Source organism: Monodon monoceros, unplaced genomic scaffold, assembly GCF_005190385.1.
Source record: "Monodon monoceros isolate NGI ecotype Baffin Bay Population unplaced genomic scaffold, NGI_Narwhal_1 Super_Scaffold_1, whole genome shotgun sequence".
NCBI classification, from domain to species: Eukaryota; Metazoa; Chordata; class Mammalia; order Artiodactyla; family Monodontidae; genus Monodon; species Monodon monoceros.
Window position 1 is genome coordinate 61,327,965 of NW_021703765.1, and position 137,880 is coordinate 61,465,844.

Genomic DNA, 137,880 nt, shown 5'->3' on the forward strand with positions numbered 1-137,880 from the left:
CGAGGGATCGACTGTGCCCCGTGCAGTGGAAGCACCGAGTTCTAAACACTGGACCGCCAGGGAAGAACCTGTTTTTGTTTTTTTTAGATTCCACATATAAATGAGATCATACAGTATTTGTCTTTCTCTGTCTGACTTATTTTACTTAGCATAATGCCTTCACGTTCCATCTATTTTATTGTAAATGGCAGGGTTTCCTTCTTTTTTATGGGTGAATAATATTCGGGTGTGTGTGTATCTCGTATCTTCTTTTTCCATTCATCTGTCGATGGATACTTAGGTTGCTTCCACATCTTGGCTATTGTAAATAGTGCTGCAGTGAACATTGGGGTTCAGATACCTTTTCAAGATAGTGATTTCGTTTCCTTTGGATAAATACCCAGAAGTGGAATTGCTGGATCATATGATGGTTCTATTTTTAACTTTTTTAGGAACCTCCACACTGTTTTCCACAGTGGCTGCACCAGTTCACATTCCCACCAACCACGCACAGGGGTCTCCCCTTTTCTCCACATCCTCACCAACACTTTTTATTTGTTGTCTTTTTTTTTTTTTTTTTGCGGTACACGGGCCTCTCACTGTTGTGGCCTCTCCCGTTGCGGAGCACAGGCTCCGGACGCGGAGGCTCAGTGGCCATGGCTCACGGGCACAGCTGCTCCGCGGCATGTGGGATCCTCCCGGACCGGGGCACGAACCCGTGTCCCCTGCATCGGCAGGCGGACTCTCAACCACTGCGCCACCAGGGAAGCCCTTATTTGTTGTCTTTTTGATGACAGCCTTTCTGACGGCTATGAGGTGATATCTCACTGTGTTTTTTATTTATTTATTTATTTTTGGCTGCACTGGGTCTTCCTTGCTGTGTGCAGGCTTTCTCTAGCTGCGTCGAGCAGGGGCTATTCTTCGTTGTGGTGCATGAGCTTCCCACTGCGGTGGCTTCTCTTGCTGTGGAGCATGGGCCCTAGGCACGCGGTCTTCAGTAGTTGTGGCATGTGGGCTTAGTTGCTCCGTGGCATGTGGGATCTTCCCGGACCAGGGATCGAACCCGTGTCCCCTGCATTGGCAGGTGGATTCTTAACCACTGTGCCACCAGGGAAGCCCCTCACCAGCACTTTTTGTTATCTTTTTGATGACAGCCTTTCTGACAGGTGTGAGGTGATAGCTCATTGTGGTTTTGACTTGGCGTTTCCCTGATGGCTAGTGATGTTGAGCACATTTTCATGTACCCACTGGACAAGAATTTCACTCCCCTCTGGCCTTCGTTTTTTTTAAGCCATTCATTTATAGAAACCTGCTGAGTGCTCACCCTGCACTGGGCACAAGCTCCAGAGTCCCATCGACTTTACAGCTTACACTCCAGCTTAAATTGTTTGACAATTATATTTCTTGTTGTAAATGAGTAATTATGGCCTTCTAACTCATTTTAAAAGTCGTTGTTGGGAATTCCCTGGTGGCCCAGTGGTTAGGACTCGGTGTTTTCACTGCTGGGGCCTGGGTTCAATCCCTGGTTGGGGAACTAAGATCCTGCAAGCCGCGGGGTGCAGCCAAAAATAAATAAATAATAAAAAATAAAATAAAATAGTCATTGTTACTTTGGTGAGTCTCTGTAAGAAACTGGCCTGCTCTGGCCTGTGGGCCTGGAACCCCCACTTGGGGCTGCGGAAGTGGTATCATGTGCTAGCTCCCCTAAAAGCACTGTTGTTGTAACCATGGTGGGAGCCAGAGCAGGTTTTTTGTTTTTGTTTTTGTTTTTTGCAGTATGCGGGCCTCTCACTGTTGTGGCCTCTCCCGTTGCGGAGCACAGGCTCCGGACGTGCAGGCTCAGTGGCCATGGCTCACGGGCCCGGCCGCTCCGCGGCATGTGGGATCCTCCCGGACCGGGGCACGAACCCGCGTCCTCTGCATCGGCAGGCGGACTCTCAACCACTGCGCCACGAGGGAAGCCCCAGAGCAGGTTTTTAAGTGGTGGGTTGGCATGATTAGCACCAGCCTGTCTCCAAGAACTGAAACTTCAAAGTAAAATGTTAAAAAAAAGTCAATCAAACCCTAGCAGAACTTGATTTTGACTTAATTTCTAAATGGCCTGGAGGTGCCCCTGGTTTGAGGTTTGTCTCTGGCCTCTGTGGGTCCAAAGCCCTAAAAGCCGCCTCTGTGGGGGAAGCAGTGTTGTGCACGTTCATGCGACTTGCTTCACTCCTGGCTCTTGGCCTACTTTCAAGTCGGGTCCTGCCTAGACTTCAGGAGAATTCTTCTGGGAGAATCCGAGGCACTAAAGTGCAAAGATCCGTGTCAGTCATCCTCTGCTCCAAGCTCCAGGGCCAGCACCCACACTTCAGCCTGGTGATCCAATCAAGGAGCCAGACCCTCTCCCGAGGCCTCAGGCCAGAGCTCTGGCTTCTCACTTGCCTTCTTCGGCTCTGCTGGCAGCCCCAGGCAGGAGGCCTGCTCTTGAACTCCAGCCACGAAAGCACCTGGTGACTCCAGGGCTGGAAACCCCACTATTTTAAAAAGTCTATAAAAGGTGTTAATTACTAGGGTCCTTCTGAGTCCCCATCTCAGCTGGGCCTTTGACAGCCCTTCCCTGATGATCCACCTCTACCATCCTCTTTCTCTGTTCCCACCAAGAAGATAAAGGCTGTCAGATGTCAGGTCCCTGCCACCCCCCTCCACATTAATATGTTGAAGCCCTAAACCCCCAGAACCTCAGAACGTGACATTTGGAGACAGGGTCTTTACAGAGGTAATTAAAGTGAGGTCATTAGGGATGGACACAGGGAAGATGATGTGAAGATACTGTTTGGCCTGTAAGCCTAAAACATCCAATCTCTGGACCTTGAGGGTGTGCCAAGCCCTGAGCTGGACAGCGTTGCAGAGGCACCGAGAGGCAGGACAGATGGATTGACAGGCTTTCAAGAAGCACGAGACGTGGCAGCCAGAACCAAACACCTGAGGACTCAACAAGGAGGGTTCCCCCCCCCCGCCACCAGCTCTTTGAAAAGGACCTCACAGGAGGCAAAGTTTGATTAAAAAACAACTCCACATTTTATTTTAAGGAATATGGTCATTTGTTGAGTTGAAGGCATGAAGTACAAGAGCTGCTCTGACACACACTCTGAGCAGAAGCCCCTCCTCCCATGTGCACTTTTAATGACTCGCTCATCATTTTGTACACATTTCACCCATCAGAGCTGAAGACGCTTAACAACATTGGTAACTTTAAAAATTCTGCAGAAAAGGCCTATGTAGGCAAAGTATAAGATTTTTACTAAATTGCTGTGGTGTACACTTAAAATCACATATTCACAAAAAGAAGTTAAAGAAAGAGAAATTAAAATGCACTTATGTGGGCTTCCCTGGTGGCGCCGTGGTTGAGAGTCCGCCTGCCGATGCAGGGGACGCGGGTTCGTGCCCCGGTCTGGGAGGATCCCACGTGCCGTGGAGCGGCTGGGCCCGTGAGCCATGGCCGCTGAGCCTGTGCATCCAGAGCCTGTGCTCCGCAACGGGAGAGGCCACAACAGTGACAGGCCCGCATACCGCAAAAAAAAAAAAAAAAAAAAAAAAAGCACTTATGTACTTCCATTCTTGCCACCTGAGGTAAATTCAGGTTTCCTTTCCTATATAACGCAAAAAAGACGTCCACGAGGCAACCTGCCACTGTTAACTATAAATCACTACTTTAAAAAGTTCCTCCGAAGGAAAACGTGCTTATTGTTAAGTTAGGAGCACACTTAACATGTAACCAACCTTGAGTTAGAAAAGCCACTTTTTGGAAGGCACAGTTTGTTTCCAGGTTGACCGTGGAATTCCAGATCTGTCTTCTGGACCCCATGTGGCAAGAAGGACAACCCCAGCCGGGTACCCCCATTTCTCCCTGACACGTGCGTCCAGAGGGCAGAGTTTTCCTCTGCTCACAGTCACCACACGCAGGTCCTGGAGGCTCCTCTTGTCCTGCTTTGTTCTCTGAAAGTGTAAGCGGCTCTGCTGTGTGAAGCAGCAGCCACTGGCCCTCAGTGGGTGCGGGAGCAGGTGGGGACCCGGCAGAGATGCTGCCCAGCACGAGGATGAGACAGGCCCTTGGCCCAGGCTTTAGAATGAGGGATCTAAACAAGAACAGAACCAAATATACGGGGAGACATGTGTGAGGGAAACGTTTCTAGAAGAGTGAGGGCAACTCTCCCTCCACAGCTTGGGGTAAAAAAGGGGGTGGTGGTGATCGGCTTCATCAATCCAACAAAAGACACAAAATAAGGTGCTACTTTGCTTCAAATTGGTTAAATCACTAACCCCATTATGTGAGAGGAGGGCTGCAGACAGTGTTTGGCAGTGGCCTTTGTCTGTATTTATTTGAACAGAGAAGCTCAGGTCTAGGCGTGCTGACTAATCTCCATGTGTCTATGCCTGAGGGCAAGGAGCAGGAACAGTTATTATGACACCCATTGAGGAAGGCATCAGGGAGGAAAACCCTGGAACATGCCGGGTGGACGGGCACCCCCAGGCTGCCCTGCATCCTGGTGTCACGCTTTGGAGCAGCCTTTTTGCTGGAGGCCCTGTGAACTCGTTCAGTGTAGGCCGGGTGGACATGTAAAATTCTTCCTTTTTCCAGTTACCAGGAGAACAACCATGATGGGCTTGTGATAAGCAGATGTGGGTCTGATTACCTTCCACAGCATCCAAACGCCCTGTGACATTCCCAGTGATGTGGGTCAGACTCGCAGGGCAGTTGGAACATGACAGAAAGATGTGTCTGCCCACAGAGGCTGTCAGTGTTTTTAGGAAAGTCAGGCATTATGGGATGGAACTTTTATATTTGAATTGCTACATAAACGCTGTTGCATTGCTGCTGCCCCTTAAAGACGTTCCTTTGCTTTAAGGGACTTTGTTTATATTCTACTGAACCAAAGTGGTGAAGGTCACCGTGCCGGGGCCAGGTTTCAGGGTGAAAGGCACTGTGATTTTAAGGTTTCCAACCTAATCTGTCTTATTAAAATCAGTCCCTTTCACCATCTTCAAAATATTTTAATTTATTTGCTTTTAAAAAGACCAGGACCTCGTGGCTTCAATTATTTTGTTGGAGGTACCAACGTAAAGAAATTCCTTTAAGTACAGAAATCAATTTTAATTAGTACTTTTAAATGATTCTCTTTTTTTGTAAAATGAAGAGAGAACAAGCTAGGCCAGGTAGAATGATAACATCTGGGCTTTTTTTAAAGCCATATCCTTCTGTGCACAGTCAGTGTCATTAGTGGAGCTCCAGTCCTAAAACTGGGGCCAGAGAATCAAGTGATGGGTCAAGGCATGTTGCCAGCAGCACAGAAAAGTGGGTGGGAAACCTGGATGGGCCAGGGGACCCCAGGCACCGAGTAAACATGTTTGGATGGGGGGCCTGGTCCAGGTGACCTGAGGGCAGGGAGCTTGGTGGAGCACGTCTGTGTGATGCTCCTCTCTCATGCTCTGCAGGCCTCAGCCAGCTGGCCAGGGAGCCTCCAGCCAGGGCAGAACGTGTTCCTGACCCTGTGCAGGGGCAGCGGGGCTCACCCAGCTCCCTATGTGCTTCCAGGCGTCACAGTGAGCAGGGCTGGTCTGAACCCCCTCCTACTAAAATCAAACGCCTGCCAAGGGGCTCAGAGCATCACAATGTGCTTGTGGGGGTCGGGGGGAGAAGGATGCCCACAAACACGGGTCACATGGCCCTCAGCGCTCTACCTCGCGGAGGCCTGGGGACGAGAAGCACAGCAGACGGAAGCAGAGGCCGGCATGACCACCACTCTGCCCGCACACCTCCAGTCAGTGCCCTCAGAGAAGTGGGGCACATGCTTTCTCTACAACAAAACCTCTTTTGAGACCCACTCTGTTACAACATTTGCAAACACATGTGAAATCACATTCTAAAGTAATAACTGAAATTTCTTGGGCGTTTAAAAGAAGACCTTTCAAATCTTTTCATCACGATGGAGTGGAAATCCGCCTCCGTCTTCAAAGCTGCCGAACTTTCCTCTCTGTGCTCTTGATGTTGACGTCTAACTTGTCCACTTTGGTTGTGAGGCGGTCAAGAATGTCGTCCTGCTCCTCAATCTCTGTCTGCATCCCCAGGGCGATGTCCTTCAGCCGGCCCAGGCCCACGGACAGCTCATCTGTGGGACAGGAGAGCACACATGGGCCTGAGCCAAGTCACAGCATCGGGACCTGCAACCCCAGATGCTCCCCCCATGGGCTCGGCAGCACTGCAGTCACTGACCCCTCTTTCCTGGAAGACAGGCCAGATGCCAGGGCGTTGGTTACATGCTCCAAAACATGTGCAAGTGAAGAGAAAGCAGTAGCGCTTAACAGGAAAGCCACTCCTCCCTGCCACCCACCAGGACACCCACTGTTAGTACACGGTGTTTATTTTAGAAATTCATATAGAGCCACACACCTTTCAGCTGCCTTTGAACCTTACATCCCCAGCTCCCTAAAGCTGGGTCAAGCACAGGTCCAGAGTGGCAGAGGAAGATCCCCATTTGGAAACACATCTGAGATACACCTCAGGCTTTTCCAGTCTTTATAATAAGTATTTCCCTTCTTTTAAAAAAGTTGTAAAAATCAATCTCAATTCATTTTTAAGAGAAATAAATTCCATAAGAACATGGTCAGCCTCGAGTATGTGAAGGGCTTCCTTAGCACAGTGACAAAGAAAGAACTGACCATGAGTGGGGAGGAGACCAGCCAAGGGGCCCGGGGTCCCCTAATGGGGCTGTGCAGACCGCAGAGGGGAGTCGTGACGTGACTGACTCTGTCCAGATGAATAAAGCCCCTTCCCTGTGTGTGTGTGTGTGTGCATGTGTGTGCCCTGAATGTGTGTGTGCATGTGCACAGGGTATGGGGACGGGGTCACACCCAGAGCTGCTTTCTGCCCTTTTACTAGGAAAGAGCTGGGGGAAAACAGAAGAGGTGGTGCTTTGTAAGCCTTTTCACTAAGTTAAAGATAAAACATTAAGTGAAAAAGGTCAAAATACACAAATAGTTGGCAATGGCACCATAAATCTAAGCAGAATCAGATTTTTTAGAAATGGTCTTCCTGGGACTTCCCTAGTGGCGCAGTGGTTAAGAATCCATCTGCCAGGGCTTCCCTGGTGGTGCAGTGGTTGAGTGTCTGCCTGCCGATGCAGGGGACGTGGGTTCGTGCCCCAGTCCGGGAAGATCCCACATGCCGCGGAGTGGCTGGGCCCGTGAGCCATGGCCGCTGAGCCTGCGCGTCCGGAGCCTGTGCTCCGCAACGGGAGAGGCCACAACAGTGAGAGGCCCGCGAACCGCAAAAAAAAAAAAAGAATCCATCTGCCAATGCAGGGGACACGGGTTAGATTCCTGGTCCAGGAAGATCCCACGTGCCACAGAGCAACTAAGCCCATGTGCCACAACTATTGAGCCCGCGTGCCACAACTACTGAAGCCTGCATGCCTAGAGCCCGTGCTCTGCAACAAGAGAAGCCACCGCAATGAGAAGCCTGTGCACCGCAACAAAGAGTAGCCCCCAGGGCTTCCCTGGTGGCGCAGTGGTTGGGAGTCCGCCTGCTGATGCAGGGGATGCGGGTTCGTGCCCCAGTCCGGGAGGATCCCGTGTGCCGCAGAGCGGCTGGGCCCGTGGGTCATGGCCGCTGGGCCTGCACGTCTGGAGCCTGTGCTCCACAGCGGGAGGGGCCACAGCGGTGAGAGGCCCGTGTACAGCAAAAAAAAAAAAAAAAAAAAAGTAGCCCCCGCTCTCTGCAACTAGAGAAAGCCGGCGTGCAGCAACAAAGACCCAACGCAACAAAAACAACGAAAAGAAAAGAAAAGAAAAGAAAGCCTGTGCCCCTGTGTCCCATGGACACTGACAGCTGTAAGGACACCAGGTCTCAGGGAGCTGCCGGCAGCTGGGACGGCTTGGGACCCACAAGGAGCTGCACTGGGGTGAGAAGCTGGATCAGGGAGGGCCACCTGGCAAGGGACCGCCAGCAGGGCCGGGCGTCCAGGAGGCAGAGGGACCTGCCCGGGGCAGTGGTGTGGCCCCATCAGCAGGGACCATGGACGGCCGTGCTGGGGTCCCCTGCACTGCTCTGTGTCCCGCTCACCCTGCCGACCCAATGCACACCCTCAGCCTCTGGGGTAGGCTGTCCTTGGTCTTCTTCCTGCTGCACTCCCTGCATTCCTGAATCTCGCCCCCTGCAATAGGTCTTCCCTCCAGCAGGCACCAGTGCCAGCCTTTCTTGGTGGGGAAACCTTTGGTGGGGAGGACGGGGGGCCCGCCAGTCCCTGTGTTTCTCTGGAGTCAGGCCTGGCAGATACACCCTCTGCCTGATGCCTTCGGCTCCAGGGCCGAGTCCAGAGGACAAGCAAGCAGTGACCTCCGGGGTGCCCCTGGGCTCCAAGGGCAGAGAGCAGTTGAGGTTCAGGGTGGAGAAACAGAAGGAATGACACCAAAGCAGTTGTCACTGCTGGACGGTGGAATTTGGGTGTTGGTTTCCTTAGGGCACTTGCCTAACTTCACAGTTTTCTACAATGAGTTTATGTGCTGAGAAACAAAGGTTAAATGAAGGTTTAATAAAGGATGTGGGTCTGCCTCACGTGTTGTCTGTACCAGTAGCCCGGGCTGCTGGAGTGGGCACTGCCCTGGGAGAGCTGGGGGCCCGCGTCCCCTGGGAGGAGAGAGCAGGGGAAGCATTCCTTTCTGTCTCACCCTCTTTGCCATCCCCTAAGGGGAAGGAGGGTTGGCAAGTGACCTGGGTGGCCATGGGGGAGGTTCACACGCAGGGAGCAAAGGTCAGAGGGGGCTGCTGAGGGGCCAACTCCTCCACCCAACTGCAAATAACCCCCTCCTCTCTCCATTCTCGCCTTCTGGGCCCTGGGTGTAAAGTAGGGACAAAACTGAACTTCTCCTGTGTTTCTGGAGACTGGTTAGGGAGACACCAGAGAAGCCAGCAGGTATGTGGTTACAACAGGGCGCCCTGGAGCCCGAGGCCCAGGAAGCAGGGTGCCTGGCCACGCGGCCAAGGTGCTGTTGGCCCCATGTATGCCTGACCTGCTGGGCCGCCTCCCGCGAGCCTTCCAGTTTTGCTCACCTGACCCTGCCCGAGCCCAGGGCACACGGAGGAAGCAGGGTGGCATGGCCGGGTGGTGAGGGAGGTGGGCAGAGCCCAGGCTGCACAGGGTAGTCCCCAGACCCTGACCCTGTCGCTGTCACCTCCCAGACAAGAGGTGGGGACGGAGACAAGCGGGCAGACCCCAGAGAGGGTGAGGGGCTGGGATGTTGCACACGCGCACGTGCGTGTGTGTGTGCAGGGGTGGACAATGGGGGGCCCCGGTGCACACAAGCCATGGTGCTGGTGGCGGTGCTCTGGTCTTACCGAGGTTGCTGTCAATCCTCTGGTGACAGGTGCGCAGGTGCGGGTTCCTTGGGTAAGCCTCGGAGCTCATGGCAGAATCGGCCCCTCCAGGGATGGAGTCTGAGTTGACAAAGAAACACCAGGAGGACGGTTAACTGACACACTTGAAATGCTGCTTCACAAAACTCATCTTAATCTGGAAAACGGGTGGAAGGACTAAGGGGGTTGGTTCTGAGGCCACTGAGAGAGGCAGGCGGGGGACAGGGAAGGGGCGGGAGGGAGACGCTTCCTGAGGGCAGCCCCTCAGAGATCAAAGAACCCCAGCCTATGGGTCACCTGGTCAGCCACGGACCCTCGAGCTCAGGAAAGAGATTCATGCACGTAATGGTATGGCAGTTGGAGCAGCCACCACGCAAACCCACACAGGCTCCGGAAAAAGAAACGTTAAATGATGCACATTTGCCCCCAGAAATCTTCTCTGAACCTCAGTTTCCAAATGCACACAGAAAAGCCCTGTCACCCAGGTTATGTCTTCTGGGGACCATCTCTTTCTAGACTTGGGGTCTCTCCTTCAGCATGGCCTACGGAAGCCCCTCAGCGCACAGTCTTCTCCCACTTCCTCTGCGGCTTTTGCCTTCCCAGATGAACCTCCTGGCCCTCCTCCGCCAGGCCTCCCCTCGGCTGTGCCCGCAGGCGGCACAGGAAGCATCTGGTTACTTCCAATGTGCCTGGCTCTCTAGGGGTCGACAGAGCCCCCAGGAGGCCTTGATTCCTTTTCAGATGAGGGATGTTTCTGGGCCCATCATTTGATATTAATGGGACGATCTGACACAAAACACCTCCTATCTCACACTCCTTGTCCACACGGCCGCTTCTGCGCCCACTGGGGCTTGGGGGCTACATTAGCCTCCTTCTGTCACTGCAACAAAATACCACAAACCATCCTTTGGTTCTGGAGGTCAGACGTCCAACCTGGGTCTCCCTGGCCTCAGACCCAGGTGTCAGTGGGGTTGGTTCCCCTGGAGGCACTTAGGGAGAATCCGATTCCCGGCCCCTTCCAGCCCCTGGAGGTCAATCCTTAGCAGCGGCCCCTCCTCCACCTGAGAGCCAGCTGCCCGGCACCTTCAAACCTCTCACTCCATCACTCTCTCCTCTGCCTCCTTCCCACTTGCAAAGGACCTTTGCGATTTCACTGGGTCCAACCGGAAAACCCAGGATAATCTCCCCACCTCAAGTCAGCCGATCAACAACTGTACTTCCCTCTGCGACCACGATTCCCCTTTTGCCATGTGACCTGACATATTCCTGAGGCCTGGGGATTAAGCCGTGGATGTCCGGGGGGGTCATATCCTACTCAGCATAGGTGTTTCCCTGCCTGAAGATCTCAGAGCTATACAGGCCAGGTTCCCACTCCCTTATCCCTCCCTCCATGGGGGAGCAGGGCTGAACCTGCCATAACGCATACCCCCTGCTCCCTGAGAGAGGCACTGAGGCCCCCGACGCCCCTACCCAGTGCAAGGTGTCCCCGCAGAACCCGGGTGTGGGCGGGAGCACTGACCTGAGTCATTGAGCTTCCTGAGGTTTGGGTGGCTGGCCTGGTACTGTGCCTCCTGGTCTTTACTTGTACTTATGCCTTCTTTCAACCTTTGGATAAAAGTTACGAGAAGAAGAAAACTTTTAGAAAGGAAAAGCACCTGTGACAGTGCAGTCTTTTCTAACAGTGCCCATGTGAGAAAATCAAATGCCTCTTCTGACCAAGATACAAAGCCAAATGAATATTCTAACTGCAATTATGAAAACACTGAATAAGGGGAGCAACCTACATTCTTTGTGTTATGGTAGGTAAGGTGTAGATTTTCTGTAATGTGGTGATATTGTCTTTATAATAAAAGACAGATACAACGATCTAACGTATGAGCAACAATCATGTTTTAGCAGAAACTGAATTACTTTACGTTTGAACACATGGCATTTATATGCCAGCCAAAATTGCAGTATGATTTTATTATACCTCTAGCCAAAAATTTTGAGGAAAATAATCTCTGATTTTAAAATGATAATCAATGGGCAACTTGAATTAGATATGGGGAAGCTGGACATGAAAACTTTTTAAAGCAAAAATTCTGTGAAGTGAGTCACATTTATACTGATTAGAGTGAACATTCTCTCTTTCAAATTACGAGGAGCAGTAATTTATGGAGACCCAATTCACGCAGAGTTTGCAGACTGAACAGCAGTCACATCACACAATCAACAGCAGTGGAGAACACTTCTTGTTTCAAAATGTCTGAAGACAAATCCCTCCCAGTGAGTAACTTTCAGGGTCCTTTGGTCCCTTTAAGGCATGAGAAGTGTCCTGAAAGGCTCGGCCACCCGCACTAAACCCCCCTCTGCTGCTTTGCTCCGGCCAGACGGGCACTGCTCACCTGCTGCTGGGCTGGGGGGCAAGGGTGCCATTCTGCGCAGGTGGGGTCTCTGAGGGTTTGGATCTGAAGTAATTGACGAGCCCTCCGAACACACTCTTGATGCTGTTGATGTGCTTCTGGCTGGTCTTCAGATCCTGCTCCATCTTGTCCACCATCTTCTCTGTGCGCTCCAAGGCCCCTCGCTGGCGCACGAGTTCCTAGGGAGGATGAGACGTGATGGCATTGCACTTTCTGTAGCTCCCCGTCACCCGCAGAGGAAGGCTCTCTGTAAATCCTCAGCCAGCACTTGGGGATGGCGCAGCCCCCACCCTAACCTGAGTCTCGCCCGAGCTCTGGAGGGGAAGGTGCCAGCATTAAGTGTCTTGTCCTGATTGCGATTAAACTCTGCTTTGAACAACCAGCAGGCAGAGGTCGATCTGGAGTCGATACGCTGAATCTAGAAACTTGAGAGTTACCCCCATCAATGTCGCTCCCCTTCCCAGGGAGCATGACACACATACGCACCAGCAGGGACGCAGGAGCTGGCGGGGAACATGCTTGAATGCGGGGCTCCGTCCCAGCAGGAGTGACAGTGTAGAGTGGTCTTAGGTGGCAAGAGAACCACCAAGGGCAAAGGTTGGTGCCCCTCGCTGCATGTGCAGGCTGCCCGGGCCGCTCACACCGTGTGTTCCCGAGAAAGGCCTTGTCTGGCTCCTTGCCCTCGTATTAGCCTGAAGAGTGACTTTGCTTCCCAGAGTCCTCAGGTCAGCCTGACAGTCTGCACCAGCAATGTGGTTTACAGGGTGGGGGGCCTTGAGCCACACAGTGTGACCTCTGGAGGGGCTGGAGACTCTAGTCAGCCAGGCGGGCAGCCGTGCCTCCTGGATGTCACACATCACAGTGGGGGGAGTGCAGGCTGCACACACAACTCCACAGAAAGGGGACAACGGGAAGCTGTGCTTGCTCTCCTAGACTCTGCCCACCAGCTTGTCTCCCTTGAGGATTTTAATCTGCATCCTTTTGCTGTAACAAACCACAACCGTGAGTATAACAGCTCTACTAATTCTGAGTCCTTCTAGGGAATCGTTAAACCTGAGGGTGCTCTTGGAGACCCCCACAACACCTCTAAACAGCACTTCTCACTCTCAGAGGCAGAAGGCTGCAGAGCAGACAGCCCCTGGGCTTCCCTAGCACAACTCCTGGTCAGCAAAGCAAGGTCTCCCAGACACCATGGAGGCCACGGGTGGACATTTTAGGAAGGAGCAGCAGACACAGCCAGATGCCACGGCGCTGGTATGGGATGTATGACCTGCCTGGACGGTAAAGACCCTGCCTCACAAGGTGCCTCACAGCTAAGAAGACAGCAAGTTTGATCCTAGAACTTTTCAACAGTTGAATTCAATCACTGATCCTTTATAAAATCTACTGGGAATTACTTAACCGAGCAGCTGATCGTCTCCCTCCATCAGCTTCTGCTTCAGGATAGGGTTGTGCTAAGAACTCTGGCTGCATCAGAACCAGCCCGGGCTGCCTTGGAGGGGAGGCTCTGGTCAGTACAGGCCCTCACCTGGAGAGGGGACGGATCTGCCCAGAGGATGAGGGCACCACCCCAACTCACGGGGACACCCAGAACAGAGAGCTGTGATGGCCTCCGTTCCCAGGCTGCAGAGGTGTCCGTCCCCATGTGGCCCACCTCTCTGAACTGAAGGCCCAGCACGGTTTGGCGACTGTCGAGCGCTGGAAAGACTCAGTGAGGTGAGGGGGCCCCACACAAGACCGTGTGCAGGATGTGCTGGCCGGGCTGCTGAGAGCATCCTGGCCCGACTCCCTTTCCGCTGATGCTAATCAAGCTGGCCACTCAGGCCCTCATCCAAGGTTTGTTGCTGGACTCCCTGAACTGAGACCCTGGGCCCCACAAAACATCACTGGCGCGTGCTCAGCAGCCAGAGGGGGCAGGCAGTCTCCTTGGCCAGGGTGGTGAAAGGGCACATGAAGACTGTGTCCACGTGGGACACAAACAGGCAAACCATTAGGGGACTGGTCGCAGAAACAGAAGCCATCCACTAGAGGGACCACGACGCAGAAAGAGCATGGGACTTCCCTGGCAGTCCAATGCTTAGGACTCTGCGCTTCCACTGCTGGGCTGGGCTCAATCCCTGGTTGGGGAACTAGGATCCCACAAGCCACTCGGTGTGGCCAAAAAAAAAAAAAAGAGCAGCGCATCACGTGTTGCTATGGAATGCCCTCCACCTTGTCAAGCAACGTGCAGTGTGGAATATACAGAACACTTCTGCTTAAGTTAAAATTATAAAAAAAAAGAAAAAGATAAGTATAAGCACTTTTTTTGGTTTTTTTGTGGTACACGGGTCTCTCACCGTTGTGGCCCCTCCCGCTGCGGAGCACAGGCTCCGGATGCACAGGCTCAGCAGCCATGGCTCATGGGCCCAGCTGCTCTGCGGCATGTGGGATCTTCCTGGACCGGGGCACAAACCTGCATCCTCTGCATTGGCAGGCGGACTCTCAACCACTGCGCCACAAGGGAAGCCCTAAGCATGTTTTTATACACAGAATATCTCCACAGGGACACTGCAGGAACAGAAGGTGAGTGGCAGGGGGTAGGGGGGCAGCGGGTGGGAGCAGCCTTCACAGCCTTCTGTATCATCTCAATTTTGAATCCTGTGACTAGATTATCACTTCACAAAAATTATACCTTAGGGAAAGAAAAGAAGAAACAAATCATGCCTGAGAAGTGGAAAAGCCATGTGGCCTACAAGTCTCTATGGTTCTGCACTGTGCTCCCCAGGCCGGCCCACCTCTCCTCTATCCTGTGGGGTCAGGACCTGAGGCGAGAGCCTTCCAGAGAGGTGAACCCTACAGGTTTCTCAGGAGAAGGGCAGCTCTCCTTCACTAGAGGTGACCTGACTAAGTAACTTTCCCGCTGCTGCCACGCTGGGCCTAAAAAAGTCAAGTCCTCAGCGTCTAAAACATGTGTCCTGTTTCGGCACCTCTCAGCTGGGTATGTGACGGGCACCTGTCTAAGTTAGGAGGTTAGTTTAGTGGTGATTGGGGTCTGCTGGGACAGAGCTCACCACCAACCCCCCCCCAATCCCCCAGGGGAATGAAAGAGCGATGAAAGGGATTCAAAGACAGTAAGACAACTTGGAGATTATGGGGTAGGGTGGAGACGGGGGTGCTGACCATTCCTGCCTCCCAGGGCCTCCAATAATTGAGAACTGATTCAATCCTGGAAAAATTCCATGTGTAATCGCACTGATGACAGAGCCTGTCACCTGCTCAGTCATGATCATACCGTACCTCTCACAGCAACACCTGGCTTGGCCATGCCAGGCCTCACGGCCTGAGGTGCCACTCTGCCTTTGCTCTCATGGTCCCCATTATAGGAAAGAAGGAACTTTGGGGGCAGCATGGGGTTTGTCACCACAATCCTTATGAAACAACGTTATCCTCTGTGTTTTTGGCACTCCTGACCTTCCCTCTGACTGTACTGGGTCCTAAGCTCCTCCTCCAGGCCCTTTCCTGGAAGGCTTCCTGGGCGACACTTTCCTGCTCAGGAGCTGTGGCGTTGGGCCAGTGCCTTTGCGTGACTCTTCTCTTCCTTGGGAAGTCCCTCCTCCTCCTCCTATCTACACCTTAGCCTTAGAAGCCAGATTCCAGGGTATCCTCTGCCACAGTATTCTACTTTCTGTCACTCTGATTTCCTACTTCACCCGTTCTCAGTTGCCAAAGATGTCTTTTTTTTGGCTGTGCTGCTTGGCATGTGGGATCTTAGTTCCCTGACCAGCGATCGAACCCGCGTCCCCTGCATTGGAAGTACAGTCTTAACTACTGGACCACCAGGAAAGTCCTCAAAGATGGCTTTTTAAACCGTTCTTAGTTGGCTTCCTTGGGCCTGGGACCCTTAATCAAGTGACCCCTCCACCTGGGCCCTAAGACCTCAGGCAATCCTCCCAAATTTAAGTCAACATTTTCCATTTAGACTGTAATGTAGGAATCCAGTAGACACAAGCAAAACTTCCTCAATGAGGCTAAAGACAGGCAGGTGGGCCACTGAGGGATCTGGTGATAAGGAGAAGTGGGGAAGGGAGATAACCCAAGGAAGTGGTAACGGGAGAATGATGGGACGGACCTCAAGACTGTCCAAGACTGTAAGTGACCAGGTCAGAGGGAACTTTCCCAGAGAAAAGAATTACGAAGAGACCCAGGGAAGAACATGATGCTTTAGCTTCCAGAACTACAAATGCTTAAATTGAATTATTTTTACCTGATATAGCAATCACAGGTTATTACATTTGAAAAAACTTTCTAAAGAAATGCACAACACAACTGTTTCATTAGTACGCTGAGGCGAGAATGTGGTGCCTAAAAAAGAACAGCTCTTACCCAAGGTCCTACTCTCTGAAACCACCTATGGACGTTAAGAAGAACTGCAGAAGCTAAGCTGGGACGGCAGAGTGTCACAGACCGCCCCCGTCTCTCTAGGACATCTTCGTCGGTATCGGGAAGGAAACGTAAGGCCCTAGACTCGACCAGACTCGGGCTCCGGCGCACTCAGCAGTGTCCAGGCAGACAAGACCTTCACTCCCCTCCTAGCGAGGCGGAGGAGCGCTCAGGGCCGGGAAGAACCCAAGGTCCATCTCCTCAGACGCTTGACACCAGCAGGCACAGTCCTCGCTGGGTCACTCCAGGAGGAAGGGCTGAAGCCACGGGCCAGGCTTCTGTCCAGGGAATGTGTAAAAGAAACAGACCCTCCACGTCCCTAACCCGGGGTCTGCTGTCTAGAATCCCTACTTACCTGGACCGAACAGCGTGGAAATGACCCCTGACGAGGCGTAGAAAAACAACAACCCTGTGGACTAAGCTCAGGAGATCGCCAGGGGCAAACTGCCCCTTTCGGGTGTGAAAACGCGCGTCTCTACGTAGCTAACAGGTTGTTACCGACCGTCCAGTGATTAAAGTACAAGACCCGTCCTGGCTGACCGGTCGAGCCCCCAGGAGACCCGGCGACCGCGGACTCACCTCGGAGGAGGCGACCCCGATCCTCTCGGACTCGTACATCAGGGACAAGGACCTGCCGGTGCTGGCGGCTGTGGCCTCGGCCCGGCGCAACACCTCCTGCCGCAGGGCCTGCTGCCGGTCGGCGGGAGCGCCGGGCCAGTCCGCGAGGTCGCGGTTGTCCGTCCACGGCGCCGGCCGGACGCCCTCGTCCTCCGCGTCGTCGTCGAACGGGTTGTAGCTTCGGGGATAGGCCGACATGGCGCCAGCGCTCGGCCTGGAGCAGGCGGGAGGAGCCGGGCGCGGCCGAGGCGAGGGGCGCTCTCTCACCACGGGGCAGCTGCAGTATTGCAGAGAACCTACAGAAGCTCCCGTACGCCCGTAGCCGGCGCCGCGCAAACTCCTTCCGCCAGAAGCTTGCGGAGGCCCTGCCTCGGAGCCGACCATAGTGCACCGCATCGGGGGGAGGGGGCCACGCCCGGCGCTCACGACCGCCGCAGGCCGCACGGCTCCCGGCACCCCCCAGCGGTGGATCTGCCCGAGGCCACGCCCCGCTTGCGTCGGCAGCAGAGAGGTCACGTGGCGGGGAGGCCGGATGGAGCCGCGCCTGCGCCGTGAGCTTCGGCGGTCGAGATCCCGGTGAGGGAAGCCGGCGGGCGGTGCCGCGGGGAGGTGATGGCGGCGGCCGCGGCCCGGGGAGGCGGTGGCGGCGGCTCCGGCTCGGGCTCCGGCGCCGGCGCGTCACGGGGTTTTTATTTCAACACGGTCCTGTCGCTGGCCCGCTCCCTGGCCGTGCAGAGACCGGCATCCCTGGAGAAGGTAGCTCGGCGGCTGGGCGCGGGCTGACAGGGGGAGGGGCCCGGGGCGCGGGAGGCGGGGCGGGGGTCTGCGGGAGGCCGAGGGGGTCCCGGCTGCCGGGGGCGCGGGGTGCTCTTGAAGGAGGAGCCGGCGCGGCTAGGTGCCGAGGGCCGGGGAGCTGGCAGGCGGAGGTCTGGGGCCCCGTGGCGGGCAGGGCCGTGAGCTCGGGCGGGCTGAGCCGCGGGGCCGCCTGGTGACACCGCCGGGCGGGGGCGGCGGCAAGGGGCGCGGGCAGAGCCGAGGGCCGGGGTCGAGCCTGGGGTCGGCTCCCCACTCGCCCTGTCTTCTGTTTCTTGACTCTGGGGCGTTGCCGTCCTCGGGGAAGGGGCGCTTTTCCGCGCTTTGCCCTCAGTGGTGAAGGGCGGATGAAGTAGCGTATCTGGAAGCGGTTTCTGAGACGCACATTTGCTGCGCATTGTTTTTCTCTGAGACTAGAGGGGGCGTTAGACCGGCTGAGAGAGGGTGTTTGAAGAAAAGAATTCAGGCCCCGGGGGTTCCTTATCTTGGGAGAAAGGCAGCCTCAAGAGTGCCTGGGACGGTGGGAAAAACGCAGCTTTTAGAGTCGGAACGTCCCTGCACCGTCACTGTATGTCGTCTTGGACGTTCCTTCAACCCTCAGAGCTTCTGTGTCCTTATCTGTGAAATGAAGTGGTTCTTGAGCATTAAATGAGTTCAGGCACAAAGTGCCTGGCCCAGAGTTAGGCTCAGAGTAGGTGGACAGTAAAGGGCAGCTTTCCTCCCCCACCAGGGCGTGATGATGAGTGAGCACGAAGGGATGGGATTATTCTTCCCTGCAGCTTCCTGGTGGATGGAAAGAACGTTGTCTGACAGCAGAAGAGCGCTTGGGAGTGGTTTTATGGCTCTGGTGAGGGAAGTGAAGCTAAAAGGCTGTTGCACACACCTTGGCAGAGTGACCTTGTCCTTCCTTGGCTTTGTAGGTTCTCAGACTTGTACAGTGAGCAGGTCTTGGGAGACTGATGCCAGCCTGACTTCTAGTTAAAGGAGGAGTACAACAGAATGGAAAGACTATGGGTTGTAGCCATAAGATCACCTGAATTTAAATCCTGTGCTTACATCACACTTACATTCGTGTGAGTCTGGGCAGGTCAGTTCGCCAGTCTGATCCTCTGCTTTCCCCTGCAAAATACAAGGGCCATACTTGATACAAGTATTGTGAAGATTGACAGAATGACATGAATAAAGGGAGGCAGGTGGGTGCCTAATGAACGATCACTGTTATTGCATGAGCCTGAGTGATGGACCACAGTGCTGCTTTATGGAATCAAATCCATGCCAGCTAGTCAGCACATTCTCTTCTTAGGAGAAGGACCAAAAGTTGTATCAGAAGTTTGCTTGCTGGACTTGGAGAAGAGGGTGCAGGGAACTGGATGATCTTGAAGAGGGTCCTGCGGCTCTAGGAGTGGCAGCACCCTTCCTCACTCAGTAACTGAAAAATGCACCTTCAGCTCAACTCGCCTTCTTCAGTCTTCTTCACTAGTCACAAGAACATTCTGTAACTGCAGCATAGTTTTGTATCTTATGGTAATGCTTGGGTAGTCAAGATTACACAATGTTTTACAATGAATTAATGCAGCTTTTAGGTTGGGCTCCCTAATACCATTCAGTTTCATCGGCTCATTTACAAACCATAGCAGGAAAGAGTTAACAGAGCCCGGGCTGCTGTTTTTTTAAAAATTAAGACTAGGCGGGCTTCCCTGGTGGCACAGTGGTTGAGAGCCCGCCTGCTGATGCCGGGGATACGGGTTCGTGCCCCTGTCAGGGAAGATCCCACATGCCGTGGAGCAGCTAGGCCCATGAGCCATGGCCGCTGAGCCTGCGCGTCTGGAGCCTGTGCTCCGCAACGGGAGAGGCCACAACAGTGAGAGGCCCGCGTACCACAAAAGAAACAAAACAAAACAAAAAACTAGGCTATTATTGCCAGTGTCTTTCTTTCTTTTTTTAAATTAATTTATTAATTAATTTATTTATTTATTTTTGGCTGCGTAGGGTCTTCGTTGGTGCGTGCAGGCTTTCTCTGGTTGTGGCAAGCGGGGGCTACTCTGTTGCAGTGCACGGGCTTCTCATTGCGGTGGCTTCTCGTTGTGGAGCATGGGCTCTAGGCGCATGGGCTTCAGTAGTTCTGGCATGTGGGCTCAGTAGTTGTGGTGCACGGGCTCAGTAGTTGTGGCGCACGGGCTCTAGAGCACAGGCTCAGGAGTTGTGGCGCATGGGCTTAGTTGCTGCACGGCATGTGGGATCTTCCTGGACCAGGGATCAAACCCGTGTCCTCTGCATTGACAGGTGGATTCTTAACCACTGTGCCACCAGGGAAGTCCCCGGGGCTGCTGTCTTCAAAAGGGCTTGCTCGCGAGGTTGGCCCTTGGCTGGCATTGGGAACTTTGTGCTTGAACCGTTCCTTCCATTCTCTAACTGATCAGGATGGTTCACTGTGTCTGACTCTGTGTAAGCAGCATGGTTTATGGTGAGCACCTGCTTTCCTTCTGGGAATCTGGAATTTTGATGGTTGCTAGGCAGGCAGTGCCTAAATGACCAGCCCCCAGTAAAAATCTTGGCACAGACATCACTCTCGTGTTACTGCATTGCTTGCTGCTGTAAGGGGTGTGTGCTTGGGGTGCACCCTCACAGGAGGGAGAGACAAGAGGAAGCCCTTGCACAGCTTTCTCCAGACTCTCTACCTGTGTCTGTTTCTCTGGCTCGGATCCTTTCACTGTAATGAAATTTATCTGCAAGGACGACTATGTATGTGTGTGTGGTCCTGAGGACCCAAAGCTACTTCTTTCTCAAGAGGAGCTTTCTGTAGGTGGCTGATTGCATCGGAAATATGTGAATTCCTCTTGTCCTCATCTACGATTTTGAGACTTGATTATACTTGGGATCACTGTTACTATTTAGTCCTGTACTGTATGTCTGCTTGCTGCACTCCCCTACTTTAAAACAGTTGATGAGAAGCCCTTAGCATTCCTAAGGGAAAGATTCTTGAGGTTCTTAAGAGTAAAAGAGTTTCTGAGTACCCACCTGGGATAAGAAAGCTGGAGACTTAAGCAGGGAGATGAGTGTTGAAACCCCCCACCCATTTCTTTGTTTTCATTTCTCTTTCTCCTCCTTTTTTCCAGAGAAGACAGAGGACTGAGTGGGGCCTGATGCAGATAGGGTTGACCCAAGGAAGGCTGTTTTCTGAACTAGACCTGACACCTCAGCTCAGACATGGGAGCTCAGGCAGCCTGACATGCTTTCAGTGGCACTGGGATGCATTAATGACACAACTTACCCTATCTTTGTCCCTCGGCATGCCACAGTGGGGTTGACTTACTCCATTCACCCACCCTAACCCCAGGCCGTGAAGCCATGCCTATCACTACTGAGTGCATTTTACTTGTCCTTAATTCCTTAATTTTTCTCTTTCATCCAGAAAACATTTATTGAGCACCTATTGTTAATTGGTATGCATTAGGCCAGGTAAATAAGAAACTCCTAATTTGATTGCTTAGGTGACCAGCAACAAGTCAATTTTGCTGCAAGTCCCCCATGTGCTCTTGTGCCCCATGTCTGGTGACCAGACTCCTGCTGTGTTCAGGTAGCCAGACCCAAGGGCCCTGGGCATCTATTCTAGGATCCTTATCTGAGCTTTGACCTCTTCCTGTTAGGCTGCCTCTAAGACTGGAGTCCCAGCCCTGAGGCCCACCCCTGGGATTGCAGCCCACCTCTGAGGACACCCGCCATGAGGCCCACTCAGGCCTCAGCCCTCTCCCTCTCGGGGAAAGAGAGGAGAAAAATTGAGAAGAGAGAGAGTCCTGCCTACACTGAATCCATCTCTGATTTCCATCTGCCTGCCCATCTTTTGCTCTACTTTCCTAGATCTTGCCTGTCTTGAGAATGTTGCTGAGCCGCCCCTGCTGAGCCTCCTCCTGGCTCTGCCTGGTCATACTCCTCTGTACCCTGGAAGTCAGGGGACCTGTTCCTGCCTCTTCTCGCCTGGCCTGTGCCGTACTAACGGACCCTGAGCCCAGGATGTGGAGAGTTCTAGGCAGAGCTGCAAAGCAGGCAGCATTCTGTGCCCTCCTGCTCCTCTTCCCACCCTCAAGAGGCTTTGATCAGACTCCTTCCCCATTTCTGAAAATACTCTCTCTTATTCAGTTAGGGTGCCAGAACCTTGAGGTGTTTAGCTAACTATTGACCTGATGTTTAAAGGGCACTGCGGCGTTAGGGACAGGCTGGACCCTCCCTGGTGGACAGGTGTGCTTCAGGAGACGCGCTGGGTAACTCTTATAAGTAACTGGAGGAATATGTGGCCAGGTGCTTAGGACAGTGAGCTTTCTGGAGTTCATGTTTATCCAGTCTGTCCTTTAGAGTGGTTTGCTGTGGAGTGAAAATCCTGGTATTGGCATTTTTTCAGCATCATGAAGCTGAAAATTTCCCATCCTGCTCCCATTCCTTTGTGACGCCATGTTAAAAAACAAAACAAAACAAAACAAAACAAAAACACGGAGAGGAGAGAGAATAAGCTTCGGCAGAGGATATTCATGTTGCTAGAACCAGTGTTATTAAATCAACTCTAAAATATTTTAGGAAGAAATTGGAAGAAGAAAAATATCTTACCTGTAATCAAGCCACATTAACTGTATTAGTTTTCTGGGGCTGCTGTAACAAAGGGCCACCGTGGCTTAAACAACAGAAATGAATTTTCGCACAATTCTGAGGCTGGAAGGCCTTGATGAAGGTGTCAGCAGGGCAGGTTTCTCTACAAGCCTCTCTGTTTGGCATCTAGATGGCCGTCTTCTCCCCGTGTCTTCACATGGTCTCCCTCTGTGTCTGTGTCCTAATCTCCTCTTCTTAGAAGGACACCAGTCAGATTGGTAGGACTGGCCCTCCCTCATCACCTGATTTTAACTTAATTACCTCTTTCATGACCCTATGTCCAAATACAGTCACATTCTGAGGTACCTAGGCATTAGGACTTCAATATATGAATTTGATGGAGGACACGATTCAGCCCATGACATTAACCCATCAGCACTGTCATTTCTTAAAGCTCTTTTTTAGTTTTTAACCATATATAGCTATGTTCACTTCATTGCTTTTTGCAAAAGTAGCCCATATTTATTATTTTGATAGTGGCATGTCATTTTTTGTATTGACAGACCATACTTAAGCATTTCTCTGTTTAGACTTTCTAGTTTTTCCATGTAAAACAGCATGTTTGTACACTTAGCATGTTGTCTTCTTCTGAATTACATCCTTGTGTTAAGTCACTGATGGGTCTTGATGTTTACTGCCCACCTGTTTCCAGAGGATTGTACTTAGTTGTGATAGCATCAGCAAGACACCTTGTGCATGTCTTCACAAGGTTGGATTTTGCTGTATTTTTTCCTGGCAACTCAGTCAGCCTAAAAGGGTACCTTATTCTTTTGAGCCCAAGATAATGATATTGACTGTGGTTGGCTATTTATATTGTGAATTAAGCAAACAAACAGCTCCCAAGGCAGAATTGCTAGGATCGTGTGATGTTGCCGTGTTTTTGTTTTCCGTTATGTGGAAACTTGAATGTTCTGTGTTCTCTTCATGCTTGCAGCCCTGCTGCTTGAGCACTGACTCCTGGTTGTGACCACTCTGGGTTTGCTAGGTGTGCACACAATCCTGACCTTCAACTAACTTACAAATTAGTAGCAGCAGTATTAGGTGCAGGGCTGGCCAGTGTCTGTCCAGAAAGGAGCTGGTGGTGAACTGTGTAGCTTTTCAATAAAAATACCCTGGGAGGATATTTAGCTGTTTTGTACTTTGCTGGGGTGGGAGTGGGAGGTGCAGATAATTTCTAATTTGGGCCCCAAACCTTTTCTCCATGGCTCTTAATAGGTTTGTGAAGAATGTAATAGAAGGTAAAAAAGTGAAAAGTGCTCCGAGAAAGCAAAAATATTGGGAGGTTACCCTGAGTTGAGATTTTAAATAGGGATGGCTTAGAAGCCATGAGGATGGGCATTTGCAAGTACTAAGCGCATTGGCGAGGGAGGGTCATTTCAGATGGAGAGAACAGAGGGCACAGCACAGAGGAGAATGAGAAACAGCAGGTGATAGTGTTTGGCGGAACAGGATGTGTTTAAAGAGAAGAGTGGAGATGAGGCTGGAGAAGAAAGCAGGTGACCTTGTTTATGTTCCTAGACTCAGAGTCTGCATCTAATTGATGAGACAAGGAAGATCCCGGTGGATGTTTCAGGGCCTGAGGCTGGTGTGCGTTAGGAAGCTGATTATGGCTGTGTTGTTTGTTTCAGTGCCCTAGGGAGAATCAGGAGTGGTGTGTCATTAGCCGTCTGCTCCCCCAGAGGGCAAAGATGTTCTATTTCTGACTCCTCACTGTGGATTCTCTTTTTTTCTGTCAGTGTTTGCAGTTTGCATCCAGTGAAAATGTGGTTGCCTCCAGTCCCTTCCACCAGCAGCTGTTCCCATCATGGATTTTAGTTGCTGAAATGTTTCTGTGTACTTATTTTCCTGGTTTCTTATTTATATATTTTTGTATTTGCTTCTCTCACGAAAAAAGCTTGGCCTTTTGTGAACATTGCCAAGCCAGCCAGAGCCCTACTTTCATTTGTGTGAAAACCTGATGCGTAAATACAGGTTTGAGGCAAAACCCCTCAGGTCTCCCTTGCATTTATTCGTTGAGTCTGAGAGGCTCTATCTTTGCTGTGGAAGCCGTTCTCTTCTGAATGTTTCTGTTTAGAGCTGGTCTGGAAGCCGGGATTCAGGACAGCCAAGGGTACACCATTATGAAAGCAAAAGATGGTGACCTCATCCGCCCATTCATTCATGCACTAAGTCTTTGAGTGCCTGCTGATTGCCAGGCACTGTGCTGGGCCCTGGATGGGCACCTTGGAGGGACAAATAAATAGACATGATCTTGCTGTCATGGCGTTTACCGTGGAGGGAGACAAACAGCCTTAAACAAAGAACTACAAGTAAATATGATTTAAAATGGTAACAAGTGCCATGAAGCAAAAGTAAATGGTATAAATGGTATAATTGTTTTTTTTCGGGGATCGACTTTATTTGGGCTTCTCACAGTGGTTAGAGCCACTCTGTCTTCAGAACAATCACAGCACAGGAAATGCGTCACTGAGGCTGCCCAGAAAAGTCTGACCAGCTGAATCTTATTGCTTAAAATACACATATTCACAATAACTGATAAAGGGTGATGTGCCTCACACAGGAATGTGTATTTGCAAATCTTCCAAATGTAGCACCAAACCCTCGACCAACCCCTTTCTTCTAGTTCACCTGGAACATCAGACTCCCTCAAATCTTTTTGGCTCCCTCACAAGTCCTTCAGCTCCCTACTTACGTCTTTCGTCATGCAGGGCAGCCTCATGTAGCAGGGGCCAGACTGTGACGCTGGACTCGAGCCCAGCTCCACCCACTGTGTTTTCTTCTTCTCGTGCCTTTCGGGTTGGATGCTGCAGTGAACCCAGCGTTAAACACATGGACCAGTTCCCTACTCTGACTGGAGAAGGAATCCTGAGAGCGCCAGAATCCATCCCTTCAACCAGTTAACTCAAGCAGGATTCATTGTGGTAAAACTTGATCTTGAGACACTTCAGTGAGTTGTTTGGGATAAAAACAAAAAACAAAACAAAAAAAGGTGGCAGGAAAAGCATCTGAGGGCTGCTGGCACACTCCTGCCCACTCTCGCCACACACCAGCCACGCGCTGGACCTCAGCAGAGGGAGGTAAGCCCTACAGCACTGTGGTGGCCACCAAACCCTCCTGGCAATTCTGGGCAGGGCTGACGTCTGGGCCACAGCCAGTCCGAGCTTGACACTGAAGATCTAGTCCAGCTTCTGTCTGAGGTTCCACCTTGGCCTTCTGGCCCGAGCGGTTGTGGACACCCCCGGGGGCTGACGCCGAGGGCCAGGAGCAGCTGAGGGAGGCATACAGGCTCAGAGCACGTTTCCGTTTACAGGGAGCAGAACACAGGCCTCTGAGTGTCCATGGAGCAATGTGCAAATTTCAGTGATGGGTAGAGTAAAACCTCTACTTGGAGCACAGCATCTCTGGCAAACGTGGGGACTGCCGCCGACAGTGCTGCTGAGTACACCCAAGTGCACAGACATTTGCTCAGTAAACAGTAAACGTGTAAAATAAATTACCTTGAGAGGGCTGCGCCTGCTCCAAACGTGTGGGTAATGTGAGCAGTGTCGCTGCTGTTCAAAGTGTATTCACAGGAAAGCAGGGCTGGGGGCTCACACACAACGGACAGACACACACAGGTTATCCAGGAAGTCACTGTATACGGACTACACTTTGTTCAACATAGATTTTGGTTTTGTGGACTCCAAACTCAGACACTCATTCATCTCACAGCCTTGGATTTGTCTATTTTGTGTGCGTGTGTGTGTGTGTATATATATATATATATATATATACACATATATATATATATATACACACATACACATATATACATGTGTATTCATACATATACTTTCCTTTCTTACCATAACATCAATGCCTAGTCTGAATGTCATCGTTCAAGAGTCGGGGAAGAACCAAACTCTTCATATGAACAGGGCTGGACGGGGAATGTTAGTTTCGGCAGTTTGCTTTTTCCATTCAGATTATTCCTGTCAGAGCTCAACTGGTTTTTGAAGCCAAACTACAGTGATAAGGATCCTGTGGTCCTTCAGGATGGCTGCCTTCACCCTCCTACCTGGGCCACTTAGACACTTGACATAGGCTACAAAAATTAGTTATCCCATTCAAGGAGGGGCAGAGCAGGGAAAGGGCAAGAAAACCACAGATAACCAAGGCATTTTTTCCAAATGGTCAGTTTGAAAAAACAAACAAATAAAACAGCTTATTCAGAATCAAGAGAAAATACTGTGTGAGTCAGGCTGCGGGACTGCCCTTTCTCAGGACCCACAGCCTCCTCATTTGTTCATAGAGAACAGTGAGATGTGAAGGCCGGCAGATGTGTGCTTGGGGTGGGGGAGGGTACTGATCACCTGTGGGCACAGATCAAAGGGCAGAGATGCAGAAAGCTACACCTCTGTCTGCTGCCACAGCACAGGGCCTCCTGCTCACCCACAGAAGTTCCAAAGATAGCCCCCACTCAAGCCTGCACACAAAACATCTCCTTTTGGCTCAACTGTAGCCAGGAGTTTTTGAAGGCCAAGTTGGAAAAAAGCCACAAATTTTCCTTTTCCAAAACAGAATTCTTGCCTGCCCATTGGTCAAGTTCTTATTTTCAGCTCGCTTTTTTTTTTTTTAAAGAGAAAAACCAAAGAGAAGGCAGGTGTAATATTCCACACTTGAATCAGTCCGCAGCCAGAACCTGCTGGGAAGGGACCCCTCCAGGATGCATCGTGCCACCTCGATCTCGTCACCTGGAATTTGAGAGCACAAGCCCTTTACCAACCCACCATGCAGCCGCCGGTCAGCTCTCATCCACCCACAGGAGGATCCCAGTTACGGCTCCGGAGACACTGGCAGCAAGGGGCAGCAATCCCCGGACCTCTGGGGGCTTCACCCAGGGCTGAGACCTGCCACCTCTCTTGGACTGAGATGCGGCAAGGTTCTCGTAAACTCACACCAGAACATGAATCCACTCCATCACCAAGAGTCACCTCAGGGCACAGTCTCATCCCCTCCTTGGGGGCTTCTGAAACACACATATCTCTGACCCAAGCAGGTAGTGAGAGACCTGATGTAAAGGGGGACAGGGTGGGGTATGAGGAATGAGTCACAGGACAACTTCTTGGCCCTCCATGACACTGTGTTTCTATGGAGGGCGAGGCACCCACACCCCAAACTACCTGGAGATGCAGGAAAATGCAGGAGCAGAGGGGGAAAAAAAAAACCAAGGAACACAGTCACTTAATGCTTCTCTCATGGTTCTCCCCTACCCTGGTTGTGTCGCCAAGTTCTCAGGTGCAGCCAGGGCCTGCTCTAGCTGGGGGAGCTGCTGCTCGTTGATGGTGTCCAGCATCAGGCAGTCAGGCAGCCGCGGCGGGTGGGGGTGTCCGGCTGGGCCTACCCCTCCGAGGGCTGGCCGAGCCCTTCCTCCTCGTCGCCAGGGGGCAGCACGTGGCAGCTGTCACAGAAGTCCAGGGGCATGTCCAGAGCATCATCGATGAGCACATTGAACTCTTTGAGGTCGTCATCGTGGTGGCCCCAGTTGCACACACACACCTCAATGCCCGAGTCACCTGTGAAGCCATGATGTCTGCCGGGTGTCTTGTCTTTGCTGTCAGGGAGCTGCCCTGCTCGGAGCTATACTCTTTCAGCAGCTCCTCCTTACATTCGGAATCTTTGTCCAGGAAGGTCCCAAGGTCCACCTCCCCCAGGCCAGCCACAGAGCCGCTGGACTCCATCCCAGGGGCTTTGGTGGCTGCTGGGTCTGCTGGCATGTTGGAGGGCTCAGGGTCAGCGATGCTCGGGGGTCACGTGCTGCTTCTGCTGGGCCTGACAAGGGGCTGCTCTGAGCCTCCTGGGAGCCCCTGGTGGGATTGGCGCCTGGGGAGCTGCCACCTGTAGGGCCACACTGCTGCCCACAATTACTCAGCGCTGCCATTTTATTTCAGGTTTTTACCAAACTATTTACTACCTCCTTATGAGGAAGTGGTGAACCGACCTCCAACTCCTCCCCCACCATACAGTGCCTTCCAGCTCCATCAGCAGCAGGTCAGGATGAATGATGGTCCACACGAGCCAGAACCACCAGAGTTCATAGTAGTAGTTGCAGCACTGAGACTGTTCACAGCAGGGTCCTGTGTCACAGATGTAGCTAGCTTTGATTGTTAGTACCCACGCAGGTTTCCTTATCCTGCAGGGGTTCAGCCCTGGCTGACAGGGGGCTGGGCAGCGCCTGGAGGAGCAGGTGTGCCATGCCATCCAGGAGCCTTCTCCTCTCCATCCCCCTCCCGCTCCTGCTCCTCCACCACCAGCTGCCACCTCCCTCCTCCTCCTCCCTCTCCTTCTCTTCCCTCTAAATGGTATAATTGATTTACAGTGCACACCTGAAACATTGTAAATCAATTATACTTCAATTTAAAAAGTAAATGATGTTGGTGAATTTTATCTCAATTTAATAAAAAGGTAAATGGTATGAGGAGAGATAAAATGGGCTCCCAGTTTATAGGGGGACCAGGGAAGACTTTATTTTTTTATTTTTAAAAAATATTTATTTACTTCTGGCTGCATCGGGTCTTAGTTGTGGCACATGGGCTCTTCATTGCAGCACACTGACTTCTCTATCTCTAGTTGTGGCGTGCAGGTTTTCTCTAGTTGAGGCGCTCAGGCTTAGTTGCCCCTCAGCATGTGGGATCTTAGTTCGCCAACCAGGGATTGAACGTGCGTCCCCTGCACTGGAAGGCGGATTCTTTACCACTGGACCACCAGGGAAGTCCCTCAAGGAAGATTTTAAACAGAGCTGAAGGAGGTAGCTGATGAAGTGTGTACAAAGGAATTCTCCTAGCAGAGGATACAGCTTGTGCAAAGGGCGAGAGGTAGGAACATTTTTGACTCATTTGATGACGTTAGAGTAGGCTATAGTGGTTATAGCTTGGGGGTGGGGGTGGGGTGGGCAGGACGTGAGCACCCAGGACAGGTAGTGGAAATGATGGTTGACTTTATCTTAAGAGCAGTTTAACAGTTTAATAGCCTTTAGGGGATTGGTGAAGAATTTAAAATACTAATAATAAGTAAAATAAAATGTCACGATTAGCCTGTAGATGGGAATATTTGAGACCAGTTTAAATAGATTTGTGAAAATTACATTTAGTATGAATATTAAATATTGTGGGTTTTTTTGTTTGTTTTTTTTTTGGCGGTACGCGGGCCTCTCACTGTTGTGGCCTCTCCTGTTGCGGAGCACAGGCTCTGGATGCACAGGCTCAGTGGCCATGGCTCATGGGCCTAGCTGCTCCACAGCATGTGGGATCTTCCCAGACCGGGGCACGAACCCGTGTCCCCTGCATCAGCAGGCGGACTCTCAACCACTGCGCCACCAGGGAAGCCCTAAATATTGTTTTTTTAGATGTCTTTTCTCACTTAGGAAAATTGTCTGTTAGATCTTTTGGGGGGACTTATATAACTATGGGATCATAGAATATTGGACCTTTTTTCTGTTGATAATATAAGCCTTTAAAGATATAAATTTCCCTCTAAGTGCTGCTTTAACAGCATTCCACAAATTTTAATATGTTGTGTTTTCTTTTTCATTATGTTCAAAATATTTTCTGATTTCCCATAGGATTTCTTCTTTGACTCAGAGGTATTTAGAAGTATGTTGTTTAATTTCCAAAATATTGGGGAGTTTTATAGATGTTTTTCTGATATTGATTTCTAAGTTAATTCTGTTGCAGTCAGAAAACATTGTTTGATTTCAGTTCTTTTAAATTTATTGACTTGCTTTAAGAATCAGCATAGGTAAGATATATCTTGGTGAATTTTCCAATTGTACAAGAAAAGAATGTGTATTCTGCTTTTGTTGGGTGGAGTCTCCTATAAATATCTGTAAGGTCAGGTAGGTTTTTTAAGTCTTCAGTATCTTTACTGATTTTCTATTTGTTCTATTGATTACTGAGAGAGGATTGTTGACGTCTCCAACCATAATTGTGGATCTGTCGATTTCTCCTTTGAGTTTTGTTAGTTTTTGCTTCATGTATTTTGAAACTTGATTCTTGGGCTCATACACATTTATGATTGTTATATCCTTGTCATCAGTTAACCTCTTTATAATCATGAATAGTAATATTCCTTGTTCTGAAATCTACTTTGTTATTAATACAGCCACTCCAGCTTTCTTGTTAGTGGTGTTCACATAGTATATCTTTTTCCATCCTTTTGCTTTTAGCTTCTGCCTTTACATTTAAAGTGATTTTCCTGTTGACAGCATGTAGCATGCTTTTCCAGTCTGAAAATCTCTTTCTTGTAGTTGGAGTTTTTAGAACATTTACATTTAATGTAATTATTAATATGGTTGGATTTAAATCTACCATCTTGATATTTGTTTTCTATCTGTCTCATCTGGTTTTTGTTCTCTTTTTCTTTTCTTACTTTCCTTTGGATTAATTCAGCATTTTTTGGTATTCCATTTTATCTCCACTTTTTTTGTTTGTTTGTTTTGTTTTTGTTTTTTGCGGTATGCGGGCCTCTCACTGTTGTGACCTCTCCCGTTGTGGAGCACAGGCTCTGGACACGCAGGCTCAGCGGCCATGGCTCACAGGCCCAGCTGCTCCGCAGCATGTGGGATCTTCCTGGACCGGGGCACAAACCCGTGTCCCCTGCATCGGCAGGCGGACTCTCATCCACTGCGCCACCAGGGAAGCCCTACCTCCACTTTTGGCTTACTAGCTATAGATCTCCCTTTTTAAGTGGTTGTTCTAGGATTGAAATATGCATCTCTTTAATTTATCATAGTCTACCTTCAAATAACATTATACCACTTCACTTATAGTGTAATAACCTTATAATTGTAATTCGATCTGACCCCATTTTTTTGCGATTGCTGTCATAGATTTTTACTTCTATGTTATAAACTCCACAATACATTATTATAATTTATTTAAATAATCATAAAATATGCATATTCATATATACAGTATTTTCATTTCTCTTCATTTCTTTATGTAGATGTTTACACTTTATTTTTTTTTTTTGGAGGGGGGGACACACCATGAGGCATGTGGGATCTTAGTTACCCAGCCAGGGATTGAAGCCACACCCCCTGCAGTGGAAATGTGAAGTCTTAACTACTGGACCACCTGGGAAGTCCCCCTTACTTTATTAGTTCTAACATTTCTTATAGTACAGGTCTGCAAGTGTGATTAATTCTCTCAGCTTTGTCCTATTTGAAAAAGTTTTTTTCCAGCTTCATTTCTGCTGACTATAGAATTCTAGGGTGGCAGCTGTTTTTATTTTAGCACTGGTCTATATATCTGTCCTTACCCTAGCAACTGTCTTGATTACTGTCACTTTGTAGTAGGTTTTGAAATTGGGACGAGTGAGTCCCCAAACTTTGCTCTTCCTTTTCAAGATAGCCTTGTCTGTTGTGGGTCCCTTGAATTTCCCTGTGAATTTTAGGATCAGCTTATCAATTTCTCTAAAGAAGTCACCTGGGGTTATAATAGGGATTGTGTTGAATCTGTAGGTCAATTCGGAGTATAATTACCATCTTAATATTAATATCATCCATGATCATGGGATATCTTTCCATTTATTTAGGTCTTTACTTTCAGTGAGGTTTTGTAGTTTCTAGAATGTAAGTTTTGCACTTCCTTTGTTAAATTTATGCCTAAGTATTTTGTTCTTTTGATGTATTGTAAATGGAATTAATTCACGACGTAAAAGTCACCATGGAATAATTTCTTAATATCATCTTCAGTCTGTTCATTGGTACTGTATAGAAATGCTGTTGATTTTTTCCCCCATTTCCTTTATTGTGGTAAAATACATATAATTTAAAATTTGCCATCTTAATCACTTTTAAGTGTACAGATCAGTGATATTAAATACATTCATAGGGACTTCCCTGGTGGCGCAGTGGTTAAGAATCCACCTGCCAGTGCAGGGGACATGGGTTCGATCCCTGCTCTGGGAAGATCCCACATGCCATGGAGCAACTAAGCCCCTGTGCCACAACTACTGAGCCTGTGTGCCACAACTACTGAAGCTCGCATGCCTAGAGCCCATGCTCGCAATAAGAGAAGCCACTGCAGTGAGAAGCCCGCACATCACAATGAAGAGTAGCCCCTGCTCGCCGCAACTAGAGAAAGCCCACGCACAGCAACAAAGACTCAATGCAGCCATAAATAAATAAATTTATTTTAAAATAAATAAATACATTTGTAGTGTTTTACTACAATCACCATCCATCTCTAGAACTCTTTTCATCTTGTAAAACTGAAAGTCTGATTACAGTTGATTTTTCTATATTGATCTTGTATCCTGCAACTTTGCTGAACTTATTTATTAGGTCTAATTTTTTTTTAGTGGATTCTTTAGATCAGCGGTCCCCAACTTTTTGGCATCAGGAACCAGTTTCTTGGAAGACAATTTTTCCACAGACTGGTGTGGGGGAAGGGTATGGTTTCCGGATGATTCAAGTGCATTGTTTATTGTGCATTTTATTTCTATTATTATTACATTGTAATATATAGTGAAATAATTATACAACTCACCATAATGCAGAATCAGTGGGAGCCCTGAGCTTGTTTTCACTTGCCACTCACTGATAGGGTCTTGATATGAATCTGCGAGCAGTTGATTTATTATGGTCTCTGTGCAGTCAAATCTCTCTGCTAATGATAATCTGTATTTGCAGCTGCTCCCCAGCACTAGCATCACTGCCTCAGCTCCACCTCAGATCATCAGGCATTAGATTCTCATAAGGAGCATGCAAGCTAGATCCCTCGCATGTGCAGATCACAGTGGGGTTTGCGCTCCTGTGAGAATCTAATGCCGCCACTGATCTGATAGGAGGCGGTGCTCAGGTGGTAATGCAAGTGATGGGGAGCGGCTGTGAATACAGATGAAGCTTTGCTTGCTCCCCTGCCACTCACCTGCTGCTGTGCCATCCGGTTCTGAACTGGCCATGGACTGGTACTTCTCCATGGCCTGGGGATGGGTTACCTCTCCTTTAGCTCATGTCATCTGCAAATAGAGATAGTTTTTCTTTCCAATCTGGATGGCTTTTATTTCATTCTCTTGTCTAATTGCCCTGACGAGACCCTCCAGCACAACACTGGGTAGAAGTGTTGAGAGTGAACATCCTTATCTTGTTCCTGATCTTGGGGGGGGTAAGCTTTCCATCTTTTACTATGTAAAATGTTGGCTGTGGGTTTTTCATAGATAATCTTTGTCAGGTTGAGGAAGTTCCTAGTTTGTTGAGTGTTTGCTTTTTTCTTTTTTTGGCCACACCGGGAGCATACAGGATCTTAGTTCCCCAACCGAGGATCGAACCCATGCCCCCTGCCATGGAAGTGTGGAGTGTTAACCACTGGACCACCAGGGAAGTCCCTGTTGAGTGTTTTTATCATGAAGGATGTTGAATTTTTTCACATGCTTTTTCTGCATCTATTGCAGAGCTGGTTTTTAAACTTTGTTAGGGCAGGTCTGAGATAGCTTTTGCGACAGGGGTAGTTTAGCCCCACTGCTGAGGTGTGCCCCTTCGAGTTCTCCACTGAATGCTTTGCGGGCTTTTCGCTCTGGCTGGGAGTAACTGAGACTCCTCTCAGCTCTGTGAGAACCCAGGAACCATTCATCTCACAGTTCCTTGGTTGTTTTTTGCCCAACATTGTGGAGTATTACCCTATCCTGGTCTGTCTTAGTATATTCATCAAAGACTCAGGGGAACTCTTGCAGATTTGTGGAGCTTTTTTTCTGTTGAGCTCTCTCTTCTCCAGAATTCCCAGCTGCTTTTAGACTTCCAGTACTCCCATTTCTGTCTCCTCAGCTTAGTGAGACCAGCATGATATGCTTGGGATGCCCTTCCCTGTTTTGTGATCCAGGATACATCTGGCAGAAAATCAGGGCAGCTGTAGGGCTCACCTTGTTTCCTCTCCCCTAAGCTTTTCAGTCCTGTGCTGCTTTTCCAGTGTACGAAACCAGTTGTTTCATGTATTTGTCCATTTTTCTGTTGTTTTTTGGCAGGAAGGTAAATCCAGATCCTGCTGTTCTCTCATCGCTGCAGGTGGAAGTTCTTGGCTCACCGGATTTTATTGCTAGAGCAGACATTGCAAAAATCTATCTGTTCATCCTTTTATACCTGGGAAAGCTGAGGCTTGAGGGACATGATTTGTCAGTTTGCCAAAATTGGCATAGTTTTAAGACACAAGCATCATGTCACAATCACCTTTGTCTATCATGCTCGCTGAGTCACTTAGAAAATGTTGACTTATGTTCACTGTTCTCTAAGGGGGCAGGGCGTAGGAGAATGAGAATTAAAAAACAGATTTAACAACAACAAAATACTACTAATACTTAAAGCATAATCTTCAGTTCTCAGGGACTTTTGTTTCTCCAGGAAGAGTATTCCCAGAGGTTTCAGATAACAAAAGTTGCATACTTAAAAGTTTAATTGGCCAGCTTGTAACGCTATTATTGTAGCTTTATTTTGACCTACATACCTGACCTACACCCACTCTCATGTTGAGTTCTTATCTGTGGTGTTCTGCCCACTCATCCAGACTTGTGAGGGCATCTTACTTTCTCTAACTTGGTTCGGCATTTCCTTACTTTGGCAGTAAATTCACCTCAAGGCATCTCTCTTAACAAGCCTTGGGTTAAAGTACTGTCAGGGCTTCTCAAAGTCTAAGGAAGTTACCTCTGTTGCCTCCTGTGGTCTGTTCCTTACTGGCCTCCTCAGAGTGGCGTGCAGAGCCAACCCCTCTGGATCCTTTTCGTAAATGGGAGCAACCCCAGCCGTCTCTTTCAGATTTTGAGCTTAGTGACCTTTTATAATGACAGGCTCTCCCCCCCCCACCCCAAAGAAACCAAATTACTTGTTAATTTGTTGTAAACTTCTGAAGAAAATTATTCAATGTTATTTTTTCATTTTTTATTCATTATAACGTTGAAGCTTTATTCTGCATTAGAACTTTGACCTCTCTGTGCCTCACTTTTGTAAGCCGTAGAATGGGGATAGTTAATGGGGCTGTGGTGGGCACGTGACCAGGGGGACACAGTCCCGTCTGCAGGGGACGGAAGGTAAGTACACAGGGGCTCCAAGGTAAGACATGAGAAGGGCAGGCATCCCAGCCCAGGGTTCTTGGTGGGCTCCTCAGAGGTGTGAGGGGATAGACCTGATGTCCAGAGCAGCTTGACAAGCAGGAGAGGGGGAGCTGCGTCTTAGAACGATGGGAGGGTTTTGTGGGGAGACGAGGCAGGTTGAGAAATGTTGCAGACAGTGGAGACCCTGGAAGCGGCCTGGCAGAGGTCCAGGCTGGGTGTCGGTATGTGGGAGGACCTCCCTTGCCAGGCTGCACATGTGCATGGAGTTTGTGTTGGAGTTGGGGGCCAGTGGGGGTGCATGAGCGGGGGGACAGAAGTCAGAGGGTCTAGGGAAGTGCCTGCTGCCTGAGATCATACTTAACCCGTCACGGCCAAGTTGCCCAACCTGTGAAGCAGGATGGCACACGATCTCCTGAAAGTGGACGCTTGGCAGCCGAGGCCGCGCCCTCCCCCGGCCTCTGCCAGGGACCCTGCCTGTGATTGGGGGTCGTCAGTGGGCCTCGGGCCTGGGGCCCAGTGTCCTCTCGGTGTGGGGGTTGGGCCTGTGTGTGCTGCGTGTTTCCTTAGAGAAATTTTACCAAGGAAAGCTCAATGTCACAATCCAGTATTTCCGTGATTTTTTTTGCTAATGAAGTAATTTAATCAATTTGGTTTTCGTTTACACAGAGCTGTGGAGCATTTTCAAGGCTGCTTTGTGAGATTGAGCTTGACGTGCCTGGGCCTCCTGTCCCAGGTGGCACCGGCCTGGGTCCCCACCCAGCCATCCCTCTCTCTGCAGCCACGTGCCTGCGTCAGGGCCAGATAGCTGCATCGCCTGCTTTTTAAAAACCTTCCTACGTAGATTGAGACTCTTGGGGAAATTATAGTTAAGTAGCAGTTGTTTTGCTGATGTTAAGATGTTAGAATTAAAGAAGTTGTAGTAGGACTGTTGTATGTAGAAAACATCTTCTTCGTTTAGTTGACCTAGATTTTCTTCCGGTTTTATGTTACTTCTTTGTTCTTGGATTACCCAGATTCTATCCATTGAAATATTATACACTCTTCTCTTATTTTCTGAGCTCTAAGAGTATAAGTATTATTGTCCTTTTAGAAATAAGATTTGCATTAGTGGCAAAATTGTTCCTACTATTAAAAATTTTTTTTTCTGATTCTGCAGTTAACAGTATTCCTTACAGAAAATACAGAAAAGAGTAAAGAAGGAAATAAATATTGCCTGTAACCTGATTAATTTTTATATCTTTCTTGATAGGCAGTCCAGGTTTTGAGTTTTGTTTACAGTTCTGTGACCAACTGTATAAGTTTCTTATTGCGGTGGGCATTCCAAATGCCCACAACCTTAGTGGCTTAGAACAGTGCAAATTTATTGTTTTATAGTTGTTTAGAAGTCTCACTGGGCTAAAATCAAATAAGAGGACTTGTCAGCACCATTTGTCACACTTAGTTCGTGCTAACTACCTGGTAGCTGGAGTGATGGACTGTGTTAGCTGATTGGCTTCATCCTCCCACCTTTATGACAGGAGGTGGTTTTGCAACTTGGAGTCTGAAGCCCATGGAAGTTAGGCTCCTGTCCTCCCCAGAGATGGGGAGATGGGTACTGTCTCCCTCGATGTGTACATTCCAAAGAGATGGCTCCCCAGGTCCTCGAGAAAGACATTCCTAAGTCATAAAGCTTGCAAAGTGCCAATCTAGTCTTCAAAAGAATTTATGCACCGTTCCAAGAAATGAGGAAATCCTTCCTTTGGCAAGTTTTCTAGTGTGAGTTCTCAAAGAAAGAGAAGGAGAGGGACAGCTCTTCCCTTACTTTCAACCGGGAGAATTAACGCCTCTTACATGACCTCATCTCTGGTCCTCACCCGGGTTGTCTTTCCCCCTCTGGAACGAGGGCAGGGCCTGGTCCGAGGTTCACGGGCGGCACCTCCCGCAAGTAGTGCCCAGTGAACAGTGAGTGAATGGGTTATAGGCGTCCTGCTTCCATCGACCCTCATAGGAGCCATTTGAAGGCCGTTACTGTTGCACAGTGGTGTGGACTATGCCCACCACTTGCCGTGGAGCGAGTCCTGAGCCCAGGTGAGGGCTCTGCCTCCGTACCTGGCCCCACGGGGACGCTGTATAGACGGGAAGCTGAGGCTCGACGTGTCGCCTGGTGACTCTGGGTCTAACTCCAAAGTCCAAATGTATTTCACTTCCACAGAAAAATACAGCATGATCCTTACCCTGCCTCCCCAAAAGCCTCCAAGGACAGAGGACAGGACTGAGAGCACGAGCATATAAAATCTTAGGCTTGTCTTTGTTGACATGTGGGACTGTTGAAGGGTCATCTTTTCTGTACAGTTACAGCTTTTCCATATTTAGTAATGAGGTTGGGCCAGTCCTGTCACGTTTCTGAGTCTCACTTTGTCCTCCAGCCTTGGGGTCCTCTCCCCAGGCCTGTGTTGCCCGGGGTGGGGCCTGTGGGAGGGCTTCCACAGGCCTCGGGTCAGTGGCGGCTCAAGGGTCAGCTCTGGATCTCAATGGCTCCTTCTCATATAATCCACCTTGTGGTGGATTTCTTATTTGCAGGCGTGTTTCTTTAGAGACTTGACTGTCTGTTATGTGAGTGTGAGTCTCTGCAACGATCGCTTTACCGTGCTTGGTCTGCAGCTCCTTCGTGTTTTATTTCCCCTGATCATGAAGCATGTTCTCCCAGTGACGAGGGGGAAGTTCGACTTCCATTCCTCGCTTGCCCGTTGCTGTGTGCTCTTTTGCCTAAGCATTTAATCACACAAGCATGGATTCCCCCTCATGTGTATATATTTTTATTTTAACCTACTGGATGTTTTTTCTGATTACACAAGAAATATTTTCCTTTAGAACATATTTTGGCAAATATAAAAAAGCATGAAGAAGAAATGTCTCACCTCTGGTCATCCTATCTGTCAAAACTATTAACACTTTGAATATATATATGTATATATACACACACACATATATATATACACACACATATATATATACACACACACATATATACACGTATACAAATATGTATATCTTGGGCCACGCTTCATGGCTTGCGGGATCTTAGTTCCCCGACCAGGGATTGAACCCGGGCCACGACAGTGAAAGTGCTGAGTCCTAACCACTGGACCGCCAGGGAACTCCCTGATGTATTTTCTTCCAGCATTTTTTCTGTATGTAATTCAGATCATTCCTTTTGTGAGCTTATAGAACATTTAGAACATTGTTCTGTGTCACTGCTTAGTCATAGAAAAATGCCATTTTTAACGTCTAACATTAGGTTAAACTTTACAAAAGCATTGTTTTTGTAGGTCAAAAATGGTTGAATATCAGCAGTTAGGGTTTAACCTAATATTTGATCAAGTGGTTCATCATGATTATTTTCCTAATGTTAAATATTTAGATTGTTTCAGAGTTTCAATTAGTATACACAACACTGGGGTGAAAGTATTTTGCATAATCTTTGCCAGTTTCAGTTTCTCCTCTTGTATTTGCCCTTTTAAAATCTGAAGGGAACAACAGCAAATTACTTTCTATAAAAAATTACAGTGGTAATTGCCTGATGCATTTTCAGGGCAAATGGCAATCACTGGCTTCCATTTCCTTTGCTGTTAGAACATCCCACCAGACCACGTGAATGTCAGTGAGTGACTTCTCATTGGGTCCATGGGACAGCAAGTTTAGGGCCTCCTGGTGTATCTTAAAGCTCTGTTCAGAGCTTGCTCTGGCAGAGATTTTCAAGATTGGCATCACCTGATTTCCTTTTCATAATAAATCCTGATTTTTAGTTCTTTTATGACAGACACTTACTGTTGGTTTGTTCTGACGATAATCCTAGTGTTTCTATTTATTCAGGAAATTGCTGACTGCCTGCCTGCTGCCCTCTGCCTGCCACCATGCCATGTCCAGTAACAATATATATTGTTTATTGAGCACGTACTGTGTGCCCCGCACAGTTCTGAGTGCTTTACACACATTTAATGTTTAAAGAGCCCTAAGGGGAGGCCTTGTGACTATAGGTAGCTTACCTGTATGTTTTCATAACCTGCTCACGGGCACCACTGGGAGGTGGGGACCCTGGGCTGCCCTGACACCGAAGGGCAGACGTTAGCCATGGTGCTTCACCACCTCCGTGGACACAGCCTTTCAGCTCTTGATCCAGGTTCCTTGGAGGGGTGTGTATACCATCATTTCAGAGGCTGGAGGTGTCCTTTTTAATGACCTTTTGATTGGAAAAAAATGACTTATTTGTTGTATATATTCACTGGGCTTTTTGGTACTGGTTTATCTGAGTGTGGGTTTATATATTTTTAAGCTATGGGCTTTTTTTGTTTGTTTGGTCTCATTTTCTAGGTCCAGAAGCTGCTATGTATGTGCCCAGTCGATTTCCATGGCATCTTCCAGTTGGATGAAAGGCGGAGAGACGCGGTGATTGCATTGGGCATTTTTCTCATTGAATCTGATCTACAGGTAGGACTTGGGTAAATTAAAAGTGTTTCTGCATGCAAAAGAGGGTGCAATTAGGGTTTAAGTTTGTGCCTACTTTATACTCCTAAATCAGGCCGAGAGGAGCGCTCACGAACCTACCTGGTGTAAGTGGTCAGCTGAGGGCGAGTGATGGGGAGGGAGCAGAACTGGTGGGAATGAGACCTCTATGGACACGTCCTCAGGAAGGTGCGGTTTTTGTTTTCGACAGAATGTTAGAGTGCTTTGTGAAGTAATCATGTACCCTCCAGAGTAGACTTGATTTTAAACCTCAGGCAAAACGCTCGGGAGCTAGACTCAGAGTAACCACTTCTTTTCCTTCCAAAAAGACAGTGTTCTTTGAGATAATTGTGACATAACAGTCTTTTTCAAAACTATGGTAGATATAAATTGCTTTAGAGTACATGTTAATGTGCCTTTTAAAGGTGATTTACAAACCATTGTTGTCACTACAACAGAAAGTGGCCATTTTTTAGTATTTACCAAGGCTAATTGAAGCAAATGCTCAGTCACTGGATACAGAATCTTTTATCTGTTTATTTTTATCATTGCCAAAAATCATTTTTTAAAATTCCAAGTTTAATCATCCTATGTTAAAAATATAAAGATGTCAGCTATTTGAATTTTTATTCATCTAAAAAAGTTAGCTTGCATGTCCTGGAAATTTTACTTCAATAAGAATTAATATTTTTGACAGAGTATTTATACATTTGAAAAAAAATAAGCATTTTAATTTTAGAGAAGTATTTCAAAAATTAAATAGGTTACCTGATCAAGGCCACACGAAAAACCAAGATTAGATGCATAAGCTGCATTTTAATTCTTCTTCTTCCTATTTATTTACAAATGTGAAAATAAATACAATCATTTTCTATTTGCCAGGTCCTATTTAAATTTAAATATAAAAATAAAGGGAGGAAAATAAATTTTCAAAAAAAGAAACCTGTATAAGAAACTACTGCTATTTGAATGAGTATTACTTGAAACTATCTTTGGCAAACACATCACTTGCTGGATTTACCTGTGAGCCCCTAATACCTGTATTGGGTTTTTTCAGATGGCAGGGAAGAGACGAGTACAAGTTACTTTTGGTGTGGTTTGGGTTCCAGGTCAGTGGTTGGCAGGGGTGGCAGCAGCTGTCCCATGGGGCTCACAGTTGGCCTGAGCTTCCCAGGAAGCTGGAGGCCTCACGAACACCAAGAGAGGAGCCCGGTGTCTGCTGGCCCCTGCGCCTAGGGACCAGCTTTCTCGTGATCCACCTGGAGTTTGTGTTCCTTTCCTCCATCCCTGGTGGGCGCTGGCACTGGCCTCCTTTGTGCCCAGTTAGTGGGCTGCCCTGGCGGCAGCCGTGGCCAGAGTAGCAGTGGTGCTGACACCACTGCAGGGTGTGTGGGGAAGAGCCCGGGCCTCTTCCTCTCTGCAGGGCTTTGGTGTGCGGCCCCTTTGGGGTCTTGTGTGTGTTAGTACACCAGTTCCCTGGGCAATTGTTGTACAGGAAAAATGGTTTTGTTTTCACTAAAGAAAGTTCTCTATTTATTTTGGTTACCTGCTGTGGCATAAAAATTACCCTAAAGTTGGTGGCTTAATTACCCCAAAGTTAGTTGGTTTTGTTTGGCAGAGGTTTTTGCTCATGAATCTGCAATTTAGCCAGTGCTCAGAAGAGCCCAGTCTCTGCTCCATTTGGTGTCATCTGGGGTGGCTCAAAGGCTGGCCCTGGAGTCACCTGAAGGCCCCTTCCCCACATGTGTGGGGTTGATCCTGGCCGCTGGCTGGACCTTCTCTGGGGCTCTTGGCCAGGGCCCCTCCATGTGCATGGCCTCCCTGTGTGGCCTGGGCTGTGTCACTTTGTCACAGCATAGTGTCTGGGTTGCAAGAGTGCATGTCCTGAGAAAGAGCCGGGGGAAGTGGCTCTGCCATCTCTGAGCGAGCCTGGGAAGTCAGGCTTGTTCATTCTACTCATGCAGCTATCCCTCGGCATCTTCGGGGGGTTGGCTCCGGGACCCCTTGCAGGTACCACAGTCCAAGGATGCTCCAGTCTTCCATATAAAATGGTGTAGTACTGTCGGCTCTTTGTATCCACGGACGTGGAACCCTTGGATACGGAGGTCTGACTGTACACTAGAAGCAAGTCACCAAGGCAGCTCTGTTTTCAGGGGACGCAAATTTGACTCTGCCTTTTGGTGAAAGGAGTGTGGCAGAATTTGCAACCATGTATTCAAAGCCACATGTTTTTTCAGCGTTTCAGAACATCAGATAGTGTCCCCTTCTCTGGAGCACACTTGTCCTTCACGGGGGCAGCCGCATGTAGGGAGACAGCCAGGAGAGCTAGTGGTGGAAGGTTATGAACTCTATGCTGATTGGCTAGTTTGGAAACTAGATGAAAGTAATTTTTCCATTGGCTAACGTTGGCTATAAAGTCTAATGCTCAATTTGAGAGGAGCAAAAGGAAACGTGAAGCCGAAAATTTATGAAAGGAAGGGAAGAGCACAAGGGCCGTGAACAACAGAAAGAAGCATCACCAAGTTTGTAAGCTGCTCTCCAGTCTGGAGGATGTGGTCCTGAGGTTTGGGTTTGGGGACTTTAAACACCTGGCAGGAGGCAGTTCTGAGTGTGTGCACACGTGTCTTCTTCTGGAGGCCAGAGCCAGGCTGGACCCTGAGCAGCAGAGGGCAGGTGTTGGCCGTAGGGACGCTGCCCGCCATGTGCAGCAGGAAGGGTGCGACGCTGTGCAAACGCCCTTCTCTGAGATGATCAGGATGTGGATGTGCCTTGTTTTGGGCTCAGCCTGTGCTAAAAAGCTACCAATTGTGTACTTAATTAAATGTAATTTTTTTTTTTTTTTTTTTAGCACAAAGATTCTGTGGTTCCTTACCTTCTTCGACTTCTTAAAGGTCTTCCGAAAGTGTATTGGGTAGAAGAAAGCACAGCTCGGAAAGGCAGAGGTAGTTTTGCTTAAAGTTTCCCTGAATGCGAGGAAGCATCTGTGTGTTTCCCGTCTGTGAGGATTGAATGTTTAATCACACTAACGCGGCAGTTAGGATGCTTCTAGCTGGTTCCACTCCTGTGCCTGCAGCACTAGCGCTTTCTCACGTTGCCCAGAGCCCTGGGCGGGATGAGCGGAGCTGAGCAGGACCACGGGGACCCTCAGGAACCTTTGCTCATGTCCCATTGGCTGCCCTGGGTCCCCTGCTGTCCCTGAGCTGGTCTGTTGCCTCAGATGGAGAGGCTCACCCTGCAGTGAGGTCAGTTCTCCAGATGGCCTGGTGGCTGCACAGAAAGGAGGGCTGAGATGGGAGTTTGGGACTCAACCACTATGTCCACTGTCAGTAGTTTTATGGCTTTGTCGATGTTGCTAAGTTTCCACTGAACTTTGCATCTTTGCAAATGGAATAAATTCATGTGTATTTCTTTTTAACTTGTATTTGATACTGATCTCTCTTTAAGGTCAAAGAGAAAGTTAGATAATCTTTTCTCTCTTCCCCTCCACTGCCCTCCCCTCCCTTCCTCCCTCCCTCCTTGCCTTCTTCCTCCTGTCCCTCCCGAAGTATTTACATAGGTCCCCTACATGCCAGGCATTGTGCTAAACGCTTATAACACTCATGATCTTGTAAACGGATTTCCCAAGATTCCAAAATCAGCTTGGAAGATCTCCAACATTTCAGAGTTCATGACCCATGAGACTGAAGTTTCCTTGTAATCTCTCTCTCTGAGTCCAAGGCCCCCACCTTCAGATCTAGCGGGAGGTTGGTGCCTGCAAAGAACGCCCTTGTCCTTTCTGTTGGTGGCATGGCCTGAATTTGTCAGGTGGGCTCAGTCTGCTGGAGACTGTGCTGTCCTCATGAACATCCGCTTGTGCCTGCCCGTGTTCCTCTTGCCCTTTGAGTTTTCAGCATTTCTGGTGACTTACTGTACCTAAAGCTGACAGACCCCAAATTATTCAGGTGTCCTGGAATTTGAAAGACTACAGATTAAATAGAGCATTGCTGAAAAGTGAAACATCTGTGTCTACCATTGTTATCTAATTTGGGGAGAAGTAGAATACTAGAAAGTGTTGATCCTATTTTATTTCAAAACAAATATCACTTCTGTATACTTGGACTCATTCGAATGAGTTTTTTAGCATTATTTAAACATTGTTAGAGACTTTCCTGGTGGCGCAGTGGTTAAATATCTGCTTGCTAATGCAGGGGACACAGGTTCAAGCCCTGGTCCGGGAAGGTCCCACATGTTGCGGAGCAGCTGGGCCCGTGCACCACAACTACTGAGCCTGCGCTCTAGAGCCCGCGAGCCAGAACTACTGAAGCCTGCGTGCCTAGAGCCCGTGCTCCGCAACAAGAGAAACCACCACAGTGAGAAGCCCACACACCACAACAAAGAGTAGCCCCCGCTCACCGCAAGTAGAGAAAGCCCACACGCAGCAATGAAGACCCAACGCAGCCAAAAATAAATAAATAAAAAATAGATAAATTTATTAAAAAAAAACATTGGTAGAGATATATAAATTTCCAATTATTGGGTAATATTTCAGTCTCCTAGTTTCTATTAAGGCAATATCACTTTTGCTTTGATAAACCCCATAGCAGTAGTTCTTAAAGGGCCATCCCTGGGCCAGCAGCATCAGCACCCTGGGAACTTGTCAGAAGGGAGATTCTCAGACCCCACATTGGAGCTACTGAGTTAGGAACTCTGGGCCTGGGAGTCAGGCAGACTGAGTTTCAACAAGCCCTCCTGGTGGTTCCGGCCACGCTCAAGCTTGAGAAGGACCTAGAGCTGCATTTAAGAATCACGTGTGTGGAAGTAGACACGCAGTGGTCGTCTGCTCTGTGTGTGTGTGTCTTTGAGTCAGTGCTCAACGTTCAAAATTGGTTAAATGTTTAATAGTGATTGGACCTCCTCGGCAGCAGGTCTAAACTTCCCAAAGTGCAGAAGTGGTGCTTCACTTGTGGTCTTTTGGGTGTAGTGCTCCCTTGACCTTGAGGCTCTGCTCCTGAGAATCTCCGTACTGGCAGGCTCAGTCAGGGAAGGGCTTAAAAACCTACAAGGAATAGAGCACATCTCTGGGTGCTCTTCTGAGGATTTTCTCCACCTGTCAGAAGGAAAAAGGAAAAAAAAACATCAATTCAGTTAAGTGATAGTAATTGGTGTTTGACAGTTAGCCTCCATGGAACATCTCCCATAGTCTTACCAAGATTGATTTCCCAATTTTATTTAGGTTGGGAATAAAACATGGAATCTGTCATGTTGAGAGGCTCTAATCTCAGACTATAAATTGGCTCAGCAAACATTTCAATTTCTTGAACCAAAACATTTTATTACAAGGAAGGCAGGGGTGTTTCTCAGCGAACACCTTGGGCCCATATCTGTTCTCTGGAGGCTCATCCTGACGAGGGCGGCCTCCACTGTAAGCAGGTCCTTGGCAGCCGTGTGAGAGGGAACAGCCAGATGGGGTGGCCGGTCAGTGTGATGATCCGATTCCTGTCTTTCTGCCTCCAGGCACCCTCCCAGTGGCCGAGAGCTTCAGCTTCTGCTTGGTCACTTTGCTGTCTGACGTGGCTTATAGGGACCCTTCCCTCAGGGATGAGGTAAGTGTGTGGTGACTCGGTGTGTGTTTCTGTAAGATCTGAGAGTCCCAAAGTGATGACAGGGCAAAAAAAAAAAAGTGATTGGATTGTTTATGTTGATTTATTTCATACTGTTAGTCACACACATGAGAAATGTTAAATCCTGCTTGCAGTGCTTAGTCCCCTGCTGACCTCCCGAGTCTTATCTCGTTCAGCTTTTCCAATTGCCCTGTGAGGTGGCCAGCAAAAGGTCACGCGTCCTCCTGCCTCAATGCTGGGGACTGACGTTCATAGGAGAAGATTTTCTGGAAAGCTGGAGCCGTTCCTTCAAGTGCTCCAGTTTTTTTAGTTTTAGTTTATTTTGTTGGAAATGTTACTTAAATGTATTTCATATTTCTCTCCTTTTATTTATTTATTTATATTTGGCTGCATTGGGTCTTCGTTGCTGCGAGAGGGCTTTCTCTAGTTGTAGCGAGCGGGGGCTACTCTTCATTGTGGTGCATGGGCTTTTCATTATGGTGGCTTCTCTTGTTTCGGAGTATGGGCTCTAGGTGCATGGGCTTCAGTAGTTGCAGCACACGGGCTCAGTAGTTGTGGCTTGTGGACTCTAGAGCGCAGGCTTAGTAGTTGTGGCACACAGGCCTAGTAGCTCCACAGCATGTGAGATCTTCCCGGACCAAGGCTCAAACCTGTGTCTCCTGCCTTGGCAGGAGGATTCTTTGTTTTTTTTGTTTTGTTTTGTTTTGTTTTTTTTTTAGAAGGAAGGTTTTCTTTGTTTTATTTTATTTTTTGCGGTATGCGGGCCTCTCACTGTGGTGGCCTCTCCCGTTGCGGAGCACAGGCTCCGGACGCGCAGGCTCAGCGGCCACGGCTCACGGGCCCAGCTGCTCCGCGGCATGTGGGATCTTCCTGGACTGGGCACGAACCCGTGTCCCCTGCATCGGCAGGCGGACTCTCAACCACTGTGCCACCAGGGAAGCCCTGGCAGGCGGATTCTTAACCACTGCACCACCAGGGAAGCCCCCCTGTATCTTTTTTAATTTTTAAAATCTCTTTCCTTACTATCACACTGTAAGTTCTGTGTCCCTATTTCTGCCATTATGTTGGTCTCCACCCTTCTTTCTTAGTTTAGGTTCTTTATTTACTTGTGGGTTGGCTAAAGAGGTAACTAGATACGTTAGAATCACATATTATTTAAAAAGCTAACAGGGCTTTTCTATCAGCAACACCTATTGAAATAGGTCACCACAGAAGATGGTGGCATAACTTTAATACGTGAAATGGACGAAACATTGCTTTCCAGGTCCTCACTGTTCCGCATCATTTGACACTAGCAAAACGTGAGCAGTTTGGTGATGAACAAGTCACCTCAGACCAACTTCATTTTTCTGCCTGGATTCCCCAAGACTGGAAGCAGGGGAAGTGAGAGGGACTCGGTCTGGGTGCTCTTGATCAGGGCCTGGACCACACCTCTCCTGACATCCTGGGTCAGCAGTGTAGCGGAGGGCAGGGTTTGCAGAGCCACCTGAAGGACCACCCCAGGGGCACCTGGCAGGAGTCTCTGGTCGCCTGCCCCCTGCGGTGGAAGCTGAACAGCTAGGACCAGCCAGGACCGGGGATGAAAATCCTGAAAGCAAGTCAGTCTCGTCTGTAGATGATTCGGATGCCAAGCTGGGAATCGAGGACCCTCGCAGTGAACTGAAGCTTATGCCCTGAGCTTTTGTGGGGCTCAGTGACGGGCAAAAAAATACCAGCCCTGCGGGTGGAGGGGCACAGCTTGAGGCAGCATGTGTGAGAGACACTTAAGGATTTCATTTCTCTGTGAGTTCATGGAGCCAGCAGTGTGAAGGGCTGCTGGAAAGCCAGTGTCATGTCCACAGACGTCTGGGGTCCGTGCTGAGTCTGGTGATTACTCAGGGAGATCCCCAGCATCGCTGGAATAGTAGTGTGTTTTGTCTGAACGCTGCAGTTGGAGATGGTTTCTTACTCACTGAGCTATAGTGGAGTCAGGCAGGCCATCAGCAAGCACTTGAATCATAAGGAACGGATGGAAAGAACCAGGGGTGTTGAGCTGTGAAGAGAGATTGGGGGCCTGTCGCCTGTTTCCAGAGTTAGGAGGCCTGTGGACCAGCCAGAGAGGGAGGGTTCTGTCCACAGAAGGTCTGTTGCCTGACCCCTCTGCAGAGCTTCCGTGCAGGGGGTTATGGATCAGGAATGAGGTTGGACAAGAGAATGTCTAAAGCTCCCTCTAGTTCTGAATTAATTTTGTGATATTTATCTGATTTTGTTTATAAGTTCGTGTGTTATGTTTCCTTGGCTATTCCAGATTTTAGAGGCGCTTTTGCAGGTTTTGCATGTCCTTTTGGGAATGTGCCAGGCCTTGGAGATTCAAGAGAAAGGTATGTTTTTCTTTTTATTGTTTGTGATTGTCCATCCCCTTGCTTTTCCCAGTCTTCAGATTTTCTGTTCTTTGCAACCAGTGTATCTGGTGGACGTGACCTTTGCTGCATGTTAGCTGAGAGCCCACGTGGGGTCATGAGCACAGGTCTGCTGCCTGAATGCTGGGCCACTTCCCCCTCTGGGGCTCGGTTTCTTCACCTGTAACATGTCTGAAGGTCATTTTTCCTCTGGTGTGAGGCTACCAATCTGCTCCCAGAAGGACTAAATGCACTGATTAAGTCCCGTAAGGGAGCCTGCTCAGGTGACGTGGCTGAGGGACTGATTTGGAGGTGCTGTGCGTGGTTAAGACCTCCCACCCACAGGCCGTGTCTGCAGCCGTGGTTGAGGATGGATGGAAAATACTGCTGGTCAGTGCCTGGGCTTGGGCCTGTTGCCATGGCTAGTTCTGGCCCTTGGACTTGCTAGTGGGGGGCCCTGAGATGGGTGGTCCCAGGTCCCCAGGTGGTGCTGCCACGGCTTCCCTCTGCCTTCCAGAATACCTCTGCAAGTATGCGGTCCCGTGCCTCATAGGAATCTCCCGTGCATTTGGGCGTTACAGCAACACGGAAGAGTCCCTCCTGTCCAGGCTCTTCCCCAGAGTCCCTCCTCATTCCCTCCACGTCCCCGAGGAGCTGGAAGGTGTACGGAGGCGGTCCTTCAATGACTTTCGCTCCATCCTCCCCAGCAACCTGCTGGCGGTGTGTCAAGAGGGCACCCTGAAGAGAAAGGCCAGCAGCGTGTCCAGCATCTCGCAGGTGAGGCCATGCGCCCAGACGGACAGGGGACGGGGGCTTGTTAGGTGCCCACTTGCGTGTAGTTTGAGGGAACTTGGGGAACGTGAAGGGTTCTCATTAGAGTTCTCTTTAATACAAAGGTTGCCTTGTCCTTTTTAAGATTTATAAGTGAGTCATCTCCTGGGAGGTGAAGTGTTTGGGCACCAGCTCTTTTCTGAGTGCAAGACAGTTGGTGCCTGTAGAGAATATGTAATTGACTCATGGAGAAAGACAGGGACACGAAACACTGACAATAGTCTGGCTCAGTCATCAGGTGTAGAATATATGGCTAGACACAAGAATTTAGAATTACAGTAGAGAACCTGTAGCCAGGGTGGGCTTCAGCGAGGAGGTGGGGCTGAACCAGGGCTCTGGCCAGCAGAGGGAGCCTTGTCTGAGACAGATCTGACTGAGGTCTGACTGGCCTTTCTTATCTGTGCGTGTGGTTGTGTGTTTCAGGTCAGCCCTGAACGAGGGGTGCCCCCTCCCAGCTCCCCTGGAGGATCCACCTTTCACTACTTTGAAGGTGGGCTTCGCCTTTCTGCTGACCGAGCCCCCAGGCACTGCTGTTGTGCATCTTGAGTGTCAAGCTTTTAGAAAGCATTTATTTTCTATTTTTGATTAAACTTCTTAAACTTGAATCTAAAAATATTTCAAACATAGAGAAAAGTGCAGACAATAATATACAGGACCCCAAATGCCTGCCATCTGAATCTTAGTACATTAACCTGTGAAAGCACTGCTTTTCAGGTGGAAATACTAGCGGTGGGTCCTTCACTTGTTTCTTGTTGTTTAAGGTCATTAAGTGCGTGGATAATATTAAAGAACATAGTAATGAGACTGCATGTAATCCCTTACGTTTAATGAGTAATACTTTCTGTAGAGCTTTGCTGTTCACAAAGGACTTTCAGGTAATTTACTGAATTTGATTCGTGTGACAGCTCTGTGCAGTGTCAGACACTTGTTACAATAGCCTTCACCTTCTCCTCGAAGGAAGTAAGATGCAGATTGTGGGGAGGAAGTGGGGAAACAAGACCTCCACGCCTCATGGCACCATCCGTTCCATTATCAGTGACACCCCTGCATAAATCCCAAATCTTACACCTGTGGTTCCTGCAGCTCTGCCTTTTGCCTCCTTTTGTGTCCACCACGCGCTGGGTCAGCCACGCAGGATGTCATCCTCATGTCGTGTGTGTCCGGGTCACAGACTTCTTGCCTTCTCTTATGACTATCATTATTTTTTACAATAAACTGGTATGTCCTTAAGGTGAACGACATGATGGTTTGATATACATAAATGTGGTGAGGTGGTTACTGCAGTCAAGCCATTAACTATACATCTCACATAGTCACCATTGTGTGTGTGCGTGTGTGGTTAGAGCACCTCCTCTCTCAGCGCATTTCTAGCATCCAGCACGGTGTAATTAGCTCTCTGGACTCAGCCCGCATAACTGTCATCTCCCCATTTCCCCACCTCCCGCCCCGGTCACCACACTCTCTGCTCCCATGTCTTTGAGTTTAGATTCCACATATAAGTGAGATTGTGCAGTTTTTTTCTTTCTGTAACTGGCTTACTTCACTCAGCATAATGCCCTCCAGGAATATTATTCAGCCTTAGGAAAGGAGATCCTGCCATTTGTGACAATGTGGATGAACCTGGATGTGATGCTGAGTGAGATAAGCCGGTCACACGGGTGCATATATAATGGAAAACACATGGAGCATGTGTGTTCATGCACACTGTACATATACATGTTTTATGTAGTTTTCACACACATTTCATGCGCGCACACACACACCCTTCCCACCTTCTTCCCACCTGTTCCCTTTAATTTGGCCTCACCCCACCCCCCGTCCGGCCCCCTCTGTGGCTTCACCGTGTTGGCCTCCAGCGTCTCAGCTCCTCTCAGTATTGTTGCCCCCGCTCTGTTGTAAGCTGCCTCCTGCTGTCATGGCTCTTAACCTGTAAAAAGGTGTCATTCTTTTTTTGTTGTTGTTCTTACATGTCTGGGTGGAAAATATTAGGACATGATTCTACCTAAGCTTTGACCTGAAACACCCCAGTGAGAGGCAACCCTCCCCAAGGATTTGCAATCCAGCTTTTACTTCTTTTTTTAATTGAAATATAGTTGATTTATAATGTTGTATTAGTTTCTGATATATAGCACAGTGATTCAGTTATACATATTATATTCTTTTTCAGATTCTTTTCCATTATGGTTTATTACAGGATATTGACTGTAGTTCCCTGTGTTATTCAGTAGGACCTTGTTGTTTACCTATTTTATATAGAGTAATTTGTATCTGCTGCTCCCAGATTCCTAATTTATCCCTCCCCCACCCCCTTTCCCCTTTAGTAACTGTAAGCTTGTTTTCTATGTCTGTGAGTCTGTTTCTGTTTTGTGAATAAGTTCATTTGTGTCATGTTTTTTAGATTCCACATATAAGTGGTATCATAACGATATTTGTCTTTCTCTGTCTGACTTACTTCACTTAGTAACTTAGTATGATGATCTGTAGGTCCATCCATGTTGCTGCAAATGGCATTATTTCATTCTTTTTTATGGCTAAGTAGTATTCCGTTGTATATATACGTACCACATCTTTTTTTTTTTTTTTTTTTTTGCGGTACGCGGGCCTCTCACTGTTGTGGCCTCTACTGTTGCGGAGCACAGGCTCCAGACGTGCAGGCTCAGCGGCCATGGCTCACGGGCCCAGCCGCTCCGCGGCATCTTCCTGGACCAGGGCACGAACCTGTGTCCCCTGCATCGGCAGGTGGGCTCTCAACCACTGCGCCACCAGGGAAGCCCCCACGTCTTCTTTATCCATTCATGTGTCAATGGACATTTAGGTTGTTTCCATGTCTTAGCTATTGTGTATAGTGCTGCTGTGAACGTTGGGGTGCATGTATCTTTTGTATTAGAATTTTCTCTGGATATATGCCCAGGAGTGGGATTGCTGAATCATATCAGCCTTTACTTCACATGGAATTTGAGTGTAAACAAAAGCAAAATCGATACCGTTGTTGGTTCTTGAGGGAGTATCTGGGTCTCATACTCCCACGACTGACTTTCTGGTTTTGCCCCGTCAGCCTCTTACTTGCCTGATGGGAGTGCCCTGGAGCCCGACTACTACTTCTCCACCATCAGCTCCAGCTTCTCCGTTTCTCCTCTTTTCAATGGCATCACTTACAAGGAGTTCAGTATTCCCCTGGAGATGCTCCGGGAACTCGTAAACCTGGTAAGCATAGCCTTGATGGATAGATGGACCACGGGTATATCAACCAGTGGAATTGCTAGTTGTGTCAACCTATATTTCACAGCACAGCTTGGTAGTCACAGTTTTCAGATTAAAGAGGGAAGGAGGGACACATCCTCGGAGTTGCTGTGCAGCATGTTCTCATTTGTCCCTGCAGCCGCCACGTGGGGCGCGGCCATGCGTCCCCTTGTTAGAGGTGAGGAAGTTGGTGTCAAGTACCTTAAGGGCTAAGGGCAGGGCCCAGGCTCAGGCTGTGGTCCGACCCCAAGCCCACCTGCTCTTGCACTTGACCCAGCTCAGGGGCTGCTCTGTTTGGAGTAATACAGAGCTAATGTTTCCTGTCTGGGGACCTCTGTGTAACCTTTGCAGTCGCATCAGAGATGCCATTGTCTGAGTCCTGGAGTGGCTGGGCCTGTGACCCACCCCTGAAGTTGCCATGCTTGTACCGGGGTGCTGCATGGTGGGTTTGGGTGGGCCAGGACAGACGCCAAAGACAGGGCTTTCTGCTTTGGAACGAATGAGAGAGAAGAAGAAGGTCAGGGTGAGGCGGGGGCCAGGGACGTGGCGCTTGCCTGTGAGGAGTGTGAACAGAAATGGCCCAGAGGTGGTGGCTATGGGTGGAGAAGTAAGAAGATGACCCAGTGTCGGCGGGCAGGGTGGAGCCAGGGTGAGCTGCTCAGTAGCCGGCTGGCCTGAGACCCCCCAGCCGGCCACGCTGTCAGTGTCCCGACGGGACAGCAGCTCTTTAGGGTCGTGTCAAGAGATTCCAGTTGAAGGCTGGATGTCTTGGGTCGTTCAGGGGAATTTGTTTTTCCGTTTTTTTTAACTTTCAAGGTTAGGTTTTCTTCTAAACCATTTTTAAATTTCTTCTGGCATGTCGTTTATCATTATCCATATGTTTTAAAAATAACCTTAAATCACTGTAATGTGGAGGCAGTTTTCTCAGGCGGTTCTCGGTCGGCAGAACAGTTCTTCCTGTCCTGAGCACTGGTACAGAGTGGGGCCGGGGTGGGGGTGGCCAGTGCTCCTGTGAGGAATTCGCAGTGTGTGCTGCAGCGCCCGGAAGAGCCAGCGCCCTGGCCCGGGGAGGGGGCATCGTTGGCGCCTGGGGACCAGCTGTGACGGGGGTCTACCACGTCCGGGAGGGGCCTCGGCGGGGGGGGGGATATCAGTCTTGCCTGGAGTCTCAGTGCTTTTGCTTCCTGGAAATGGAAACCTCATGTACCCAGATTTGAGGGATTTGGTTCCTCTTCTGTTTTTATTTCATTCCCATCTATGGTAAGAAAGAAGTTCTAGGTGATGGCAGGATTAGGGACATTTGTGTGTGTATTGGAGCCTTGGGGCTCCAGTGATGTGCTCATTGTTGGCCTCTTATTTCCATCCATTTTTCACTGTGAGCTTGTGATATGGTTTCATACGTCAGCACGATTTGTTCTTCAGTGGAATGAGCTGGCACTCCTGTCTCCCCCTATGTGTGCCAGGTGCTCACGAGGTCTCGTTTCCCTTGCAGGTGAAGAAGATTGTTGAGGAGCCTGTTCTCAAGTCCCTGGATGCAGTCGTAGCCAGCGTGATGGAGGTACGTCCCTTTGAGGGCATCACGCTGAGATCACCTACCGGGCACACCTGTGTGGGGGGAGTGGGGAGGGTTTGCAGTGGGTGGGGTGGGGCCACTGGAGTGAGGGAGAGGCTCGCCCTGAGACTTCTGCGTACGTTCCAGTGACGACAGCACACCTGACGCCCAAGGGCTTGCCCTGTGCCTGGCTCCTTTAGATGTGTCCCCTACCGGTGCCCTGTCCTGGCCCCTGAGCAGTGGTCAGGGTCTCTACTTCACAGGTGAAAGCAGAGGTTCGGGGAGGACTAGCTGGTGCCCGCGTCCCATGGTCAGCATGGGAGCTGGATTGCGGCCTGGGCCCCAACTCTGCTCCATTGTGGTCCTTGCTCCCACGGTGCCTGCAGAGCCACTGCCAGGGCTCGGTACACACCCCTCATCAGTCCAGGCACTGCAGGCCCTGGCTTGTGAGTGTGAGGGGTGTGTACTCAGGCATCTTCTGTCCTTAGCATGTTTGGAACCAAGGCCCACAGCTTTATTCATAAAATCATTAAATGTCGCTGCTGGGAGGCCTCAAAGTCCCTGGGAACATTTGGGTCAGCCCCCTTTTGTCAGGGTCCAGAGAGATCACCGATTTCCAGGCTGATGACTGCTGTGGCCATGTGCTGGGCTCAGATTCCTTGTTAAGCCTGGCATTCTTTCTCTCATCCGATTATAAGACATGCAGCGCCTGGCACCACCAGGCTCAGTTATGAAGCAGGAAGGGTACCACCAGGGACCTCCCTATGCTGCAGACCACAGCTCCTGCCCTTCACGCGCTCCACCCCGCTGTCTGCGGGCATTAGGTGTGTGGCTGGTCCGCAGCCCTCCTGCCCATGGGCCTGAACTCTCACTGTGCTTGCTCTCAGAGGTGTCCTGGTGTCCTTTGTCAGTGTGGGGTCGTGTGACCCTGGGCAAACCAGGAGGCCAGGGCTGGAGCTGGGCTGGCAGGCACAGCAGCCAGACGTGTTGGGCCCGAGTGCCGTCCGTGGTGAAGAGCTGGCTTGGGTCCTGAGGGGAGAGGAATGCCAGGAACATGGGGCTTTGGGGCCCTTTTCCCCGCAGAACAGAGCAGTTTCACATATTTTGTTTCATAATTTGGACTTTAGTGTAAATGTCCATTTGAAGAATTGGTTTTGTGGCTAAAAAAAAGCTCGAACCCGAGTCACTGCAGGATAATCCTCCTCCTCATCCACCTTCACTGGCAGTGACCGTGCTTATTATGTGCCAGATGTGACTCCCTCTCCTTGAACCCACGGCACACCCACTCTCAGCTGGGAAGACAGAGGCTGGCAGGGCCTTCATCACACAGCTCTGGGGCCCTGGGGCCGGGCTGCACCGCCCGGGTTCCTCCCTCCTGGCTCTGGGGTGGGACCCCTGCTCACCTTAACCTCAGCCAGTGTCACATCTGCCCTGCAGGGAGTCATGAGGACTGTGCCTGTAGGGCCATTTGCGCAGCGCCCTCTGATGGCACCGGTGCCCATGGGACACGGCCTCCACTAGCCTCGCCCCGCAGGCCCCTTCCCGCTGTGGATTTGCCTCCGCATCTGCCTTCCCCGCGCTTACCTGTGTCAGAACTTTTGTAAATCGTGCCTTTCCATTGCACTAGACTGAGGGTGCAGAAAAATTAACAGCATCTTACTCAACTCACTAGACCTCGGATGAATTTTTTTCCCCAGAAGAAAACTAGCGTCACGTTTTAGATGAGATTGCTAAAGAAAATTTAAAGTGAATTTTAGTTACAAAACGTAGGCCGAATCCGAAGGTGCCCCAGCTGTCGTGTCTATGACTGATGGGGACAGGGTGCAATGTGGTCTTGTGGCCCTGTGGCTCCTGCACCCCCACTCTCCTTGTTCAAAGATGCCTGGAGAGGGTGAGCCCTCAGTGAGAGGAGGTGGTCCATCCTCCAGGGGCCCGGGGCTGCTCCCCGCAGGCATCTCTGGGCAGTGTGAGCGTAGGAGGGAGGAGGGAGTCACTGCAGTGACCGGCGGTGCCAGTCACGCGTCCCATGCCTCTACCCGCAGGCCAACCCCAGCGCCGACCTCTACTACAGCGTGTTCAGCGACCCCCTCTATGTGGCCACATTCAAGATGCTACGGGACACTCTGTACTACATGAAAGGTGAGGGTGGGGTCCTGCCTTTGTGCCAGGGCCGCTTCACAGCATCTGCAAGGAACGTGGACACGTTCCTGGGAGAAGCAGGCGATGAGGGACATGCATGTGTCGTCCTGCCCCCGGTGCTGCCAGCAGCGCAGCCTCTTTGGTGGGTGTGTCTCCTCGGCTGATGTCTGACACGGACGTGTGGGGTCGTCCTGATCCCCTGGTCAGGCATACAGTCTAATGTGTCTGCCTTACATGTTTCAAAACATTAAAAAAATGAGAAAACGAGGCAGTCATGATCTTACAACTCAGAATAATTTGTCAGTAGCGGAGCTCACACACGGAGTTAGCAGTTCCTTCCAGGCTCTCTTGTGTGTTTTAAACACAGTTTTCCTAGGCTCTTCCCTTAAGTTGCTGAATGTGCTTCATAAACAAAAGCTTTGATGACCACATGGTGTCCTGTGGGTGTCCCATAATCTCCTTAGCTGTTTTCCTGATCTGATTCCAAGCACTGCTGGGGCCTGAGCCTGGTTGGGGCCACCATGAGGGCTAGGTTCCCGAAAAGCGGCAGGTGCTGGCTGCTCGGCCTGACCCCGGAGCCTGTGGCCTCCCCTAGCCAGTCTGCTGCTGGCTTTCTCGGCCAGTCTGCCCTCTGCCTGTGCCGTCTCTCGGGTCTCCTGCACTGTCCAGGCCCGAGGACGAGAGCTGGGAGAGGCTGCAGACTGGGTGCCTTCATGTGCAGGGGGTCCTCCTCGGGCTGCATCCAGCTTTCCCACATCTGATAACTGACGCCCTTTTTAGAAAGTATCACAGGAGTACTTTTCGTTAATCAGACCAGTTCTGGTGATGGCACTCCCCAGGTTGTGTCTCGTGTTCAGGTTTGAGTGTATTGACAGCTTAAAACAAAGCATGGCTCGCATTTCGCTGGGAGGTGACCATTCTGAGTGTCAGGTAGCATGTGTGCAGGGCTGGCGTGCATGCCCGTCCTGGCTCGCCCCAGCCGGCCTTCCTGGAAGCATGGTAGCCAGCAGCAGCTCCCTCTCCCTGGGTGTCTGTCGCAAGGGAAAGACCACGGCTGCTCAATCTGTGCCCGCTCTCCCTCCTGCAGACCTGCCCACCTCCTTTGTGAAGGAGGTCCATGACTTCGTGCTGGAGCAGTTCAACACCAGCCAGGGGGAGCTCCAGAAGATCCTGCATGACATGGACCGCACCCACAGCGAGCTGAGCCCCCTGAAGCTGCGCTGCCAGGCCAGTGCCGCCTGCGTGGACCTCATGGTGTGGGCTGTGAAGGACGAGCAGGGTGGGTTCCCCGTGCCACTGCCTGGCGTGTCCTCCGCTTATGAGGAGAGGAGGGGGCTCAGGGCAGAAGATGGTGCTGGTCCAGGAAGGTGGGGCTTCGGGGGGAGCCATGCTCAGGACACAGGACAGGGTGGGGGCTGGCAGTGGAGGGATAGCCCACCCCGCAGGATGGTGTCGTCATAGCAGCAGGAAAGGAGCAGGGACGCCCACCTCCGACACTTTGTGGTGGAGCCACTTCTCAGAGTTAGTGAGCCCGGGGTTTAGTCACGTTCTATTTTGACTGATGAAGGAGTTTTTGTGACCATTGGCCTTTGCTAAAGGTCCTTACCCTCCTCTGTTTTGAACTTAGGTGCAGAGAATCTGTGCATCAAGCTGTCTGAGAAGCTGCAGTCCAAGACATCCAGCAAGGTCATCATTGCTCACCTGCCCTTGCTCATCTGCTGTCTGCAGGTCAGTCTCAAGGTGGGGGTGGTTGGGGGCACGGTGCTGACACCTGTCAGCAGGGCCTTCTTTTTTTTTTTTTTTTTTTTTTTTTTTTGAGGTACACGGGCCTCCCACTGTTGTGGCCTCTCCCGTTGCGGAGCACAGGCTCCAGACGCACAGGCTCAGTGGCCATGGCTCACAGGCCCAGCCACTCCACAGCACATGGGATCCTCCCAGACCGAGGCATGAACCCATGTCCCCTGCATCGGCAGGCGGACTCCCAACCACTGCGCCACCAGGGAAGCCCCAGCAGGGCCTTCTTGCCGTGGCCAGGCTGTGGGGGGCACCAGCAGCGAGGTCTGAGCTGCTGCCTCTAGGAACTTGAACTAGAGTCTGCTGTGGACAAGTTCAGTGCTGGGAGGCCACTGCTGACGGCCAGTAGGCTTTCTGCGAGTGGGGTCCAGGCACAGCCAAGTCCTGCGTTGTGAAGGCTGCCCTGCATCTGCCGGGTGTTCCCAAGGCCTCAGACGCCAGCCTGCTGTGCCAAGACTCTGACCTTGTCCCAACCCCACTGACTTCACGTCTGCCGTCGTGTAAAAGTAATGCTTGGTGCCCTTTCTCCCCTAAATTTCTTCTAAAAGAGATGGACACACTTTAACAGTGAATCTCGCCTTTGGGTGGAGAAAGTCCCAACCACCCCCTTTCTGTCTTTGTGCCCCATGGCCGGGTGGCCCTTGGAAGTCTGATTGACTTGGTGTCTGAAGGGGTGGGCACCTCCCCTGCGGCCCCTGATGGCCCGCTGTGCGTTGCAGGGCCTGGGCCGCCTGTGCGAGAGGTTCCCGGTGGTGGTGCACTCGGTGACGCCATCCCTGCGGGACTTCCTGGTGGTCCCGTCCCCCGTGCTGGTGAAGCTGTACAAGTGCCACAGTCAGTACCACACAGGTAACTGGCCGAGAGGCCGCCATCCCTGGGCTGCTCCTCCGCCTTTTCCTCCCAAGGCTTCCCCTGCACAACCCCCTGGGGTGCCAGGCCTCCCTCACGCTGCCACTGCCCCAGGCCCCGCTCCAGGCCTGCTCTTTTTGGCACCTGCCCTCTCTGGGGCATTCTGCAGTGTGCGTCCCATGTCCCAGTGCTGGGCCTGGAGCTCTGTCCCCTCCGCTGCCACAGGCCCAGAGCACGGCTGGTGACCAATGTTAATTAAGTACCCTGCTGCGCACTCGGGTGCTGCAGTGGTATCACCATGCTGCCCCCAGTCCCACCAAGGTAGTCCCACCCTTCAGGTGGAGAGACTGTGAGGGCCCTGCTCTCACGCTTGCCCACCCTTCCCACCTTCCTGCTCGTGAGCTGGATGCCCTCAGGCCATGCCCTTGCCTTTCTGCTGGAGCTGAGCTCCTAGGGGCCAGGACTTCTGAATCATTTCTTAAGACGTTGCTGTTTTATGTATTCATTGCTTTGTAACTTAAGTGTGCTTCCTTGATTTAAACATTTGTTTCATTCTTTCTGTTCTCTGACACTTTGGATTCTGAAATGCTTGGTGAAGTCTTTGTAAAGTGATTGCTTTTATAGCTAAAGATGATTACATTTGATTTTGGTTTTGAATTTCAAACACGGGTATGGAAAGTGACAGGCATAACCAGATAGATATTTGAACTTTTACTTCCAGTTGCCGGCAATGATATAAAAATCAGCGTAACCAGTGAGCATTCCGAGTCAACCCTGAATGTGGCGTCGGGGAAGAAGAGCCAGCCGTCCATGTACGAGCAGCTGCGGGACATTGCCATCGACAACGTCTGCAGGTGGGCGGCCTCAGGGGGTGAGGGGGACAGGGGCGGGGTGTCAGGGAGAGCCAGAGACATTATTGTTCAGGGAAGCTTCTAAACCTGCACTGGATCCGAGAAGGGAGATTGCTACATGTTAAAGAAAAAAAAAAATTTCCTGCCTTTCTTTTCTTGATCATAAACATAATAAAAAACAGAGAAAACCTGTGATTTGTAGAAAAGTAGACAGAAAAGAATTATCCCTTAGCCCGTCATCCAGAGTGATGACATGTGGTCCTATTTCATCTTGTTTTCCGTGTGATTTTTGGTATGAATGAGAGGTTTTACATGCCCGAATGTCCCTTCAGCACCAGCTCCATCTGTGTGAACTCTTGCTGTCCACACTTGGGGACCAGATACATTCTGATTTGCAGGAGACGTACCTCTCCTTGTCTGAGTCCTGGCACCTCGCTCTCGGGGCCATCGGGCTGGAGCCCAGCTACTCTGTCAGACTGTCTTCTCTGACTTTGTGGCCTGGGAGCCAAATGTGTGGGGAGCGAGAGATGCTTGTAAGATTTCATGCTCCTCAGGGCTGTTAGATTTCCCCTTCTCTAGAGCATAAGTATTTCTCCATACTATTAAAACCTCGATATGTAATTTTAACATTCCCTCAGCCACCGTGGGACCATCTATCTTTCGAATCAGCTATTGTGACTTCTGTTGAGAAACGGAATTTTAAATTGGAATTGGCATGAGTATGACACCCTAAAGGAGATCGTTCTGGGCAAGATAATGAAGTTACTATTTTCAACTGAGATACTTGTCAAAGGGTGAAATCTACAGCTGTTCTTTGAATTCATTCTGTGTAATGATGTTCATTCAGATTTCTGGGAAAAGAGTATTCAGAGCGGGTCTTTAAACCTTGCAGACCCGAGACAGGAAAAACTCAACCAAAATCAAACACAAAATGCTCATCTGGTTATTCTGATGCCTCATTCTGCTTGGCCTCCTCCTTGCTCAGGTGCCTGAAGGCTGGCTTGACTGTGGATGCAGTGATCGTGGAGGCCTTCCTGGCCAGCCTCTCCAACCGGCTCTATATCTCCCAGGAGAGCGACAAGTACATCCTGTCCTGTCCAGGGGGGTGGGGGCGGGGGCAGCTGGTCCTGTGCAGGCTCATGGGGCCGCTGGCATTTGCACGTCTATGCCGCTTTCTGGCACGGAATGGCGTCGGGCATTGAGTCTGTCCCGCGATGTCTGCTGAAGCCCACCTTCGAATGTCCACCCTGGGCACTGGGGGAAAAGACCTCTGTCTTCCCGCCTGGTGCTGGTGATTGCAGATCCCAGGCTGTCACTTTCAGATGGATGCTTCCTCTGAGAGACTGATGACCCTGGGGTCCAGGTCCTGGCTTCCGGCTTCATTTCCCTGCTGCGTGCTGGAGCACCATTCCCAGGGCGTCTGTCCTTCCTTCCCACAGGGATGCTCACCTGATTCCAGACCACACCATCCGAGCCTTGGGCCACATCGCAGTGGCCCTGAGGGACACCCCAAAAGTCATGGAGCCGATCCTGCAGATCCTACAGCAGAAGTTCTGCCAGCCCCCCTCCCCGCTTGACGTGCTTATCATCGACCAGCTTGGCTGCCTGGTCATCACCGGAAACGTAAGCACGGCCGGGAACCCACTCTCCCTGGGCAAGCTTCGCGAAACTCCTTGATTCCCAGAAATGTGAAAATACACATTAAGCTTACCCTGCGGAAGAGTTAAATGCTCCCAACTTTCTTAACACCGAATGGTGAGATTTTTTTCCAAGTAAAGGAGAATAGTGTAATGGTTCCAAGAGTGCCGGAGAAAGAGGTTTAAACTATTTTCTTGCCGATGTTAATAGAATAGAATGGAAATGGAACCTATTCCACTCTTGGTGTCTAAGTTGAGGTTTGCATAAACCTTTAGGAAGGGCTGGCCTTGATGCTATTTCAGGCCCCACTGTCCCTGGTCCCCAGTGTGTCCCCTCTGGGTGTCCATGGAGGGCGCTCCCAGAGGAGATGTGGTCACATGTCCCTCACTCTTTTCCAGCAATACATTTACCAGGAGGTGTGGAATCTCTTCCAGCAGATCAGCGTGAAGGCCAGCTCTGTTGTGTACTCTGCCACCAAAGATTACAAGGACCACGGCTACAGGTAAGTCTTCCCAACCTCATTGTTGCTCTTGATCCTTTGAAAATGTGAGATGTGGGGACTTGTCTTTTAAATAAACATCTTTTCTTACAAAAGCACTACATGTTAGAAATACATGTACCCAGGCGGGAATGACCCGCACAGGGCCGCCCCTGAGCTAGCATCTCTGAGCTCCTCACCCAGTGGGCACAGCGCCCCCGGGTGACCGTGTTCTCACAGAGCAGCACCAGCCTTCCTGCCTGTCGTCATCTTAGATGTCAGCATGGTGTCCATCAGGTGGCAGCGCCGCAATCTGTCTGGCCAGCCCTAGGCCGCACATTAGGTAGTTTTCCAGTGTTTCTGCTGGTCGGTGCTGCATACCTGTGCGGTCTCGGATGCTCGCCTCAGGGTGGATTCAGAGGGCAAGGGAGGAGACGATGACAGCCTTGGGTGTATGATGTTTGCGTGAGTCCTCGCCCTCCCCAGGGATGCCCCAAGGACGAGACGCGTCCTCCTGTGTTTGGAGGATCTCATGGACTTGGTCAGATGACGTCAGGAGGGCGGTGGGCAGGGCAGAGGTTCTCCTCTCCCCTCCTGACCACTCCACCCAGGGGAGGGGGTGGGAGTGCGGCTGTGTGAATGAACTCAGGACATGCTCATCTTCTCTGTGCCTTAACTTCCTCACCAGCTGTGTGGGTGTATGAGGCTGTGTGTATGCATGTGACAGCTCTCAGCACAATGGCTGCTTCTCTGCCTTCTCACTGCCGCTCCCATGGGAGCGCCAGCCACTGGAACGCAGGAGTGGCCTTAGGGCCGCCAGCTCACCTCCCTCTCCTGTCTGTCCGTTCTGGTCTCCGCAGTGACACTGACACACAGACCAAAACCTCTTCCCCTTGCATCTTGCTCCCAGAGCAGCTCCTGCGCCTCCTCACCCCTCCCCTCCCTGTCTTTCCTTCTGACCTCTGATCCCGCCTCTGCCTCGCTGCTCGGCCCGTGCCATGTACGGAACTTACCAGTTCCTCATCTCTGCCACATTTCCTTCCTAAAGCACTTTCTGACAGTGCCACCCACAGTAACTGGTCTCCCGCTGGAGGAGGCATCCACTGCCATCCGTTTTCCCCCTAGAGATTTGTCTGGGAAGGGGTGCCTTTTGTCCTGGCTGCCGTTGCTCTGTGATTTTGGGGGCAGACAATGTGCTACATGCTTCACAGGGACTGTTTGATTCCCCCACGCCCTGCAAGGAGGAAATTATTATCCTTGTTTACTCAGGAAGAAACTGGGCCTTAAAGACCTGAGCTACTTGGTACAGCCCGGCTGCAGCAGCATCCAGCTGACCTGGCACTCAGAGTCTGGCCGCCCCGCTGGTGTGCAGTGTCAGCTTCCTATTCAGGGTTTACATGGGGTGATGGGGTCGGGGCAGGTCATCAGGACCACTGAGCACTTCCTGAGTGTCTGGTGTGAGCTGACCCTAACCTCAGCCCCAGGTAGAGGAGGAAGTGTCGTCAGGGTTTCCTGGGTGGTGGTGATGAAGGGAGACTGTAACTGGAGGGGAAGTGGGTCCCCTGGAAGTGCCGGGGAGCGACATGCCCGTTCTCAGCTGCGTGGCCGCCCAGGCACTTGGAGGAAGTGTCCCGAGACTGTCAACACGCCCCAACACGCAGGCTCCTGGAAGCTGAACAGCCCCTGGGCCCCCAACTTGTCTTGGGGGAGGTTGGGGTCTCTTCCGCAGCAGCTGACTTTCCTTCAGGGCTGGTATCCTCTGGTGGCATGTCCCTCGCCTTGGGGGTCTTCGTTCACAGTACTGGGGGCCGGCACTGTGGCCGTGTCACTTCTCTCCCACAGGCACTGCTCACTGGCTGTGATCAATGCCCTGGCCAACATCGCGGCCAACATCCAGGACGAGCACCTGGTGGATGAGCTGCTCATGAACCTGCTGGAGCTGTTTGTGCAGCTGGGGCTGGAGGGCAAGCGGGCCAGTGAGAGGGCCAGCGAGAAGGGGCCCGCCCTGAAGGTAGGGCTCAGCCCTGGGCACCGCCTTGAAACCCGTGCTTTCTCCCTTTACCTGGTGACATCAGGAACGGGGGACTGGTTCCTTCCCAGGGTGCTGGCGGGAGTAAACAGACAGACAAGGGGCTGCCCCTGCAGGCTTAGCAGGACAGGCATGGGAACAAAACAGGGGCGTCGGGTGGTCTCAAGGCCTCTCTGAGGTGGACGCGAGTGAACAGCAGCCTCGAGTGAAAGTCTCACCTAGGAGCGAGGGGCTGGTGCAAACAGGGCCTGAGACCCTTTGCCCTGCTCAGCCCTGCCTTGCTCCCCGCCACAGCAGGCTAGGCCACTGTTCCTCTTGTCTCCTGAGTGGGGCCCAGCTCCCCGTGCCCAGGAGATGGGGGCTCGAGGGTGTTGGGGAGACACCTGGAGCCCAAGGAGGCCGAGGCTGTACCCTGTTGAGGGCTCTAGGGCCCAGCTCCCCCACCCCCACCCCCACCACTCTCACTGCATCTCCCGGGCTCAACACTCAGGTGTCCTGCTTCGTTCCTCGGCTGGGGTAGGGGCTCCATGGGTGCCGAGCTGAGCTTGCCCATGCACCCACCCCCCACCTACAGTGACAGGCCAGGTGTCTGTGGGGCAGCAGTGGGGAGTGGGGTGGGGTGGAGACTGGCCAACACACTGACCACCAGGAGCTGAGGACAGAAATCAAGAGCTGGGGGGACACCAGCTTAGGACTCTGTCCCCACCCCTGCATGGCCATGGGGCCTCGGCAAGGTGTCCTGACCCTGTTCATCCCTGAAGATGGAGCAGCCCTGCTGCAGTGGGCAGTCGATGCCGTCATGGTCAACTGAGCAGCTGGGCTTCCCGAGCCGGGCTGCTCCTCATGTGTCTGGCCAGGTGGCTGACTTTTTACTTAGTTTTTTTTTTTTTTTTTTTTTGCGGTACGCGGGCCTCTCACTGTTGTGGCCTCTCCTGTTGTGGAGCACAGGCTCCGGACGCGCAGGCTCAGCGGCCATGGCTCACGGGCCCAGCCGCTCTGCGGCATGTGGGGTCTTCCTGGACCGCGGCACGAACCCGTGTCCCCTGCATCGGCAGGGAGACTCTCAACCACTGCGCCACCAGGGAAGCCCTACTTAGTTATTTTTAAGTAACCCCCAAATTTTCCCAGACTTGGAAAGAATGTGTATTCATTATAGAAAAGATACAGAAACCTATAAATAGTAGAGTAAAAATTTCTCTCCTCAGATCCAATCGTCATTAACCTTTTGACAGACTTTCTCCTAGGTGTTTTATGCAAATCTATTTATTTTACATAGTTGGCACTGTGTGAGAGCATACTTTCTTACATTTAACATTTGATCTGGGCACTTTTTAAGGTAACAGTGCTTTTCAGAGCGCAGTCTCTGTAACAGCTTGTGATATTTGTGCAGAGTTGTCACGGTTTATGTAATCCTTCTCCTGTTTGACATTCAAATTGTTTCCCTCTTTTGCTGTTAAGATGATGCATCTTTATACATGTTTCTCTGTATATCTTTTTCATTGTTTCGTGTAGATTAAGGAATTTCAGTTTTCATGACACTGTGTCAGGTCTTTTTTTTTTTTTTCCTTTTCAATGAAAGAAGTGCGGGCTCATCAGTGACTCAGTTCTGTTCTCCTCCAGGCCTCCAGCAGCGCGGGGAACCTGGGCGTCCTCATCCCTGTGATCGCTGTGGTGAGTACCCGCCCATTGGTGTCTCGGACTCAGGTGCGGTGCTCGTGCTGAGTGCTGCCCAGAGACCTGCAGCGAGTTCCCTGAAAGGTGCTGTTCTGAGGCTGCAGGGATCCTGCAGCTGTGGCTGTGTCTCCGATCTTCCGCGACTGCCCCGTGGGCATGTGCCTGCTGTGGCCTTGCTGCCTCGCCCCCTTTCTCCATGCTTGGCCGAACCCCTGGCCAGCTGACCAGGACCCTACTGCCTGTTCCTCGGGTGTCGGGGTCTGACTTAGGTTTTCCCTGAGCTCCCACCTGGCTCAGGTGCCTCTGACTATGGCCTGCAGGTGCTGTTTCCAACCCCTCCCCCCACCCCCAACCCCCCATAGTGAGCCTGGGGCCTCTGGTTGGTGCCTGGGCCTTGGGGCTGCAGCCCTTGGTGCCCTGTCGGAGATGGCTCAGGCCTGTCTCTGCCGCAGCACTGCCGCAGTCAAGGGCCGGTGTCCGTCTTGTCCTGTCTCAGCCTGCGGCCACTTCTTCCCAAATAGCCCTTACGGATGTCACTTTTCCTGGCCCAGGCGTTCCCAGCTGCCAGACCTGAGCCAGGCCCGCATCCGGCTTTGTTTCATTGGTGATTCTCGAGCTCCCACCTAGCCTGCCTTCTGCTTAAGCCCCTGCTTCCGCCTCCAGTTCTCCCTCTTCGTTCGAGTCTCGAGCATTTACGTGGGTGTCCCCGCACGTGGAGAGGTTGACCTCCGGCTGCGTGGTGACCCAGGGGCGTCGAGGCCCGGTGGGCGTTTGGGGAGCCCTCTCCTATCTCTGCAAAGTAGTTTCGGTCTCTGCTTCTGTGGGCATTTGTCATTTGAGCCTGGGGACCGTTGGGGGTCCAGTGTCAGCCGACCAAGGCGGATGGGAACCGGCAGCTATAACTGGCTTATCGTCCCTGGCTCTGATAGTGAGACTGATAGTCGCGGACTATGTCTGGGGTGGGGGGGTGGGGTTCCGTCTCGGGCCACCCCCACCCTCTGCCTGTCCCCTCCTCCCTCCCCCGAGGGTGCTGACTCAGCCGGGCTCCAGGACAGCATCTCTACCCAAGCGTGCTGCAGGGTTGGAGCTTGGGCTTGCCTCATGCCTCCCACTTTCCCCGGGAGCCCTCCCTGCGGTCAGGGCCCCCACAGCCCCTCGAGGGCCTGTGGGTTGCTGGGACCCTGCCGGTTTACACCAGCACCCACAGGTCGGTTTCTAAAGACGTCATGGTTGACGTCAACTCGCGTATAGTGCATTGAGAAGCGCCACGAGGACACTTTGTTGGCCTGGAGGGAAGGGCAAGGGGCATGAAGTCCTTGGCCCGTGGAGGGCTCCATGGAGAGCAGGTTTGGTAGGCAGGGAGCACGCCCGGGGGGCCTCTCAAGTTAACGAGTTCTGGGATATTTGAGCCCCACAGTTCTCTGACCCGTATGTATGCCTGTGAGCTTGTAAGTGTGCTTGGTGGTTGTTGTTTGGAGTTTAATAAATGCATGGAAGAAGTCTATAGGGGACACTTCGCACTTTGGGGGAGCGATGACTTGTAGGTTTGGTTGGGGGCACACCAGTTTTAGGGTCACTGGGGCCGGAGTTGGACTCCTGGCCCCGCATGTGGGGTCCTGGGAGAGTGTCCCCAGTCTCTCTGCACCTGCTCTGCCAGCAGAGTGTCTCAAAAAGATGGGGTGACTTTCTGTGGGGCTGGTGCGTCAGGGCAGGTAGATATGTTAGCAGTGATAGGCTAGCACATGCTCACCTGAAACACCCGTGTCTCCTCCAATACGGTGACCTTTACATGAACGGAATAAGTATCGTCGTGTCAACAAGTTAATGGTTATATTGTGGAGGAGGAAACAAATATTTGATTCTGTTGCTCAACACAGAGCCCAGATGCCATGGTTCTTGCCTCTGCTCTCTGGTTCTAGCCCTCACCCTAACCCTGGACCTTCTGGGAGAAACTAACTTCCATAGTTTTTTTGTTTGTTTGCTTGAACGTTTTATACTTAAAAAAATTTTTTTTTAATTTTTTATTTTAAAGAAAAAGATACTCTGTTTTGGATTTTTCGATGACACAGTGTCTTCAGTGACTTAGTTGAGTGGACGTGCCAGTGGGCCTGGGCAGGAAGCATGGGTTTCTGCCCTAATGCAGCTGTTCCCTTATCAGTGATCTTGGGAGCCTGGGGTGGGGGCGCCAGCTCACATGGCCTCCGAGGCTCCTTCCTGCCTGCGTTTGGTGGTCTTTGTCCTGTGACTCTGTGATGCTCTTCAGAAATGTCACTGATTCCATTGCTTGAACCTATAGCTGGAGACATAGTGGCCCCGCTGTCACAAAGCGTGGAAAATGTCCATGCACTCCACTCGGCCGGGCACCCGGGCCACTTGCAGCTTGTGTGGCCGTGGACAGGTTATTCTCTTGGTGCCTGTAAAAGGATGTTTGGGGACTAACACTCTCAGTCATAGACCTGTGTGAAAGCTGCTCCCTCTTCCTCGTAGAGATGGTGTCTGTCCTCAAGGGTTTGTACTTCACCTCAGGAAGGGAAGGGGGAGGGGCCCAGGTAGGCCCCCAGTTAGGGACCCCTGGGCTAGAAGTGGTAACCCAGGCACTGACCTGAACCCCTTAGAGACAGTAACCCACTTCATCCTCACAACAGCCTGCAAGATAGGGACTGTGTTATCCCCGTTTCACAGACAGGAGACTGAGGCACAGAACTTGCCTCAAAGTGCCAGAGCCGGGAGTGGAACCCAGGCAGCCTGGCGCAGGCCTGTGCTCTGGGTTCATTCATATCTGCCGCATGGAGGCACCTCGTTTCTGAAGGGGGCCCAAGGGCATTCTGAGCAGATTGAGGGGCTGGAGCTCTCTGACCCTTGGGGGTCGAAGAGGAGCCTGGGCCACGTGTCTTCATGCCTTCTGGGTGGGGGATGTGGGGAAGGGCTGAAGGTGGAGTCTTGAGATGCACATGGGGGTGTGGGGGAGGAGCCAGAGGAACCAGCAGCAAGACCAGAAGTGTCAGACAAGCCCAGGGGAGGACAGTGTTGACTCAGAATAGAGGAGGACTTGGAGAGGGTGGTCAGCAAGCCCAGGTTCCCTGAGAGGGCAAGAGGGATGACAGGGAAAGGCCCCCCTGCCCTGGGTGGCAGACACTGGATGGGCCCTGGCTCAGGCAGTGGGGAGGGGGCAGGGGGAGAGGGTGAGGGGTGAAAGCAGGGCCGGGGTGGGACTCAGGCCTGTGGCTGAGCGCGCCCCCTCTGTAACAGTGGAAGCCCCAGGTTGGTGTGAGGATGGGGATAACCCAGCCTCCACATCGGGGAGCATTCTTGCACCCCTTTGCTGCCTGTGACTGTGTCAGTCTCGCTGGGTCAGAAGCCCTCTGTGGAGTCAGGCCAACCAGGCTTCGACCCCAGCCCACTGCCCACTGCAGGCCCATGGGGTCCCAGTCTGACGGCCACACGCATGGCAGTTGTGAAGCCCCCGACGCTGTCCCCCGCCCCGCACTGCAGAGGCCTTGCGCTCTTCTCCCTGAGCAGCCTGTGTGGATTCCACTGGTCTTGCCCCGGAATCAAGGGTCCAGAAATACAGTCCTTGGATGTCGCCCGTATTCTCGAACCAGATGCACCACAGGCACGTCTGAGGGTCTCCCTGTGTCTGGGGATGGAGGCTGAAGCGTGTGCCACACATACAAACTGGTGTTTCCGGAGCCCCCAGGCAGCTCCATCCACGCCCCCCCCGCCCCCAGGATGCAGCAGCACTGCCACATCCGAGCCCGAGGACATGCCTGCTCTGGGTCACTGTTGGGCACTCAGGTCACTCTGTCGATGTCTAGCACTGCTGGGGTGTCATCTATTTTGAATGTGGCCTTTTTTAGTTATCTGACCTTATAAAAGTAGAATTATACCCAGTAAAAGTGGCGATATTTATTTATCTCTAGGGTGGAAGGCATGGCTACGGGTACATGCCGTCCTCTGGGCGGCCGTGAGGTGAAAGCAGGTGCAGAGACATTTAGCCTCAGTTCAGGAGGTTGGGCCTTGAGAGGACTGAGCCCGAGGCCAGGGCACCTTGGGCCTTGGGGAGGGGGCTCGCTGTCAGCACTCTGGGGAGGGGGCAGCTCCTGCCCATGTTCCCTGTCAGGTGGGAAGCCCTGGGGGGGAAAGGCTTTGGGTGACAGAGTGGAGGAGGGGGGATGCTGGGCCCAGGGCGGGGTTTGCTGTGAGAGGTGGAGGGAGTTGGTCTGTCTGGCGCCAACACCCTCTAGGAGACAGCTGCCGCGCTACAGCTGCGGTGACCTCTGGGCTGTGCAGCCCTGATGGTAGCAAGCATCGCGGTCCTTCGTCCATGTCTCCCAGAAAGGTGGCCTGAACCACGGGGTCACTGCCCCAGCTCCTCGTGGTCGTTGTTGGAAGGGAAATGGAATTGCGGATGCCCCAGAGCACTCGAGACGCCCCGGCCTCCACCGCTAAGACCTGGTGGGGTTGGCGACCCGGCCCAGGAAGAGCAGGCAGCCCGTGCGGTGCTCATACACAAGGAAAAGGAAGGGCCGGTCGACGCTGAAGCGGACCTGGGTGGACAATGGCATGAACCCCACAGTGGTCACGGCCGCGGCCTGCGTACCCTCCTCGTCCACCATGATGGTGCCTTGGTGCTTGAACTGTGTCAGGACAAAAGGGAAGCTATCAGATAGCGGTGGTCACTCACAGACGGGCAAGGGGGGGTAGTCTCGTGTTCTTCAGGGAAGGGACCAAGCGAGCGCAGGGGAGGCATGGACGTGGCTGGGCAGGATGGCCCTTGGGACTCGGTCCTCACGCATCAGCTGAGTGTGGTGTGAACAGTGCCACCTTGGCACTGTGCACCATGGCCACTCAGGGCTGCCCACAGCGCTCTGCGGGCAGGACCATGGCCCTAGAACCCCCTGCTCATGCTCTGGAGCCTCTGCCATAGTAGGCCTGCTGGGCTAGGGTGCTCCCGGGCACCTGCCTTCTCTCTGGTATCAGCAGGGGCTCCAAGGGGGGCAGACCTGGGACAGGATGGGGATGGGCAGAGGACGGGCATTACCAGGTCGATGACAATCCTCTGGTCCGAGATCCCCGTCATATTGCTGTTCCTGTCGAACAGCGCTGTGACCCCCAGGGACCGCAGGGCCTCCACCAGGTTGTAGTCCTTTTCTAGCTTGAACTTGGGCAGCAGTACTTCCCGTGTCCTGGTCAGGGAAGAGAAGGGCTGGTTCTACTAACTGCAAGTTGCAGAGGAATCACGTTTCCCCTTAAACGTCCATAAACACACACACCCGCCTCCAGTCCGTGTACCACAGAATTGACACAACACTTCTTAAAATGCATATCCTCGTCCTGCCAGTGGAGGATTTTGGAAAGACCATCCCATTGTAATCCCAGCACTCAGAATTGAGGCATGGTTACTGCTGTGCGGTCATGTCCTCGGTACTGTATGGTTTGTGTCCTACCAGCCAGGGGGCAGAGCTGTTACTGGCTCATGGCTCAGACATCTGACATCATTCTCTCACTTGGGTCCCTGCTTTCAGGCATTTGGTATTTTACTGTTTAAGGAGCTGAAGTGCAGGTCAGTGCACTTAAAAACAGAGTGCTTTCTGTACCAGCCAGTGCTAGCGTTCTCCATCCTTGACGGCGCTTGTGGGGCTAAGACGCCAGACGCGCCCCCTTCTCAGGAGCTTCCTTCCCTCTTGGTGCGCCAGGACCCCATACATGAAGCAGCAAAGCGTAAAGACCGCCTGTTAGCATCCGAGTGACAAGAACAGGCCTAACCACTGGGCCATCCTGGAGGAGGGGGGACAAGATCTGGGGGCCCTAAGCAGGGCCTGCTGGAGGGAGTGCAGGACTCTGGGCAGGAGGGCAGGGGAGAGCAGAGCAGCGTGTGGGCCAGGCTGGGCAGCGAGCAGGCTGCATCCTGTGCGTGGGGGTCCACAGAGAGTTCACAGGAAGAGGGAGGTGGGGATGCTGCCTGGTGGCTGGTGGCAGGTAGACGGAGCATGGGACGGCAGGCCGGTCAGGCCCCCGCTGGCTCAGGGTGAAGGTCGTGGGCAGTGAGGTTAGGAAGGAAGCTGGTACAGAACAGGTTTTAAGGAGAAAGTGACAGGGCTTGATGCCTGCCCAGCTGCCTGGGCAGACCTGCCCCTAAGAGCCTGCCTGTCCCTCAGTTGCATTTCCTTGTATCCTGGTCCTGAAAGGAGGCCCAGACCAGGTTCAGCTGTTAACTCGGGCCTGGCGGGATCCAGGAAGACAGGGAGGTGACGTGTGCGTCCTTCCTGCGCTGATCCAGCAACGCAACCTGTGGTCCTGACTCTGAGATAGTAAGTGACGCCCTGAGGGGATTTGGAGCACCTCGAGGCTTCTCAAACTGGGTTGGGGGCTTGTCTTGGTTCTAGGCCCACAGCAAGTGACCCCAGGGGGTCAGGGCAAGTGTGTGGCAGAGCCGGGTCGCTCCTGCCCCCACATCACAGAGTACAGGTGCATTTCTCACCAACGCTCTCTGGTCTCCTCTCACCGAGCGTAAAGTTCGGGCTGAAGTCACAGCGGCCCATGGGGCACATGCTCCTTTCCCTAAAGTGACTGCAGCCCCAGCATCCTTGGGCCCCCAGTCCCCTGGCCCCAGAGGCACCTGTTTGTCATGCTCTTCTGCCATCTCTCCACCACTTGGGGCTTCAGCTGGGCCTCGAGGGTCTTCATCCCGGACAGCTTGTGCGGGACCACCACCAGCATGCTGATGCCCCCCATGTACTCCAGCCGCAGGACATCGCAGTCCAGCTCCTGGTCACTTGCCGCCAAGAAGGACCCCTTGGTCTGCATCATGGGGACCTTGACCACCTCTCGCTCATTCAGCCGGAAGTTGTGGTTGTGTGTCATTTCCGCTGGGAATTTGTTCACCCAGGACCCTGTGAGGTCAGCAGGAATGGGCTTTTGTTTAAATGCTCTCTTAGAGGGTTTGTTCAAACAGACTGCATGGCCCACCCCCACTGTATGAACCCACAGGTCTGGTTTGGGCCAGGAGTTTAAGTTTCTCACTGGTTCCCAGGCGATACTGATGCTGCTGGTCTGGCCCGCCCACCACACTGAGAATCACTGTTTTAGAGGCTTCTCGTAGGAAGCGGATGAGGGCAGATGGGGTGAACAGACTAGGTGAATGCTGGGTTAGATCCTGACATTAAATTAGTACATCACTTGCCTTGCCTGGGCCTCTGCGTGTCTCTCTGTAAGATGAGGGCCCTGAGCTCCCATCAGCTCTATGAGGACTGGCTGGATGCCTGGGGAGGCAGCACTGCCATTGCCACCTTCACTTTGGATTTCGGGGCAGCTTTGTGTGCCCGAGTGGGAACGTGTCTTTGTGGCTCTAAGATGCTAGTAACTGTAAGTGAGGGCTGCCCGCCCACTGGTGAGACTGGTCATGTGCCAGGCCTCCTCCAGCCCCTTCCTGTGCTACCTCGTCTCCTAGCAACCGTGAGGGACGGGGCTTTCACCACCCCCATCTCACAGATGAGCAAGCAGAGGGGAGAAGCCAAGTGACCTGTTTAAGGTTTCCAGCTGGTGGGTGGGGCACAGGGGGTCAGAAAAGCAGGAGGTTCCTGGGGGAGGCGTAACAGCAGTGGCCGCCCGCCTCTGGTCTGGGTCCAGGGCTGCTCAGCCCCGTGAGGCAGGCATCTAAGCAGCTCTCTGCGGGGGGCCACCCTGTGCATGGTGGGTGTGAGCGGTGTCCCTGGCCTCTCCCCTCCCCCAGATTGTGCCATTTGCCCTGGGGGAGACTCCCTTTCCCCTGGGCTCCAGCCACGGCTTTCCCAGGTTTGCTGCAGCCGCCCCGCCTCTCCCGGGTTCTCTCCTTCCTTTGCTCCTGAGGCCTAACCTCTGTCTTACAGAGTGTTCATAACATTTGAAATTAAAATCAAAGTAGTGACAGAGATTTGGGAGCTAGAGCTAAGAGTTACACATCCAGACTCTGTTGTGATATGCACCCGTGAGAGCTGGTGCTGCTGGCGTTTCATCTCTCTGACTCCCAGCCCTGATCCAGCAAGCCTTCCGGTGTGTGGGCAAGGATTCATGTGCCCTGCTGCCACGTTTGCCGTCTTCGTGACCCTGGTTCCCATGTTGGGACGTGTCCCTGCCTGCTCTGAATACTGACTGTGCTGAGGCAGAGGCTCTGGAAGTCGGGGTGCCCACAGGCTGGCAGGGCTGAGGGCTGAGGGCCTTGGTGCCACCCAGGGGTCTCCCACTCACTGTCAAAGTCACCCCTGAACACGGGAAATTGCTCTCAAGTGTCACTGGCAACATCAAACCCACTGAGCACGTAACAGTGGGACTTGTGAGGCCACACGGATAGGGGAGTGAGACCAGGGCTGACCTCCAGTTTTCATTCCCAAACCTGTCCCGCCAGCCAGGGATGAAAGGACATGTGTGTGTTCACTGAGCATGTCCCGTGTGCCTGTCACGGGCCTGTTGGAGCCTTGGCCTGGACCTGCCCACGGCGAGGCTGGCGTTGTGCCTGGTGTCGGGGGAGCCAGGGGTCTGGCTCAGCCTCTGAACCCTTCCTCCTGTCTTGGCTCCCTCCCCCTACATTGCCCTTTGGCAGCATTCCGCACAGCCGCTGGGGGCCTCGGCTTGGGCACGGAGTGGTTGTCCCGGCCGGTGGGTGCTCTGGCCCCACTGCCCCTCAGCCACTTCCAGGAGAGAGGCTCCCTGGACCGCTGTAAACCGTGCTGGAGCTGACCAACCAGGGAACGTGGCCTCCCGGGACTGACCTGGCCGGTGCCCACTAGTCCTTGGTGGCAGAGGGGAGAGTGGTTGCGTGTCACCACACTAGTGTGCAGTGACCCCACTCCTCATGTCTGCCCTCGGCTTGCTGGGCAGGTGGAGGGCAGTAGAGGTTTCTCCTGGCTCAGGTCTCACCAGGGCTTTTTTTTTTTTTTTTTTTTTTGCGGTACGCGGGCCTCTCACTGTTGCAGCCTCTCCCATTGCGGAGCACAGGCTCCAGACGCGCAGGCTCAGCGGCCATGGCTCACGGGCCCAGCCGCTCCGTGGCATGTGGGATCTTCCCGGACCGGGGCACGAACCCGTGTCCCCTGCATCGGCAGGCAGACTCTCAACCACTGCGCCACCAGGGAAGCCCAATCACCAGGGCATTTTAAAAGCGAGGCCTGGTATTTACAGACCCGTGCCCATTTATCTCTAGAGGTGTGTGTGTGTGTGTGTGTGTGTGTGTGTGTGTGTGTGTGTGTGTGTGCGCGCGCACGCGCGTGCAGGTGTGGGTGGTTGGCGGTGGGGGAGGGGTCCTCCTTAGGAAGTGCCTCGGTGCTTGGTGCTGGCCTGGAACAGTTGCTCTAGACATAAGGGTTGATTTCCCCGCCCCCACCTGCCTAGAAAGGAGTGGGGGTGTGAATGTCAGTTACTCAGGGTGAACTTGTCTTCAGCCTTTTGTCCATTGGGAAGGGAAATGAAAAAGCTCAGATCCAGGTTGACCTGATGCTGGAAAGGTTTTTGCGTTATTCTGATCTAACAGAGGCTGGAGCTTGGCTCTGCCCCTTACTGCCATCTCCCCGGAGCAGCATTTTAATTCCCTGTCTGTAAAATGGAGACACTCATAACAGTGGCGGTCTCTCAAGGCTGTGGTGAGGCGTAAAGCGTAGGGTTTCTAAGTGTCAGCTGCCCTGTCACCTCATCAGGACCTTCCCTGTCCCTGCGAGCTGACCCCGTGTCTGGGTTTCCCAGGGGAATGGAGGTAGAGTCTGCAGTTCGGCCCACCTGTGAGCTGAGAGCGCCCGCGCGTCTGCCCTGAGAAATGTCGCCACCTCTTACCTTTAAAGTAGATGCAGTTCAGGAGCATCATCTGAGTCGCGGGGTCCACGTCCTCCAGCACGTCTCTTATGAGGCCCTTGGTGAGCCGCGAGATGTGCTGGTTGGTTTGGGAGATGAAGGCGGGATCAGAGAAGTCAGCCGCACGGACCTCGGCAAAGTAGTACTGTCGGACCTTGGCTCTGAAGTCGTCCAGGACTTGAACTTGCTTCTGAATGTACAGGTCGCTGACAGACCGCAGCGTGTACCCGAAATTCCTCCGGAAGAGGCGGTGGGTCAGCTTCCGGAACAGGTTGTGGACGGTGCCCAGCTCGTATGTGGTGCTGGCGTTGACGAAGTCGGTGAAGCGCAGGGCAGCGTGTACCTGCTCGTGGGTGTCCCCCCGCAGGCCCAGGGAGAGCATGGCCATGGCTGTGGACACACCTACGGGCGCCAGGAAGACATTGTCTGAGGCACCAACCCGCTCCTTCAGCGCCCGGTAGAGGTCTAAGGCGAACTTGGCGTTGAGGAGGTTGAGCCGCTGGATGCGGCTCTTGCCCGGGAAGAGCTGGAGCACGCTGCCGGCGCCAGTCCCAGGGTCCACGGGCGAGACCGCGTCCACGACGTCGATGTAGTCGTCATCCTCCCCGAAGATCTTCTCCAGGTCCAGGTAGTCCTCGTCCTCTTCCCCGTCCACGATCCACTCGTTGGTGACTGTGTTCTCCTTGTGGAAGTCGGCAGGCAGGAGGGGTCTGCTCAGGTTTCCACTCTTCAGCTGCCCCCACCGGGGGTCCGCAGACTCGGGGTCTCCCCCTCCGCTACCAAGCTGACCCCAAGGGCCGAGGTTCCCACACACGGATGCCAGGAGGAGGGACACCACGAGAGAGTGCAGCAGGTGCTGCATTCTGGCGGAGCTGGAGCTGGAGGGAGAGCAGGATGTGGTGAGGGCAGCCTGGCAGACTGCCCCCTCCCCGCCCCACACAGGCACACACACACCTCTGCAGGCCCCCGGCCACAACCCAGGAGGGGCCCCGGGCCCCATGGGTGCCAGTCTCTAACCATTTTAGGATCTGCTGAAGATAAAACAGACGCCTGACATTTTGTGTGGCTTCATGAACCTGCCTGGAGGACCCCTGGGCCCAGATCAGAACCCCTTGTTGAAAGTGTGCAAAACCATAGGGCTCAGGGGCCCCAGGGAGTTTCCTTTTCATTCATTCACTGAACTTTGTGTCCCTTCCTTAAATGACATACTGGGTGGGCCTTGGAGGCACACAGGTACCCCAGCTGGATGGGGGCCCATGTGCAGTAAAGCACGGCTCACAAGGACACTGCCAGGTGGGGGGCGGGGGGGCACCAGGCAGACTGAGGCTCCTCCTCCTGTGCTAGCAGTTATTTGGGGTGGTTTAATCTGTGTGATTTGGACTGTGTCTGCAGTGCAGGGATCACCTGGGGGCCCAGTGGACATGGTGGGTGCCGGTCTTCCTGCAGCCATGGGGGATGAGGGTACAGCTCGCTGCAGGTGTACGTTTTCTCCTTGTGTCTGTCAGTCGGCTCCCACTGCTGTCAGGAGGGACTAGAGCTCTCCCACTGAAGTGTTTCTGGCTGGGGTTACAAATAGTCTCACCAGGTGTATAGGGTCTAGGTGAGGGTGCTGTCAGAAAGCTCTTACTGAAGGCCTGAGGGGCGCTTCCTCTATTTAAGTAAACAAGGCACGTTTTTAACAGATACTGTGGGATGAGCCATCTGTCTCCCATCCCTCCCTCTGTCACGTCAGTTTGGCTGCCAGATGGCTTTGTCCTTCTCTTGCTTCCTTCCTGGTTGTGAATTGCATCCTGGGAAATGAGCTATTATTCGATGCTTCTGTGTGTCCAGGACAGTGACAGCAGGTGTTTATACTGCTGCTCAGTCATGCAAGATCCCAGCATCCCTTCTAATCACCTCAGAAAGAGGAGAGTGTCTTGTCAGGTTTGTCATGTGTGTGACCATCTGGTACGTTTTTGAGGACCAGAATGTCTGCTTCCCCTCCAGGCCAGGTAAGAATCACTGGCTCCTGTTAGGTAAATATTGGGACTTGTTAGGCCTGAAGATGGTGTGCTGGCAATGGCAGTGACTCTCAGCGGAGCCTCTTCTGGGTGCCGGTGCTGGACCAGGGGCTTTGGTGACTCAGCTCCCCGCACAGAGCATTGTGTGTATCGGGGGTGCTGAGCCTGCCTGAGTGTGCCAGTGACTAGATTAGACCCTGGTTAGTGGAGCCCTTCCCTGTGTCCAGGGCTCTGCCCGTTTGGCCTGGAGTGCCAGCACCATTGTCCCTGCCCCAGTTCCCACCTCGGCTCTTCCCTGCAGCACTCTTAACACACTCAGCTTGCACACTCCTCTAATCACGACATTTTGGAGAGGGAAAGTCACATGGTTTCTGACTTAAAACTGTCTGTTGTCTTTTCCTGTTCCCTTCCCTCCCCCCAGCCCGTAGCCGAGGCTGCCACACACGTTGCCTGCACTCAGGACACAGTGTGTAATGTGTGTGGCTGCCGGCGGAACCGGGCCCAGGTTCTGGGTAGAATTGGGCGTGGGTATTGATGGCAAGACACTGAAAAAGTGAGAAAAGAAGAGGTTTTCTTGCTAGGCTACACTTGAAAGTATCCTTCTTAGGTTAAAATAAGCTTTAAGGGCTTCCCTGGTGGCGCAGTGGTTGAGAGTCCGCCTGCCGATGCAGGGGACATGGGTTCGTGCCCCGGTCCGGGAAGATCCCACATGCCACGGAGCGGCTGGGCCCGTGAGCCATGGCCGCTGAGCCTGCGCATCCAGAGCCTGTGCTCCGCAACGGGAGAGGCCACAACAATGAGAGGCCCGCGTACCGCAAAAAAAAAAAAAAAAAGCTTTAAAAAACCCAACTTGAATAAACAAAAGTTCAGGAAAAGGAATCTGAGACCAGATAGGGAGGCAGAGGTTGAAAACATTCGTGTCTTTTTGCTCCTGTATTCAGATAGTACGTGTGGAAGCTTCTTGTACTTCTTCCTATTCCTGTATTACACGATGAAAAGCCCAAAACACTTTGCATTATGCTCTTATCAGAGGAAGCAAAAGGTATCTCATAATATATCTCATTTTATGTGGTAAAAAATTAGGTACCTGAAAGGTAAATCTTCCTGTTGTTTTGCCATTTAGTATCACAAGAGTTAAAGAAGATACTTTAAAATTATCACTAGGTTGTGTTTAAATCCAGATTACTATCTTTGAAGAGAAGCAGTATTTTTTAAAGGGAAATCATTCAAAAGTTTGTTTTTATGGGCATTTCCTATGGCGCCTTCTCAGGCTGGCTGCGTGGAGTGGGGCTGGGCTTTGTGGTCCCTCGTTCCTCCTGGCTGCTGTCTCCCGGCCCAGACGGAGAGGGGGTAATGGAGCTGTGGACAGTCTTCAGGTTGAAATAACTTCAGGCTCACAAACGAGTTGAAAGCACAGCACAGAGAACACCCACCCTGTACCCGCGTCTCCAGACTCGCCAGGTCTCTCTACGTACGTGTGTGTGCGCGTGTGTGACACACGTCATTTTTCTGAACCATTTGTGATGCCCCAGAACTAGGGTGCCCGCCCACAGCCCCCAGCACCCATTCCCAGTTCAGGTCCTTAACCTAGCGCAGTCCCTCCTCCCCGGTTGGCTGACAGTCCCACTAGCGTAACTGACAGAATGTTATCATAGGCAGCTTAACAAAACCTCTTACCCTTTCTAAGATGGTGTAGAGAGCGTTTGAATGTAGTTGGATAGGGAAGCAAACCAGTTACCCATCTCTAACCACCTCAAATAATAATTCATAATCGGCAGAAACGTTAGAAACCTACTCACCTCTGTGCTGCTGAGAACTGGCTTTGCAGGGGCAGAATCGGCCAAAGTCACCAGCAGGCTTCAGTGTGACCTTTGGTGCCGGACTGCTGTCGTGTTTTCCAAAGTAAATACATCCCAGATCAAACACCGCTCAACTAGCTTTGTCAGCACAAAGCCCTCGATGTGTCTTTAGTCACTGCCGAGTGGCTTGTGACTCCCAGTGTTTGGAGGCCTGACCGTCTCTGTGTGGATGAGCTTACAGGAGCAGCCAGGACACTCTGTGGCCCAGGGCTTGGTTGCGTCGGGGGCGGCGGCTCTGATGCTCCCCTGGACATGGGAGGGCCCCTCTCGTGTCTTCCAGCTCCGAGTTCTTCCTCTAAGTGATCACAGCTCCCGACCTCATCCTGGGCTCTGGGGTGACGTGCCTGCTAGGCAAGGTGTCCCCACCCTCCTGTGAGCTGTCCCTCCATGGACAGTGGAGGGGAGGGTGCAGGTAGAGACTCAGAGCACAAGGAGACCCTGGCCCGGGCCTGTCTGCCATCTGCAGGACATGCAGCCCCGCTTTGCTGTCCGTTGTGGGATAGCCAGGGCCGTACTGTGGTGCTTCCCATGCTCACATCCACTCAGGTGTTCACAGAGGGCCGTGGCACCGTGATCATTTCTATTTTTAGTTTGTGGTGGTTTTTGGGGGGGTTTTTTTGGTCACGCCGCACTATTTGCAGGATCTTAGTTCTCTGACCAGGAATCGAACCTGGGCCCTGGCAGGAGGCAAACCCTGGCCAGCACCTAGCCCATTCTTGGCACTCATAGATCATAAGTATTTGGACTGCTGAGCACCCCTCGCTGCAGGTTAGTTAGCGCTGTGTGGGGGCTCGACCTCTGCTGGGGACTCTGGAGGGTCCACCTGTCCACCAGGCGTTGTGCACACGTAACCATTTTCCATACCCAAGGCGCCTTCCCCTGCCACGCACTGGGTGGGACACCATGGGGACAGGGACGCAGGGACTCCAGCCTCACCCCTGCCCCCGAGCACTCTGCTTTTACCTGCTTCACGCCCTGTGGTTCTGCCCAAGGTCACTGCCCCGCCCGCCATGGTTCCGGCCCTTGGGCCTGGTGCTCCTGTGGCCAGGCGGCTGCTCCCTGTTTCCTGCCCGCCTGTGAACGCCAAGCGCCCCATCCCTGGGTCCCCAGGAACTCTGGGATGCTGCTTGCCTGCCTCCCGACAAGGCCAAAGGGCTTTTCCCTCCCAGTGCAGAGCCCGCCCTGCATACAAGAGGCTCAGGAGCGTTTCTGGGTGAGCTCTCTGAGGGCTGCTGGTTACTGTGCCCTGTGCCTTCTCCTGCCCAGTCTGACTGACCTGTTCTCTGAGAAGAAGCCTGGAGAATGGATCTCGAGCTTACGCCTGTAGGTGTCAGGTTCATATGCAGGTAACCACCTTCTCTCCCTCTCTCCTCGGCCCATCAGCTCACCCGGCGGTTGCTGCCCATCAAAGAAGCAAAGCCGCGGTTGCAGAAGCTCTTCCGGGATTTCTGGCTCTATTCTGTGCTGATGGGATTTGCCGTGGAGGGGTCAGGTAGGGGACGTTTGCTGCCCCAGGGAGGACAGTGCAGAGTAAGGACCAAGATGTGAAAGGGCCCGACCTAATGGTGCCTGTGCCCACACACAAGACAGGCCCAGTGCGGCTGCCGCCTCCTCAGGGAACACTTCCCGAAGTCGTTTAGGGTTCTGGGAACACCACATACCTTAGGGAAACCTGCCCCCATTAGGAAACACACTCGTTTCTATGCCACATTTTTGGGACAGTGGCTCAACCAGAGGACCCACAACTCCAGAAGCTCAGCGTGGGCCCCGCCAGAGCTCTTCTCGAGCCAGGAGGCACCTCAGCCCATGCTCTCTTGCAGGACTCTGGCCAGAAGAGTGGTACGAGGGCGTCTGTGAAATAGCCACCAAGTCCCCCCTGCTCACCTTTCCCAGCAAAGAGCCCCTGCGGTCTGTCCTCCAGTACAACTCAGCCATGAAGAACGACACAGTCACCCCCGTAAGGATGCCTGCCTGCCAAAGACGGGTGGTACCGGGCAGGGTTTCGGGAAGCCCTCTGGGACAGTGAGGGCCAGTCTTGCATGTCTGGTTCACGGGCACGGCCCCGGGGTTTGCATCTGGGGGAGCAGCCACGCCCACCTGTGCCCAAGCAGTCCTGGCATTTGTCCCTAGGCCGAGCTGAGCGAGCTCCGTAGCACCATCATCAACCTGCTGGACCCGGCCCCCGAGGTGTCCGCCCTCATCAACAAGCTGGACTTCGCCATGTCCACCTACCTTCTGTCCGTTTACCGGCTGGAATACATGAGGTACGTGAGCTTCGCCACCCGTACCCCCGCTTGAGCTGGTTTTACGTTTGTGTTCCTTCCAGGCTTGGGCTTTTCTCAGTTCCTCCTAACAAGTAAGCTGTCTTAGAAAAACCACCCCCAACCCCTTCTGCTCTTCTCCTGTGCTTATCCTTCCTGATCACTGGATGCCACGTGTAGTAACACACCAGGGGTCTGACGCCGGTGCCACCTCCCCAAGGGAACAGGTTCTGAGCTGTCACCAGAGCTGCCACCAGCTCAGTGCACTTGACGGATCGGAGCCTCTGCCGGGAACCAGCCCTCTCTGAGACGCTCTAGGGCACCCCCCAGGCTGGTTCCAGGACCACATTGGAGCACAGACAGCAAACGGGAAGTGGGGGGCTGCTCCAAACAGTCCTCTGGGGCACCTGACACTCAGGACGCCTCTGCAACCACAGGGAGCTGACAGCTAGAAGCACTAACATGGATGGAGCACCGGCCCCACAGGCGCTGCACGAGCTCCATGCGCTGACAGGCCCCCCCAGCAAGCCCACAAGGTGGGCACTGTACACCCCACTTCACAGGAGGGAACCAGGGCCCAGGTGCTCAAAGAAGCTGCCCAAGGTCACGGTCCCTGATTTGGCCTGAGACCGACATCGTCTCCAGGGCAGTGCCTGCTGCCTCCCTGTAAAGGGAGACTGGAAGCAGCAGCAGGACGTCCAGAGCCCAGCCGCCCACCCTGTGGACCCGCTGTGGGGGGCTGCAGGAGGACATTTGTTTAGGTCACAAGACAGGTGCAGTTAGATACAGAATAAGGTCTTTCTCAAACCACTTAAAACAGAAAGTATTGATTCTTAAAGCGAGGGATGTTTGGACAACGCCACTATTTTATTTAACCTTTATTTGGTGCCACGAGACCCTCCGGTAGATTGGATCTTGCTTGGAAGCTTGACATATAAACCAGATGGAAGCTGTTTTGGGTGAATGGGAGTGAGTCCTCCCACCCTCAGTCCCCACCTCCCGGCAGTCCCAGAGTCCCCACAGCCAAGGGAGCTTTGACTTTTCTTTTTTCATTACACATTTTTTTTCAGTTGTATAAGTAATAGGAGAACATTATACAAAACCGTGGAAATAGTTGAGGGAAGAAACCCACTCTGCTTACTAGCACCATCCGTAGTGGTTAGTATTGTTCCTTCTGGTCTTTTTTTTTACAAAGAATATATTGTCACAGAAAAACGAAGCCAAACCAAAACAGCAAAAGCCTGGGTCTAATCCTGGCACGTGTAGCTCCAGGAGAGGCCTCTGGGCCCCCTCGGCCTCCAGCACCTGACGGCAGTGCTGTGGGCTGTGTCCACTCCCCGGTGTGCCCCATGGTGACCCAGGGCTCTCGGGCAGGCTCTCTAGTTGGCGGGCGGTTCTGAGAGCCCAGCTCTTGCCCGAGGCTGCCTGCCAGGTCCCCTGGACTCCTGTCAGCACCGAGAAGCAGCCCTGAAGCCTTTAGTCCAGAGCCTGGCTTAGATCCCAGCCACCAGTTATCAGGAGAGCTTTCAGACAACAGCACACATTCTCGCCATGTGCACGAGGGCACTGGAGAGTGTCTGCGCTTGAGCCCCCGGCGCCCGTGGAGCCTTAATCTGAGAGGGTGGGTGCAGACGTCATCCACGCGCACTGCTGAGCTCGCGCCTGGCCGTCTCAGTGGAGCCCCAGATGCCAAGCGCCCTGTACCGGTGCCCTGGTTCAAGCACATGCCTTCCTTTCCTTTCTCTTCCTTTTTTCCTCAAGGGTAGGGATATTGTTTTACATGTAAAAATGTCCATGGTGCGTAAAACAGCATAGAGAAGAAAAGCATTGGATGGTAGAAAAGATGCTAAGGAGGAGAAATGCATGTCTCCGTTTGCTGGCCCTGAGTCCAGAGAGGCCCCTGTTGCCATCTCTTATCTTTCCCTTCTAGAAATCAGCCACGTGCTCATGCGTGTATCCCACCCGCACACAGCGGGATGTGGGATCATACCTGTTCACACCTGTCCCGCTGCACCTCGCCCTTTCCTCCCAGCCGGAAGTCTCGAATATTCTGTAGCAGCACAGAGAGCTGCCTCTCATTTTGGTGGCTGCCTGATGCGCTGTTGGCTGATGGACATGCAGCCGGTGCTGTTAGGACCTTGTGCATGTGACCCTTAAAACCCCTGGCTCGCAGGGGGTGGCTGCCCTCACAGCCTCATCCGCCCGGGCAGCATTCCATTTGCTGGGGGATCAGAGCTTCAGACTCACTCTGAGCTGTTCCCTGTAGGGTCCTGCGCTCGACAGATCCTGACCGCTTCCAGGTAATGTTCTGCTACTTTGAGGATAAAGCTATTCAGAAAGACAAGTCTGGTAAGTTGACTCCTGCGGGCTTCTCGTAATGAACTGAGATTTAATAGTGTAAAAAAGAATACTGCATCCTGTTTTCTGTCTGTGTCAAGAAAATAGTTTCATGAGGCTATGTACTACATTGGAAAGATCAGTATAAAACATTTGACTCTAAAACATATACATCTTTCTGGTTCTGGCTCTGCCTCTGCTGCCAGGGGCCCGAGAGTAGAAGCACTGATGCTCAGATGTGCTCCAGCCCCCAGGTTTCAGTCCCAGACACCGTCCTCTGCTGAGGGACCCTGGGCTCCTCGGACGGTCTGGATGGACCTGGGGCATCTTGTGGCCAGGGAGCAGTAGTGCTTCTCAGGCGTCTGAGGCAGGCTGAGAGGACTGAGAATCAGGCTGCAGGGGCTCCCAACTAACAGATTATCAGAATTCGAGCATGGATACAGTATTTCTATTATCTTGCTTAAAAGAAGGGCAAATATACTAGGACGTATATATCCAAATACATTAGGAGATTACATATATATTATATATGATTATATATACGATATCATAATTTTGTTTCTCCCACTAAAGTGTTTGTGAAGTAGGGACGTGTAGTTGTTTTTCTCATGCAATCAAGAAAGAGGGAGCAGCAAGAAGGAGCCGCATGGTCCAGGGAGAGGCGGGGCACCTGTGTAAGGTCACACCTGGTCTCAGAGTGACCAGGTAGGAAGGGCGCCCAACAGGTGATGGGCAGAGACGTCCTGCGAGCAGCCTGTTAGAGGCACTCATTAGTGGAGAGCAGAGAGCTCGCTGGGGGGCATCCTGCTTCTTGCCATTGGGGCTCCACGCCTCAGCAGGCCTGCTGCCCACAAGGAGACCCCACTTGCTACCACACGTTTCCAGCAGGCCAGGACCTGTGGGCCACATCTGATTTAAGACTGCATCCTTCTTTTCCGGGAAAGTTTCAGGATACAAAAGTCTGTGTGAAACATGAGGACTCACAAGTCCCAGGATGCAGTGTCCTCAGACCCTGGGCTCACAGGGCCTCGGCGTGACCAGTCCCAACAGGACGATACTCCCAGGGAGACAGAAACAGAATTAACCTCTCTAGGGTATCAAAATGTGCCCATCACCAAAACCCTACTGAGGTGAACCTAAGATAAGAATAGGAATTAAAACATGAAGAGACATTAAAATTGAGGCAGCAAAGAAAAAAAATTAAATGCATGGTACTGGCACTGTTTACCAGTTTTAGTATAAGGACACGATAAATTGTAGCATCATTGTGTTGGTCTATGTGCTGATTTATAAGGTATTTAAAAATTGAAGAGACTGAAATATTAGACCTGTGCTTTAATTAAATGCTTAGAAGAATATGATGGAGTTTATAAATGTGTTTAAATATTTGATGAAATTTAGTATGCTCAATCCACAGATTTTTTAATGTATCTCATGTAATAATGCATTTATTCAGTAAATGGTATTAGCAATCATTTCAAGTATTCTCAGAATAAAAGTTTTTAAGAAACTAAACTAGTTCCTAAAATGTTAGGAAGAAATTATTCATGAAGTTATGTTATAGAATGTTTTTAAACAAATATTGTTTTTATTGATTGATTGCAAAAAGAATTAGCTTTTCAGATTCAGTGAACAGTGTTTTACTATTCTTAAAGTCATTTTTTTGAATCATGCTTTCTGAAATTTCCTGGAGTCAGTGGACACATACCTGCAGATATTCCCCAGTCTGAACAGACTATTCAATGGATTTACTCTTTTTTACACATTCTTCTAATTTACTCTCCAAGTGCCCTTGGATGGATGATTTTTTTTTTTTTTTTTTACAAGCATCCTTGATTTGCTAGATCCACAAGGTCTGGTTGATTAACAGTGTGGGAAAATGTTTTGAGGAATGCTGAGTAACGATTCTAAGGTTAATAAATTTGGCATTGATACAGTTAGTAGTGAGGAGTCTTAGGACTTCCCTGGTGGCACAGTGGATAGGACTCTGAGCTCCCAGGGGGGAGGGGTTCGATGCAGGGGGCCCAGGTTCGACCCCTGGTCAGGGAACTAGATCCTGCATGCATGCCGCAACTAAGAGTTTGCATGGCGCAACTAAGGAGCCTGCCTGCCGTAACTAAGGAGCCTGTGAGCCACAATTAAGGAGCCCAACTGCTGCAACTAAGACCCGGCGCAACCAAATAAATAAATAAAAATGAATAAATTAAACAAAAAAAAAAGTAGTGAGGAGTCCTTCCCACACCAGCACCATCAGCACACTGACGACTTGAGCAGCTTGTTCTTGCTAATGGAGAACTAACTCCCAGGTGTCTCGGGTACCATTTTTTTCTTCTGTTGAAAAATCAGTCCTTGGAGAAATCTTTTGAGAAATCACCTCAGGGACTGTGAGGTGCTGCTCCATGTGACCCTGCACAACAGTCCAGAGGTTGGTTTGACTCCTGTGGGGCTGGCGAGGAAGGACAGTGGGGGGCCCGGAAGCCCCCTCCGCTGGCAGCACAGGGATGGCCACCAACCGTCCTAGCTACACAAGGTGTGTCGTGGAGGAAATGTTGGTGTTTTCTCACAGTTCTCTCGCCAACACTGTGGTTCTCCCGCTGTTGTTTTTAAAACTCTGCTCTACCCCATCAGCACTGACCACACCCAGTGCCCAGATCTTGGTCTCAGAACACTGTTCTCCAGTAGAAGGAACCCGGGCTTCGTGGAGGAATGGTGGCTCTAGGGAGAGCTGGGGCAGGGAGAGTATAGGCTGAGCCCAGGGCACCTTGCAGGGCCAGAAAGTAAGGTCATGCCGAAACAAGAGGAAAAAGAGAGAAGGAGAAGGTGGGGAGGTGTGTTGCAGGGCCCAGGAGCCGACCAGAGGGAGCAGCCACACAAATGATGAGCATTCGTGAGTCCCTACTGACTAGACGGTTGAATAAATAAAACACGGGGAGGGACACGCCTTCAGGTGGAATTCCAGTTGCTAAAAGGAGAAAGAATGCGGAAGATAGAAAATGTCGACAAGAACCAGAGGGACAGCTGCCACAGAACACACTGATAGATGGTTTCCAGGAGAAGTGGGGGGCTCTGCGCAGCTTGACGTGTACAGGTTCTCGGGAGCCGCTGCCCCCCACTCCCTGCCCCAGAGTGAGGGCTGGACCTGGGGACTCGCATCTGAGGGTAGAGGGAGCATTCAGGGCCAGCCCACCAGTGACGGGGGCACCGACTTCACCCTACCCCCATAAGATGCGACCAGGAGGGCATTTCATCTAAAATCCCATGAGCTTGGTCCAGGCATGAGCGATCATCACACACACCTTGATTGAAGGACACCCTACAAGATGCCTGTGCCCTTTAGAAGTGGGGAGGACAGAAAGACTGGAAAGCCTAAGGAATCAGCACAGACTACTGGGCTCAGAGCCGTGCTGAGCGGATGCCAAGGGGTGCCCTGGACTGGGTCCCGGGACAGAAAGGGGGCCATGGGGGGAAATGCAAGTAAAGCTGAGAGTTTGGGGGACAGTGTTGTATCAGCGATAGATGAGATGGTGGTCCCCTCTTTTGATGCCCTGCCCTCCTGTTGCAGGGATGATGCAGTGCGTGATCGCCGTTGCCGACAAGGTGTTTGATGCCTTCCTGAACATGATGGCAGATAAAGTAAGCCTTGTTGGAGCGCCAGTGCACGCCTGCCGGGGCCGTGCAGGGCCTGCAACCTGTCTCTTCTGAATCCAGGCCAAGACCAAGGAGAACGAGGAGGAGCTGGAGCGCCATGCGCAGTTCTTGCTGGTGAACTTCAACCACATCCACAAGCGCATCCGGAGAGTGGCCGACAAGTACCTGTCCGGGCTGGTGGACAAGTGAGCTCGGTTTCCTTCTGGTGCTGTGCGTGTGTTCACGTGTGTGCATGTGTGTGTGCGTATGTTTGTGTGCACACGTCTAGATTTGGGATGCAGGGAAGGGTCGACCTTGCATCATCAGTACAGAGAAAAGTGGACTCAGAGTCACAGCTCTCAAAGGGCGGGGCAGCCCCCACAGGATGTTGGCAAGTGAGGAGTCAGTGGCCTAACCCTCCCCTGTTCAGAGTGGTCGGTGCTACTTAGAGCACATCTCCTGACCGGGTGTCATGTCCCTGTTCTTGGGATCCCACCCTCCCTGCTGCAGGGCTCTGGGCTCACTCTGGGATGCTCACAGCCATCCTAAGTGCCGTCTCCCAGCGCAGGGCCTGGCCAAAGGACCTGGTGGAATTAGTTTCTCCCAGGCCCTTAGGAGGAGGGGAGCTCACTCTGAGCTGGTTCCACCCTGGGCTTTCCTTGCTGTATTGAGAGGCACGGCAGGCTCATGGAACGGGTCCTCCCAGGTGAGGGCCCTCATGGTGGGCTGGGCCAGCCTCAGTGCACTGCCATGCCAGGCCTGCCTGCAGCTCCCGCAGGCATCCCCGGAGCCTGCAGCAGACACCATGTGCCCATCCAGGTAGGGCCGGAGGGTGTGTCTGAGCCAGGCCACCGAGCCTGCAGCCTGCTTCCCTTGGCCCAGGGCCACCTGCTTTGAGCAGCGGGGGGGTTTCAGTGGTAAACACTGCAGTGCTACACAAGCCACAGTTGTGGAACTGCGGAAACGGCAGGCCAGCTGTAAGTTACAAGCAAATTTTCTATTGTGTGGAGGGTCGGCACCCCCAGCCCCCCATTGTTCGAGGGTCACCTGTCCTGCCATGTTCCACGTGAGGGTACAGTGGCCTTGGTTGAAAACAGGGAGGATCCCTGTGGGAAGCAGGGAGTGGTCTGGCCAGCGCATAACCAAGATGATGGGGCTGGGGGGGGGGCCGGGGCTGGGCAGCAGGAGGGGTGAGGGGCCTTAAGGAGCACAGCTCCTTGGACAGGTGGCTTCTGGGCCCTGAGAGGTGGCTCTGGGTGCAGATTCCCCCACTTGCTCTGGAGCGGGACGGTGCTGAAGACCATGCTGGACATCCTGCAGACCCTGTCGCTGTCACTGAACGCCGTGAGTACCCCGCCCACCCTTCTGAACCTAGCTCATGCCACAAGCCGTGAATGGGGGGTTGGGGGGCTCCCATCACAGATGGGAGGGGTGGGGGAAGGGAGGGAGGTGCTGCGCAGGGACCTGCTTTGGAAGAGGGACCTGTGTGCTTTCAGGATATTCACAAGGACCAGCCTTACTACGACATTCCGGACGCCCCCTATCGCATTACCGTTCCCGACACCTGCGAAGCGCGAGAGGTGGGCCGGGGGTTCGAACTTCAACACAAGGCTCTGGGACACATGGTCCAGCCCTGTGTTCACTAAGCTCTGACAGCCCGGCGCACCCTCTTCCAGAGCATCGTCAAGGACTTTGCTGCGCGCTGTGCGATGATCCTGCAGGAGGCCATGAAGTGGGCGCCCACAGTCACCAAGTCTCACCTACAGGTACTTTCTTGAAATCACCAAAGAGCAAGGCTGTAGCCAGACAGCGTGCTGGAAATACCGACAGCACTGGTGTGAACTAGCAGACCAGGAACACTGGTCCAGGCCCAGGGTAATGGGACACCCTGTGGGGTGAGCATGCTGGTCAGGGGCCAGGAGGGCAGGTGCGGTGGGACTGGGGGGCAGGCCCAGGGGAGCTGACCGCTTATGGTAGGCAGGACTAGGGGTGCATGTGGGCTGGGTGAGAGTGGCATGGCCAGGAGCCCGGCAGGCCAGCAGGAACAGTGGCTGGCTCTGGCTCTGGTCCCAAGGGAGTGGTAGCCCGAGCGGAGCCATCTCTTCAGTGGATCAGGGCGGGCGACGCCAGCCTTAGAGCCAGGGTTCCCTCCCCCGCCTCACACGTGCTTCATAAGGCTTGCTTTTACCTTTAAAATAACACGGTGCTTCCCCGTCTCAGGAATACCTGAACAAACACCAGAACTGGGTGTCGGGGCTGTCGCAGCACACGGGGCTGGCCATGGCCACCGAGAGCATCCTTCAGTTTGCCAGCTACAACAAGCAGAACACCACCCTTGGGGTACGTGTGCCTCTGGGGAGCGGGGTCTCCAGCCGTGGGAGCCCTGCCCCCATATGGGGAGCTTGCGGTGTCTGTGGCAGACCCCAGGCTCGGGGGAGCTGCTCACCATGTTTCTGACGGAGCTCTAAGGTTGATCCTTTATCAGGATCAGGTCCATGACGGACAAAGTTTCCTGCTGGACACGGTCAGCACGTTTTATGGTCACGCTGGCCTGGCCATCCATTGGACCGAGCTGCACCCCACGTCCTTGGCTTCGTCTCGTTCTGCTCGAGGTTCATTTAGGGGCAGCACGTGCACTGAGGGGTTCCCTCTGAACCAGATCAGAGACTCGCCTCAAAGCTGGTGGTTGGCAGCAGTGGCCTGTCCGGCAGTGGTGCGATTTGGCGTCTCCCAACCCTGGGGCCCAGTGCAGGGCCTCTGCGGTCCGTGGGAGCCCAGGTGGCCACATGCACCTCTATGCTGCCCGCTCTGGGGTCAGGGGAGGCCAGGCGCCCAGGTGGGAAGGGAGCCGCCCCTTAGGCAGGCTGAGGATGCGGGCAGAGGCCAGCAGGGCTCGGTCCTGGTCCAAGGTGATGTTGCCTAAAAGATTTCGGGATTTTTCCACAGAAAAGTAGATTTAGGTTAGGTTTTTCCCTTTCCTGTTGCTCAGGAGGGAAGGACCGTTTTTATCTTGTGTTTTGATTGCTGGTTGTTGGGAGACCCCGGCCCTAGAGCCCCTGCCCTGCAGAAGGTGCAGCCTGTGGCCTGGCTGACCTCTCCGCCCAGAGGGGAGTGGGCTGGGGGTTGATTTGGGCACAGGAGCGGGGTCAGAGAGATGCAAGGGAGGGTCTGGCAGCTCTCAGTCCCTCAGGACTGTGCTCAGCCTGGCGAGAGGACCCCGTGTCCCCACTTCCTGGGGAGCAGGCCGAGGTCAGGGACAGTGAGTGGCAGAGCCAGTTTCCCACACATGCCTGCTCCAGGCCACTGTCTCCAAAAAATGTAATGCACTCTCAGGTCACCTTTTTAAAAATGAACCAGCTTAAAATTTTTATGAGAAAACCGTGTATTTTTTGTTTGTGGTTCAGTTTTACTGTTTATATCCTTTCCCCTGACCTTCTTTCCCCCCACCCCTACCACCCCAAAATAAAAAGTTGCCCAAAACCTCAGCATCTGAGGGTTGGTTGTCTCCAGTAGTGTCCGTGTATGATGACTGGCTGTGCTGGTGTGTAGGGAACAGAGCTGAAGGGACAGTGTGAGGTGGCCCTGGGGACACTGGGCAGGTCCAGCTGGAGGAGGGGCCTGGAGGGGTGGGCAGACTGGAGAGGCGAGGCCAAGGCAGGGGAAGTGGGGGCCATGTGAGCCGAGGTCCCTTCCAAGTGTGGGCAGCCACACCAGTGGGGGTGAAGTAGCTGGTCATGGAGCAAAGCTGTAGTCCCAGCTGCCTTCCGGAGATGTTTCAGAGTAAAATGTTTAAAACTCTGTTTTCCATGCGACCTGGCAGACCCCAGAGCGTGTTTAGAGGTGTTTCATTTTATTCACTTGCAATTGCTGGAGATTTTAATAACCCGGGTCTGAGCATGACAGCCTCACTGCACTGGGCTTTGGCCACGAGGGTGTGCAGTCACTGTCCCGTCTCTGCAGGCGACTCAGCTCACGGAGCGGCCAGCCTGCGTGAAGAAGGACTACTCCAACTTCATGGCATCCCTCAACCTGCGCAACCGCTACGCAGGCGAGGTAGCCGCCCGCCGGGTCGGGGCCCTCTAGCGTCCTCTCCTTCCTGGTGGGGGCGGGAGGTCTGTCTTGGGGGGAAGGTTTGGTTCTTGGAAGGAGTGGGAGCTCCTCTCTAGTCAAGTCTTGTGAATAAGAGAGCAACACCTTTCTTGGGAAAAAAAGTAATGTCCGACTCAAGAAGTGCGTGGCTGATCTTGTTCAGCCCACGTGCAGGCAGCTCTGCTGTAGCTCAGTGTTGGATTCAGACATCAGGGCCGGGTCCCCGCCCTCGGGGACTGTCCAGAATGGTGGGAGCAGCACTTGTTTCTAGAGGAGGAGTTCCGGGGCACCATGCGCGGTGGCGGCAGCACCCAGACGAGCCTGTCACTCCGCGTGGGCAACGAAGCCCCGTGGTCTGGGTGGCCAGGCCACATGTGCCTCCGCTGACCTTCCACAGGTGTATGGGATGATCCGCTTCTCAGACGCCACAGGCCAGACGTCTGACCTGAACAAAATGATGGTCCAGGAGCTGAAGGCAGCGTTGGGCGCGGGTGACCCTCAGCACTACACAGAGGCCATGTTCAAGCTGACAGCCATGCTCATCAGCAGCAAAGGTACCGCCCAGGCCCGGGCCACCTTGCTGTCCCAGGGAGCGAGTCCTGGCCACGCAGAGAGCCAGCGCTCCCCCAGGAGATCCCTGCGGCGTCACGCACGGGACTGGGGTGGGGCTGTAATTAAAAGGCCAGCGCTGTTCCGGCTGGTGCCAATTGTCCTGCTGACCCAGGGAGGCTGTGGGTCGACCTGTCGGGGCCTCTGAACAGCATGCATTTGGTTCCAGACTGTGACCCGCAGCTCCTCCATCACCTGTGCTGGGGTCCCCTCCAGATGTTCAACGAGCACGGCATGGAGACGGCCCTGGCCTGCTGGGAGTGGCTGCTGGCTGGCAAGAATGGAGTGGAAGTGCCGGTAAGATGCCGGCTGCAGGCGGCTGCGGGGTGAGAGGTGGAGAATCAGTCCTGGCCCCTTGGATGACAAGCATGGAGACCCCGGGAAAGCCCCTCATCCTACAGGGCCTCATATGTAAGCAAGACTGTGATATTAAAGCCTGCCCACAGGACTGTCACTGGGACCAGAGGGAGTGTGTTAAAGGACCCAGTGGTGCTTGAAGCTGTTATTTTTCCAAAGCTCGGCAGGGGGAGCCATTTCTCCACAAGTGGACACTTGTGTTTATCCACAGTGACCCGCGTCCTACCTGCTGACTCTGGGACAGCAGCCCTCCTGCTGGAGGGGGCCCACGGGGAGGGTCTACACACCCTTTCAGCTGATGGGATGAACACCTAAGAACAGATTTATTTTTCAAAGATCCCATTAATTTTCACAGTAATGGGATTTGACATGTTTTTTCTGAGTTTCTTAAGATAATGAGATAAGTGGTCAGAAGGAGTGTTCTGTGTTTTTTGCCCCTGAGGGTCAGCTGGATAACTTCCAAGGATGGAACTGGAGTGTTCCAGGCGTGGAGGTGGCCGGCCGTAGTCGTACCTCCTCACGGAGTTTGTGTCCAGCTCACGGTGGCGGGCGTCTGTGGAGGGGCCAAGTCGGGTGTGTGGGGAGCAGAGACACTGGCCCCTGCCCCTCAGGAGGGAAGTCGGTTGGGTCTGGGCTCTCGCCTAGCTGGCTGTGCTGTCTTCAGGGTTCCAGGGCAGGTCCCTGCCTGTGTGTCGAGGGTGATGGCAAGGGGTCTGCGCCGAGTCTTTGTGAGGATGAGCTGACCTGGCCCACCTCACGGCAGCTGTTGTCACTGCAGGGCAGGGGCTCTTCAGTCACAGCTACGTCCCGCTCGGTCAGGACCCGTGCGTGTATTGTCTTCATCTGTGTTCACTGCTGTGTGATACACGCCTTGTAACAGTGCTGTCTGTGTTGTCAAATGTTTTTCCTAAGCCTTATGGGTGTATCCAGACAGTTTCCCGTCCTCACTTACCTCTGTAAGCCTGGGTCTGTAGTTCTCCTCAGCGCTTCCTGGGCTGCAGGTGGCGGGAGTGAACTTGCAGCCTAGTTCACCTTCATCTCGTGCTTTGGCTGTTCTTCCTGGGTCTGTGATCCTAAATTGCCTTTGGCATGTTACACACATCTATCATCTGTTGGCTTGCATTGTTCCTGGGGAGAAATCCACAAATTATCTTCCTTTCTCAGTATGTGCTATTGTTTGTTTTTCCTTTTAGCTATTCTTAGGGTTTTTTTATCTTTGATTTTTAATAGTTTGACTCTGTTGTGCTTGGATGTGGTTTTCTGTGTATTTTATGTTGGGATTCCTTGAGCTTCCTAAATCTAGAGATGTCAGGTTTTTCATCAGACTTGGAAAGTTTCAGGCCAGTATTTCATTAAATATATTTTTTACCTGGTTCGCTCCTTCTCACTTGGGCTCCAGGAACGCCTGTGGTGCAGATGTTGTGACGATGGCAGTGTCCGAGGGTCATCAGCATTCTCTTGGGTTGTTTTTATTCTTTCTCTCGCTTTGGTCCATTTTCATTGGCCTCCTTCCAGTTCCCTAGTACTTCCTCCTGCCTTATTCATTCTGTTGTTAAACCTTTTTTTTTTTTTTTTTTTTTTTGCGGTATGCGGGCCTCTCACTGTTGTGGCCTCTCCCATTGCAGAGCACAGGCTCCGGACGTGCAGGCTCAGCGGCCATGGCTCACGGGCCCAGCCGCTTTGTGGCATGTGGGATCTTCCCGGACCAGGGCACGAACCCGTGTCCCCTGCATCAGCAGGCGGACTCTCAACCACTGTGCCAGCAGGGAAGCCCGTTAAACCATTTTTAATGTATTTTATTTCAGATATCATAATCCTCAGATCTAGTATTTCAGTTTCTTTTTTATACTTTGTATTTCTTTCCCGAGAATCTCACCTTTTCTTTCTATCTTTTCTGGTAAATCTCTAAACATATTTATGATAATTATTTGAAAATCCTTATCTGGTCGGTTAGTTCTAGCATCAGGGTCATCTGTGTTCAAGTTTGTGACCGTGGACCTGACACTGTGTTTAGAAAAACAGTGGAGACTGAGGGGCCCTGCTGCTTTATCTTCTCCTTGTGCCTGGTGGCTGAAGTGAAGGCCGCACCCCCGAGGGGCTCATCTTGGCAAGAAGGGTGGGTTCTTCCTGCTTTACAGCACACTTTCACATCTTCCTTTTTTTTTTTTTTTTCTCTAGTTGCGGTGAGCAGGGGCTACTCTTCGTTGAAATGCACGGGCTTCTCATTGCAGTGGCTTGTCTTGTTGTGGAGCATAGGCTCTAGGCACATGGGCTTCAGTAGTTGTGGCATGCAGGCTCAGTAGTTGTGGCTCACAGGCTCTAAAGCACAGGCTTAGTAGTTGTGGCACACAGGCTTAGTTGCTCCGCAGTATGTGGGATGTTCCCAGACCAGGGATCAAACCTGTGTCCCCTGCATTGGCAGGTAGATTCTTAACCACTGAGCCACCAGGGAAGTCCCCAAGGAGGGGTTTTTATGCCAAGCAAATTGCTATGTCATTTGGGGTCTGTCAGACTCCAGTCTGTCGCCTGCCTCTGCCATCATCAGTAGCTCGGCTGGCTTGAGGTTTCGGCCTTGGCAGGTCCATCCACCACTCGTGCCAGACCTAGTGCTGGCCCCGGGCTGTTGGGCTCATCCTTCCCAGGGAAATGTGATCTCTCTCTGGAAAGCAGCTCTTGGCAGCTCTTCACCTGCCCTCCTCAACAGCCCGACAGCTATGTGTGGGTTTGGTGTCACCAAGCTCTTGCTGTTGGCTCATGGCTGAAGGCTGTCTGTCTCCCTGCTCCTGGCCTCTGCAACGATCTGCTGTGCAGGCCCAGCTATGCTCCACACCCCAAAGTGGGGGCCGTTCCCCTATATTTCTATGTCTTTAGTATCACTGCACCCTGGTGTTTCATTTTTTCTATTATCTGCCAATGTTTGCTGGTTATGGAGCAGTTGGAAGGTATGAGCACAAACAAGAAAACAAAAATCGTCAGTAGCCCCAACTCAGAGGTGGGTGCTGCTGGAGTCTTTTGCATTCGTGGGGAGATAAAGCCTGAGCAATCTTATTGGTCTCATATAGCACAAGGGTCTGGGCCTTCGTTCCACTGAGACAGGAAAGAATTCTGGTCCCCTGGTTCTGTAACCTGTAACAAGAGCACAGGCCCAGACTGGCCCCCACCGTCCCGCAGTCTGTAAACGCCCAGACAAAATCCTCATGGCCCTCTCTGCCCCCCGACACTCCACGGCGAGCCTTAGCGAATCCTGTCAGGTCTACCTTTTATCTTTAAAGCATCTTCAGAATCTGACCACCTCCCAGCAGCCCGGCCCAGCCCCTGTCTCTCCCCTGCACTTGGAGACAACCCAGCCCCTGCTTTCCCCCCAGGCCCCTCCACCTTCTCTACACAGAGGAGCCAGGAAAATGGGTCAGATCAGGACCCTCCCACGCCCGGACTTGTCCATGCTGCTTGTGCTCACGCAGAACAGAGGTGGACGGTGTCTGACCAGCAAGGCCCCTCTGCCCCCTGTTGCCGCCACAGGCACCCCGCAATCCCTGCTGTCCCGGCCCCGGTGGGCTCCTGCTTTAGACTGCGGGTGCCGCTCCCTCCCCGGCAGCGCTGTCCTCAAACAGGTTTTCTCCAGGGCTGGTCTGAGCTGTGTCCTCCACCTGGGGTCTCCCCAGCCGCCCTGCCTGAAATGCTGCCACGCCGTCCCCGCTTCCCTTCACGGCTGTTTGCCCCCAGCGGAGAGCGCCGTGCAGTCTGTAGGCTGCTTCTAGTCAGCCTGGACCTGAGTTGTGTTTGTTCACACTCATGCCCCGAGCCTGGAAGGCAGGCCCTGGCCAAGGTGGCGACCAGGACAGGGATACAAATGGTGGGCAGGCAACCTGGTGGGCTGCTCCCTTATCCTCCACCCTGCAACACATTTGGCTGCAGGGGCGACCGCCGGGAGTCCATCCTTGTGTCGTGGATGGGCTTCTGTCTGCGCTGGACTCTGTCCTCACCTCATGGCCTCCAGATGGCTTCTGTGCCTGCAGGCAGGGAGGAGGGCAGATGCGAGCGTCACCTCCCTGCCTTCTTCCTCAGGGCTGCCCCGACTCCCACTGCTCACTCCTGCTAATGAGTGGGCGAGGGGACCTGAGACTGGCTGCCTGGCACCCTGAGCAGCCATGGAATGGGAGGAGGGATGGGGTCCCCGTGTCCCCGCAGGGGCTCTGGATGCCCTGGAAGGAGCCGCTGGCTGTTGTCAGGCCACAGAGGCTGCTCCCCTGCGAACCCCTCACCCAGGCTGGTGGGGTCACAGGCTCCACTCGGCCCCCACAGTTCTTCCCTGAGCCCGGTTAGCGGCATAAAGTTGTCGTGTGGGGTCCATGGGGGTAGAGAGGAGGAACTGGGTTCTGGAGCCCGCTACGCCCCTGCCACTGCCAGCCCGGAGGCCCTGAGCAGGCGGCCTCCCCTGCGTGGTTTCCAGGCAGTGCTGTCACAGGTGGGCTGCACCACAAAGCAGGACACCTCCTGGCTGTGGTCCAGGAGGGGCTTCTGGTGAAAAAAGGCTGGAAAGTGGGATCATGGGGAGATCTTAGTGATTTATGTTTTCTTCATACCTTCCTCGATTTTCTAAATTTTGTTCAGTGAGCATATATTCCTTTTATGATTAAAAAAACAAAACGGGGCTTCCCTGGTGGCGCAGTGGTAGAGAGTCCGCCTGCCGATGCAGCGGACACGGGTTCGTGACCCGGTCCGGGAGGAGGCTGGGCCCGTGAGCCATGGCCGCTGAGCCTGCGCATCCGGAGCCTGTGCTCCGCAACGGGAGAGGCCACAACAGTGAGAGGCCCGCGTACTGCAAAAAACCCCCAAAAAAACCAGCAAGCCTCTTTCTGCGCCCCACGGAGGGGCTAACACCTGCATTCTTGCAGTTCATGCGGGAGATGGCGGGGGCCTGGCAGATGACAGTGGAGCAGAAGTTCGGCCTGTTTTCTGCGGAGATAAAGGAAGCAGACCCCTTGGCTGCGTCGGAAGCCAGTCAGCCCAAACCCTGTGCCCCCGAGGTGACCCCTCACTGCATCTGGATCGATGTACGTGCCCCCGTCTCCCCTGTGCTCCACCCACTCTTCCCCGGGGTCGGGGGCTGCCCTGGGACTCCAGGTTGAAGACTGCCCCACCTCGGGGGTAGCTGGCCCATCTCTCTCCCCACGCCCCGCCGGTCTCGTCCCTTTGCCCCGTAGACCCCACCTGCCCTCCTGTGGGCCTGAGCCCCTCCTTGGCAGGCAGTGGTGGCTCGAGGGTGGGCGGCCACCTGGCCCCGCCAGCAACATGGCCCCACCAGCAGCGTATCCCTTTCCGTCCAGTTCCTGGTGCAGCGGTTCGAGATTGCCAAGTACTGCAGCTCTGATCAGGTGGAGATCTTCTCCAGCCTACTGCAGCGGTCCATGTCTCTGAGCATTGGGGGCACTGCGGGGAGCATGAACCGGCATGTGGCGGCCATCGGGCCCCGCTTCAAGTGAGAGCTCACCTCAGGGCCTGCTCCCCCGGGTTTCCTGTGGTTGGTCACTTGTTCACCAGAAACTGACCGAGCCCCCAGTACATGCAGGGCCCCTGGGAAGGGCATCCGCACATGATGGCCGAGGCCACCACGCCCTCTCGGGGCGTGCTGTCCACAGCAGGGAAGTGCGCAGGAGGTGCTTCATGTGGGGACCCGGCCAGCCAAACGCTGGGGGTGGGCAGCAGCAAAAGGATTCTGGTGACACACTGGAGAGGGAAAAACGGCCAGCTGTGTGGCAGAGCCTGGTGTGACAGCTCAGGCCCATTACCCTCTGGGGCCGATTGTGCCAATTGCACACCAAGCCCTGTGCAAAACCAGCAACACCGGGGGAGGGCACACACCCCAATAGGCAGCATGTGGCCCAGTGGGCCTCAAACCAGGTGCGGTGGTCAGGGGCGCTGTGGACACAGCAGGAGGGCCTGGCCTGGCATGGGGAGGGCTCTTGACTGGGCCTGCAGATACCTGGGGGGTCAGATGGAAGGAGGGTGAGGGGCCCCTGCAGGTGGGCACCACTCCCTCTACCTGTTCCCCTCCCTGAGCTCTTGACTCATGTTCCTGAAGCCCACTGGGCACGCCCTCGGGCCGTGCTTCTCAAACCAGTACCCAAGGGCTAGTTCTCTTTTTCCCTAATTTTCAGTCTGTTGTGGACCTATACTTTTACAAATTGCAACGAGAATGGGTTAGTAGGAGAGGATCCATGCTGGACCGTCCCAGCCATGGGAAGTGGCCATGGAGACGAGCAGGAGGGCTGCCCATTCCTGACCAGCGCGTCTGCGGATGCCTGCAGGGCAGCTCTGATCTTGCAGAATCCAAGCAGATTGCTCTTAGAACCTGAGTTCTACCTTCATAGTCCCCGTAGGTGATGGTACCTCAGGGAGTGGTTTGCAGTTTGTGGGACCAAAGCTTCTGGCCGAGGGGCAGAGTCACACACATGTTGTTTTCCCCCCAACAAAAGTGAAGGTTTAAAAAACCTTACGTAAGGCATCAGGGTACAGTAACCCCAGACAGGTGACCACCTGCCCGATCCACAGCCCTGGCGGGAGGGCTCTGCCGCCTGCAGGTGGGCCCTGAGCTCAGGGAGAGGTTTGCAGGAGGCACCACTCGCTGACCGGGGCCCTCTTGCAGGCTGCTGACCCTCGGCCTGGCCCTTCTGCACGCGGACGTGCTTCCCAATGCGACCATCCGCAACGTGCTCCGCGAGAAGATCTACTCCACTGCCTTCGACTACTTCAGGTGCTGCCCCCACCCCACCCCCAGCCCCCAGGCCTGGGTCACTCGGCCTGCTGGGTGCCGACCCCCGGCTTAGTGGCCCAACTTGTCATTAGGAGGCTGCGCGCCCCACCTTGCCGCGCTTCCTGACTCCTAGACCCTGGCACTCACCCTCGTCCCTGGCTGTTTGCAGTTGTCCCCCAAAGTTCCCTACGCAGGGAGAGAAGAGGCTGCGTGAGGACATAAGCATAATGATTAAGTTCTGGACCGCCATGTTCTCAGATAAGAAGTACCTGACCGCCAGCCAGCTTGTTCCCCCAGGTGAGCCCCAGCCTCAGCTGTGCTGCATGGTCACCAGAGGCCCATGCCTGCCCGGTCACCTCTTCTCTGGCCGCTGCTGGGGAGCAGGAAGGAGGGCAGGGTCTCCAAGCAGACAGGCAGACACCCCCCAGTGTAACTTTCCAGCACGGGGCCATTCTCAGGGGCCCCCTGCATGCCCGACAGTCTGTATTGGACTACGGCCTATGTGCTGGGAGGGATAGGGCACGGTCCATTGTCACCTGGTGGGGCCAGTCTTACCGGCAGGTGACTCCAACATGGGGGGTCGTGGGAATGTCCCCTGAGGACAGGCACTTGCCCTGCAGCAGTTGGGGACCAGGGGCAGGTTTCTGGAAGAGGTGACATGTGAGCTGCATCTTGGAGCATGGAGGGTGGACGGGGTCAGGGAAAGGCGCTGAAGTGGGAGCCAGCAGCCGCCCCCACAGGAGGAAGCCCTGCTCTTGTTTCTCTGAAGCATGTAGCTGGTCACGCGCCCAGGCTGGGGGAGGCGCATGTCTCTGCAGGCAGACCCACGTGGACAGCCTGGCCGCCACGAAAGGGAAAAGCAGGCACGGTGATTGTAAGCAGCTCTTGGCTCCACTCAGAGCAGGGCAGGCAGCCCTGCCATCTGTCCCCACGGGTCCCCGAGTCATCGCCATGTAGGAGGACACTGGGAGGTCAGTGCCATAATTATGATCAAGGCGGCTCCTCGATTTGCTTTGCTTTGGGCTCAGGGGAACATAACACACTTTAGAAAGCTTCCATCTGCAGTGGTCCATGAGGAAGTTTGCAGACGCCTGGTTCGTCCAGGGAAGCCGTCACCGGCCATCTCCCCCACCTGCTCCCCCACAGCTGCTTTGTCTGTGGTGAAGGTCCAGACACCTCTTTCTAGAATGCTGTGTCTGCCCACAGATAACCAGGACACCCGGAGCAATCTGGACATAGCGGTTGGCTCGCGCCAGCAGGCTACACAGGGCTGGATCAACACCTACCCACTGTCTAGTGGCATGTCCACCATCTCCAAGAAGTCAGGTCGGTGGGGCTTTGCTGCCGGGTCCCTTGGGTCCTCAGGGTCATAGAGCAGCTCCAAGGGACACTCTGTGCCCCCCCCCATCCCCAGGCATGTCCAAGAAGACCAACCGGGGCTCCCAGCTGCACAAGTACTACATGAAGCGCCGGACGCTGCTGCTGTCCCTGCTGGTGAGGCCCGTGCGCCATGCCTGCAGCGCTGGGGCGGGGGAGGGGCGCGGGCCATGCAGAGGCACATCCGTGTCTGTGTCCCTCACCAGGCCACTGAGATCGAGCGTCTCATCACGTGGTACAACCCACTGTCAGCCCCAGAGCTAGAGCTGGACCAGGCTGGAGAGAGCAGCGTGGCCAACTGGAGGTCCAAGTACATCAGCCTGAGCGAGAAGCAGTGGAAGGACAATGTGAACCTCGCCTGGAGCATCTCTCCTCATCTGGCCGTGCAACTGCCAGCCAGGTGGGCTGCCTGAGAGGCCGTGCCGGAGGTCCAGCACAAGGCACCTGGCGGGGGGAGGGCACGTGTCACAGCCAAGGACTGTAAGGGAAGAGCCATCGTAGCCCCAGATGCTCCCCAGTCCTGTGCAGTGGTAGGGTCTGTCCTGCCAGGGGCCCAGCACCCCGGAGCCCGAGGAGATAACATCAGGGCACCCCAGGGCCTCACCTTGTTTGATGAGGAAAGGAAACACCTGTGGTTACTCTGGGAGGTAGGCCTGGGGGGTCTGGGTTGGTTCCTGGGTGGCATCTTCAGGCAGCAGGCTACTCAGAGGGGCGGCTGGCAACCGAGTGTCCTGTGAGCTGTCCTGAGGCAGCTCTTAACAGGGACAGGACTCAGGCTGGTAGGTGCTGAGAGGGGCTTCCCAGGCCCCCTGTGCTGAATCCCAGTAGACTCCACGTGCCTGCGTGCAGGGTGGGCCTTTCTTCCCCGGAGCCCATGGTGCATACTTACTGCTTCCTTCTTCGGGTCCTAAGTCCTTCTCAGGACAGGATCGCAGCCTGACGGTATTTAGGCAGCAGCTGCCTGCCTTAGCCTTGGGCGGTCACACCTGAACACTTTGCACCCACCCTCCCACCTGCTAGCGTGCCTTCTGGCCCACGGGTGCCACAACGTGGATGGGTGCTTTGGGGGCCAGGCCAAGGGAGGTATCCTTGGAAGGATCATTCCTGCTCCAAGGAGTTCTGCCCTTGGGTCACAGCCGGTCACAGTAAACACCATGTCAGTAGCCACAGTGCTCAGATGTCACTGGGTGTTGTCCACATCCCTTAGTCCAGGGCTCCCCCAGCCCCCGTCTTCAGTGTCTGCCACCCACACCCTCTTTGCCTGCAGGTTCAAAAACACAGAAGCTATCGGCAATGAGGTGACCCGTCTGGTTCGCTTGGACCCAGGAGCCGTTAGTGACATCCCCGAAGCCATCAAGGTAGCATGGCGGGTAGTGTGCCAGGGCCTGGTCCTAAGTGCACAGAAACAAAAGTGCCTCCAGGGATGCCTGGAGGCGAGGAACACAACCAAAACCCACTGACCTCAGTGGTACCACGATTTTTCTGATCTCTTGTGTTATCTACTGTTCGGATGAAACATTTACTGTGTTTACAGTAGAAAAACGTTGAGTGTATTTCACCCCGGTTGAAGTTGTGCTGTTGTATGTAATGTGTCAGAAGCTGTTATAAATGCCTTGCAGTTTTCACTCCTTGGGGCCATCCCTGTGACTCCCTTCTTCCTCCCCAGTTCCTGGTCACCTGGCACACCATCGACGCCGATGCCCCCGAGCTCAGCCATGTGCTGTGCTGGGCACCCGCAGACCCACCCACAGGCCTGTCCTACTTCTCCAGCATGTACCCGCCGCACCCACTCACGGCGCAGTACGGGGTCAAAGTCCTACGGTCCTTCCCGCCGGTGAGCCCATCTGCTGGGTCGACCTCAGGGGGCTGCCCAGCCCCACGGGGGGACAGAGGGCAGGCCTGATTGAGGGTGAGGACTTGTCCTGGGGGTGGAGTGACAGCAGGGCCAGTCCAGGTGGGGTGGGGCCCTGGGACCCCTGTCCTGCCTGGTGCTCTCACCCCTTCCTGAGTCATGACTGCTCCTCCCCCACCACACAGGATGCCATCCTGTTCTACATCCCCCAGATTGTGCAGGCCCTCAGGTATGACAAGGTAAGGCATGCTGCATAGGCCTACCAGCCTGGAGGGCCAGGCGGGCAGCGGGACGGAGCCCAGGAGCAGGGCCACTGAGCTGGGACCTGGGCCTGAGGTCTCTCACCCCCATGTGGTCGTCCAGCACCCAAGGCCCAGTCCTGCTGTGCTGGGTGAACAGGTACTGGAGACATTGCTGGCTGCTTCCTCAGGGTGGGCGACCTGGCCTGGGACCCGTACCTGCTGGATGGGGGTCTCAGCAGGTCCCCTAGCTCCCAAATCCAGCTCCCTGTCTCCTGGGGGGAGTGGCCAAGGGGTTGGAGGAGACAGCATGTGTATTAGTGAGCTCAGGCCACCCTGGCAAAGTACACAGACTCGGGGCTTAAACTACAGGGAGCTCGTTCCACACAGTCTGGAGGCTGGACATCTGAGATCCAGGTGTCAGCAGGGCTGGTTTGCCAAGGCCCTCTCCTTGCCGTGTAGACGGCAGCTTCTCCCTGTATCCCCACATGGCTGTCCATTTGTCTGTGTCCTAATCTCTTCTTATAAGGATACAAGTCAGATCGGATCAGGGCCCTCTACTGATCTCATGTAACTTCATCAGTTCTTTAAAGGCCTATATCCAAATACAGTCACATTCTGTGGGGGGGGGGGACTTCAACATATGAATGGGGGGTGGGGGTGGATAATTCAGCCATAACAGTGTACATGCACATAGGGGCCTGGCAAAGGGCCTGGCCAGAAAACACCCACGGGGTGACCACAGCCCGGAGCCCTCACCACCCGCGCTTCATCACGGTGCCACACCCAAGCCTGCGCCTGAGGGCAGCAGTGTCTACCCCTCCTGCTCCTGCCCATACACCCCCCCTACCCTGGGCCCACAGGGCCCCAGAACACCCCATGCCCTGGCCAAGCCTGGAGACCCTGCACTGGAGGTTGCACATTCATGGTTCATCTTTAGATCTAGTTGCTGGGTTAGAATTGGGTTATTTGAAGTTTGACCTGTTTGGGAAGCCCACCCACCCAAGTTGAGGACATCTGTCCAAGGAATACTTTACCAGATGGGCCGCAAATGACTGTGGGGAGGGAGAGGCTGCACCCCAGGAGTCTTCCAGAAAGGCCAGCTGCCTTTGTAACCTAGGACATGGGAATTCAGCCTGAGCTGGGAGTGACATAGGGTTTTCTGGGACCCGTCCATCACTGGGCAGCGTCTTCTAGACACCAGTCCACAGGGGCGCATTTGAAACCCGCCTGCCCACGCGTCGTGCTTGACGACAGCAGAAGCTGGTTAGAGTCCAGGGCTTAGAGTCCAGAGGAGGGAACAGAGGAGACAAAAGCTGGTGCATGCCTGCATAGACAAAGACCCCGGCAGCTGGCCAGCCAGCTGGACTCGGGCTCAACTCCCCTGCGCAGGAGAGGTGCTCACAGCCGGCACCGCTCGACCACGCTTCTTTCTGGGTCTGCCAAGCGTGGAGTCATTGCTGCTTGGGTGAGAGTGGCCTCTCTTGGTGGAGTGTGGCCAGCCTGGGCTGACCTTGCTTTCCTACAGATGGGCTATGTGCGGGAGTATATTCTGTGGGCGGCATCCAAGTCCCAGCTCCTGGCACACCAATTCATCTGGAACATGAAGACGAACATCTATGTGGATGAAGAGGGGCACCAGAAAGACCGTGAGTGCCCGTCCCTCGGGCCCCACCCTGTCCTCACCACCTGCCCAGGGTCATCATTCCTCCACTCCCACCTCTGACCCCTGCCTGGCCCCCAAGACCCTGTGGCTCCGTCCTGCAGCTCCACGGGCAGCACTTCCCAAACCAGGTCATCTCAGGACCCTCACACCCTTGAAAACTACAGACCCTCAAAGAGCTTGGGTTTATGTGGCCTTTGGCCATCCATGCTCACCAACATTAGAAATTAAAAATAGAGGGCTTCCCTGGTGGCGCAGTGGTTAAGAATCTGCCTGCCAATGCAGGGGACAAGGGTTCGAGCCCTGATCTGGGAAGATCCCACATGCTGCGGAGCAACTAAGCCCGTGCGCCACAACTACTGAGCCTGTGCTCTAGAGCCCGCGAGCCACAACTACTGAGCCCGTGTGCCACAACTACTGAAGCCCGCGTGCCTAGAGCCCATGCTCCGCAACAAGAGAAGCCACCGCAGTGAGAAGCCCACGCACCACAACGAAGAGTAGCCCCTGCTCGTCGCAACCAGAGAAAGCCTGCGTGCAGCAACAAAGCCCCAAAGCAGCCAAAATTAAAAATAAAATTAAAAAAAAAAATAGAGACCCATCTCACATAAACATAACTTTTAAAGAAGTGAGCAAGAAGAGTAGCATTGTTTAACACGTTTACAGGCCCCTTTAGTGCCTGTGGGAGATGAGATCATCAGTGCGGTGGGAGATCCCCTCACTCTGCCTCTGCATTTCATGTCAGAATATGCTGTTTGGGCTGAAGTGGCTGCAGGAGATTGGGCCTTGCTGACCCATAGTTGGAAACGGAGGAGTGTCTGGTGTTCAGGCCCCCATGGGTGCTCCCCGCCAATGCTACCAAGCTTGGCGGGATGGTTTCTCAGGGGTTCAGTGCAGTGAGGAGTCTGAACCGTGTTGTGAGCCTCGCTCTCTGTTCATCCAGCCCCTGCTTGCCCTGCACTCGCCCCTCGCAGGACCTGTAACACCCGCTGTGGTCACACCCAACGTGCAGGGCAGGGTCTCCAGTGCTCACGCATTTCGTGACACAGTATTTAAAGATCCTGTGTGTGGAGCCCCAGCTGCCTCACAGGACAGAAACGTTTCTGAGTGCTGGGAAACTGTCAGGCTTTTTTGTCAAGTTTAACAAAGTTTTGTAGTTGTTTTCCTTAAATGGCAGATTCATTTTATTGATTTTCAAGAAAATATCTGCCATAAGTCTACGTCTGGGTGACTTTACCTTATCTCTTAGTCACTCCTTCAAGTAAAAATGATGTTCCCTGGAAGAGGGGACAGTCAGATGCAGGTACTCCCCTGAGACCACCACACGCTTCAGGTGCGGCCCCCGTGAGCATCCGTGATCCTGGGGCCCTCCACTCGCTACAGCCTCACGGGCATCAGCACCCTGAGGAGGGCAGACCTCCTCTGGGTGGGGTCTGGAGAGAGGGTCCCCGGGACTGCAGGCTCACCCTCGGTTTCTCTGCAGCTGACATTGGCGACCTCCTGGAACAGCTGGTGGAAGAGATCACAAGCTCCCTGTCTGGCCCGGCCAAGGACTTCTACCAGCGGGAATTCGACTTCTTCAACAAGATCACTAACGTGTCAGCCATCATCAAGTAAGTGGCATCTTCTCCAGGCCCCACTTGTGGGAGCTGCCCAAGGAGCTTTGTAGACTCCTGACGTCTCCCGCTAAGGAACAGCCAGACGGGGAGTCTGCTCCCACTGTCCAGGGCCCCCGTGGGCATAGCAGATGCACAGAAAACAACACCTCAGGTTCACTTTGGGTCTTGCCCAAGCCTGAGGACATCTGCTCTCCAGGTTCTGATGGTCCCCGTGGTATTAGGGAAACCAGACTCCTTTGCAGCCGCGAGGTCCTTTCTTTTTTTTTTTTTTTTTTTTTTGCGAGGTCCTTTCTTGATTCACCTCCTGGGCCCTCATTCACGTGGAGCAGACGCCAACCTTGGATGTCTTGGCCACCCATTTGTGCAGGATGGGGCCCCGGGGTTGCGGATGCTGGCCAAGCGCCTGGGGAGGCAACAGGGGAGCCCTAGTGCTGTTCCTCCAGGCGCCTAGTCGCCACACTGTCCCCAGTGCTCAGGCTCCCCCGCTACCCCATCACTGCGGGCCATGTGTCCCATGGTCCTCTCCTGACCAGTTCTAAGCAGAGCGGCAACGTGGCTGCAGAGATGGAGGGTCAGGGTGGACTCCCTGGGCCTCTGCCACGTGAGAGGCGTCATTCCATTTCACTCGCCTTGTCGTGGGGCGCAGAGGTCTGAGGGTCTGCCCGAGGCCACACTGCCAGTAAACCACGTAGCCCGCAGCCTGACCCCCACAGCATTGCACACCCCCTTCCCCTGCCCCAGGTGGCAGAGTGCAGGGCTAGGGCCCTCGGACAGGAGGGCCTGTCTGTGCCCCGAAGCCACAGACACCAGCGTCTGTGTCTTGTTCTCCAGGCCCTACCCTAAAGGTGACGAGAGGAAGAGGGCTTGTCTGTCGGCTCTGTCTGAAGTGAAGGTGCAGCCTGGTGAGCAGGGTTTGAGGCCAGTGAGATGGGGGTCTGGGGGACCCTGGGTGCCCAGCACCCCTCTCCAGAACCTGCCCCTGCCAGTGGTCACTCTTGGTTCTCCTAGCTACAGCTGTTTTCTGAAGGCCGAGGCCCTGTCCTTGGCAGCTGTGCTTCTAGAAGTTTCCTGAGCTCCAGTGTAACAGAAGCAACGCAGGCCACACAGTGGGCTTAGGGAGCAGCGGGGGTGTCCCAGGTGTGCTAGGGCCTGTAGGATGAGGGGGCCCATGCCCCCCTCCCTGGTGCTCTTGCCACGTGGTCAGATCCATGTCTTTTCAAGACAAGATGGGAACCCAGACGTCACCGCACAGCTCTCCGTTCTTAAGTCTTACACACTCGTTCTTCAAAACCCTGGCCTTGCACACTTGCCCACTGCCCGCCTCAGTGGTAGGCACCAGTGCAGGGCCCTGGGTGGGCCTCTCTTGACTGTGCTGAGCCCTGCCCAGCCCCGCCCCAGAGAACACTCAGCCTCCCAGAGGACACCATGCTGCTGGGTCGTGTCCCCGAGGCACTGGGGAGCCAGCTGGGCTCTAGAGCAGAGTGGAGCTCGGGCCGTGTGAGGGAGGCTGGGCTGGCGAGGGAAGGAGGGTAGATAAGGTGGGGGCCTGCATGCTCCCCAGGGGCCCAGTCCCTCCCACCAGGACCCCGCCTCAAGCACCCCCACCTCCGGGGGCTCGGGGAACTGTGGTCCCTGACCAGGAAGGGCCTTCTCTCAACCTGCGCTGACAGGGTCGAGCTGGGGGTGTCAGGTGGGTGGGTGCTGGGGCTCCTGTGTCCTGTGGCATTGGCGGCCAGTGGCTTGAGAAGCTGAGGGTTTAGGGTGTCCTCTTGGAGAAGCGTCTGCGGGAGGTGGTTGCCCCATGTGGAACGTCAGGATGGGCCCAGGGAAACAGCACAGAGTCAGGGAAGACAGCCTTACCGGCCTCGGAACAAGGAGTTGGCGGTGCCGCAGGCAAGGCCCTTGAGGCCTCAGCACAGCCCCGTCTGCTGGGAAAGCCTCATCCTGCTCGGGCCCTGGGATGTCCCTTCTGTCCCTCATAGGCTGCTACCTGCCCAGCAACCCCGAGGCCATCGTGCTGGACATCGACTACAAGTCCGGGACGCCCATGCAGAGGTGAGGCACCACCTGCAAACTCCCCCTCACGGGCTCCCATTCCCTGTCACTTGCGCCCCATTCTCTTTTGTTTTCCAGCGCTGCAAAGGCCCCGTATCTGGCTAAGTTCAAGGTGAAACGATGCGGAGTTAGTGAACTTGAGAAGGAAGGTCAGTGGGGCACGTCCGATGTAGTTTGGGGTCCCCATGAACGGTGACAGCCTCCGGCCAGTCAGTCTGGGCCCTTGTCTGGGGTGGCAGGCACATGTGCAGTGACAGAGGCCCCGGGGAGGACTGGTCAGGCTTGGCTGCCGTGAGAGTGACCGCAGGCTGGCAGCCTCCACAGCAGGAGTCGATTCTCTCCATCTGGAGGCCGGGGTGTCAGCAGGGCCCTGCTCCCTCCTGAAGTGCTGTGAAGGATCCTTCCGGCCTCTTCCCGGGACAGGGCATGGTTGTTCCTCAGCTGTGGATGCCACATACATCACACTCTGCAGTTCTGGGGGGGCATGAATGTCGGGAGCACAGCAGCACAAGGGTGTGGCCCTGGGTCCTTGCTCCTCAGCTGTTCTTAGGAAGAGACCCTGGCCCCGTGGCCCCACCCACTGACCCCTGGTGTCTGCTAGGCCTCGTTGGCCTCTTTAGGGTTTTGCAGAGATGATCCCTAAGGCTCTGGGTTGCTTCAGGCACATGATCAGAGCTCACCCCCAGCATCCTCAGAGGGCCTCTCTGCCCGCCGCTGACAGGCACCCTCTCCCTGTGCAGGTCTGCGGTGCTGCTCAGACTCTGAGGATGAGGGCAGCACGCAGGAGGCCGATGGCCAGAAAATCTCCTGGCAAGCAGCCATCTTCAAAGTGGGAGACGACTGCCGTCAGGTAGTGGGCTGGGCAGGCAGGGCAGGGCCGGAGGTGTGCGGGGCCGGGGCAGGCCCACCTCTCTCCAAGGCTCCAGGCACACTTCTCAGCATCACACAGAAATAGGAATCCTTGGTTTCCCATTTGGTTCTGTTGCCTTGGAGTACATCAGGGCTTTCTGCTAAACTCGGAGGCCTCTCCAGTGGCCCCCCTCCCACTGTACACCCTGGCTGCTCAGGGGGAACTGCCCCGGGGGAATGGGTGCCCCTTACTCACACCCACCGCCAGGCAGTGCATCCTCGCAGTCTGCCCAGGGAGCAGTGGGCAGTGAGGCTCACCGGGGCCTCCCTCCCTCCTCCCCCTCCCCCTCACTGGGCAGGGCCGCAGGCACCTGGAGCCAGCAGCCCACTACGACCCTGAGTCTCTCCTGGTTCCCAGGACATGCTGGCCTTGCAGATCATCGACCTCTTCAAAAATATCTTCCAGCTGGTTGGCCTGGATCTCTTCGTCTTTCCGTACCGGGTGGTGGCCACCGCCCCTGGGGTAAGTTTCCCAAGCAGTTGCTTGGGTGCTGCCCCTGTCCCTCGCCCTGTGGTGTGCCCGCAGCCTGAGCCTCGGCCCTTCCTCCCTAGTGCGGGGTGATCGAGTGCATCCCTGACTGTACCTCTCGGGACCAGCTGGGCCGCCAGACCGACTTTGGCATGTACGACTATTTCACACGCCAGTACGGGGATGAGTCCACGCTGGCCTTCCAGCAGGTGGGCAGCAGGGCGGCCCCACTGCCCGCCAGCCCCAGCTCCTGCATTGGTCAGCACCCTGTTTTCTAAGTCCTCGTATGTCTGGGGGTAAAACCAGAGCATCTGTAACCTTCCTTGGGATGAAAGGCATGCCTCGAGAGGGGCTCCCCAGGAGAAAGCTGACAGGAGTTGAAGGGGGGAAGGGGCCACAGCCCTGCACCTCAGATGCACCCACTTGTCACTCCGACTACCAAGGTCTGGCTTGCTGATCTAGGTGCAGGCCCAGGGGTTCCAGGGTGCCCGCAGGCCCAAGAGGGCCCAGCTCCAGGGCACCCTGAGCATGCTGTCTCTGCACAGGCACGCTATAACTTCATCTGCAGCATGGCTGCCTACAGCCTCCTGCTGTTCCTGCTGCAGATCAAGGACCGGCACAACGGCAACATCATGCTGGACAAGAAGGGCCACATCATCCACATCGGTGGGTGGGCATCCTGCCGCGGGGGCACCGGGGCAGGGGCTCTGGGGGTTGGGGAGCTGGGCTTCCTTTCCAGCCGCTGCTCCCCAGTGTCCCCAGGAAACAGCGGCTACAGGGCATACACCCAGCTTTGCCCTGCAGCTGATCCCAGCACGATGGCTCTTTGGGGTATTGCAGACTTTGGCTTCATGTTTGAAAGCTCCCCGGGTGGCAACCTCGGCTGGGAACCAGACATCAAGCTCACGGACGAGATGGTGATGATCATGGGGGGCAAGATGGAGGCCACCCCCTTCAAGTGGTTCATGGAGATGTGTGTCCGCGGCTACCTGGCCGTGCGGTGAGCCCCGCGGGTGGGGCGGGGGGCAGGGAGGGGCTTCCATACTGGGCCCGTTCATCCAGCAAGCCCCGCCCACCCCTCAAAGTTCTCCTCGGGTCATCTCAGGCCTTTGGTGGACACAGAACTGGGGTTGGGGCAGGGGGATGCACGGGAGGCCCCCTGAGGCCTTGCCTTCCTGTCACGTCTCTGCCACCTGTGCCAGCAGCATCTTGCTCCAGGCATCAGTGACCCGCCACATTCTGCATCTCCCAGGCTTGGCCTCGCCTGCTGACGCCTTGGGGCCCCTCTGAGCACCCCACCTGCCCTTCCTCCCTAGCCTGAGCCCCTGCACCCCCAGGCTGCGTGCCGGGGACTCAGGTCCTGGCTTCCAAGTGTCATGTGGCTGACGCCACAGAGCAGTGTGGGGACACCTGGACTCCATCCCGAGTCTGTTGAAGCCTGCATGGCACGTACGCAGTTCCCTTCAAGAAGGGAGAATCCCTTCCTTAGCCAGGCACAGAACCATGGCAGGGGCCGAGGGCAGGCCCTGGGCAGGGGCTGCATGTTGACCACAGGCAGGGCCCCCACCCAGGCTGGCCTCTGTCCACGTCCTTCCCTGCCTCTCCCCAGGCCCTACATGGACGCCGTCGTCTCTCTGGTCACTCTCATGCTGGACACGGGCCTTCCCTGCTTCCGCGGCCAGACAATCAAGCTCTTGAAGTAGGTCCGGCAGGCAGGCCACTTGGGGGCGGCTGTCCCCTGAGATGGGAGCCCTTCGAGTGCTGGTAATGGGGACTGTTATCGAGGCCAAGTGCTCCCCCTTGGACGCCCAGACAGACGGGGTCCTGGGTGAGGAGCTGTCCCCAGACCTTCCGTGTGTGAGGTGCCTTGACTTAGGCGGAGGATGTACCCTGCGGCCCTTCGTCCCTCAAGGGTGTGTCTGCGCCAAGCCCCGGGGCTGCAGTGGCTCAGCCCCCTGCCAGTCCTACCCTGGCTGCAGGCCCCTGGGCCCGGGAGGTTCTGGGAAGGAGCCCAAGCCCTCGAGGCCAGCTGGGAACCGTGTCCCCACAGGAGGCCAGGCCACATCCCTGCAGGGAGGGCAGCCTGGAGCCCTGGGGGCGGCAGCCCTGACACGGCCCTTCCCCCCACCAGGCACAGGTTCAGCCCCAACATGACAGAGCGAGAGGCCGCAAATTTCATTCTAAAGGTCATTCAGAGCTGCTTCCTCAGCAACAGGCAAGTCACCCTGTCCTGCCCCACCCATGCACCCGTGTCACCTATCCAGTGTTCAGTGGGCACTTGTGCAGGCCCCCACCTGGGCCAGGTGACAGGATGCACTGCCCCGAGACGCCCAGCCCAGCGGGGCAGGAAGTGAGTTCTGAGAGGCTTCAACCCCCTTCAGCTGCTGTGGGGGCCGTGACAGGAGGGGCCTGGTGGGGGAACTGGGGCCACTAGAAGTGGTGGGGCCAGGCCTCAGTGACAGGCCTGGGAACAGGCTCCCAGGGGCTGTGACAGTCGAAGGTGGCCTTGAGGTTTATAGGCTCAACAACAGGGTGAGCGAGGGGAGTCCAGGCCCCGGGAGGTGCAGAGGCCCCAGGTCCACACCCTGGGGACAGAGAACTGGCTCCGGTGGACCCGCCGAGGTCCAGTGGCACAGGAGCGCCACTTGGTTTTGCTGACTGGGGAGCAGAGAAGTGGGGTGGCTCAGGGCAGCAGGAGGAGTTTGGAGGGCTGCATGAGGCAGGCTCTCCTGATGGTGATGTGAGGCGGGGCGGAGGGGGAGTGCACAGACCCCTTCCAGCCACATGCGAGGCCCCAAGGCTGGGAGTCAACTCCTACAGACGCACCCCCGGGCCACATCCCGGGCCCCAGGACTGAGGGCAGGCGTCTGGCTGAGGAAGGGCATCCTCTTGAGCCCACTTTGGGGCCCATGAGCAAGGAGGAGACAGGGCATAACAGGGAGGCTGTGGCCATGGGTGAGGGAGCAAGTGTCCCAGGGAGAGAGGGGCTGGCGGGCAGACAAAAAGTCTGCGATCGGGCACTCGACCTCCAGGGGTGTAGCAGGGTGGCTCAGGGGGTCGGGTCCCCAGACCAGCACAGGCCCCTCACAATCCCCTCTGCTCTCTGCTCCCAGGAGCCGGACCTATGACATGATCCAGTACTATCAGAACGACATCCCCTACTGAGGGACAGAGTGCCGCAATCACTGCTTGCTGCTGCGCATGGCCTACCACCTCATCCGATGGACAGATGGGCCGAGACGCCCCTGCAGAGCCCGGCAACCCGCTGCCTCCCGAGGTGTCGCCTGCATGGCCCGTGTGGCTGGAACGACAATCAGAGCCAGTCTTTGCGCAGGTGTGAGCTATGCTTACACTGGACACATTCCCTACCTGTCTTGTTCTCAGAGGTACATGAAGTATTTTCTTGTGTATAAAAAATTATATTCAACCTAAGATTCAACCAACGTGAACAAAATAAAAACAAAAAAACTGCGTTGGAACCAATCCAGTACTAAGTGCACATTCAGCTAGGGGTGGGGGGCGCCCGCCCAGGAGCCTCGCAGCCACGAGGGGCCATCCCCGGTGCCCTGGCTGTGAGCTTCACAAAGACGACTCACCACAGCACAGATGTACCAAAAATAGCACTGTATTTTCCCTGATGGCTCTCAGGGCTCCCGCAGAGGCCACCCGGCCGCCCCATTCTCATCTCTCCTCCGTAGGCGTTGCTCTGCATCCTGCCTCTGCTCCGGTCCTTCCCGGTGTCCCTCTCGACCACCTTCAGGTCCTCTACTCCAGGACACCACCGTCCTCATGCACCAACCTCCCCGCAGTGTCCATCCCCACCCACGTGACCCTCCAAAGACCCAAAACTAAAAAAACGATGACAAAATATCTAGAAATAAGTCACACAAAAGATTGGTTAAAAAGCAGGTAAGGACTTCCCTGGTGTCCCAGCAGTTAAGAATCTGCCTGCCAATGCAGGGGACATGGGTTCAAGCCCTGGTCTGGGAAGATCCCACATGCCGCGGAGCAACTAAGCCCGTGTGCCACAACTGCTGAGCCTGTGCTCTAGAGCCCGCAAGCCACAGCAGCTGAGCCCACGTGCCACAAGTACAGAAGCCCGTGCACCTAGAGCCCGTGCTTCACAACAAGAGAAGCCACTGCAATGCCAAGCCCGCGCACTGCAACAGAGTAGCCCCTGCTCGCCACAACTAGAGAAAGCTCGCACACAGCATCGAAGACCCAACACAGCCAAAAATAATTAATTTTAAAAAGTAATTTAAAAAAAAAAGGTAAGATACAGGTGAAGAGACTGCAGACAGTGAAAGGCAGAACAATGAAATTACCAAAATTACCAAAAATGAGGCAAATGAGGAAATTACCAAAAAAGAGGCAAAAATGAGGCATAAAGAAAAGGAGAGTTGAATGAGACGCTCCAGTCACCCACAACAGGATTCCAGAGTTGGTGAAAAACACCCACTCAGCTGCAGGAAGCACAATATAAATAAATATAAAGAAGCAGCCAATATGTAAGTTAAAAAAACTTTTTAAAAAATTAATCCAAAAGAAGGCAGGAAAGGAAAAAGAAAAGATGGGACAAAAAGTTTCACAATAGCAGACGACAGTCCCACTGCATCATTAATTCTGTTAAGTATGGACAACTGAGCACTCCAGTCAGGAGGCAGGAATTATAAACATGGATAAACATGAGACCCAATTATATGCTGATGACAAGCAGTGCACTTTATAGTCATGGACCTGACGCAGAAGTAGAGGAAATAGATTCACCATCATTGTGTGTACGTGTGTTTCCGAAGCAAAATTTGACAGAATTCAGGGGAGAAATAAACTAGTAGAGTTGGAGATTTCAACATCCTTCTCTGTACAAGTGATAGAACACAGGATGCCGTCACACATGTAGCCCTGATGGCGATTATGAAATGCAGTCCGGGGCTTCCCTGGTGGCGCAGTGGTTGAGAATCTGCCTGCTAATGCAGGGGACACGGGTTCGAGCCCTGGTCTGGGAGGATCCCACATGCCGCGGAGCAACTAGGCCCGTGAGCCACAACTACTGAGCCTGCGCATCTGGAGCCTGTGCTACACAACAAGAGAGGCCGCAATAGTGAGAGGCTCGCGCACCGCGATGAAGAGTAGCCTCCACTTGCCACAACTAGAGAAAGCCCTCGCACAGAAACGAAGACCCAACACAGCAAAAATTAATTAATGAAATGCAGTCCGTCAGCAGCAGCACCCCATCCGTACCTGTTCACCACGTTAGGCTGATCCCACGGAATTGTTAGGAATCAATAAGATATCTGGAAGAACCCTAAATACTTAGAAATTGAAAGAGTGGAACTGAAACACCAGACAAAATACACGTAAGAGCCAAGGGGATGATCCGAGTTAAATGCTTTAAGGTCGGGTTTGGGGAGGTGGGTAGAGGTGAGCCTGTTCAAGTAGAAAGGAAACCAGAATATCGGGTGTGACTTCCAGAAAGATCAAACAGAAGACCAGGAAGAGGGGGGGAGCATAGGAAGTGCAGGACAAACACACTATAAAATGTAGAAACACACGCAAACACAGTAGAACTGATTTGAAACCACAATACTTGGAAAGAAAGCCTGTCAAACTGGCTTTAAAATGAAAGTCAATTGAATGGCACGTCCAAGACTCCGGCAATATGGCAAATTATACATCTTGAAAAGTTAGAAATGCTATTTACAGTACTGGGTAGAAAAATCTAAATCCACAAGCTGACAAGCAAATAGATTTCTTTAGAGACAGAAAACAAAATGAAATTTAAAATCTTAAAACAGTCAAGTTCCTCTTTCGATGACACAGGAGACAAAAGACCAACCCAAGAGCCTGATACCTTCGAGGAGTTTCTGGGGAAGCTTGGTTCACAGTCAGGACGGGGTGTACCCAAAACATCACTCCCTTGATGTGAGTGTCTGCGAAAAACTCTGAAATGCTTAAAGGTGATATACTGACAGCTGTCCCCTTAGACAATACTGTGTTTCACCACCTCTGTTCAGCTCTTGGCACTGGGGGCCCTCGCCAGTCTAGTCAGGCCACAAAAGGAAACAGTGTAAGAATCTGGAAAGGAGAAATAAAACTCAGAGATGGCCTTTGTGTACATAAAAATCCAAAATAATCTGAATATATTCTATAGTCAAGGTTCAGGATACAGGTTAATATACAAAAGTCAATTATGTGTGTGTGTGTGTGTATGTGTGTACATATATCTTACAATAACAAAAGTGAAAACAGTACCATTTACCGTTGCACCCTAAACAAATACCAAGAAAAAAATCTAATGACCTACTCATAAGAAACACTGAAAACTACAAATGTTGAAAGAAGATCTAAACAAATATTCATGGGTTGGAAAACCCAACATTATACAGATGTTTGTTTCTCCCCAAATTGATCTGTAGTTTCACTGCAAATGCCAATCGAAATCCCAGAAAGTTCTGTAGTGGAAATTGGCAAGTCTAAAATTTATATGGGAATGCAAAGGTCAAAATATAGCTATTTGGATCTTGAAGACCCACAAGCTAGATATCAAGAATTATCCTTGGGCTTCCCTGGTGGCACAGTGGTTGAGAGTCCGCCTGCCGATGCAGGGGACACGGGTTTGTGCCCCGGTCTGGGAAGATCCCACATGCCGCGGAGCGGCTGGGCCCGTGAGCCATGGCCGCTGAGCCTGCATGTCTGGAGCCTGTGCTCCGCAACGGGAGAGGCCACAACAGTGAGAGGCCCGCATACCGCAAAAAAAAAAAAAAAAAAAAGAATTATACTTAAGCCATGGACGTTAAGACACTGTGGCTTCCTGGTTCAAGGGAAGACAAGTGAACAGTGGAAGAGATGAAGTCCAGGGACGTATACCCACATACATGCAGACACTGCAGAGCAGTCAGGGAAAGATGGTCTTTGCAATAATGGTGCATTAACTGGATAGCAGTATAGAAAATAACTCAACCTCGACTGCCTACCTCACATCAGACATAGAAATTAATTCCAGGTGGACTGGAAAGATGTATGTTAAAGGTAAACTTTAAAGGCTTTTAGAAGAAAATACAGAAGCGTGTCTTGATGACCTCAGAACACACAGATTTCTTAAGCAGAACCAAAACACTAATTATAAAGGGGAAAAAATTAAATTGGACTCTATGAAAATACATGCCACAAACCTGGGAAGATATTTGCAATTACCTATATCTGTTCAAAGGACTTACAGCCAGAATATATAAAGAACTACTAAAAAATCAGTAAGACACAATTGAATAGAAAAATGGGCAAAAAACCTGAACAGGCATTTCACAAAAGACATTGTCCAAACAGCCAATAAACATAGTAAGAGGTGTTCAACTTCATTAGTCATCATTGCAAATTAAAACCACAATGTGATACCCACTCACCCCCCTGCCTGTCTGAAACATAAAATGATACATAATGTCAAGCATTGGGGCATGTGGAGCACCTGGAACTCTCAGTTGCTGCTGCTGGGTGTGAAGCATCCAGCAAGGCTGAACAGCTCAAGCCAGCAGTTCCCCGCCTACACACATACCCGACAGACTTAGGAAATCTGGGCAGGAAATAGTGTCCTGAGGTCGCTACTCCTAACAAACAAAACCTGTAAATGACCAAAATGTTCTTGGACAAGAGAGAAATCATTGTGGTTATTCATGCAGAAGAATACAGGGCAATAATGGAAATAAATGAACAACTGCAGCAGGCAGTGTGGATGCTGCTGAGCAAAAGGTACTTGCTGAATGACTCCATCTGAGGTTCCAGAACAGGCAGCATTATTTGATGGTGTTAGAAGTCAGGACACAAGTTAGTTTTGAAGGAGGGAGCCACTAGGAAGGCAGGGGGAGAATCAGATGCTGGTAACATTGTTTCTTATTCTATGGAAATTCACTGAGCTACATACACTGATGACTCATACGTTTTTCTGTGTTAAAATTATTGAGGTGTAATTTTTTTCATCATAAAGCCAAGATGGGTCTCAATATGTAAGGAAGCAATAATGCCAGTGTTACACACTATCCTTCAGAAAAGAGAGGAACAAACACTTCCCTATTCATTTTTTTATGAGGGCAGCACAGCCCTGATATTAAAAAGGACCTTCTGGGACTTCCCTGGTGGTCCAGTGGTTGAGAATCCGCCTTCCAACGCAGGGGACGTGGGTTCAATCCCTGGTGGGGGAACTAAGATCCCACATGCCGCAGGGCAACTAAGCCCGCGCACTCTAGAGCCCAAATGCTGCAGTGAGGAGCCCACACTACATAATGAAAGATCCTGTGTACCGCAACTAAGACCCAATGCAGCCAAATAGATTAACTAATTTAAAAAAAAAAAAAAAAGACAAGGACCTTCCAAGAAAATTAGAAGACAGGGCAACATCCCTCTCATGAACACAGGCACAAAAATCTTTAACTAAATATTAGCAAATTGAACACAATGTGTAAAAAAGGACCATCATGACCAAGTGGGCCTTATCCCAGGAAGGCAAGGTTGGCTTAAGACGCAATCAGGGTCATTCACATTAACAGACTAAAGAAGGAAAACCATATGATCAATAGGTGCAGAAAAAGCACTGCACAATATTCAACACCCATTCGTAATAAAAAATCAGCAAACTTGGGAATTCCCTGACTGTCCAGTGGTTAGGACTCGGTGCTTTCACTGTTGTGCCATGGGTTCGATCCCTGGTCGGGGAACTAAGATTCCTCAAGCTGTGCTGCATGGCCAAAAAAAAAAATCAGCAAACTAGAAATAGGAGAACAGTTCCTCAATCTGATAAAGATCTCTAAGAAAAACATGGTTAACATAGTCATGATGAAATATAAGATCCAGAGCAAGATCAGGGCACTCCTTCTCACCACTTCTAATCAGCTTTGTACCGAGTGTGTGGCCAGCGGTAGACAGTTTGGAAGGAAGAAGAGAAACAGTCCTGCCTCACAGACAATAAGATTGTTTATAAAATCCTGAGGAAGCTACGGAAGAGTTTCAAAGCACTAACAAGGGAGTAGTTCAGCAATACCACAGTTTACAAGGTCCATACACAAAAGTCATTGTATTTCTATATGCCAGCAATAAACAGTTGGAAATTAAAACTAAAAAATCCTATACCATGTATAATAGCACCCCAAACATAAAATCCCTCAGAATAAATGGAAAGACATGAAAGACCTTTACACTAAAAAAAAAAAACACAAAATGCTGAGAAAAATTAAAAATGGAGAGAGATGTCGTCCGAGGTTTGGAAGACATTTCTCTGCAAACTTATCCTAACTTCAGTGTAATCCCAATCAAATGCAAAAGGTCCTCACATCCTAAACCATACTAAGTCCCTACCTCCAGAGGCAGACAACAGGCTGAATATAAACTAAGGAAGCATGCAAGTGTTGGAAGAAGACGGGAACAGTTTCCTTCATAACCCAGAAAATCCAGGATCAGTACAGGAAAGCAAATTGTTACCAAAACAACACATAGCAAAAGAGCACCCCAAACAAAGCGAAAGACAAACTGGGGAAATATTCACAACAGATCTCGAAGGTAAAATGCATCCTAAAAAAGAGTGTTGAAAAAACTGAGGGAGAAGGAAACCCTACAATCCTATAGTTTTAACATGAAAAAATAATATGAATTGTTTGCAGGAAAAGAAATGCACCTGGCCCTTAAATATAAAAAATGTGCCCAGGGCTTCCCTGGTGGCACAGTGGTTGAGAGTCCGCCTGCCGATGCAGGGGACACGGGTTCGTGCCCGGTCCGGGAAGATCCCACATGCCGCGGAGCGGCTGGGCCCGTGAGCCATGGCCGCTGAGCCTGCGCGTCCGGAGCCTGTGCTCCGCAACGGGAGAGGCCACAACAGTGAGAGGCCCGCATACCGCAAAAACAAAACAAAACAAAACAAAAACGCACGTATGTGTGCACAGGAGATACAATTTCACTACCAAAAAAAAAAAAGTAAATAAAAATCGAGCAGCATATGCATCAGAGACTAAGTGAAACGCGAGGTCCATCTCCATTAAGCAGAAATGAGACGATGCCCGCGAAGACCGCAGTGGTGAGCGCGCACGGTCCGCACAGCCGGGACGCGGGAGAGCGCCGCGGACCAAGGGGAGGAGGGGCGCCGCGGGGACTGCGTAACCACCACGCGGACGCGGGACACGGACCTCCGCGGGGACCCGCCAGCCGGTGCCCCGGGCTCTGCTCGCCGGAGGGGAGAGCGGGTTTAGTAACAATTCCTACCCCTCCCGAGTGGGCGGCGGGGCTGGAGGAACCGAGGGCCCGGCAGCCTCTCGGGACCAAGGTCCACCCGGAGGAGCCCGGCGTCCGCTGGGCCCGAGGACACATGAGGCCCCCGCCCCGGTGTCTCCCATTCTCTCGCCGCCACCCCCGCGTCTCGCCGTCTCTCGCCGCCACCCCTCGCCAGTCCCCCTTCCCTCTCCCCTCTCCTCCCCAGTCACCCCCGCCACCCCACCCCTCCGCCTGACGCCCAGAAACCACGCGGGAGACACGGGTGCTGGCGGCCGCAGCCGGCGTGATGCACTAGGCGGGCAGCAGTCCGCGCGCGCGCAGCTCCAGCAGCGGGGCCAGCGTGTAGCGCAGGCGACGGATGGCGGCGTCCGAGCCGGGGCGCATGAGCCCGCGGCGGAGGGCCGAGGGGTTCACCAGCGCCAGGTAGAGCAGCGGCAGCGCCACGACGCCCAGCAGGAGCAGCAGCAGCGTCTGCAGCGCGCCCAGCGCCCACAGCCTGCGGACCACGACGCACCGGCAGACGGGTGGTGGCGGGGCGCCGGGCGCACCCCGGACCCCAGACTCCAGCGCCGCGCCCGCGCCGCCGAACAGCCGCTTCTGCGGGGAAGAGGGAGCGACGTACAGCTCCGCGCCGGGGAGCGGTGGGGGGAACCCCCTGGGGGAGCAGAGCCCGTGGGTGCGCGTCGTTCCGTGGGGGGCGTGGCACTACGGGGCGGGTCCCCTATGCGGGCGTGGTCCTTGGGTGGGCCGTCCCGTGGCAGGCGTGGCCGCCCAGCGAGGTTGGTATCAAGGGGCGGGTCCCTGGCGGAGGGGGGGAAAATCCCGTATGGGGTGGTCACATGTGTGTGGGTGGCCCCGGGGGCAGGTCCCGGCTCCAGCCCGTCCCCCCCAGGCCCGCACTCACACAGTCCGCTTTGGCCACTTCCTCCATGAGCGAGCCCGCGCATCCCTGCCCCCGGCCAGGCTGCAAATCGCACCTGTGGAGACAGGCATGGCGATGTGCCCTCTGTCCGGGCCCACAGTCACCTCCCCACACCCGACAGTCCTAACCCCTTACGGCTCCGGGCCGCCCTGCGAGGCGTCCAGCGCAGTCGCCGCCTCCATCACCTTCCCCTGCAGCTCCTGGAGGGGTTGGGAGTGAGGCCTCACACCTGGGAAGACCTTGGTGAGGCAGGCCCCGGCAGCTCCGGGGGAGGAGGCTGCAGTGGGGTCGGAGGTGAGCGGCTCTCCGAGTGGAGGGTGGCGGCACCTGCAAGACTCCGCTCTGCTCCTGGAAGCTGGCCCAGGCCTCTTCCATCCGCTGTGCGCTCTGCCATGAGGGGAGCCCTGATTAGACTCGGGGAAGTCAGCCCTCTCCACCGTCCGGCGCCTGCCCAGGCCCCACCCACACCCCAAGCCGACCCTCCCACTGAGTACCCGGCTCCGCCCGCACCTGCCGCAGGGCCTCCGCCTGCCGGGCGTGCTTGGCCTCCACCAGCTCCAGTTGTTTCTTCCGGAGGATCCAGGGAAGGTCAGGAGTCCGGCACTCCCCGAGCTCGCCGCGCCAGACCCCGCCCCAACGCCCGGCCAAGAGGTTCATGCCCCCCCCCCCGCCCGCCCTCAGCCCCAAGGCCCCGCCCTCAGGTCATCAAAGCCCCGCCCACACCAGCGCTCCTGCCCTCGGGGCCCCACCCAAGCACCTGCAAAGCCACCAGTTGGGTCCCGAGTTGCCGCTCTGCGCGCTGCGTACTCAGTTGTTCTCCATAGTAAAAGAGCTGGGGGGGTGGGGCTTGTGAGGGCGGGGCTTGCGGGGCTTCTAGGGGTGGGGATTATCCTGGGAGGCGGGGACGCGGCGGAAATGGGGACGGGGACTAGGGTGGGGCTTCCTAGGGGAAGCGTGAGACGGAAGCCGTCTCCTGAAGGTACCTGGCTTGACAGCTCCTCCCACTGCTCCTGCAGCTGATGGTTTTGTTGCTCCTGGACGGGATCGAGGGGGCGGTCCGGGCCTCTGCGAGGTCCCCGCCCCCACCGCAGTCCCCGCCCCATTAAAGATCCCTCTCTTCACTGGCCCCGCCCACCAAGGGCCCCGCCCCGTCCAGGGTCCCACCCTGCTTCAGGCCCCGCCCCACACAAGGTCCCACCCCGTCCAAGCCTCCCCCCAGGCTCCTTCGCATTCAAGGCCCCTCCCCCTTCACTGGTCCCGCCCATCCAGAGACCCGCCCCGTCCAAGGTCCCGCCCCCGAAGGCTCCGCCCCATTTAGGGCCCCGCCCCACCAGGTCCCGCTTGTGCTGCTCCGCAGCCTCCAGCCGCCGGTGCGCCCGGCCTGCGCGCTTCCGCGCCGCCTCGCTCGCCTCCCCGCGCAGGGCCCGCGCCGCCTGGCTCCGCTGCCGCTGCAGGCTGCGGAGGGGAAACTGAGGCTCCGTGGCCCGGGGTGACGCCGGGATGCCAGCCACCTCGCGGTGCCCCCGCACGTCGGCTCGGTCCCAAGGCCCGGGTGGAGGTGAGGAGCAGCCCGCACCTGCGCTCGCGCTCGCTCAGGTCGTGCAGGCGCGCTGTGAGGCTCTCGCTCTCGGCCTCCAGCCCGCGCACCAGTTCCTCCAGCTCCTGCTTCCGCAGGCGCCCGTCGCGGTTGTCCTTCAGCAGCTGCAGCAGTAGCTCCTGCGCCTCGGCCATGCCCCGGCTCTGCCCGCCGCCGCCGCACCCGCGTCACAATGGATGGAGCGCGGAGCGGTTCGGAACCGCTGCTCACGGGCAGCCATCGGACCGCGCAGGCCGGTGGGTGCTCGCACCTGAAGCAGAAGGCGAGGCTGGCTTGTTCCCGCTCGCTACCGACGGCACTGCGGACTGAGAAGCCTCCTGTGGGAAAGAGATCAGGATCCGTAAACAGGTTCTTATCTTTGGACCCAATGATCCCACTCCTGGGAACTTAATCTAGGAAGAAAAAAATAAAATTCTTAAACCACAACGCGTTAAGTGGGTTCACTCAGGTGGGTAGTTACAGTCATCACAAAGAGGACACCACTGTAGTTACTGAAATGATGTATTTTATGTGGCATACATAGAGATATGATGTCTAGTGAAAAAAAGAATATGATTTACTATGTATGCTGAAATAACTAAGATTGTAATGTACACGGATAAGATCTTTAAAGGAAACAAGAGAAAGACAAGCTATTTCATTGGTGAAATTGCAGGTAAACTTGTCCTTTTAAAGTCGGCTTTCATTTGGCCAATTTAGACTATGAAGCTGGATGCAAAAGTCCTAAATAATTAGCTGACCAAATCCAAAGGGGTACATTGAAAAAAAAAAGGTACATGAAACCAAGAAGACTTTATTCCAGAGATTGTTCAAGATCAGAAAATTGACGTCATTCACCACATGGATAAAAGAGGGAGAACACCAGCTTCAGTAGAGCATTTCAGTAGGAGCAGCACGCGGGATAGAGCTCCTCATCTGTGGAAAATTTAAAGAGGGATCGAAAGGGACTCTAAACTGATGAAAGCTGCTTAGTAAACACACTCCTTAGGGAGGCAGTATTAGCAGCCTTCCCGTTAAGATTTTAAGAGACAAGAATGACCCTCCTGCTCAGGTCTAACAGTGCTGGAGGACCTACAAGGAAGGAAGAAAAAGAAATAGGAAAGTCTGAGGAGTCAGCAGATACAGCTGGGTACCTACCATAAAGCTGCCCCTCCTGCACTGCTGGTGGGAATGTAAATTAGTGCAGCCATTTTGGAGAACAGGACGGAGGTTCCTCATGAAACTAAAGATAGAGTTGCCGGGACTTCCCTGGTGGCACAGTGGTTAAGAATCCGCCTGCCGGGCTTCCCTGGTGGCGCAGTGGTTGAGAGTCCGCCTGCCGATGCAGGGGACACAGGTTCGTGCCCCGGTCCGGGAAGATCCCACATGCCGCGGAGTGGCTGGGCCCGTGAGCCATGGCCGCTGAGCCTGTGCGTCCGGACCCTGTGCTCCACAACGGGAGAGGCCACAACAGTGAGAGGCCCGCGTACCGCTAAAAAAAAAAAGAAAAAGGAAAAGAAAAAAAGAACCTGCCTGCCAATGCATGGGACATGGGTTTGAGCCCTGGTCTGGGAAGATCCCACATGCTGTGGAGCAACTAAGCCCGTGCACCACAACTACTGAATATGCGCTCTAGAGCCTGCAAGCCACAACTACTGAAGCCTGCGCGCCTAGAGCCCGTGCTCCACAACAAGAGAAGTCACGGCAATGAGAAGCCCGCACACCACAATGAAGAGTAGCCCCCAGTCGCCTCAACTAGAGAAAGCCCACGTGCAGCAGCAAAGACCCAACGCAACCAAAAATAAATTAAAAAAAAAAAAAAAGATTGCCATATGATCCAACAGCCCCGCTCCTGGGCATATATCCAGACAAAACTCTAATTCGAAAAGATACATGCACCCCAATGTTCATTGCAGCATTACTTACAACAGCCAAGACATGGAAACAACTGACAGATGACTAGATAAAGAAGATGTGGTATATATACAACAGAATACTACTCAGCCATCAAAAAGAATGAAATAATGCCATCTGCAGCAACATGGATGGACCTAGAGATGATCATACTAAGTGAAATAAGTCAGAAAGAAAAAGACAAATACCATATGATATCACTTATATGTGGAATCTAAAATATGACACAAATGAACTTACCTATGAAACAGAAATAGAGTCACAGACATAGAGAACAGACTTGTGGTTGCCAAGGGGGAGGGGAATGGGGGAGGGATGGATTGGGAGTTTGGGATTAGCAGATGCAAACTATTTTATATAGGATGGATAAACAACAAGGTCCTACTGTATAGCACAGGGAACTATATTCAATATCCTGTGATAAACCGTAATGGAAAAGAAAAAAATAAAAAGGTGCTGATGTGAGTGCCCCACACCCCCCTCCAGCTCTGCAGCTTGGTTTCTCCACCTGTAAAGTGGGGCTGTTACCAGACTCCCTCATAGAGCCAGGGGGCCAGTGACTCACACCACATGGCTGAGGCTCTGAGCCTGGCACCATCACTGGCTCCAGCGTTGGACGTCCAGCCCCAGAAGGTGGCGCCGAGCTCCTGAAAGTCTGGTCCCGACCGAGATGTGAACCCTGCGAAGCACCATCTCATTGATAATTTTTGTATCGATTACATATGAAATACTGTGAATATACTGGGCTCAATGACACACTAGAATCTGGCCCACTTGTTTCTCTTTCCAGTTTCCCGTGGCTCCTGGAACACAAGCTCCAGTCCCGTGGGACAGCTCTGCACTCCCGGGGGCCCCTCCATCCCCTCACAGCATCCCCATGACCACACCGCGCCCACTGCCTAGGCGTCCTGATCCCGGTTTACGTGGGGAAGCTCAGTGACAACAGGTCACCAGGCAGTGGCAGCTCAGGTGCCCTGTCCCCGCGAGAAGCCGGGCCTGCATCCAGCCCTCATGGCGGTGACATTGGCCACCCCCTGGGTTGCTGTTCTGCAGCCTCAGAGGGTGAGCCGAGGGGCGCTTTGACCCCTCCCCGCCCCTGGTCTTTAGGAGGAAACTCTGCAGGGAAAGCCTGGGTCTGAGGAAGCCTCCGGTGAAACCCAAGCCACTTCCCTGGCGGTGGGGGCGATAGGAGCCATGGAAACAGACCCTCGGCTGTGGTGCCCCTGCCCTTTGCTCCCACTGGACCCGGTGGAAGCACCTGCCTATCTTCCCACCCAGCCTGCTGGCCCTGCTCTGCCCCTCCCCCAGGACTCAGGTTCAAGGTCCTCTTCTCCGGGCCTCCCTCCCCACCCACGCCCTCACCGAGGGGCACAGCCCAGGAAAGGGGTGGTGCAGGGCCCCCAACCCTGTCTTCAGGGCTGAATGCAGTGGTTGCACACTCAGTGCATGGTCGGGTGAGGACATCTGCGTGGTGCCAGGAGCTCAATAAATGTCTGTCCAATCAGAGAAAGAATAGTTATAAAATCCATGCCTGTTGTGCACAGTCCCTTTTTTTGTATTTGAAACTTGTATTTTTTGCCTGATAAGAGAAAAAAGGGGAATTCCCTGATGGTCCAGTGGTTAGGACTCTGCGCATTTACTGCCGAGGGCATGGGTCCGATCCCTGATCCAGGAAATAAGATCCTGCAAGCCTAGCTGCACGGCCAAAAAAAATAGAAAAAAGATTCCCGTAAACCACGACGTATCAAATAATGGCTCAATGGCACAGAGTCCCCCCAATGTGGGCCTGCCTGCCAGCCCCCCACCGTCTCCCACGCCAGCCACAGGGAAGCCACCTCAGTCCCATAAACAGACCACGTGCTCTGATGTCTCCACACTTTGCATGCACTCTTCCCCACCTGTGGGGCGGCCCTGCCTGAGTGCCTGGTGTCTGACCAGCTCCTCACAGCTCTTCACCAGCCTGTTTAATGGTTAGACGTTGAGTTACTGTGACGGCAGGTCAGGTGATGAGCTGTCTCATTTGCTGCCCCCACCTGCAGCCCCACCTCCTACCAAGGGCCGGAGGAGGCCGGTCAGCGGCTGCCTCCCCCGCCCTGCTCTTGAAGACTGAGGTCTGCATCCCTGTCAGCAGACAGGCAGTGTGGGGACAGGAAGAGGAATTCTCAGGGGGTGCACTGACGGCCACTGGCATGAGCTCTGCCCACATCCTGGGAGGCACCCCAGGGCCAAGGGATCACTGCCTGTAGCATCACAAAGTGGGCAGGTTCTGGGGATACCCCCGACTCCCCAGGGGGCACACTGCGAGGGGCGATGCATCAGTGAGGAGCTTGTGACCCCAGCAGGTACCTGCTGAGGGCAGAGGTGGCCTGTGCCCCGAGGCAGGGGAGAGGGTGCCAATGGCGCCAACACGGACAGAGGGTCACTGGGGACCCCCACAGCCACCCGAGGCCGCACATGGCAGGTCTGTGTGCCCCGTGTGGGCTGAAGCGTGTCCCCCAGAATTCCTACGTTGAAGGCCTGCCCCAGCATCTCAGAATGTGACTGTGTCTGGAGATGGGTCTTTGGGTTGGACCCTAACCCAGTCTGACCAGGGTCCTTGTAAGGGGAAATCTGGCCACAGACACACAGAGGGACTAACAGATGGGGACACAGGGTGATGAGGGCATCTACGCGCCATGCAGAGGCCTCTGGAGAGAGACCACCCGGCCGACACCTGGGTCTCAGACTTCCGGTCCTCAGAACCGTGAGGAGTCAACCCCATGCTCTGCTCCCAGCCTGGGGTCCTTTGCTACATCGGCCGGATCCCCCACAGCCTGCCTTCCCCCGCTGTGAGGGAGTCCTGGGTGGCCCCTGAGGGCAGGGCAGTGGTGGGAGGGTCACCCGGCCCTTTAACCAGGGGTCAAGCCCAGACTGTCGACTGGCATTTTTCAACTGTGGTATAATTGACACATAACATTAGTTTCAGGAGCTCAACACGATGATTCCATCTTTATGGACATTGTGAAATGATCACCACAGTAAGTCCAGGTAACATCGTAAACCACACAGTGACCAGAAAAAAATCTACCCTCAGCCACGTTCCCAGGTGCCCCACGAGGCAGGGGGCCCCTCGGAATCAGCAGCAGCGACATCCTGCAGTGTGAAGACCTTTAACGACACGCTGCCCCACCCCCCACCCCACCCCCGGCTTCGGGGGGAGCCGTCCAAAAGCTTCCTCTCCATTTGCTGAACTCAGAAAAGGTCTTTCCAGAAGGTCTATGAAAACATTCCGCTTCGGGGCTGCCTCCTGCATGAAGATGGGAGCAGCCTCCGGCTCACTCTCCTCGAACTTTCCTTTCTTCCCTCCCTCCGTCCCTTTCTTTGGACGCCAGGGCACCCAGAGCAGCTCTTTTCCTGTCCGACTCCTTTTCTTGGCTCAAACCACCTCCACTGCACAGCCCTACTCAGATGGTTTTCAGAAAGAGGCACATTGTAAGCAAAACCTTTATGAAAGGAAACAGCGGTGCCTACAACTCAACCCCATCCTTGACCTCCACCCACAGAATGACTCTGTAACCAGGCCCAACTCACTCAGGTTGTGATGGAGTAACCCCTCACCTCCCATCTCCTCCAGTGATCCGCACTAAGAGGCGTGAGGCCTCGCCTTGGCGCCTCCGTCAAAAGCACCACGGCCAACTCGGCACACGGGGAAGTGGTGCTCATTCCCTCCATCCCACCTGCAAGACGAGTGCGATGAAACCCACACACCCTAGGTGACGGTTGGACTGGTCCTGAGTAGCTTTTTAGGGTCTCATTCTTAAATATGAACTGCCAAGACCACCCAACATTTGAGGAAAAGTCTTTAAAATTATAGAACAGTATAAAAACAAACCAAAAGTGGATCTAAAAGGGAACTAGATACAATGCAAGGAACAGTAGAAAGTGTCAAAAAATTACAGTTTCCTCAGAAAGAGATTACATCCAGGAAAAGAGAACAAAATGCAACAATCAAGGTACAAACAGAAGAAAGAAAATTTAAAATAATCGCTAACACAACAATTGTAAATCAACTATACCTCACCTAAAAAAAAAGTTGCTAAGATGCTTTAAAAATCAGTAAGAGTTTACTGAGGGGAATGAGTCTGCAGAGTAGAACCAACCCATCACCTGCCCAACGAACAGAAAACCGTCTAAATGGAGAGATGACACCAAAGCTTCCAGGGAGGAAATCAGGTCACACATAGGGGACTGGGCTTCTTCTCATGCTGGAAGGTAGAAGCCAGGGGAGCAACTCCTTCAAACTTCAGCAGGAAAATGACATCCAATCCACAGTTCTATACCCAGCCAAACTACCAATTCCGTGTCATTTAAAAGCATTTTCAACATTTTAAGTCTCAAGAAACCCACTTCCCATGTGTTCTTTTGTTAGGATGGTACTGGAGCAAATACGCTACCAAACAAGCGTGTCACCCAAGAAAAGAACACACAGAAGCCAGAAAACAGGACTTCTGTTGCAGGACAAAAAGGCAGGACGCCAGCCCAATCTGTGCAGAACAGTAGGCGCCAGAACAGACAGTGTCTGATTCTGTGGAAAACTGTACCGGGAGGCATTTCACAGAGTCAAAGGGTGGAGAAAGAAGCTCAGATCAAACTGAGCAATTAAAAAGATAAGATTGTTATTAAACCTCAAGAAAAATATGAAGGGCCAATACACTAGTTGGCCCAGCAATAAACAAATGTACATGGTGATAACCATTATGGCTTGGCCAGTTGCACACTGCACCAGGGTTTGTAAATGCAATTGAACGGGACATGGCCACACCCGTCTGCTTACACCCTTTTTGGCTGCTTTTGCTCTGTGACTGCAGAGGTGAGTCACCACAGAGACTGAATGGCCCACTTACTATCTGGCAACCTTACAGAAAAAGTTTGCCAAGCCCTAGATCACAGGAAATGTCCAATAACTATTTGCAGGGGTAGGAGGGAAGGGGAAGAGGGTAGAGATGAACTGAAATGATCACCTGCTGTGAGGCTGGACTCTGGTTGCCTGCACGATGTGGGGATGGGCTGGGAAGATGAGAAACCATTTTTTGTTTTAAGCCTTTTTAAGAGCCATTTGATTGTTCAAACTATGTTTGAGTATTGCTTTGATATACCAAAAAAAAAAGAATTTTAAAACAATTGAACAGAACTTACTGAGATTTAGAGCAGCAAAGCCCATGTTCTTCTGGGGGCTCGCCTGCTGCAGCCCTGTAGCTGCCTGAATGCCTGCAGTACATGGAGTCTGGGGGCTGAGCTGGCTGACCACACTCCCAGGCCCAGCCCACTCCTCCTCCTGGGTCTTCACTCTGCCTGGTACCCCCACCCTGGTTCAGGAGGGACAGTCCTCCAGGGAATAGGGTCTACTGTCCCCGACCCTAGAGACTAAGATTATCCCCCTTCCCGGCTCCCACCCACCCCACCCCAAGACCAAGCGGCAGGTAGGGGGAATATTGCAGTAATGAGCACCCCCTGCCCCGGTCCAATCCTGCTGTTCCAATGCATGGTCCTGGGCATGGGCCAGACCTCCTCTCACCCAGGCTACCGGGTCCACACCCCACCCACACACCCCCTGCTTCCCAAACCGCCTCGGCCAGCTTTGGCCAACAATGCCAGAAAGGATGCTGACCCAACTGCCAACTCCAGACGCACACATGCCACCGAGGGCCTAGGCCCCTCTGAAACCCACCCTTAGGCCTAAGGCAGGAAGATGTCCACCCCAGCTCCCACCCTCCCAGGTCCTGGAAGCACTGGACAGAGAAAGGAAAGCAGTTTCTCATTTAGCAAGAGAACAGCCAGAGAACAGAGGCCTCACACAAGTTTTCCATCAAGCTTTTAATGAAAAGATCATAAAATAACAGTTTCTCATCACTGTACATTAAGACTGCACGCTTCTGAATGGAGAGATCGGTGAACTGCTTTACTATGACACTTGAGGGTTGCATACCTGCAGCTCTGACCTGAATTTATCCAAATTCTCGAGGGAAGTGAACTCAGTGTGATGACTGACAGTGGCGGTGGCCAGTACAGGAGTGCGATCGTGGTCCCCCCTTCCGGGGAAGGGCGCGTAGCAGGACATGATCCCTCTTCCAGTTCCCATTAAACAAAACAGCTATAACCCCATCCCTCCCCTCCCCCTCGAGGTATTTGTGAATGGGCCAGTGCCCAACCTGGGGTCCCTCAACGGGGGAGGGGGAAAGCAAGTGATGGGTGGGGGACAGAGAGGTTCCCCTCAGCACCTGGCCCCACAGGGCCCCGCCAAGTGGAGGGGGGGAGCCCTGGGGATCCTCTCTGCCCTGAGTGAGGTCTGTTATGCAGCATATTTGAGGTCAATAAATTACAGCAATAAATAGCAAGGTGAGGTAGGGGGAGGGGTTCCCGGTAAAAATTAAAGTGGGGTGACAAGCCCAGTGGGGGATGGGTGGTCCTAGGCAGGGGGTCCCAGGCAGCCTCAATTCCCACAGTGTACACCCACCCCGATTTGGAATGTCAGACTGAGGCTCCGGTCAGGCCCCGCTCCACAACCCCTTCCTGGCATCGGGTTCACAGGTTCAATGATGCCCAACCTGGCTCTGGGGAATAGCGAGGGCCTTGGTCCCTGCAGGGGGCCGGTAGGGCTGGGATCCCTGGTCTGTTCTGAGGCCTGACGCCTCTGCTTTCGCCCCCACAAGCCAAGGGGACGGGACGGATGCGGCCGCCTCTGCCCTGATCCCTGCCCTCCCGGCTGCCCGGGCCTCACCCTGACTCAAGACGGCCGCGGGGAGGGCGGCTGGGGTCCGCCTGCCCAGCCAGCCCGCCCCGATCGCACTCCTGCACACGGCCAGTCCAGTGAATACTGACGGGTGGGTGTGGGGGCGGGGAGCGGCGGACAGCCCAGAGCCCCCAAGTGGCGACCAACGGTAACACACACGGCTGTGTGAGGTTCTGAAAGTCCGTCTGGGTCCAGATTGTTCGTTTCACAGGCTGAGGTGTATGGCTATGCTGCAAGTCTCTGAGATTCGTATTTGCTTAAAGGTTCATCTTTTCTTCTTTACCTTTTTTGCAATCCTGGAGGAGCCCCGGTGGTGGGCTCGGTCTGGCGGGAGCGTGCGGTGGTGGAGCCGTCTACCGCTCACTCGCCCCAAGTCTGAGAAATAAATACATTCATCACTGCACAAACATATTGATACAAAAACAACACTGTTCAGAGTGTTTGCACCGTCTGTGTAGGTAAGGACCGGCCCAGTGAGCCCCTCCCACTGCCGGGGTGGAGGTGGGGGTCCCCAGGGGGCGGGGACCCGCTGGAGTCGACGGAGCTGTGCAAAGGTCCTGGCTTTTTGGCTTGAGAGGGACCCTCACATCAACCCACCCAAGGGTCGCAGGCAGAGCAGCGGGATGGGGGCGCACCTCCATCCCAGGGCCCAAGCCCAGGCTCAGGTCCTGTGGCCAGAACTGACAGCCACCCCTGCTGTGCTAGCTGGCAGGACCACCACAGTCTAGCCAGGAGGCCTGGGGGGCGGGTCAGCACGGGCCCAAGCTCTTTGGTGCCAGCTGGGCTGGGAGAGGACCGGGCTGGGAGGAGGGCTCAGGGGCCTCCACGCCTGCCCCGGCCCCACGGCGGCCCCTCTGCCCGTGAGCCATTCCAGGGCCTACTCAGAAGGGGCTCCGGCGGAAGGTGGGGTTCACTGGGACTGGCCTTTTATCTGCTGAGGTCTGAAACTGTAAAAGTTTATGTAAACAATGAGATAAATATATTAGTATCTTTTTTCTGAGCCCATTGAGGTTCCATACGCATTCAAAATGTGCTTTGGTTTAAAAAATAGGTTTTGTGAATTTGGATGTGAGCTTTTTTCTTTTTTTTTTTTTTTTTTGTTGTTGTTTATCCTCTTTCCTACATGACATCTGCTATTTTCTGTTTCCTGTTTCTCCGAAACATTCAGGAATTAAGTGACTAAAGCAGAGAACTGTAAGCCGCCCTTGGCCTCCAACAGCCTAATCTCCTGGTGAGGCTCTAACACACGTCCATGCACACACTCACAAGCACACATTCCACATGAAACCAAAGGAAAAGGAAAACAAAACCAAGTGTCGTGTTAACCCCGCCCGCCCCACAAACCCTTAAAGTCTTAAATAGGAAACTAGTGTTTCGCTTTCTTGTTAAAATACAGAGAAGGCTCGATATATGATACAATACTCAGGTGGGTACAATACTACGTCGCACGAAGGTCGTCGAGGGCCTCTGCGCCCAGTCCCTGAAGCTCTGCCATGAACCACCTGCTTCACCGGGGGCCACGCCCAGGCAGCTCCCGCTACAGACTTCTGTCGTGTGGCTTAAGTGCTGACGGAGTAGGGGGGTCGGGAGAGCAGAGGCGCTGGAGGGGCCCCCGCCTGACTTGCTGGAACACAAGTCCCCAGAGGGGAGAGGAGCAGCCTGAGGCCGGGGGTACCCCAAGGGCTCAGCAGGGCCCCACGTGGCCTGTGTGCCCTCATTCCCAACACCCACCACTCGGGTCCCTGAACTCAGGCTCTGGTTTCAGCTGGAGGGTCTCTGGAGGGGTGGAGGGTGGGGGTAGGGGATGACTCCGGAATTTTTTGGTCTGAACTTAAAGTAGAAAAAAGAAAAAGAAATGAAAACATGAAGCAAAATGAAAAAGATAAAGCCGCTGGTCCAGCCCTGTGGCTGCAGTAGGCTGAGGACAGTGGTGCCGACCTCTCGACCTTGGCCTGGCCTTGTGAGCATGGCTCTAGGCCCATGGAGGTGTCTGAGGCTGGTGGAGAGCCCAAGGCGAGAGGTGAGGGTAGGGTGGGATTCAGAGCTGAGCCCATGGGTGGCAGCCAGCCTCTCCCCAGACCGCCCAGAGATGCCAAAGCAGAACAGGTCCCCACCCTGCCAGGGGGGTGGGAGAAGATATACACATCCCTGTGGTCAGCCCCTCTGCACTGGTCAGGTAGGGGCTGCTGCTCTCCCGAGGTCAGGCTCTTGCAGGTCCAGGGGACAGGATGGGGGGGGCTCACTTCCGCCCCATCCTGGCCTGGCCGGGAGCCTCCAAGAACTTGTCCCACTGTGTGGCTCCCGTCTCCCGGCACCTGGTCCTGTGCTGGGGGCTCCCCAGGGGCTGGAGCACCTATACCCCCACTCGGGCCCAGATGAGAGGCAGCTCGGGCTCTCTGATCAGAACACCTTCAGGGTGGCCAGCTGGCCACACGCGCACAGAGGAAGTACAGGTGCCCCTTCTGAGAGGGGGCACAGGCGGGGGGCCCAGGAGGGCGACAGAAGGAAAACACAAGCGTCACGGCCACAACTGCCATCACCAACCAACGTTCTGTTCTCACAAATTCAAGAGGTAGCAAAAGGTCAGAAGTCTCTCCACCTTGATGGGCAAGGAAGGAAGGAAACGCGACATGAGTCCACACGTACCGCGCACACCACACACACGGAGATAATGGAAACGCGTACCAACGTCCTGGCACCGCGGCCAGCCTCCCCCCGCCCCCACCAACCCCAGACCTTCCAGTTCCAACATTCACATACACGTTACACGGGGTTTTCTCTTAATAAAAAACAAGTACCTCTAAACAAAGAATATTCCTCAGAAACTATGGGAAAAGCACTCTCTCTCCTGAGGCAGCCGAGGCAGGGCTCGGGGCCCAGGGAAGCCTTTGGCCAAGAAGGGCTTCTGGGGCCTGGAGGGTGGGCGCCCAGCCCACAGTCAGGCAGGGGGGGTGGCTGCCCCGGTACATTCAGTCTGCAGACCCAGGCTCAGCCCCAAGGGGCCGGAAGGAAAATAAACTCTTGTTGGTTTTGGTTTAAAAAACAATTCAAAAAGAAAAAAGGAACAGATCAGTAGGAATAACAGCCACACAGGCCCAGAGGGCTCTTTAGTTGTGGAGAGGTAGGCGGTGGGGGCCCCTGACTGTCCCAGCACCAGTGAGCGGTGACCCCTGGCTCGAGGAGGGAGGGCGCTGTCCCCTCCCTCTGGCACCGCTCCCCGCAGAGCCAGGCTGGCAGCACAGACACCCCGGCCACGGCAGCCCTGCTCCCCGCAGCATGGAGGGAGGCCCCCACTCCCCCTGCTCCAACACAGCCTGCGGGACACCCCCCGTGACCCACTCCCGCAGGCCCCGCCGTGGCCCTCACGGGGAACTGGGCCGGGCAGGATCAGGAGGCAGACGGCGCAGCAGCCACATGCACTCGGGCCGGGTGCTGGCTGCCCACTTCTCCCCTTGGTACAGGCTGTGGATTAAAGCTCTGGGGGGCGGGGGGGGGCTGCACCAGGAACTGCCCCACACTCGGGGCCTGGCCACTGTGCCCCTGCTTTCCTGGGCGCCCACAGGCCAACAAGGGTCTTTGGCTTCTAGGAGGGGGAGGTGTGCATGCGCAGGTGGCTGATGAGGTTGCGCTGCTGCGTAAACTTGCCCCCGCACAGCTGGCACTCGTAGGGCTTCTCGCCCGAGTGCACGCGCATGTGCTCAGTGAGGCGGTACTGGCGGGTGAAGCGCATGCCGCACTCGTCACAGGCAAAGGGCTTCAGGCCCAGGTGGCTGCGCATGTGGCGCGTCATGGTGCCGCGCTGCGTGAACATCTTGCCGCAGATGTTGCAGGGGAAGGGCCGCGTCAGCCAATGAGTCTTCTCGTGCTGCCGCAGAGTGGCCGGGTCCTTGTAGGTCTTCTCGCAGACCGAGCACTTGAAGGGCCGGGGCTCGGCTGCGTAGGCCGCGCTGGGCGCTGACAGGTCCTCGGCCTCCTCCTCAGCGCCCCCGCTGCCTGTCTCATAGGCACCCTCCTCCTTGATGAAGAGCTCCTCCTCCGTGTGCGTCTCCACGTGCGCGTTGAGCTGCTCGGAGCTGGGGAAGCCCTTGGCGCAGGGGATGCACACATATAGGTTGTCCCCATAGGACACCGTCTCATAGCCCTCCTGCCGGTACATGTAGTGGGCGCTGGCATGGCCGCTGCCGCCCTCGCTCCCGCTTTGCCCACTGTCCTCACTCCCATCCTTGCCGTTCTCCTCCTCCTCCTTGCAGGGGTATGAGGGCTCCCCGTAGGGCCCGCCCGCCACCGCATTGCTGGCCAGGATGCCGTTGGGAACCCTGTCCCCAAGCCCTTCGGCCTCCTCCCCTGGGCAGGGACCCTTCGGCGCTGCTTCCCTCCGCTCAAAGGGGGAGGCGGCCACGGGCTCCTTCTTGGCCCACTCCTTCTTGCGGGCCGAGTGCCGGAGGCTCTTGCGGGGGGGCTGCCCGCCCGGCCCCTCCAATAGGCTCAGGGGGTTGTCCTCGGCCCCCTCCAGATCCATGGGCTCACTGGGGTTGCCCCCCAGCTCGGCGTAAGAGGCACTGTTGGCGATGGGAGGGGCGGAGGCCGAGAGGGGTGAGCCTTGCTGACTGTCGCTCAGCTGGGCTGGGTCGTCGGGGGTGAGGGGGGGGCCCGGGGGTGGCGGGGGGCAGCGGGGGGCTTTTCTTGGACAAGTCCAGGCCCAGCTCCTGCTCGCAGCCCCCACCACTGCCATTGGTGTTGCAGCCACCCAGGCCGGCCTCCCCGCTGGCTGGACAGACTGGCCGACCCAGGCCGTGCGCGCTCTCCTGGCTGGAGCCGCCCAGGAAGAGCTCCTCATCAGAGCCTTTGGCCTGGGGGAGCTCCTGGGGGGTGTGGGCCCCCTTGCGCCCATCCACGAGCCCCGGATACCGGGCCTGGATGACAGAGGCCGTGGACAGCCGCTGGCCGCGGGGTGGCCTCCCCAGGCCGGCCCCACCCCGCCCGGAGCCAAAGGGTTTGCCAGCTCTCTTGAGTTTGCGCCGGCAGAGGGCTGCCAACTCGGGCAGCTGGAGGTAGCTGGCGGCGGTAAGGAGCGTGCTGAAGTTGGGCTCGGCTGGCTGGTCACTGGGCAGCAGCTTGCCGGTGTAGATGAAGTCCAGGATCTGCTGGAACACCGTGGAGCTGACCATGTCCGTGTCCAGGTTGATGAGGTTGTCGTGCAGGACCAGGGACTTGAAGTAGATGCTGCTGGCGGCCAGCACGTTCTTGTGGGCCCGGAAGATGGAGTTCTCCACCATGATGATGACGTCACACAGGAAGCCCTTGGTCCGCTGCTGGTTCAGCTGCAGCAGGAGCTGCTTCGAGTGGCTGGGCAGTTCCATGTCGGGCCCCATGTCCCCACGCCCTGCCCACACGCACCACCTGCGGGCAAGAACAGGTACGCGTGCGCATCAGCGGGGGACCCTCCTGGGGTCCGGCACCTGGGCAGGGAACTCATGCCACCCAGGCTGCCTGAGAAGGGGGGCGGCACCAGCCCATCTGCAGACTTGAAAAAACAGAGGACAATGAAGGGCACATGGTGGCAGGCAACCAAACTGGGATTTGAACTTGGCCCAAGGTATCATCTCTGCACTAAAGGAAGCCAACCACGTGCCCAGATGGGACCCGAAGGTCTTTGGCCCGTCTTTGGCCTCATAGACCCAAAGGCAGGGGTCTATGAGGTGCTGGGTGGCTGGACTTCTCACGTGGGCATGCAGCTTCCCAGCTTTCGAGACAAGCCAGAAATCCAGGTTTTCAGGTGAAATCACCCCATGCAAAATGAAGGTTCTTTTTCCTTAAATACCACGTGGGCCAGATCAAACATGCAGCCTCTGGTCTGTGACCTCTGCTCTAGGCTGGGCCTCTCTCCAACAACCCTAGAGGCTTCCCAAACTCTGAGGTTTACCAGCATCACGTGACACTGCAGCCCAGCTGCCACCCCCACCGCACAAGGCCTTGCCCCACCACAGGCACTGAGCACCCATCCCCCCTACCCCCTGCCTGGGCCTCCAGGTGCCGAGAAGGAAAGGCAGCCTGGCCAAGCCCTGGCACCGCTGGGCCCCAGGGACTTTCTGGGCAGGGCAGGCAGTGCTGTCTGAGCCTGAGAAACTCGCCAGACTGGCACAGATGCTAACTGATGTCACTGAGGAAAACACATGCAGAGGAATTCTGTGGTGGCTGCGTGACAGTGTGCACAGGGGTCTCTGGGAGCAGCTTGCCCCAACCATGCACCCACCCCACTGGGCAGCAGGGCCACAGCGCACGGCCGTGGCTCCCCACCCCTCCAGCCACTCGGAAGCTCATGCCCTCCCACAGGTGCTTTGAGCCGTGAGGCCGACAAGGGGCTTTCATGTCCTTCTGCTCACGGCCCAACCTCGGAGAGCAATTGACTGCTCTGAGCCTCCCCCACCTGGGATCAGCTCCTACCAGGCGCCCAGCCCTGCCTCCCTCAGGACAGAGCCCGGAGGGGTTGCACCCACCTGCCTTCCTCCCACTGGTCCGTACCTGCCCTTGTTTGCAAAGACAGAGGAAAACCCCCCATGATCCTGTGCACCCCAAGGAAGACTTTGAGCACCCAATGACCACGTGGGCCGGCACTCAGGGCCTGACAGCAGGAGGCAGCAAGCACCTCAGGCCAGCTCGGCCTTGTCAGGCTGTTCAGAAGCTGGAGCCCAGATCGCGCAGAAACCAGCCCTCCGCCACTCCCTGCCCCCAGAGCCAGCCAGGCAGGGACAAAGAGCCCAAGGCGCGGCCTCCACACTGGCCTAGACACCTAGCCCCAGCACCCAGGACAACTGGCAAGGGGACTAGCCGAGGGCAGGAGGTCCTGGCCTCCGAGAGCCAGTGAGTGCACAGCAGCCCTCCTCCCCAAGCCCCAGCCTCCCCTCTATGCTGCCAGCGCTGCCCGAACACAAAGGACTGCAGGCCAGGACACAAGCTGAGAGCTGCAGGCTGCCCAGAGTCCCAAAGAGGAGGAGCAAACATCCTCCCTCTGCCGCCCCCGCCCCCAGCTCCCCCTCCCTGACCTACCGGAGTGCCAGGGGCCCAGAAACCATGTGAGCAGCAGCCAGCGGGGGTGGCCTCCTTGAGCGCGTGGCCTCCCTGGGGGTGCATCAATGCCTGGTCACCTGGGGAAGGGAAGACAGACAGACATGGTCACCCACAAAGGCATCAGCAAGGGGAGGGGGGAGGTGCTGGGGGACCTCACTCCCAGGAAGGTCTGGGGGTCTCTCTGGCTGGGACGCCCAGACAGCTGGGCAAGAGACAGTGGTCATAGTGCCCACAGTCAGTCCCCGTGGTAGGAAGAAAGCAAATTTGGGGAGCTCGCCTGCACCCTCTTCCCACCCACCCCCCACAGATTTAGGATACTGCAAGGGCCACCTAGATCTGGGGGAGCTGGTGGCAGGCACACAATTCCTGGAGGGCGGGCAGGCGTGGTGGCAGGAGGCCTGGGCAAGGCCCTTTCCAGGCTGGCCACATTTACATAACAAAAGGTCAAAATTGGAGGCGCTGGTGCAACGGGCTATTTATAAGAACCAGTCTCAACCGCTTCTGGCTCTCCTGCTCCTTTCCTTCCCTTCCCTCCGGGTCTGCTCTCCCCCCACCCCCACCCCACCCCCGCCCAGAGCGCCCAGCCCCCTCCTGCCCAGCCCAGCCTGACCAC

General features: G+C 53.8%; 6 protein-coding genes and 1 pseudogene across 13 annotated transcripts in view; 2 read left to right on the top strand and 5 right to left on the bottom strand.

Annotated features, from left to right (window-relative positions):
- Nucleotides 1-5,852: 5,852 nt before the first annotated feature.
- SNAP29 (synaptosome associated protein 29) lies at nt 5,853-17,208 on the bottom strand. The gene is made up of 5 exons (XM_029233914.1): nt 16,774-17,208; nt 11,758-11,954; nt 10,890-10,975; nt 9,353-9,451; nt 5,853-6,128 (listed from the first exon to the last, which is right to left on the bottom strand). The coding sequence occupies exons 1-5, from the start codon at nt 17,206-17,208 to the stop codon at nt 5,971-5,973; spliced, it is 975 nt and encodes a 324-aa protein (XP_029089747.1). The 3' UTR covers nt 5,853-5,970.
- A 133-nt stretch (nt 17,209-17,341) lies between these two features.
- PI4KA (phosphatidylinositol 4-kinase alpha) lies at nt 17,342-112,249 on the top strand. Of its 6 annotated transcripts, none has more exons than XM_029217532.1 (55): nt 17,342-17,568; nt 39,694-39,810; nt 42,674-42,767; nt 45,319-45,407; nt 47,713-47,785; nt 48,321-48,580; nt 49,058-49,124; nt 51,690-51,838; nt 53,367-53,432; nt 55,469-55,565; nt 56,653-56,844; nt 57,193-57,293; nt 58,079-58,208; nt 58,930-59,062; nt 60,045-60,140; nt 60,499-60,682; nt 61,096-61,199; nt 63,018-63,186; nt 64,825-64,875; nt 79,940-80,048; nt 80,377-80,513; nt 80,687-80,820; nt 83,084-83,166; nt 86,717-86,787; nt 86,863-86,987; nt 88,044-88,125; nt 88,278-88,361; nt 88,458-88,547; nt 89,002-89,121; nt 90,742-90,834; nt 91,268-91,424; nt 91,649-91,776; nt 96,732-96,890; nt 97,164-97,315; nt 98,483-98,590; nt 98,760-98,887; nt 99,797-99,916; nt 100,005-100,084; nt 100,174-100,367; nt 101,235-101,325; nt 101,634-101,801; nt 102,005-102,058; nt 103,587-103,707; nt 105,202-105,331; nt 106,169-106,239; nt 107,320-107,392; nt 107,471-107,541; nt 108,133-108,242; nt 108,660-108,764; nt 108,854-108,979; nt 109,316-109,436; nt 109,611-109,770; nt 110,380-110,469; nt 110,902-110,985; nt 111,884-112,249. In XM_029217532.1, the coding sequence occupies exons 1-55, from the start codon at nt 17,425-17,427 to the stop codon at nt 111,933-111,935; spliced, it is 6,297 nt and encodes a 2,098-aa protein (XP_029073365.1). In that variant the 5' UTR covers nt 17,342-17,424; the 3' UTR covers nt 111,936-112,249. The 6 variants fall into 6 exon arrangements, 2 of the variants coding, with proteins under 2 accessions (XP_029073365.1, XP_029073386.1); XR_003792747.1 differs by having other exon boundaries at nt 17,425-17,568; nt 110,380-110,473; XR_003792748.1 differs by having other exon boundaries at nt 17,425-17,568; nt 108,854-108,924.
- On the bottom strand, nt 26,984-28,318 carry LOC114892529 (annotated as a pseudogene).
- On the bottom strand, nt 65,924-79,927 carry SERPIND1 (serpin family D member 1). 3 transcript variants are annotated; one of them, XM_029217577.1, is made up of 5 exons: nt 78,497-79,927; nt 74,680-75,575; nt 71,498-71,771; nt 69,920-70,064; nt 65,924-69,515 (listed from the first exon to the last, which is right to left on the bottom strand). In XM_029217577.1, the coding sequence occupies exons 2-5, from the start codon at nt 75,557-75,559 to the stop codon at nt 69,324-69,326; spliced, it is 1,491 nt and encodes a 496-aa protein (XP_029073410.1). In that variant the 5' UTR covers nt 75,560-75,575; nt 78,497-79,927; the 3' UTR covers nt 65,924-69,323. The 3 variants fall into 3 exon arrangements, with proteins under 3 accessions (XP_029073410.1, XP_029073419.1, XP_029073400.1); XM_029217586.1 differs by lacking the exon at nt 78,497-79,927 and adding an exon at nt 76,594-77,271; XM_029217567.1 differs by lacking the exon at nt 78,497-79,927 and having other exon boundaries at nt 74,680-77,271.
- A 7,060-nt stretch (nt 112,250-119,309) lies between the features above and the next one.
- TMEM191C (transmembrane protein 191C) lies at nt 119,310-122,812 on the bottom strand. The gene is made up of 11 exons (XM_029233121.1): nt 122,675-122,812; nt 121,517-121,854; nt 121,272-121,395; nt 120,924-120,974; nt 120,698-120,772; nt 120,451-120,507; nt 120,268-120,327; nt 120,076-120,140; nt 119,923-119,995; nt 119,581-119,615; nt 119,310-119,514 (listed from the first exon to the last, which is right to left on the bottom strand). Exons 2-11 carry the CDS (start codon nt 121,669-121,671, stop codon nt 119,310-119,312), a joined length of 900 nt encoding a protein of 299 aa, XP_029088954.1. The 5' UTR covers nt 121,672-121,854; nt 122,675-122,812.
- Nucleotides 122,813-129,641: 6,829 nt separating this feature from the next.
- On the top strand, nt 129,642-133,493 carry LOC114892301. Its single transcript, XM_029217019.1, has 2 exons — nt 129,642-129,673; nt 129,754-133,493. Exon 2 carries the CDS (start codon nt 132,073-132,075, stop codon nt 133,273-133,275), a length of 1,203 nt encoding a protein of 400 aa, XP_029072852.1. The 5' UTR covers nt 129,642-129,673; nt 129,754-132,072; the 3' UTR covers nt 133,276-133,493.
- A 195-nt stretch (nt 133,494-133,688) lies between these two features.
- Nucleotides 133,689-137,880, bottom strand: part of HIC2 (HIC ZBTB transcriptional repressor 2) — a 20,237-nt gene continuing 16,045 nt past the window's right edge. The window contains 3 exon segments of the mRNA XM_029228730.1: nt 133,689-134,853; nt 134,855-135,599; nt 137,247-137,344. Of these exon segments, the coding sequence (XP_029084563.1) occupies nt 133,783-134,853; nt 134,855-135,599; nt 137,247-137,272 (1,842 nt within the window). The 5' untranslated portion in view covers nt 137,273-137,344 and the 3' untranslated portion in view covers nt 133,689-133,782.

What these genes read in the sequence shown, in the direction of transcription:
- SNAP29 (XM_029233914.1), bottom strand. Translation starts at nt 17,208, where the DNA reads ATGCGGTGCACTATGGTCGGCTCCGAGGCAGGGCCTCCGCAAGCTTCT. An exon ending in TCGGGGTCGCCTCCTCCGAG is followed by an intron (nt 11,955 to 16,773) that starts GTGAGTCCGCGG and finishes CATCCTCCCTAG; the next exon opens with GAACTCGTGCGCCAGCGAGG. An exon ending in CAGGAAGCTCAATGACTCAG is followed by an intron (nt 9,452 to 10,889) that starts GTCAGTGCTCCC and finishes TTGTCAACTCAG; the next exon opens with ACTCCATCCCTGGAGGGGCC.
- PI4KA (XM_029217532.1), top strand. Translation starts at nt 17,425, where the DNA reads ATGGCGGCGGCCGCGGCCCGGGGAGGCGGTGGCGGCGGCTCCGGCTCG. An exon ending in AGGCCCTCAGGTATGACAAG is followed by an intron (nt 102,059 to 103,586) that starts GTAAGGCATGCT and finishes GCTTTCCTACAG; the next exon opens with ATGGGCTATGTGCGGGAGTA. An exon ending in TGGGAGACGACTGCCGTCAG is followed by an intron (nt 108,243 to 108,659) that starts GTAGTGGGCTGG and finishes CCTGGTTCCCAG; the next exon opens with GACATGCTGGCCTTGCAGAT.
- SERPIND1 (XM_029217567.1), bottom strand. Translation starts at nt 75,697, where the DNA reads ATGGGGCCCGGGGCCCCTCCTGGGTTGTGGCCGGGGGCCTGCAGAGGT. An exon ending in GAACTGCATCTACTTTAAAG is followed by an intron (nt 71,772 to 74,679) that starts GTAAGAGGTGGC and finishes CTGACCTCACAG; the next exon opens with GGTCCTGGGTGAACAAATTC. An exon ending in AGAGGATTGTCATCGACCTG is followed by an intron (nt 69,516 to 69,919) that starts GTAATGCCCGTC and finishes GTCCTGACACAG; the next exon opens with TTCAAGCACCAAGGCACCAT.
- TMEM191C (XM_029233121.1), bottom strand. Translation starts at nt 121,671, where the DNA reads ATGGCCGAGGCGCAGGAGCTACTGCTGCAGCTGCTGAAGGACAACCGC. An exon ending in CCCAACTGGTGGCTTTGCAG is followed by an intron (nt 120,508 to 120,697) that starts GTGCTTGGGTGG and finishes ATCCTCCGGAAG; the next exon opens with AAACAACTGGAGCTGGTGGA. An exon ending in AGCAGAGCGGAGTCTTGCAG is followed by an intron (nt 120,141 to 120,267) that starts GTGCCGCCACCC and finishes CAACCCCTCCAG; the next exon opens with GAGCTGCAGGGGAAGGTGAT.
- LOC114892301 (XM_029217019.1), top strand. Translation starts at nt 132,073, where the DNA reads ATGAAAAAGATAAAGCCGCTGGTCCAGCCCTGTGGCTGCAGTAGGCTG.